This window comes from Passer domesticus, chromosome Z (genome assembly GCF_036417665.1).
Source record: "Passer domesticus isolate bPasDom1 chromosome Z, bPasDom1.hap1, whole genome shotgun sequence".
NCBI lineage: Eukaryota > Metazoa > Chordata > Aves > Passeriformes > Passeridae > Passer > Passer domesticus.
The window spans coordinates 20519790-20663968 of NC_087512.1; the positions used below are offsets into that span (position 1 = coordinate 20519790).

At 38.7% G+C, this 144179-nt stretch overlaps 3 protein-coding genes and 1 long non-coding RNA gene across 5 annotated transcripts in view; 1 reads left to right on the top strand and 3 right to left on the bottom strand.

Annotated features, from left to right (window-relative positions):
* The window catches only part of LOC135290472 (uncharacterized), a 14041-nt gene extending 13697 nt beyond the window's left edge, over positions 1-344 (bottom strand). The window contains exon 1 of the long non-coding RNA XR_010353249.1: positions 160-344. This is a non-coding gene — a long non-coding RNA (uncharacterized LOC135290472). The remainder of the gene's footprint in view (positions 1-159) is intronic.
* A 5273-nt stretch (positions 345-5617) lies between these two features.
* ERCC8 (ERCC excision repair 8, CSA ubiquitin ligase complex subunit) lies at positions 5618-35049 on the bottom strand. Its single transcript, XM_064403562.1, has 12 exons — positions 34907-35049; positions 32772-32867; positions 32525-32626; positions 24637-24760; positions 22923-23004; positions 22154-22222; positions 19627-19693; positions 18244-18347; positions 17093-17217; positions 14224-14421; positions 7686-7772; positions 5618-5989 (listed from the first exon to the last, which is right to left on the bottom strand). Exons 1-12 carry the CDS (start codon positions 34981-34983, stop codon positions 5921-5923), a joined length of 1200 nt encoding a protein of 399 aa, XP_064259632.1. The 5' UTR covers positions 34984-35049; the 3' UTR covers positions 5618-5920.
* Positions 35050-35153: 104 nt separating this feature from the next.
* Positions 35154-95438, top strand: NDUFAF2 (NADH:ubiquinone oxidoreductase complex assembly factor 2). Of its 2 annotated transcripts, none has more exons than XM_064404163.1 (4): positions 35154-35387; positions 71159-71248; positions 80195-80235; positions 92988-95438. In XM_064404163.1, the coding sequence occupies exons 1-4, from the start codon at positions 35261-35263 to the stop codon at positions 93243-93245; spliced, it is 516 nt and encodes a 171-aa protein (XP_064260233.1). In that variant the 5' UTR covers positions 35154-35260; the 3' UTR covers positions 93246-95438. The 2 variants fall into 2 exon arrangements, with proteins under 2 accessions (XP_064260233.1, XP_064260234.1); XM_064404164.1 differs by lacking the exon at positions 35154-35387 and adding an exon at positions 58233-58272.
* Positions 95439-95561: 123 nt separating this feature from the next.
* On the bottom strand, positions 95562-96801 carry SMIM15 (small integral membrane protein 15). The gene is made up of 2 exons (XM_064404165.1): positions 96616-96801; positions 95562-95891 (listed from the first exon to the last, which is right to left on the bottom strand). The coding sequence occupies exon 2, from the start codon at positions 95862-95864 to the stop codon at positions 95640-95642; it is 225 nt and encodes a 74-aa protein (XP_064260235.1). The 5' UTR covers positions 95865-95891; positions 96616-96801; the 3' UTR covers positions 95562-95639.
* Positions 96802-144179: the final 47378 nt, after the last annotated feature.

A 144179-nucleotide genomic window follows, 5' to 3' on the forward strand; every position in this document is an offset into this window, starting at 1 on the left:
AACTGTTGAGCAACACAAGACACTCCCTTCTAACTGCCACAAAACATGAGAACTTGATATTCTTAACATACACCTACTCTCTGGTGTATCTTTTATCACAGCAAACACGGGCTCCCCAAACAGCTGCGTTCATTGTGTCCTCTGACACAGTGTACCTACAGAAAATAGGAAAGAAGCCTATCAACAAAGCTCCATCCGTGCAGGTGAACCAATGCAGCGTCCCCAGGCCTGCGGATCGTTGCGTGGTGGGGCTGCTCACGTCCGCTGAACTCAGCTTTGTGTCACGCTGCTGCCTGCAGGACAGACGTGCCCTGAGCCCAACAAAAGCATTATCTTTTTTTCTCCTGTTGCTCTGTTTCATTCCCATGGGTTTCTGTCACCCTTTCTTCAAATGTCAGTGACATGTTAAAGATCCATCATACAGATGAAGATATCTTTGTGTGGATAAAATTAAAATACTGGAGGGAGGCATTAATAACTATATTTCTTTCAGAGGCCATGCTGGACTACTAACACAGAAGATTAAGAATCAGCTTTGAATTCTGTATACAAATGGAAGTGGCTGGCTACCAATTTAAGTTTAATTCTTGTCAGTGATCTCCAGCAAAATCATAATATATTTCTTAATTTATAATGAATACATATTTTGAGAGAACTTTTCTAAAAATATGATTCAAAATTTTCCTAGAAGGTTTTAATAATTCTGTTGGGAGCTAAGACCTTTAGTTAATGTAGTCTATTCAATAAATGCCTTGCAATTAGAAACAATAGAAGGAACAATACTCAATATTTTCCAAATGTGAAGAGAACAGCAAAATATCTTTTAATAATCCCCTTTTCCCTGCCTCCCACGTTAATCCATTTTGCATTAAACAAAGGGATATACATATCATTTTTGTTGCTGAATACATTACCTGGTTCTTGCTTAAACATGTTACTTTAGATTACAAACATATGGCTGTAAAAATAACTGGTTGGACTGATTTTAATGGCTGATTATAATCTTCATTTTGGCATGAGGAAATTTATTACAAAACCTGTTTAGGACTGCAGATGTATCTCTGCCTCACAGCTGTAAGAAAAGGGTGGATTTGCAACCTTCCCAGTGTACAGATCTTAGTGTCTGAAAGATTCCTTTGCACAAAGCAAAAATGTGTCACTAAAAATATATTGGGTTTTTTTCCAAACTTAGTTGGAAAACCAATGGTGATAAAATGAAAATTAGGAACAATGCTGTATGCCTCTGTAATTAAAATATTCTTTCATGTGTAAATAAAATGCTTCCTTAATAGCCCCAAATATTTTTTTTTTCAGTCTTTTGGACTCAGTGGAATTTGGCAGGACTGGGCGTGGTTAAGGGTTGCCAGCATGTCAGATGACATTGGTTAGTTGTCATCTGGGCCGAGCCTGTGGGCTGGTGGGTAAGGCTGACTACACACACAGACATGATTAGCAGGGATGAAGATGTGGGAAGTAGTTATGCACCTGCCTGAATTCCTGGCCACTCAGTCAACCCTTTTTATCCTCCATTCCCATTATTTTTATAAAATAGACCAAAAGAAAACAAAAATGGTGGAGGATGGAAGAAGGCATGTCCATTTCATAACTCAGCCTTAACCACACAAAAGGACTTTAATGATTATTGATACATTTTACATACTTTTCTTTAGTTGGGTATTCTAACCACTAACTGTTGACCACTGAAACTAATATACTGCTTTCAAGAATATCTCTCAGGTGTCAAAACCTCAGCACACATCTTGGTGGAGAAGTATGAGAATAGTTGCATAACAATAGCACTTAGCAGCCAATATTCACACTCTTTCTTTAGGGACTACTTTAACCATGCTAAAAAAACCCTCTATTTGCACAGATGTTGTTTAACTGATATGCCCATAATGTGACATGGTACTGCAAATTTTATGTGTACTAAGCTAGCAGTAAGTTTACCCATTCACTATGGCAGATGCTAGGCCAATGTGCACTAAAGAGCCTAGAATTTAGAGCCTAAATTCTCAACTATGTGAACCAGACCCTTGCCTCCATGTAAAAATGAGGCAGGACCAAAACCAAGAACCAGCCTCCACTGATGCCAAAACAGTGGCATTTCAAGTACTTTTATAACTTCTGTGCATAAATACATGTGTATGTATATGTGTATACATTCAAGGTAGGATACGAACTGTAATACAAGTATTAAAAAAAAGGGAAGAAAAACATAACAACCAATCCTATTGATGTTGGCAAATCTGAGATTTTTTCATTTTTACTATGATGGGGTTCTTAAATTCTGGGTCCTAAGCTGACAGAGGAAATAATTTTTATTAAAAAAAACCCCCAGATGTCTTGTGAAAAGCCTGGCCTGCCAAGAAACCCAAACAATGCAAAAAAAGGTGGCAAATAAATCCCTAAGTTTCAAGACTTGTTAGTCTGTGTGCAAGAGCTAGTACACCAGGCACAGAAAAAAGAGCAAAGGGAGGTAAGCTTATGGTGTTTACTTGTTATCCCACTAAGGAGAGATAGCTATATGGAAATTCTCATGTGCTAATGCTTTCTTCCAGATCTGTGTATAGGAAGAAAAAAAGAACAAGGATTTTCTTGGCAGTCTGAATATGAGGTACTTGTTGAGCATCATAACCTAGGCATAAATAATCAGTAATATCTTACTGCCTCCACAGAACTCAACTTCCACTTAAGCTGAAGGAGACTTGTCTTAGGCTCTTTGTGTTTCTTCAGTTGGACTAGCTCAGTCTGACTCCACCGTCATTGTTTCCTTAGGCTAGAAGGAAAAGAAAACTCTTTGATCTCTTGTAAGAACAAATAAATTCTTCTCCATCTTTTGATGCTTACTGTATCAAGTTCAAATAAAAATCTCTGCCTTGGCAGACAAAGAAAGTCTTCTAAGCAATATTCAATTCCCAGAACAGCCTGAAGAGATTAAATTCTCTAGAATCTAAGATTAGATTCTCTATGTTCTCTGATACAGTATGACTAAATCCAGTACTACTAGTGAGATAAGAATGCAGTTCATTTCAGCCTAAGTTTTCTCCTTAAACTCTTATCTTTTACTTGTTCTTAACAGCAAGAATCTAGCTATGAACTAGTTGACTCTGAAGAGAATAATTTTATTTCAGTATGAACAGAGCATCCATTTTGACATCTGACTGGATTTTTAGATGTTGGTTTTTTTCTGACCAATGGGTAAAGATGGGAAGTGTGATTAAGTCTATACCACTCTATTTGTTCCACTTTGGGTTCTGAAAGAGTTTTGATCCTATAAAAATACATGCCATAAGCATATAAGCAGAAAGGCATAAACAAAAGGGAAAACTCAGGTTTAATTTTAACATTTAACTTACACACAAGAAAGATATTGAAGTTGCAACTGATGTGGTTGGCTTAGTACCTAGTTCTTGGCAGTGAGAAATCATATACAGTATACCTTCACTGCTCTTTAAAGTTTTTCATTTTCAAGATACCAACACTCAGTAATTAAGTCCAGCTGCCATAGGAATGTAGAAGATATAAAATACATTTTTTCTCTAAAAAAAAAGCTTAAATAAAAAACTTAACACAACTACAGAAAGAACCAGTGAAGGAAATAATGGCAAAAATGCCATTCTTCAAAGTAGAATTTTCACAGAAATTGGTGTTTGAGATGCTGACTAGTACCAAGATGTTTTAAAATTCACAAACTAAACACCGTGTGTCAGCAACTACCATTATGTGGAAGGCTTGCAGGTGCTGGGCTGTGGAATGTGTCTGGATTCTTGCCCACATGAGAGACAGGTGTTTCTCATTTTCCTCATAAGAAACACCTCTCCTCCAGCAGAGGACAAGTCAAGAAGGAGAATAATACCACCAACAACTGATATCAGAAGAGGATTTGGAAGGACTCCTATGAAGAAGATATTAGCTGCCAGTAGGTACAAGAAGCCCCCAGGGCAACTAATTTCTTTTCAACTGTTTGAGACACTAAACCCAAAGACACCTGGGTGAGAAGATACTTGGACAAATAATTTACAGCCCATCTCTTCTTGAGCTGAATCCATCATTCATGGTGCAACTTAGGCAAAAATGGACATTTATTTGGCAATAGTACATCAAATCCCTCTCCTGATGTGATCTGAGAAATGTTCCTTAGGAACAGCACCCAGACTGAGCCTCTCTTGACTTACCAGCAAAAACACTGTTCCCAGGAATTTGTGATGTTTAATGAGCTCCTGTGTTTTAATGAACAGCCTTCGACACTTTTTTTGCCTGAATAAGAACCTAAGTATGATAATATGTTTTCTTCTCACTCTTTCAGAGGAAGTTTCCAATCCGAAGTGTGGCCAGGATAGAATATTGTTATGTTCCAAAGCCCCTCTCTTGCATCCCCACAAACAATGCTCCAAAGTGAGACCCTTTGAGGTCTCCTGGAGCAGCAGCTGTGGCCAGCAAAGCCCTTGTGAGTGAGGCCTCTCAGAGCCAGGGAACTCCCAAGTTTGCTGTACTCTGAGGATCCCTGAACAGTGACAGCCCCGACTCCTTGAGGCTCCACCCTTCACAAAGGCATCTGAAGTGGGTATTTCATTATTTTGAGAGGAATTTTTCACCTTGTACAGGCTCTTTGTGTCTGTGTGCATGCAAGTGTGCATATTCTGTACCAAGTGCACAGGAAATGCTGCTCTCCTAGATTCTCTAAGTACTTTAGATTTGTAAGTTAGGTCTGTAAATTACTGGTGTGGTATAGTAAATCCTCTATGAGTCCTTTGCTAAATCATTTAACTTCAGTTATAAGTTATGTGGCATAGTTTTTGGTTTATTTTGAACTGGATTGATTCAGTCTGGGTTTTCGTTTGCTTTTCCTCAGTGTGCCCTTGAGAGTGAACCTTGCCAACAAACTTTGTCCTGCTGTCTCTTTTTTACTGGACCTGTTTTTATCAATAGTTTTGCTGGTAATGCTTTAAGCAATCTGAAAACATTCTTTAGTGACAGAGATTACACTATGTCTGAAGCACAAACTAGTGACTGAGATGAGACAATAACCCCACAAAACTCCTCCCTTTCAAAACAGAGCAGGCATTAGGACCACAAACTGTTTTAGATGAAAACAGTTTGGAAGAATTACATTCAATATTTTTAACTTGAAATGTGATCTATTCTCTGCCTTGTACTGTACCTTAACCCTGTTTCTGTTCAGGAATCCTTTATGTTTGCTAAAGATGTGTAATTCATACATAGAAGGCTGATCTTAAAAACCTGCTAACAGGAGCAACAAAACTCTAAACTAGTTTCTATTCTTACCTTTCTGGGGCAGATTCAGATATTAGATGATAGGGTCACCATATAAATACTTGAATAGAGGATCCCTGCTATACCTCTTTCCGAAGTGAATGCTGCATTTATGGAAAAACATGCAAAACTGAAAATGCAAGAAGAACGGGTGCAAACATCTGTTGACTCCCACAGCACAGAAGCACTTGAAAATTGATACAATCTATTCCTTCAGGACACTGATAAAAGTAAGTTGGAAGTATTTCTGAGCTGCCCCGCTTTCATGGAAAATCCTCTGTAACGTGTTTTGGAAATGAACGGATTATCTCCTCATGTACTAAAGATAACAGAAACAATGTTGATTTTGACTGGTCCCAAGGGCTTTTATTTTTTCTTTAACAGTTGTTCAACACTGAATAAAGTATACCAATGTGTAAGTACAAAAGTCAGCAAGTATGAAAAAGTAATTCTTTGGATTCAACTTTACAGTGATAAAGAAACACAGAGAACAGTGGAAACTTATTTCTGAAAGACATTGCTCTAACACAACTGTACCTAAAATCCAGTTGTGATAATTCCAACAATGTCCAATTCTGTAAAAGTCCATGAATGCAGTGCCTGAATGTCAGCTCATAATTTTATATCTGCTCATAATTTAAATTCAGCCTTCATCATCACTGCTGCTCCATGCGTCTTCATATGCTGGATTTACATGTTGTTGAGGCAGAGACTAGGGAAAATAAAAATTCTCAGTGTTTTGCTTAATTAAAAATACTATAATCAAATAAGGGCAAAGCTAAATGCACTTTTTAAATGACTACATGTAGGCAAACTATTCTATCTCTCATCAGTACTGGATTATCTTTAACTACTTTTTTAGACATTCTGCTGATTTGAGACATGATAAATTATGAAAAGAAATAGTACTGTATTTCAATTTCAGCATAAAATATCTGGAGGACTGACTGGAGGTATTGCAAATATTTGGTAAAAAATGTAACAAATATTATAACAGTGTTTATTTTGTGCCACTGCTTTAATTTATATCACAATATCCTCGGCCCAACATAACTTAGCATTACAGTTTCAGGAAGCAGCCCTGGCCTCTACCCACATCCAAGAAATATTTCTCACCTCAGCCCCACCAGGGTCCAGCTAAAGGGTTTTTGTAGCTATGCAATGCACTGAATCTCAGTGACTTAGGGTAAATTTCTTTTCTTGTTTACTTCTATTCTGGGTTCAGATTCTAGTCATACAAGACTCAAATGCCTATTCTAGCACCTGAGAGGAAACATGAATTAATGGCCTGTGGACAGCAAAACAGCTTCTTACAGAGACATCTCATCTACAGGGCTCATCCACAGCATTTGCAAACAGCAGCTGTAGCTTAACAGATTCCAAAACAATGGCATATATTACATACTGCTACTGTGTCAAATTTAAAGGAGCAGTTCTAATCAGAGCTAAGTAAATAATCTTGTTGCTGTGGGTTGTTTTTCAGACTAAGAAAAATCCAATTTCTTTACATCAAAATTTTCACAGCAAAAATGTTAATTTCAGGTCAACACAATTTGGGTTTAGGGTATCAAACCTTTGGAACTATATTTTTCTTCTCTGCTTAAGTGCAGAATAGTTTTAAAATAAAAAACTTACAAAAAGCATATGTTACAACAATTTTATGCTTCTTATAATTTTTCCATCTAAAATGGAATGATGCTGAAATTTTAAAAACTGTAATTTTCACATGCTATGGGCCAAAACATTAATACAACCTCATTTCTCAACATCAGCACTGTTTGCCATACTCTGATCCTGTTAATGGTTTCAGTTAATTTAAATATAAACTTTTTCCCACTCAGGCTGTTCACTGAAATATTTCTTGTCCAAGAGAGAGAAAGTACTCTGCTAGAAAACAGTCTTACATATGATCTTCCCTGGAATCATCCTGAATGTCTTGCCTTGGGCACAAAAATAAACATATTTACAAACTCTTTTATTACATTTTCACATCAAAAATATTTGCGCATGATGTGTGGTATCCCTAATCTTACTGCTTAATAGGCAGTATATTCTCAAACAATTTAAAATACAATCTAGCACCTCTACAATTCCAAAACAGTACAGACTGCAGAAAGCAGTTAGGAAATTAAAGAAGTAGAATTTGAAAGACCCACAGTCAAATGACATGAACTACTAAGTAGGAAGCTAGCAACCTGCAAAAGATTTTACTAGACTACAAGAGAAAATGTCTTCTCAAAACCCTACAAGAATCAAAATATTGAACAGAAATAATAGGTGATTCTCCTTTAATTATAAATTGTTAAAAATGTTGGTGGTGAATCATGTACTTTATATTGACTTTCCACACAATCTGCCCAAATATAACAGCCATAAAAAAGTACAGTTCAAACTCAAAATTTCACTACCTTTTCAGAAATGTCATCAGGAACTGGCTCTCGTGGAGATGGTATCCATGCAAGGATATTGCAGTCTTTGCTACCACTATAAAGTTCCTGTTAAAAAATAAGCAAAAGTTACTTTCACACAAATTTACTGAACAGTGACACAGATACCATACTGGGCAGAAAAAAAGATAGTGAATATTATTTTAAAATAAAGGCAAATAGTAAATTTTTAATTTATGTTATAAATCTGGATAAGTAGTATTTTAAATAATATACCAAAACAAAATTAGTATGTTTTTATATTTTTTTCCCAGATTGCTCACCAAAACAGCAAAACCACATTGAAATGAACTGTATTGCTTAAATAAATTTTTCTTTTTCCCTCTCTCTTATCTCCTGAAAAGACACCTATTTTAACACTTAGGCACTTTAGGAGATTGTTTATGGACAAGTAAAAAAAAAACTGAAAAAACCCACACAAACAAGAAAAAAGACAAATATTATAATTAAAACCATTAATAAACTCAGAAGAATCAAGAATCTAGTAATATACACCAGAAAACAGAATATGTATGGAACAAAAAAGTATTAAGTAAATGTAGTTTCAGTATGGGTAGGGAAGGAAAAGAAAAAGTACAGTGCAGTATGAGGCTTGTACCCTGTTGGGAAGGCATGGATCAAAAAGAATTTATTACTTTTAATACAAATAACTCTTATTAGTTATTATGGTAATGACTAAGGACTGAGATCCCATTGCACAAGGTGCCCTGTAACACATGGCAACAAACAGTCCTTACACAAATAGCTCTAAGTCAAATATATCTTAATTTTCTTACTGTTCTGTACTAAAGAACAGTTCTGTAGTTCTGTACTAAAGGAAATACAGACTTCTCTGTCACTTTAAGATGAAAAAATTATACTGGTGAGAAATACTAACACCATCTTTGCAGTAAATTTTGCACCTATAACACTTGTATTTTCCAATGTGCTACTTAAATTAACAGGTATGAAGATATTCTCATATGTCTTCAATACTGAATTATATTCCTGCCTATCACATTACATGTGATGTCTGACAACACTTGAGTGCTGTCATGTATTTAAACTGCCTGAGTGAGACACATAGGTTTTTTTTGTGGTACTCAGGCTGACAGTATGAAGTATGAAAGCCTTGCTTTAAGTACACTGGCTTTTACACCTAAACTAGCAACTCTCTGCATATGTGCACATTATGAGTATGTTGATTCAATGTAAGCTCAGTATATTATCACAGGTCTGTCTTTGCAGGAAGTTTCCTATATAATTTATATATAATTTGAACAGCATGAATTATGTTGACATTTGGTGCAGAAATGTAATGCTCTATTCCTATAAACATTTATGTGGGTAATTCTATTCAAGCGAGCTGCTACACTTTTCAAAAATTGGTATTATGCATGAAGTTGTTCATGCATAAAAAACATTCAAGATTAGAGTTTACAATTTTAACAGAGATAACCATTCTACTTAACTTGCTTAAAAGAAGAATGGTACACCAAAGAATAGGTCAAATTCTACTTTATTTTGTCAGCAGTAGTCTACTTGGGTCTTCTGTCTTTGATAGAATATAGAATATCACTAGGAACTTTAAAAGATCTTTCTATGCCAAAATATCTCCTTATGAGCAATGTCACAGCCGCATCCTTCCATTTTAATTATTTTTACCACTTGTCTCACTTTCTGATCCTGGTATGGCAAGATCTTAAGCTAATATCCACAGCATTAAGCAATGCTTACAATTAATTATTACTATCTGAACTGGTGACTCACACCATAAGTCAGTCAAAAGAAGAGCTAGTGACCTCTACGTAGAATTATGTTATAATACAAGACAGACACATATATTGCACTACAAACATGCTGTATGCATGTTTATAGTACAATATGTGGAACGAGTGCAAATAAAACCTAATTTAATTTTCAGTTAACTTTGCGTAATAGCCTACTACTGCATTTGCCAAATACCTTTGCAGATGTCACTAGCATTTCTTGAACAGTATGAGCAGCAGTATGATTTAAATAAAAATTGCTTCCTGTTGCATACCTACTATTTTATGACATGTCATTCATACATGATGATTTATGCAATTTCTTTTTCTGAAAGGGAAACATAGGTCTTGTTTGTTTATTTAAATCATTCTAAGCAGATAATATGGCACACTGGTATCTAGTGTTTTAGATCCAACTGTAAACATCATCTAAGACATTGCACAACGAAGATTTTCTCTTCCACACCACCCTTGAAATTACTGACCTCCTATTAAATTAATGCTTCTTATTAAAGGCCCAAATTCTGCAGTTCTTATTACTCAAGCAGTCTAACATCTTATTAACTTGACAGATATTTACGTAAGAACAGTATAGGCAAACAATAATATAGTGGATTTTATGGTTCTGTTCCTAGGATCAGAAAAGGCATACATACACACACATATTAACTAAAGCTCATACCATTCTCTGGAGACAGCTCCGTACTGTACCTCAAAAGTAAAAGGTATGTTACATGAACATGCTAATTAATTTGGATAAGAACAGATAAAGACTAGTATAATTGAATTTCAAATAGCTAGCTGCTTGGTTATCAGTGATCACGTTTGATTATATGGTTCCAAGCAAACATAAGACACTTCTCATCTCAATTACTTAATTGGTGCAAAGTTTAAGTTTATTCTTAGAGCCTATTCTAGTTATGAGGTACATACAAAGATAGCAATTAGAATGCAGTTAATGAACAGAAACAACATGAGGGACTGACAGCAATCAATATTAATAAGGAATTCTGAACACAGTAAAAAATAGTGAGAAAAATCTAAGGACCAGATTTGAGGATGGGTATGACACAAATCAGTCACCAGGGTTAAAGACAGCAGGAAAAGTTTATAAGACTGTTAATATGAAGAACACTTAACAACGACAGAGAATACTAGATGGAAATGGCCAAAACTACAGAAATATGTAATCTTGTTTCTCATGAACACAGCGTCCTAAAGTCCAATTAAGTGCTAACAAGTAACAAAAAAGTTACAAAGCCACTGCTACACATTCCACCACTGTGTACATAGCTTACATGACAAAGACTTAGAAGAACCATCAAGGAAAACTTCTAGCTTGCTAATTATGTTTTGATATGTATTTAAAAATTCCAAAGCTGAAAGTGAGCTGATATGCCATTCAGAAAAAAAAAAAAGGCAGAACAATACAGACAAGAATGAACTGACATTTTTAAATCCTAAACATGACAATGGAAAAGATTATTAAATGAGTAAGTTACTGTAGAGTTAAAATATAGATATATAAATATCACTCAAAAGAATTTGCAATAGAGCACGTTTTGTTAAGCAAAAGTGATTTTACTTAAAACTAGTAACAAAATACAAATGTACAGTTGTGAATAACTTTGCAGCATATTGATTTAATAATGCTTGAGAGAGTAAAATAGAAGAGGTGTCTATAAATTTTACAAACAATATTACATTCTCAGGAAAGAAATTTTACTGGCAAAATCATAATTTCTATTGGAATCACATAAAGACTGATTTGACACTTAATTGTGTCAAGATAGGATAAGATACTTGGAAGTACATGTGAGTGAAAATAACAGTAGCACTACCTTTGGTGTTAACATCCTGATTAGGTGCGTGGATTTGGCATGGCCTGGTTTATTGGTAGTGGGGGAGGGCCACAGGGGTAGCTTCTGTGAGAAGCACCTAGAAGCTTTGACCATGTCCAAGAGAGCCAATCTCTGAAGGCTCTGAAGATGGACATGCTGCTGGCCCAATTAGAAAGGTTGGTAATGCCTCTCTTTGTGATGACATTTAAGAAGAAAATCAAAACAGCACACATGCATTTTTTTCCCCTGGGGTGGTGAGGCATCATGGATACCACCATCTGGGTGCGGCCCGTGGCCTCCCCCTGCCTGGCCCCTGCCCCATGCCAGCCGTGCCGTGGGCAGAGGGCAGGGGCAGCAGCGGCTTCCCCTTCGCGGCAGCCTGCAGGAGGTGAGCTGTTAAACAGCAGCAGCACCACGGCAGCCACGCTGTTCACGTGTGGTGGTGCAGCCACACGGCAACGGCGAAAACACGGTGAACATCTCCCCAACACAGAACCCAGCTGAGACCAACTCGGCACTGCGGGATCCTGCAGGAATCTTGGAATTAGCAGAACTTGTGGGCAGTGGTACCTACGGGCAGCAGCTTTTCTTCTAGATAGAGAAGAGGAGGAGGGGAGAACATGTGAGGGAAAAGAACATGGAGACACCAAGGTCAGTGAGAAGGAGGGGGAGGAGATGCTCCAGGTGCTGGAGCCGAGATTCCTCCACAAGTTGTGGTAAGGACCATGGTGAAACAGGCTGTCCCACTGTAATGCATGAAGTCTGCAGGAGATGCAGAGATCCACTTGCAGCCCGTGGGAAAAGTGCTCATGCTGGAGCGGGTGGATGCCTAGTGGGTGACCTGTCCAGAAAAAAGGGCTCCTGCTTCCAGAGACAGAGAGCCCTTGCTTCCAAAGCAGAGCAGCCTATCCTTAGAGGACTGCACCCTGTGGACGAGTGACCCACACCACACCAGTTTTTGGGAAAACTGTTTGCCTGTTGGAGGGACCCCACAGCATGCCCAAGAAAAGACTCCTCTCCCTGAGTGAACAGAAGATGATCTCCAGTGATGAACTGACCAAACCCCCATGCCCTGCCTCCCTGCACTGTCAGAGGGAATAAGCGAGGGGGTGAGGGACAAAAAGGTGTTTTAAAGGCTTATTTTACTTCTCATTATCCTCCCATGACTCTGTTAATAATAAATTTACTTCCTACCTTTATATTTGAAACTGATGTGCCCCTAGAATGTTTTTTCCCAATCCTTACCCCAACTTATGAGCCCTTCGTTAATTCTTTTTTTCTCTCTCCTCTGCCCAACTGTAGCAGAAGAGGGTAAGCAAACAACTCTTTTGGGTGCCTGGTATTAAGCCAGTGTCAAACCATGACATATAGCAATGTTGTTTCTCAGACTAACTATTTAATATAAGGAAAAGCACAACATTTACGAAAAAAGAAAATCCAGTCACATTTCTGCAGTACAGAACTGAACTCTGGAAAAGGGTGCTTCTGAAAGAGAATCAGGAGTCACATTAGATTAGCAAATGAAGTTGTTAACATCACAAACTTCTAGTGACTGATGTAGTTCTTGTGTGCATACATATGCATACAAGAGTGATCCTTTACCATGGATCTTAAATGTCAAGATAGAGACACCACATGTAAAACAAGTAAAACATGTTTTACAGAGAGACCTAATTAACCTCACCTCTTCAGTTTATCAAAAAGAACACCAAAGATAACTTTATATAAATACACTAGAAGTTTTGTTGGGAAACTATTCTTGAAAAGACAAAAAGCTTTTCAAGAATGTTCTGGGAAAGATGTGCTTTAGCCACAATGTGAATATTGCAGTCCATGTATCTCACTGACTACTCATATCAGAACTACCTTCCAGATCTAGCAAAGCTTATTAGCTTTGGGTCTACCACATGTCCATAAGGTGTCCACCATTTTCAGTGAAATCTGTCTCAGTGATACAGTCTCAGTGATTCAATCAAAGCTACTGGACACAAAGCAGAAGCTACCAGAGTCACTTATGTGATGCATCATATGAGAGGTTATGAAAAGACATCTACACACTCCTTCTGCCTCAAATATTTCTGCCTCAAATATTTCTGCCAGATACTCAGAAACAGCAGGCAAGGAAGGCAGAGCTGGGACATGAAGTACGATCCTTGATACATGAGGGCACTACGTAATGGCCTGAAAATCCATACTATCATCCATTCTGCTCTTGGCACAAGGCATGCAATATGAGCAATCTGTTCTGAAGTATCTCATAGCAAATTAACTTTTGTTATCCATAACTCTTTTATTACAAAAGAAAAATATACCAGAGGAGATAGGAAAAGAAAAATGCAGAGAAGAAGGGAAAAAATAAATCCGTCAGTACCATGAGTCCCTGTAATGCTATGGTTATTTCTCAGTTGAAATGTTATCTCATTAATTCAAGAATCTCACCATGTCATCAGCACTTTATCCAAAGTGTAACTACAGGCATTTGAGCAAGATCACCTTAGCAAAGTATTTGAGAGCCTTCCCAGTACTCACAGCAGTATTAATGCACTTCACATTTTTTCTTAATGTGATTAGTCTCAGATATCTCTGAGAAAGACAACTCCTCTTCAGTTTTACAGAAAACAAAAGCCTTCATACATACACTTTATTAATGATTACACAAGCCAAAAACTTACTAAAGGTATACTGAGAAGTTACACATGTGAGACAGAAGAAGCAGTGGAAGGAACCTAATCCAGAAAATGTCAACCCAAAAACTTAACTAAATTTTTCCTGGATGATACATAAGCCACAATACTCCTTCTTATGATATTTGATTAAAGCATATCCCGGAAAAAGCTTTTATAATGCAAATGGTATGTCATCTGTATAAATATTCCTTCTTGTCTAGAATACTGCTTGTATTTTACTTACCTGAAAATGAGGTTGAAACACACAGCAGTTGACAGTACTATAATGCCCTCTAAGCATAGTTATCAGCTCTCCTGTGAAAACTGTATAAACAGCAATGGTACTTCCATACGGAACAAAGGCAAACTCTGGATTACAGCCACAAGAGATGGCAAATTTGAGTCCTTTCCTACTTTCATTACAGACTTTCCCATAGTTCACCTGCAAAATGGAAGATCACATAGATTACATAGTCAGCTATTAAGTAAAACCCCAGGAAATTATATTAAAAGGTCAATTTTACTTCATGTTTAATAAGCAATAAAATTAATTTTGGATTATGTTAATATATCTCTTGATATTTCAAAGTACAGATGTCTATGCAGAGAATTATTTTTATGTTCAATAAAGTTTACACATCTTAATATCAATTTTAAGGGGGAAGGGAGGGGAGGGGAGGGGAGGGGAGGGGAGGGGAGGGGAGGGAAGGGAAGGGAAGGGAAGGGAAGGGAAGGGAAGGGAAGGGAAGGGAAGGGAAGGGAAGGGAAGGGAAGGGAAGGGAAGGGAAGGGAAGGGAAGGGAAGGGAAGGGAAGGGAAGGGAAGGGAAGGGAAGGGAAGGGAAGGGAAGGGAAGGGAAGGGAAGGGAAGGGAAGGGAAGGGAAGGGAAGGGAAGGGAAGGGAAGGGAAGGGAAGGGAAGGGAAGGGAAGGGAAGGGAAGGGAAGGGAAGGGAAGGGAAGGGAAGGGAAGGGAAGGGAAGGGAAGGCTAAAAATTAGCAACTCCACACTAAGAAACAGGATTTACACAGGCTGCTTCATGCCAGATCTGCATCAAGTATCTAAACCCTCACTGAAATTAGACATGGCTCAGGAATTACCACCTGTTGTGGTTTAGGAATGGTATTTTCAATTCAGTACACCCACCCTCCTGCCTCAGATTAAACGCACAAAAGGCAGAGATCATGGGTTGAGATAAGAACAATTTACTGGAAATAGCAATAAAAAAACAAACAGTAGGAGCAACAATATTAGTAACAAAAGGTACAAGACAATGGAATTATTTACAAGTTCAACAAAAAAATACTGGACTATTTTCACCCAGGGTAGCTTAATAGGAAAAATTTCTAGGACCTTAGTAGTGAGGTGTAAGGGAAGTCTTTCAAATTAAAGTAGCATAAAAGCACCTGTACTAATGTCTCAAGCTACAGTTTCATAGAGTTTTAAGTTCTTGACAAGTTTTATACAGATAAAAAACTCATAAAAAGATTGAAAGTGAAGTTTCCAAACATGTTTGGAAATATTCCAGTTAGCTATATTAGTCTAAGTTCTATCAGACATCAAAAGTGTATTTATAAAGAGACAGAGAAATATATTCATGGAAACAGTGTACCCTTCCTCTAAACAAATTTAATTAAAGCATTACAATTTTAACATTTTCATGAAGAAAATGCATTGTGTTGGAATACTCATATGATGAACTTCACAAATTTCTTAGCTTATAGTCAAAAGATTTCACAATTGGAATTTTTTTCTTTCTTAACTCTAGGCCTTCAGTTTTAGGTAGGGAGATTTAAGATTAAAACAAAGTTTTGCTAATATTGTACACAACAGTGACATTGTTAAAAGAAAATCACATGTATGGCTTAGTTCCTCTATGTTTTGAAATATAAAGAAAAGAAATATTTAGGTCAAAAGGATGGGCTAGTCAGGGAAATAAAAGGACTACGATGTAAACTTGTATTACTTGTACATGCATTTATTTGTTTGCTGATGCCTTAAAATTATTTTAAGCAAAACCTCTGGGCAGTATGTGAAAATACAGTACTCTGAACAATACAACTCTGAACTTTAAGAACCAAAGCAGGGTCAAGCTATTCCACACCAGATTAGAAAACTGTAAAATAGCCTATGAAACAAGTCAATGAACTAACAAGCATAGAAAAAGCAAAAAAACAGTGATCCAGCTGGTAACAGGAGAGTGACAAAACTCTGGTGGTGGTGATTTGAAGACAGGAACATGTTTATGTATGAGGTACTGAGAGCAAGATAGCAAATACAGGTAGGATGGAGAGAAGTCTTTTTATTTAAATATCTACATGGAATTATTTTTGCTCTGTTCTGAAACTAAGCAGCAGAATTAAAAGATTTCTGAGGTATAACAAAATTTCTTTCTTTCCTGACAGCAATGACAGACCATAATTACAGCTGACTAAAATTCCATGGACACTGACTTACCTAGGTTGTTCTTCTTTCAAAATAAACAAAGAAAAGTATTTTTTTTTATTGAACAGAAAATTAAAACAAGAACCTTCAGAACAAAAACATCCAAAAGCCATTGAAAAGACTGCAATATCAGTAGAGGTTTAACACATTTCCCACCCCTCATTCCTGATGCTGTGTGCTTCCAACACAAATCTCGAAGGATGGATGAATAGGTATTTTTAATACTGCCATGCAACTTCACAGGAGAGATTCCACAAAAACAGAAAGAGATTTGTAAGAAAGCCAGGCAGCCAGTGAAACTCTCAGGTATGCCAACTGCTCTATGGCACATTGGCAACTAACACTTTAGAAAACCCAAATCTTTCTACCAACAGTCACTGCTTATTCAAGTTTTTATCACTGTATGAAATGCTTATAGCTATACTCTCAAATTCATGAACCTAAGAGTTACCATATTCAACCTTTAAGTAGATTAGGCTTCTTCATACTCTTTTTCTTCACAGTAAGCAGAAGAAAAGAAATTTGGAAGCAAAAAATGTTCAACAAATCTTCTAGTGATGAAATTGAGCAACTACATCTTTTATGAAAATTAAATCCAAGTTCTACTAACAACTACAAAAATTATAAATCTCTTAAAATAAAATGAAAGTGAAAGTTCCTTGAAAACTTACTAAGGTGTTTTCTCCAGTGGAGCTATTCCAGAGTCGCATCCGATCATCTGTACCAATGGTTAGCAGGTGAAGTCCATCATTTGTATAGCATAAACCATTAACCCTCCCATTGTGAGCAGTGTTTGCTGCCGGGGAAAAAGAGCTGTCTCAGCTTTCTACAGAAAAGTTACTACTTTGTATACATTTTTACTTCAATGTGGAGCACTGATAGTGCTGTTTAAATAGTAACATTCAGTTAAAAATAATTTAATATTTTGTTTATAAGAGCATCGGGCCACCTGCAGTGCTCCTCAGGGTGCAGTTCAAGGGCCAGTTCTGCTCAATCTATCATCCAGTTGTTGACGGCCCCAGCCTGTCAGTGTTCCAGAGGCACTTGGACAATACCCTCAACAACACACTGCAGTTTTTGGTCAGCTCTGAAGCAGTCAGGATAAGGTCTCTCTGTACTATACTGCAGTAGCAAATTTAGACATACCTTTCAGGTAGAAGTGTGAACTGCTTTTTAAAGATTTTAGTAGAAAATAATTATTACCTGCTATTGGTTTAGTTCATACACATTTCAATAAATGAAATACCCTAGCTTATACAATTGGTATTAGATAACCAAAAAATCATCTTGAACCTGTCTGATGAAAATAGAGTTGAAAAGAAAGATGTTGTGATTGAACAAGTCAACATGTTTTTCAAAGAAATATATGGAGTGGCACTAGTTATCTTTGGAGTGACATCAAATTTTGTTTTTCATTAAACAGTATTTCTTCTTTTTTGACGAAATACTAACTTTCTTTAGTACATTTTCCTCTCAATAATTTTTTAAATTTAAATCAATTTCATATTTATATAAAGTCTAATCCACAGCATAAATAAATTCTTCCACTCACACAAAGATTACAGAATTTTCCTCTTTAGAGGAAAGCCATTTAGAATAGATACACTGCTATTGTTAAGGCAATCTCTCTAAACAAGGTCCCAAACAACAAACACTGACTCTGTAACAGAAGTAACTGAACAAAGCTGAATGGCCTCTGTTATGTACTAAATAACAACTGGATTATCACTACTCCCCTTGCTGGGGAGTATTCAAAACATTCATGAAATATAAGAATGACTCTAGTTACGTATGAATTACCACCAGTTATATTTTGTATTACCTGCCTCAGAAGATGCTTTGGACTTTTCTCCATTGTACTGATCAAGTGTACTTAGACATCCAGAAGCTCGCCTCACATCCCATAATTTTACTCTACCATCAGCACTAAGAAAAACAGATTTGCTAAAATTAGGGAAATTGAGTGTACTACAGTTCAAGAACTGTCTGTGGTCAACACACCGGGCATTCATCTTGGTCCAGCAACTATTCTGAACCACTCATCATGTTGGCACACTCAAGTCAACGAATTGCATTAAAATATTTTAAGGCAGACTTCAGACTTTCATTAACATGTATTAATATAACTTCTACCGGTACACCATCAGGACCTAAGAGTGAATCGTCATCTGTAACACCATACACTTGTCCCTTTGATTACAACATAACACCCTTGCACACACACAGAGCCTGAGAATAAATTTGCTAATACTTCTGTTGCCTAAACTATAGTTACAGACACCAGTATTGTCTGTAATAGTGGTCTGAGAATTTGGGCTTTTGTTATCACAGACGAACTGGTACAGAAGCTGTCTACAAACAATTTTTCATCTGCTACAACAAAACAAACAACAACAAAAACCCCACAAACAAACAAACAAAGCAATCCCTAAACAACACACTTTTAAAACATTTTCCAGCTGTGATAAGCCTTTCAAAAGTCTGACTTCAGAAACCAAAGGTTTGCAAATCTGGTAACTTCACTAAACTTATAAAACAGCCATTCCACTAAACTTATGAACTAGTTGTTGTTCTCTGCAAAAGAAAAACAACAACAGCATCTAAAAAATGAGAAGAGAAAGGTCACACTATAATCAAAAGCTAACATACATGAAAGTTGTAGAATAGCCAAGAGGATTTTTTAACATTAAAAATGTCTAGAGCGAAAACAAAAAAAAGCCCAGGAATATCAACATACAATCTATATTCACTGAATTACTGTTGCCTGGAAAGTTACATCAAAAAGCTACCAAAGCTATTACTTTTGACATAACTAAGTGTGATTACCAGAATGGTAATCTGAGCTAATAATTTTTTTACTTTATTACAATATGGATTGGCAATCCACACACTAATAAACAGTAAATAAGTGAGTAACTTCTTAATATTCTACCATTTTCCTATATCAGTAGTTACAGTTAGCGTTTCAAAACTCTGTACAAACTTGCTTAAAAACTTAACAAACTTAAAATAAGCATGACTTGTTGACAGCTCCTCAGGTTTCTTTTTGCTAGGGAAAAGCTATAAAACTGTCAACAGGTAAAAGTCAACAAAAGAAAATTAACTCCAGAAGTGCATTTGAATTGAAGTAAGTCTGCCTAAAGAATGTATAAAATTTTTACTGACTAATATTCAAGTGCATTTAACAGTTCAGCAACATCCTTACCTTCCTGTTGCCAAAACATATTCGTGACGTGGGGACCAAGACACTGCCAATACTTCTTGTCTGTGACCTAAGAATTACAAGAAAAAGCTAATTATACACACCATTTTGTGTAGATAACTGAAAGTAAAAGCAAATATTTAGTTGCATAGGATTCACCAAGCCAGAATAATAATTTGAATTGTAACTTCAATTTAAATTTTGTGAAACTATATTATTTTGGGACAGAAGTTATTTCTCTTTCTTCTTCTTTCTTGAGTGGGACTGCAGTGAGCAGAAAGTGATACACAGTATTGTATGTGTATAATTTTTGATAATAAAGACAGTTTTACCCATTAAGAACACATTACAGCTCAATCACAGCTTTTTGTGCAGCACTGTTATTTTCATACATGGAAGGAACTTGCCATTTATTTTTCTTCAAATCCTTTAATAATGTTAAATTTAAACTATATCTACCTTACATACTTACAATTAAAACTTTTTACTCATTTTATCCTCTAATAGTTTTGCCCTGAATTTGTGGTATTTTTTCCCTTAACTCCTAAAGTATCAATGAAACTAGTGAAGGGTGTTGAACACACATGCAGCAAGGAACAGCTGAGGGAGCTGGGGGTTTTCAGTCTGGAGAAAAGGAGATTTGAGGGGACCTTACTGCTCTCTAAAACCACCTGAAAAAACCTGTAGCCAGGTGGAGGTCAGTCTCCCAAGTAACACACAACAGGAGAGTAAGTGGCTTCAAGTTGCACCAATGGAGGTTTTGATTGCCTGTTAGGAAAAATTACCATACTTTCCAAATAAAATTTTGGCAGGAACAGGTTGCCCAGGGCAGTGGTTGAGCCTCTACCCATGGGGATATGCAAAAGATGTACAGATGTGCCACTTAGAGACGATTACGATTCAGTGGTGAATTTGGCAATGCTGGGTTAAGAGCTGGACTCAATAATATGAAAGGTCCTTTTGTGTATATATGTGTATGTATGTGTATGTACATGTTTTTTGGTTTTGGGTTTTTTTTTATACACACACATGCACACACACACTCTTTAAAACCTGGTAAGTTATGTTAAATAAGTACAAAAAATGGGAAGGATAGGATGTCCTAAATAGAAAGACTGCAATCATGCTCCATGTCACAGCAGAAACATATTGCTGAAAAATAAACTAAATCATAAAATACATTTTTGCTAATGTAGTTTAGAGGTGGTGTGAACCACCTTGCTCCTGGTGCATCCTCTAGTAAACGCTTTCCCATTACCTGAATTAATCAAATCCCTGTAATGATCAGGATAATAGGAAAAACCTCCAATATACAGGTACGACAGGATACACTTAGAAGCCTCAGAGCAGTTTTTTTGGGATCCATTAATTAAACTACAGCCATGTACATACTTCCATTTCAGCTGCAGAGTTCGCCTATGTGAAAATATTCATACATATGGTCAAGACACCACGGATTGCTTCAGTTTTGCAAAGAATTACTAGATTATGCCTAATCAATAACATATTCTCCTTCCACTTGTTCCTCCAATATTGCACTTGAGGTAACAGGGTATTACAGGCTCTGTACAAAGACACGACGCAGCTTGTGCCTGGACAGCATTAACTCTTGTGTCAAAATTAAGAAGCCCTGATGAAACCAAATGGGATCTTTAGAGAACTGTTTTTGTCACTGCTCTGTCTGGAGCTCTTGGTTTTAGGAACAGAACATGAGATGCTTGTTGCAGCCAATTCAGTTCATAGAAGTCTAACAGCTTAAGCTCTGCATCACAAAAAAAAATCACCTAGGCTCCTTTGAGACTTTGAGACTTAATGTTTCACTACAGTTGAAGCATGAAGATTTGCCTCATGATTGCCTTCTCTTGAGCATGTGTATATATATTGGCACTCCAGAAAAGTCATTAAAAGAAAGAAATTAGAAATGGGCCACCAAAGGCAAATTCTCATTGAGTGCCAAAAGTAATGGATTATGGAACAATAAAACCTTATATTTAACTGAACTAGGAAAATGAAACTATTTGGTAATCTTCTACAGAAAGCTTGTTCTACAGAAATCAGAAACTTCTAAACAAACCCATTCAAACACCTCCATGGGATACTTTCTTAAAGGCAGTGAAATGTTCTTTTGTTTTGGTTTCTTTTCTGGGGGGTGGTGGGGAGTTTCTCTCATTTTACTTGGTCTTCTTTTCGGAAGACCAAGTAAAACACCACTTGTTGACCACTCCATAACCCCCCAAACCAATGATTACATTTAACCATGTAATAAATAGTAATCGGTATTGATTAGACCATGAAAATGCCCAAACATCAGTAGTAACTGCTCATTGATTAATGGTTGTATTCTGCAATTCATTAGCTCTAGAAAAACACCCAGAAGAACCTCTTGCCACTGTGTAACTTTCACAACTGGCTACAAATAAATTAGTCATGTGACTGACAAAGAATACATTGTATACACTGTTTCTTTACAGGACTTGTTTTTACTCAAAGTAGTTATTGTTTAACATTTATGTTTCAGACTAAAAAGTACCCTGCAGAATGTGAGAACTGGATCCCGACTTCAAGTCACAGAGTTGTACTTTGGGGCTTTTGGTACCAACTGTAACAAGAGAAACAAAGACAGTTAAAAAACCCCCAGCATCTGAAAGAACAACAACAACAACAACAAAAATCTTAGCAATGACAAAAAAAAACAGAAGAAAAATGCTAGCTGCATAACTGCTCATTCAGTCAGAGCAATGCTTTTATTAATATGATGCTTCATGCTTAATGCTTCTAATAATAGATTTACATTTTTAGTCCAAACAAATTTACCATGTAACAAACAAAATTTAGAAACTGGAAGTAAACAGGATTGTACTTGGGAAACTTAAAAATATCTCTTCAAATATTTTTTGCTAACATAGTTAAATTGTGTACATGTAAGCAATACACAGATCCATTCACAAAATTTACTATATTTGGATCTAATAACCTTTAAATGATAACTTATGGAATAAAAGAATCTAATTATAGCTAAGAATTTCATCAGTAAGGAGAAGTGATTGATGCATTATTTCAGAAGAACAAATATGATACTCTCATTGACATCATCCAACTAATGGACAGTATTTTATTGTACCAGTAAACTTACATCTTATCAAGACTTGATTTATGTAAATATAAGACAGAGTAGGGAAAAAACCCAACTGAAATATTACTTGCTTATTATAAACCTTCTCTCTCTCTCTCTCTCTCTCTAATATATATATATATATAATATATATATATATATCTGCTTTTTAAAAACAGATACGTACCTGCTATTAAACAATGCTTTGTAGCAACTGGAGACATGTGATGGCTATAGACAGTTCCCTCAAAGTGAAAAATATCTGCAGGCTGATAATAAAATATTAAATTAATTACAATGCAAATATATTAACAGAATGTAGATGCTCACCATAATTTTTCAAGTAACAGCAACAACTAAGACTAATACAAATATTACTATTTACACAGTAATGATAACTCCCCTGGTTAGAAGCCAGATAACACAAACATCACAGAGTAAGCCTGTTTCCAACAGCAGGATAGCACCAGAGCTCAGAGATGACCCAAAAGACAGACCATGAAACTGACAAATTAGAAGCATGAATAGTAATTATTACAATCACCAAAAATTAATAAAGCTAGTAAGTAAACAAAAAGTTTATAATATGGAAATAAAGTCAACAGGAAGAAGGGACTTCAGACTAAGTTTAAAGACACTTTTCATTCATGAATACCACACACTATTTTCAATTCCTAAAAAAAATAAAACAGTTCCATATAAAACTATTATCTGCCTCATGACTATTTAAAACTAATGGAATGTATTTATTCTAATAAACTTTAATATTAACTTTAATAAGTACAATTGCTTCCAGGTAAACTGCTTTTGTTGTCTCATTCTAAAATACTGTATATGAAAAATCTCTTAAAACTGAGTTGTCTGTACTTTCAAAAACACCATTTAGTGGCAGAACAGATCATTCAATAACTTTTATGTGTACACTGTGTCTTTCAAGAGATGGTCACAAAATTATCTAGCTATCTGGAAACTTAACTGTTTATGATAAGATTTAGCAACTGCAAACATAGCTTTATATCTAAAAGAAACCCCAAAACCCATAAAAAAACCCCAAGCCAAACCAAAAAAGCTAAAAATTTGTTCCCTATTACGTCCCTAGAATGACAGACCTCTTTTCAAAAATTTATTTTGCCATGTGTGAAATAGCAGTCAAATAGTATCAAAGTAAATTCTGGATTCCTATGATCCATTTACATATCAATGATACTACGAATCAATGTAAATGTTCATAGGGAACAGGACAAACTACAGCCATGAATTCAATACAGCCATCAGTTCAATACAAAATGCCAGGATTATTGAATCAGAGCAACATAAATTCCTAAATAATCTGTTTACCTTATTGATGTCAGTTACATTAGTTAGCGTGGTTTTAATGGCTTCTCTCATTCTCTACTGATTTAGAAATTTAGAATTTATTTTTAGAAATTGTGTTTATAGTGCTTACAACAGCAGAATTCTGGACCTGGATCCTGTATGCCAAGACCACCAGTCCTTCAAAAGTACTGGTTATTAGATGCTGGTTATTAAAAATAAGTAGCCACTGCCATTAGACTCAACAATCCCCAAGAATGAACTGCAGACTAGACCATGCTGGACAGGTTTACCCAGCAAAAATTCAACTAGTTGTATTCCTGTTCACAGCAAAAGCAGAAAGGAACCATACCAAGGGTTCCAAGTTCTCCTACACTTTAGACATTCAGGTCTTCAGAAATGGGCAGGTACACACCAAGGTGTACATGAATGCCAGGACCACAGCATCCTACTGCTGCACCCACAGTTCCAACACGTGGCTGGTTTTCATCTTCAGGATGCATGGTCCTGTTCACCTCTGTGAGAACTTCAGATATGCAATAAATAATGTACACAAGGAAGGTTGCAATCTGTAGAAACTCTCTTACTTGCAAAGTATTTGTATCCCATATTTTCAAGGTTTTATCAAACGAGCTCGATGTAAACATGCCAGTGTCATGAGGATACCACTGGACTGTCTCCACACTGAATTTATGTACATCAGGATGACTCCTAAAATCAAGGAAAATATTCCAACTGGTTAGAGTTTTGATAACCATCTTGTAGTTGTCTTGGTATTTGATAACAAGTTGAAAACATGAACATTTTTCTTAATTTGTCCTGAGGTTTTCAAGAAGAACTGTATTTTTGTGGGCTTGATTTTCATTCAACTAATACTCATTACTTTGAAGGGTCTTAATTTCAAGAAACTACAGATCATTATCTTTTCAAAATATGGTAACTGTAGCATATCTTAAGACAGTTATAAAGTATAAAAACAGTATTTTGAAATATTTACGTTGCAATGTTTACAAATCTTATGTTAAATGCAATGGCCTAATACTACAAATCATTTACGCTTCTTAGAAATTGACCCATTGAAAAACACAATCACACACAGAGTTAAAAAAATACATTAGTATTGATGAATAATTACAGCTACATAGTCATTGGCAACTTCTGTCTGATAAAGTCACCAGAGAGCAGTTGGCTAAGTTACTGAGAGTAATTTATATTTGCATTCAGAAATCAAAGAGGAAGAACAATAGGAAACTTTCAACTGAACTGCAGATATTTAGAGACAGCAATATAATTAATAATTGACTGTGGCAGAAAGAACAGACAGCACAGCCAATCTTGACAGCTCCAGGATACAGACTCAACTGACCAGGCTCTGAAAAATGTATGTCATTCAAATACCTGGTAGACGACTTATATCTGAGCTGGATGCACATGGATCCAGCTTCAGGGGCCCAAAACGAGCTTTTTGCTTATCCTATCCTCTGCAATGGGATGAGGGAGCACATACAGATGATGAAGGTGTGAAAAGTTGTGGATTGAGATAAATACATTTTAGTAAGTGAAAGGGAAAAAAATCAAAACAAACCCTGTGAACCCAGGGGAAAAACAAACAAACAAAACAAACCCCCAACCAGTGAAGTGATGAAAAGTAATCCCTTAGCATAGGCTTAGAGTGCTGCACATAACATTTTATGGTATGGAATATCAGTTATGTCTCTGGTCAGTGAGGTTCCAGCTGTTTCCTCATAGCTTACCATTCACTCCCTGAAGGGGCAGTGAGGAATGGTGAATGCCTTGACACTACCAAGCACTGTTCAGCATTCACTAAAACATCAGTGTGTTATCAAGACTGGTTACAAGTACAAAATATACTAGTATACAAACTATGAAGAAAATTAACCCCACCCCAGCTAAATGCAGTACTTATGACAAATCTGCAGCTAGAAAAGGGTTAACGAGATTTCATGACTCCAGCTCTTATCTTTGCATTGCTCTATCAAATGTCCTGGCCTCCAGAGCAGTAAGTATTGCAGGGGTATCATTATGCAAACAGAGATGCAGATCTTCAGTACTGCCATGTATAAAAGAGTATGCACTTCTCAGCATAGTTATGCCTGGCCTAAATTTGTCTACAGCAGCACTGCATAACACTACCTTTTAAAGGCAGGAGTGGATCATCACAAAGGAGAATGAATTCACCTCTGAAGGGAATTAAAGAAGACATCTCAACAGGATGTTGAATTCAAAACAACTAAATGCATGACAACATTCTTACATACTATTGTAAGCTACGTCAAAGTGTAATGAATTGTGCTGAAGGGAGAAAACCATACATACTTGCTCTTCTAAACATGAGTGTTGGCATACCTTTAAAATATCCCATCCAACATTTGTGATTTGTCGTTAAACAGACCCAAACTCTTGACTGAACGAGGGCCTTCAATTCAAAAGTGAAGTGCCATTTTTAGCAACTCCACTGCCTATCGAATTGTCTCCTCACACTTGTAAGATTGGTTCCTTCCTTAGTCAGGAATACAGGTCAACAGTAAATGTTATTTAACTCAATGTGGTCTCTCAAACAAGTTGAACTGTTGATGCAGAACAATGTTTCCACAATCCAATCAGCTTGCTCCTGCTCCTGAAAACCTCTTATGCATGATGGACAGCATGGCTGCATAAACAAACCCTCACATCCTCTACGCAAACCAGGAAGGATGTGACTAGTATCCTGGGAACAGGATGGGGAGTTCTAAATGGCAAGACTCTGGCTTATTAAGGAACAAAACTAGTCACAATAAGTAATGATTTAAATAAACTGAAACATCCTCTATGATCTTCCCTTTCGGCTTTCGGAACTAATCAATGGTTTCAAATGGATATATTACTTCAGTGGGAGGGTGTTAATGAAAAAGACCATTCATTGATGACAGATGCACTTAGCATAGCCCAAACCAATGCTTCTTTAGCACTTACTTCTATCCAAGTTCAACTACGGATGCACTACAATCACAAGAGAAGGTGAAGAAACCATTACTCATTGAAATTCAAGAGGTAATTTCTGATAATACAACTGAATTTCAAACAAATTCCAGTTCTGCTGGTACCTATGATCCCATCAGCAGCACAGCCACAGCTTTGGTGTTAGTAATACACAATGCTTCACTATATGATTTATCCCCAATCATTGCATTAGAATTAAATCACAACAGAACTATACTCATCCTCTGGCACATAAGAGTATGGGCCTGAAAAGATGGAAATAAATGGAAGACTACTGATGCAAACATGTGCATTGCATGAGGGCAACAAGGATACATTTGTGAACGTAACAACATCAAAACCCCAGGCATTTGTCATGACACCAAGCAAAATATTTCTGATTTTGAGATTCATCCTAATGAAAACTTGGAAAACATGTATATTGGTAAAGGATGAGCTTTTATGAGACCTTCTTGTGATTTTGTATTTATGGATAACCTTACTATAGATGCAAGTAATCACTCTCAAATTTGTGCTATAACTTTGCCAACATTATGGAATGTAATTTAAGTTATTCAGCTTCTATTGTAGCCTATTAAAATATTAGTATCTAATTATACGCTGATTCAAGATTGCAGCCTACTCCCATTAGCATGAACCTCATGCTGCTAAAGAAACTGTTACAGCATGAAGACCTGAGCTGCTTGTTGAAAACAAGCGCAAAAAAAATGAACAGACTTTGTTTACTGTCCATCATGATGTGGAAGAAACAAATCACATGATGGAGTTTGTGAATAAAGTGGTGAGACACCCTTTTTGCATGGTCACTAAAAGCTACCAGAATTCTTCACAGTGCTTCACCCTGTTGTCATGTTGATAGTAACTCTTTTGCTTTTTATTCTAATAATCATATTATAAGTTAAGATTTGGATAATTATGAAACAATTAGCCTATTGGTTACCCTCATTAATACCAGATAACCACACATTAGATATTTATTAAATGATCTGCACCATATAAAAGTGTGAAACATTCTCAAATTCTATTTGGATATTGTAAAGTTTAAGTGACTAGTCATGGGTGGATTATGTGGAATGATGGCTGGGGGTAAAATGGAAGGGAACTGAGAAGCTGTATTCACATCCTACGAGAAGTTATAATGATACGGGAATTATAGGGTAAAGCGCAGTTGCTTCTTCTGGATGGAATGTGGTGAGCATGACTGAAAGCTATTCCACAATGCTTCCCCACACAAACAGCCTGCAACCTCAAGCACCTGCTAAAGGGGATGAGATGGGGGTGGAGCCAAGACACCATGGCCAGGTACTGTTGAAATCCCTGCAGGGAGGGGTACTTTGTATCTGATAAACCACATATCACCCGTCCCCTAAGGGAGACAGGAGAAGATGTCTTTCTGTTGAACCAGCAACTGTGGTGATATTGCTCTCCTCAGATGAACTTGGTTCCTTATTATCTAACTGTAATACTAACACAGACCTTCATCCCAAAGTTCAGAATCACAGAATATTCTCAATTGGAACGCAGACACAAGGATGATCAAGTCCAACTCTTAAGTGAATGGCCCATATAGGAACCAAAACCACAACCATGGCATTACTAACATCAAGATCTAATAAACTGAGCTAACCTCAAGTTACCCACCTCCAGGGTAAGATCACCCCTCCCAAGCATGTGCTCTGTATTTTATTGACTGTAGCTTTAAGAGCAAAGGGAGAGAATTTTACACCATGTAAATGTTATTCCATAGTTAGAGTGAGTCCTTCATGGACACTGGCACTCAGTGGCAGTGGGTAATACACTTGGATAAAGTGGGAAACCCATTTAAGGGGGTCTCTCATGCTGTTGGTGTGTGTCCCTGAACAGGTCCATTGAACCACCCCTCTGATCCAGCAGGACTATTCAGTGAAGGGTCTCTACAAGAGGGTGCTGAGGGGCTGGTTGGACACAAAGGTCTCAGCTTTCCCAGGACACTGACAGACTAATCTAACACGAGGCATGGAGGAAATCTTCCCTTTTCACATGACATCTTATAGCCCTGATTTCATCTGAGCTAATAAAGCTTTCTGCTCACTTTGGTTGCTACAAAGCAAAAATGAGACCGTTAAGGAGAGTTAGCCCAAAGCCAGTACTGACAATACTGAGCAAGAGATACTGAGCAACTTCTGAGCTTAGTTTAATGACTTCTGCATTGCTCCTCCATCTCTGACACATATCCTAGAATGGCGTGTTACTCTGGCGCAGGGCTAAAAGTCAACAAATTTTATGCCTCTTATTCTTCAGGTAGATGTGCAGGTTTTGGCTGGAGTAGAATAAATTTTTTTCACAGTGCCTAGCATGGGATACGTTTTGGGTTTGTGCTGAATGGAGTTAGTAACACAGAGATGTTTTTGTTATTGCTGAGCAGGACTTACAGAGAGACAAGGCCTTTCCTGCCTTTCATACTGATATGCTGGTGAGGGGACTGGGAGTGCCTGGAAGGCTGGGAGGAGCTAGGACAGGTGACCCCAGCTGAACAAAGGAATATTCCAGACCATGTGACATCAAGCTCAGTATACAAAGCTGGAAGCAACAAGGAAAGAGGAGGAGACACATTTGGAATGATGGCTTTTGTCTTCCCGAGTAATTATTATGCATGATGGGGCTCTGCTTTCCTGAAGATAGCTGAAGAAGTGAATTAATTCCTTTGTCTGCTTAGGTTTGCAGCTTTTGCTTTCTCTATAAAACCATCTCAACCCTAGATTTTACCCTTCCGATTCTCCCCATGATCCCACTGGTAGGGGAGCAAGCAAGCACCTCTGCGGAAGTTGGTTGCTGGCTGGAATTAAACCATGGCAAGCTAAAAATCTTCAGTACCTGCAGAGCCAGGAAATCAAGCTTGACGCAAGAGTGAGCTTACTCCTGGAGAGGCTTTTCTATGCACTGTGCAGAAAAATCTAAACTCATTATCTGGGTACAGTAACTATAAATATACAACCCTGGACTGTAATCAACTCTGCACAAGAACAATCAATTCTCCCATAATCCACAGGGCTGAGGAATCAACTAACAACCTCTTGAGTAGCTCTGCAGGAACCACCTTTGATCTGGCTAAACTTAGTAGTGGCTACATGCCATTCAGCCTAGTTTCATGTCTCGGGATGTACATTATTCCCAGTCATTCCGTACAAGTATTTTCATCCATTACTCAAAATATCCCAGCCTTTTCTACCAAAGACATATACAAATAATTCTATGGATGATAGGTCACTGTCATTCATTCTTCCTAGACATGTTTTGGGTAGTAGAGACTACCTTAAAGATAAGCACTATCTGCATATTACCTAGAAACAGGTACTGTTTGTTTCTCTCAAATGCCAGTTTCTGTCACAGGTCAGCAGGAATCATATGAAACCAGGTAAAGCCCTTTGTGCTGACTCCCAGGAAAACAGGTAAAGTTTTATTTATTTTATTAGTAAATAATAGTAAATTTTTATTTACTATTGCAAATAAAGTATTTATTATTTGCAATAGTAGCCCTACAGTTTAGACTTGAAACATGGGATAAATCACAGCCTACCACCAGGAATTATCCCTTTTGTTGTTCTATACTACTGGATCATCAGCAAGGCCAGCTAAGGGGTGTATTAAGAAACAGCTTTAAAGGGCCTCTAGCAGGATAGTCTTTAAGCAACTTTGAGAGCAGACGTGTTCTGCCCTGCAATCTTGGACAACAGGCAAACTTTCACAGGATGTCAGCACTATATCCTTCAAATATAGGAGTTAGACATAGTAAAATGCTTCTGCAGTATAAATTCATTTATTAAGTCAGGAACTATGAGTAATATTCCAAATATCTGAATATATGTATATATAAACTGTAGCAATTAGTTAGCAAGTTTTTAAAACACACTAGGAAGCTTCATGAATACTACGAATAAATAACTGAGGAAAGAAATCTACTAAGGTTATTCAAGCAATAATAATCATAAGCCTGTCATCTAGAGCAGTGGCACACAAAATCCAATTCTACTAACAAAATTCATGCCTCGAGTGGCAAGAAATAAAAGATGCAGCTATGCAAATTAACACCTACACAAGAAACTGATAACCAACTAACCATACTCCTAAACAGAATGGAGTATTTCTACTGACCTAACTGAAGTTAATGATAGCCTGATTTTAACACAGATTTGATAGCTTTTACATCATGCCTTCTTAGCATGAATTTCTTCAATTTGCTGCATCTGTTTCAGAATTCATCTCAATTTTGAGATTTAGAGATGTAGAGATTTAGAGATTTTATGTTCTTAACTACAATTTAAAATAATTTTGTGCAAGAAGCCCAGCCATCAAGACATGTTCTATTACCTATGTTCTGTTAGCCTTTTTCTTTCCTATGATCCAAGATATTGTTATGGCCTTTTATTGTTACAAATCTTTTCTGTTCTTGTATAGCTGACACATGAAGCCTCTGACTCTTAGACCTCAAATAATTTGTAGACTGGGAAAAAATAAGGGGAAAATGCAGCTATCAATCTATTAGGAAATAGAATATCTCTTACTGTGAGTCTTAGGTGAACTTCTTATCTACTAGACAAGCCTTTATCTAAATAAAAGAAAAAACAGCTTTTGCTAGAAGACTTAATGTCTATAATGGAAAAATTTGTATTGTCTGCAGGAACAGCCTGACAAATCAATAAAGGCTTAGACTCTTACAAAGATTGGTAGCATGGTAGTACCCTGTTCTTTAGAAAAATTCAGTAGCACACCTGTCTTCATTCAAACATGTTCATAAGAAGTTTTGTACAAATCAGTTCTGTACCAGCTGAATACCTGATGAACTAAAAATAACTACTAGTAAAGCTGGAAAGAGAGAGAGGGGAAATAAATAGATTTTTTTCCAAACAGATGAAAAGGATTACACAAATAATTGCATAATAATCCTGCTTAAAAGTGCATTTACTCAAATATATGTATTACATATATTTGGGGAACCAGGGAATATTTCTACAGCAGTACCAAAACTTCTTTCTCAGAGGCACCAAATTTCAAAATGAAACATTAAGAAAACTCACAGGTCAGAAATTATGAGTTAGAGGAAGGTCTGGGTTTCTTTTTTTTTCCACTGTCTTCTTTCTCTAGTGTTAAAATATGAAGTTAGAATACTAGGTCTGCCTCCTTTTTGTGGCATCTACAGCAATGTAAGACTGTCTAACTTTACCTTCCATGTGAGTACAATTGATATCTGTCATTTTAACTTTTGAAATTGCTATAGATTTGCTCAAACAACACCAGAGTCACTGTACATATATTGTAACTATTAGAGTAGAAAAATCAAGAATAAAAAATTAACTCCTGCTACTAGCCTTCAAAAATTTCTGGCAGTATTTTCTAGTCTTTTTATCCTAGAAACAAGAACAGACATTAATTTGCAAGTTTAATTCTAGCCACACAAGAGCTACGTCATGTACTTTCAAAAGACTTACAAGTACTTACCTTCCAACTGAAAAAAGTGCTTTACATGTGTAACTTGGTTTCCTGCTCAAGTTTTCAAGGTCATAAAGTACAATAACACCATCCGATCCACCAGATAACATGCTGGAAGTGTTAATGAAGAAGTTAAAACACTCATAATCTCGATATGCTCAATATAATGAGCATGTTCAACAAGACAACAAATCCATAGTACCAAAACACAGTGAATTACTTATGCACATTTGGACCAGCCAAAGTATATACTTACTATCTTCCCTCAACAGGTTCAATATCAAGGGTGTTGACACCGCTTCCGTGTATTCTTTCCACATCTCTATCTTTATTTAATTCCAAACTTAAAACCCTACCCACAAAAAAGGAAAAAGATGAAAAACAAGAACAGAATCATTAAATGTTATTATGTAGCTCTGAACAGTTGAAACCTAGTTTCATGCTCCTTCAATGCATTTAAGTCATCCTTGCCTTTTCTTTTTAACAAAACTACATAATACAGAGATAGAAACAAGTCTTGTGATGCTAGCAGAAAAAAATACTTTGTTGTTTGGAAGGTAAGAGAGAAATAAATACATAAAACAGGCTCAAAGAAAAAGAAAAACTGCATTTTGGGTCAACATATTAAATAAAACCTGGAATAGAATTTGAAAACACTAAGAAAAAGAAACATTAAGAAGCTTGTAATCATGACAAATATTGGTTACTTTGGCGCTTCATCATGTAGCACCCTTTTAGGCTTCATCCTGCTTGGAATTACAGACACCTAGTGGACAAAGTAATTTAGTTTACCAAGTTTACAGTATATCCTTTAATGAAACAAAGTTTGTATGCTACATTTTCTGCAATACTAAAAAACTAGGCAACCTCCAATGATGAAGCTTCCACAATAACATTTTCTGACCTGCAATTCTTAGCTTGTATTTTTGAATATGTTAATACTGAATAGTCAAAAAAAAGATATCCTACTGCATTAAATCATACTACCTGATATAAAATTTAGCCTTGAAACATGATCAGAGCCTCCTACGGCACCATTTAGTACAAAGCACAACACCACCACAACAAAAACATAACTGAGTATGTAACTGAAAAGCTGCAAGGCAGAGTGCCCTGTCTCAGCTTCAGCTCAAGGGGCAAAAAATTCTGATGTGAGAACCTAAGCCTGCTACAGGCAGGCCCCAACATCATGTCTGTAGACATGCTATAAAAGCAGCAGATCATTTAAGCTCTCTTAAACTATGTGAAATACAATTTTGCAAGAATTCACCTAGAATAAGAATTCTGATATACACAAGACACCCAATGTAAAACCTTCAAGCTCCAGATGGAATTTCAGGAAGCAAGAAACGCCCCTGTGGAAATGTGCTAAAATATATGACTTCAAAATGCAGCTATAAATAAAATCTACTTAAGATTTCCGATTTTTTTTAAAAAAATGAAAACTATAAAGTTTAGGAAGGGAAATGCTACGAAGACAATTGTCCGAGTAACGTTAAGTCTTTCCAGCGTTCTTAACACTGAATGTTACATGAGGGCTGAGGGCACACAGGGGCATAACTGTGTTGTCAAAATGCACCCAGAAACAAGCTTTTGGAGCTACCAAAGTCAATTTCAAATTGAATTATTTGCTTTGTAATGACACACCGTCATAAAGCCATAAATCACCAACATAGATCCAGAAGTTGTATGAGTAACTGAGGTAAGGTAGGCTTTATTTGATTTATCGTGAAATGCATCTGCAAAGTACATTCTCTAGTACTGAACAAATATCACATTACAACCTTTAGCAGGAACAGTAACAAATCCGTCTATGCTGCCACCACTTCCCACAAAAACCGCTAAGAAACCCCCTGCAGCTGGTTCTTCTTCAACCTGCCAAAAGGCCGGCTTTGGGAAAAGGAAGGACGAGCAGATGCGGGACAAACACCTGCCTGCTCCCAGGCGCGGCGCAGCCGCACGCAGCCCGAGCGCCGGCAGGAGCCGCGCCGGCAGCACGGGCGGTAGCGGCGAGCTGCAGGGAGCTCTCTGCGCCCAGCGCTGAGCACACCGCACACGAGCGCCAGGGCTGCGGCCCAGGGCTGTGACCCACCGCTGCTGGCCCAGGGCTGTGACCCACCGCTGCTGGCCCAGGGCTGTGACCCAGGGCTGTGACCCACCGCTGCTGGCCCAGGGCTGTGACCCAGGGCTGTGACCCACCGCTGCTGGCCCAGGGCTGCCGCTCCCCCGCCCCGGCCCCGCGCACAGGGCGGCGGCGGCAGCGCAGCCCCTCACCCCGCCCCGGGCCGCCCCAGTGCGGGCCGGGCCAAGCGAGGCTCCGCGGCAGGGCAGAGCCGGGAGCTGCCGCTCCGGGCCCTCCCCGCGCAGGGACACCCGCCCCGGCCGCGGTACCTCCGGGTGCGCTCGGCCCGGCGCAGCCGCGCGGGGTCGTCCAGCCCGGCCTGGCGGGCAGCCATGAGCCCCAACATGGCGGGAGCGCCCGGCCCGCTCTGCGCCGCGCCGCCATCTTGTGGCGGGCGCGGCCGCGATTGGCTCGGGGCGGGCCGGCCCGCGCCAATGGCCAGCGGCGTTGCTGGCGCGCCCGGCGCCCAGAGGCGGGGCGGCGGGGCCGGGCGCTGCGTGTCCCGGTGTCGCGGTGCGTGTCCCGGTGCCGCGGTGTCCCGGTGCCGCGGTGTCCCGGTGCCGCGGTGTCCCGGTGCCGCGGTGCGTGTCCCGGTGTCGCGGTGTTCCCGTCGGGATCCCGGCATGAGCCGCGCCTGGCAGGCTCTCCGCGCCCTGCGGCTGCGGTTCGTGGGGCCTGCCAAGGAGCTGGTGGGCACGGACCAGTTTGGCAACAAGTACTACCGGGTGCCCAAGTACGAGAACCGCGCAGGTACGCACCGGGGCGGCGGCGGCAGGCGCGCTGGGGCGGCCGTGCCCTGCGTGGCCCCTGGCTGCGCTGCGCTGCGCTGCGGCTGGTGAACAGTTATAGCGGCCGAGCGGGAGCGGAAAGTGCCGCGCATCGGGAAACACGTGCGGGTTTCTGGTGCTGTGATGCCACAAAAACCGTAAAGCCGCTCACTGGCGGGTTTCAGAGCGCAGCCTGGACCTGGTAGGTGGGCAGCAATTATTTGCTCCTCTTGGCAATTCGGAGCGCTTCTGCATAAGCTTTTAAAAGCTAGAGTGCAGAGAAGGGCAGTGGAGCTGGGGCAGGGTCTGGGGCACAAGTCCTGTGAGGAGCAGCTGAGGGAGGTGGGAGTGTTTATCCCGGAGAAAAGGAGGCTCAGGGGTGACCTTATCGCTCTAGGACTGCCTGACAGAAAGGTGTAGCCAGGGTCGGCCTCCTATCTTAGGCAACTTAGTGAACTAGAGGAAACGGCCTCAAGTTGCACCAGGGGAGGTTCAGGCTGGACGTCAGGAATTATTTCTCCACGGAAAAGGCTGTTAAACATTGGAATGGCCTGCCCAGGGAAGAGGTGGTTATCACCATCCCTGAAACTGTTCACAAAACAACTGGACGTGGCACTTACTGCCGTGGTTTAGTTGACATGATGGTGTTTGGTCATCGGTTGCGCTTGATGGTCTCAGATGTCTTTTCCAACCTAACTGATTATGTAATTCTGTGAAATTAATTCTTACATGTGCATTTATCCCCACTTCCATAGAAAATACTTTTCTAGGTTTCTGCCCATGTTCCAGGAGTTTGGATGACCTTATTCTGTATGTAAGTAGAAAATAGGAAAATTCGTATGGGAAGTACTACTGCTGTGATTTTTGTGAAAATTCTGATTTTTTTTTTGTATATTTGTCACTGTGCTTTAGCTTGATCTAAAAAAACCTTAATCACTCAGCATCAGGAGAATGACAGAACTCTGAAAGAAATAAGCATGCCTTCTGCTAACAAAGAAGAAATTGATGTGATTTTTTTTTTGATGAAAGGGTTCAAATGTTGCTTTTTCTGTAGTACAGCATGTATCAAGTATTGTGCTGCTACAAATGTCATTTCTGTGACCTCTTAATTTGGATCCCCATTTTCTTCCTTCATTTCCAGTTGACAGACTGTCATCCACTTGCCTTACAAAATGGACTTCCTTGTGAATGTTCATTATTGATTTAAGATACAGTGCTCCCTGACCTTTGTTGTTTGGGGTTACTTGGGTGTGGGAGATTCTATTTCCCCCACACACTGATTACTCATTTCCACTGTAATTTATGCCTTTACCTCTGTGAAGATCATCCTTGTCAGTATAGAAAAGATATGAGGTTTCATCTATTCCAGAGCAGGAGAGTATGCCAGCTCTCCCTCAGGCTTGTGGCTGAGGAGAAAAATGATTCTGACAGCAGTGAAGTGATTACAGATGGTTGCAACCACTGCCGTGGGTGGTGGTAACTAACTGCCTCTCAAAACATTTTTGAGCAGCATCCTCTGCTGTACAAACAGGGTGACACCTGGCATTTGTGGGCTTTATTAACTTTGTGAAGAAGTTTAAAGATACGGATTGCGAAGGTAATAGAGACTGTGGAAGGTCTACGGAAATTAAAATGCACACCAAAAATTTCTAAGGGTTTGTTTTTAAAAGAAACTAAGAATTAAAAAGTGCTGAGAAAGCAATGCTCTCTTTTCAAGTGTTGGACAGCATTATTTGTAGTACATTAGGAAGATCTGCTGCATAGTTCACCCAGTGTCCTAACCATATGGAGACCAGTGCAGGATTGGAACAACACTAGAAAGAAAACGAGTTGTAGATGAGACCAGTGAGATGTTGTGTGCAGGTTTCACTGCAAGGTCACTGCAGTGTGTCTGCACCGTGCTTTGCTGCCTGCCCTATGGATTTAGGGAGGACTGAGTGGGGCTATCACAGTGCTGGGCCTGATGTGCTTGATGTGCTATCCCTTTGTACCCTACTGGATTTTGATCCAATATATTGCAGAGTGTGCAAAACAGGCACACTTGCTTTCTCTCTCTTCACATAGGGTAGGTCTATCAGGACAGGCTGGGCTTTGTTTCAGACCAACATCCCACCTTAAGCTGGAGGTGAGAGTTAATAGTGTAGGTAGTGTCTGTGCCGCCTTCTGCTTCCATCAAAAACCACCTGACACCTTTCTTTTGGCCTGTCCTGGTCTTTGGCAGGGGTTTGGAGCAGCAGTAGTGGACCATATGATGCAAAGAATTAATGTTTTCTTTCTGTCTGTTGTGAATTGTGCTCTGTTTTTCACTGAATTCAGGGTCCAAAACACTTTTGGAACCTGAGGCCTTGTCAGTAGTAGGGAATTAGCAGGAGCAGGTCAGTGTATACAAGTGGTTGATGTTGAGTTTCCTAGGTGGTTGATGGTGAGTTTCCTTATTCCTTCATCATCTCTAATTAAGAGAGTTTGGTTCTTAAATTTAGTCTGTTTTCCAGGACTGAATATCTGCAATACAGACTTTAGAGATGTTAAAGGGGTACAAAATTTTTAGGCATATACTGCAGGTATGGCTTTCACACTGCCACAGCACCTAATATGCTGTTATTTTTCAAAATGTTTTATAAATGAGGATTTCTTCTTAAAAAAAAGCAAATTATGCACTCAAAAACTACTTTGAAATCCAAGTCAGCACGTGGTAAATAAAGGCAACACAGGATTAACAAAACTACACTTACTTTGATTCAAGTCACTACAGTCTCACCAATATCCTAAGGTCTTGGATGTCCAGGTCAAACTCAAGGTGTAACAACTTTACCCTGAGACCATCTTTACCTCTGTTGTCATAGGAAAGTTAATTTGCCTTCTGGATTTTGCCTGTCTCTGAGTAATTAGGTTCTTAGAAGAGCCAGCAACTTGAATAGGTTTTGTTGGGATGAAGGGAATAATTGTGGAGATTAAAGTGTCAGTGATGTGCAAGTGCTGATTTAACATGTGTTTTGTCTTCATTCAAAATGTTCTAATGAGTAGTAGCAAACATATGTGAGTTTGCAAGAGTATTGTAATTCTCTGTGGTGAATATAGAAAGGATTGGCCTTCAGAAGTGGAGGGGAGAAGGACATAAAATAATGCTGTTTCAATCTGGTTGTCTTATTTCTGTTGAAAGTGAGAAGGTGGGTGTTCAAAGACCCTAGACTGTAAGAATTAGAAGTCGTTAGATTCAGTAAAGAAAATACTGGCTAGAAATAGAAAAAGAGTTAAGAAAAATTTGGGTGCCATAGAAAGGGAAAAGATCCTAAAAAAGTAACTATACTGTCAACAGGTATATGGTAGTATTCAAAATTAGAGTAGTTAATTACCCGAAAGCATGAAACTTGAGTCTACATGTTTGCTTCTTATCAAGAACTCTTATTTTCAAGTGCGGAAAACGTATCATCTTGAAAGTCAGGTTACACCTTCAACAAAACAGTAAGATGGGCTTATTTGAATGTAAAGATGGTTCTGTATTCAGCAACATTCTGTAAGTGGTGGGTTTTTACAAGATCACCCTAAAGTGATGACAGTGATAAAATGCAACTATACCAAGCTTGTCATGAGGGGAACATCCAGCATAACTCATTAACTCTAAGATGACTCTTCAGTTGGTTGTGATAAAAGATGGGAATCGATGACTAAGTAGTAGCGATTGATGACTCATTTCAGTATCTTGGACAAATATTTCACTAAACAGACTAGACTTATCAATGTAAGTAAATTATTTTTCTTATTATATAACATACTGCCAGGGCATTGCCATAACTTTGGTACATGATTAATTGTTCTTGCAGTAGAACATGGAGTGGTACTTAATGTGTGCATATATTTTTAATTGAAAAACAAATTCCAAATATGGTTTATGCATTTATTACAACCAAATGTGTCTTGCTGGAAATCGATGATTCCATTTTCTATTGAAAATAATGTATAAAGACTCTTAATAACCATTTTAGTTTTAAACACAGGAAGATAAGGGGCCCTAAATGCTCAAGATGTGATATATAATTTTTTCATCAAAAGGCTGATTAATTAGCAGGTTATATTTACACATTTGCAATATCTTCATTTACCTTCTTATGTATTTTAATGATTAAGAATTAAAATTAGCACTGTAAAGTACCACATGTGCAAATTTTTATAATAACATTAGGTTATGATCAAGAAGTCAGTTTATTTCAAGGATGGTGTAGGAATGTTAAAAGCATGGCTTAAGTTAAAAAGTTCTTTTTATGGGAGCAGCAGACTCAGGTTTGATTGGATTTGGACTGTTAGTTTACCAGGACTTGCTGGGAAAAGCAGGACGCATTGTTTTCCATAGGTTTTTATGTGTTGCACAAGCTCTGCATTAGAGGCCATATATGGCCTAAGCTTCTGATGCTATGAGCTAAAGTTTCTTAGTGCTCTTATCAAATACCATTGAGAAATGCATGTGGCATTACCAAGTTTCAGTGGTAAGTGTTGTTGCTAACAATTGAATGCAAGCACTGACTTCGCTGGGAAACATTTTCTTCACGTGAAATGCCTGCTCACATCTGCATAAGCCTGTATCTTGTGCAGTAAATTCTCAACAAACCAAAAATGTATAAATAAATAAGAATCTATATAAGGAAAAGTACTATGTATTCAGTTGCATTATATATATATATAAATTCTCCTATATCTGATTGAGTCCAGTCTTCAGTAGAAGTATGTACACTCTTTAGTGGAAGTTAAAAAGGCTTAAGGTCTGTTGAGATTAAAGGAATCCTCCATTATAGTGTTAGTTCCTCCTTGTTTCCTGTTTTAGGTAGTGGCCTGTCACCTTCCTGTGCATCAGAAGTTTAGATAATTTCTACTTTCTTTCAAAATCTTTTATAAAATACAGCTTTTTATTGAAGGCTAGACTGAAACTTTCCTGTAATGCTTTATGATGAATGGCAGAGAGTGGAAAAATCAACAAATATCCAAAGCATATCTTCAGAGATAAAAAGTGTGGTTTTCTTCTGGGTCTGAATGTCAGCTTCTTCACTAACAGGAAGGAAGTCTGAGGTAGAGACAGAAACTGGTTGTGATTGTATGACACATTTGTGAGCTGATTATTGAGAACTGCAGATAATTGTACATCATATTACTGAACATAAAAGTAGTTTCTCAAGTTAGTTTTTCAAATGTTGGTGGAAAGCGAATAAGTTTTAGTTTTACATGCCTAATGTTAAGATACTAATGAAACACAGATTTTGAATATTAATTTATTAATAGAAAACCAAATTTTAGACAATTTAATTATCTTGGTTATGGAAATAATTCTATGGAGAAAGTGAAAGTTTGGGATTTTTTTCCGTGTACAGACACTCACAGCCCTGCAATGCCTGTCAGTTAGAGGTTTGTCCAGGTGGTGGCAACATTGTTTCAAAAAGAGCACAGCAAGTACTGACAGCTCTCTTGAGTATTTCTTCATGTAGAGATTTTAGAATACAGAAACGTCGTTCTAAAATAGTTGTGTGTATGTATGTTTGTACAGAAGGAAAACTTGCACTGCAGACTGCTATTTTCTAGGACAGTAATTCTGGAACGACAAAATAGCTTTTCAATCTGGGTGATACCTTATGTAACAAAACAATTACAATTTGAAGAGCTCACTGCAGATTATAAAAGCATTAACATTTGAAAAACCCATCTTTGTTTGCAGTGATATAGCATCATAAATGTATGAGAAAGACTTCCAAGTTCATTTAGTAAAACCTATGACCAAACACCATCATGTCAACTAAACTATATGTCCAGTGATTTTGTGAAGGGTTTCTGGGATGGTGCCACCAACTCTTCCCTGGGCAGGCTGTTCCATGGTTAACAGTCCTTTCCCTGGAGAAATACTGTCCAGCCTGATGTCCAGATGTTCAGCCTGAACCTCCCCTGGTGCAATTTGAGGCTCTTTCCTCTGATCGTGTCACTACACTGGCTACACACTTCTGTCAGACAGTCATAGAGCAATAAGGTCTCCCATGAGCCTCCGTTTCTCCAGGATAAACACCCCCCGCTCTCTTAGCTGCTCCTCTCCTCACAGGACTTGTGCTCCAGCTCCACTGCCCTTCTCTGCACTCTCTCCAGCTCCTCAGTGTCTTTCTTGCACTGAGGGCCCAGCACTGGACACAGCACTGGAGCTGTGGCCTCAGCAGTGCCCAGTACAGGGGACAATCCCTGCCCTGGCCCTGCTGCCCACACCATGGCTGATCCAGGCCAGGATGCCTTTGGCCTTCTTGGCCACCTGGGCACAGCCTGGCTCATGTTCAGCTGCTGTCAGCAGCACCCCCAGGTCCTTTCCAGCCACTCTGCCCCAGCCTGTGGCACTGCCTGGGGTTGTTGTGACCCAGGGGCAGGACCCAGCACTGGGCCTTATTGAACCTCACACCACTGGCCTCAGCCCATGATCCAGCCTGCCCAGATCCCTCCAAGAAATAATCCTCCCACCCAGCTTGATGTCTTCTGCTAACTCACTGACAATGTATTCAGTCCCCTCACTGAGATCATCCATAAGGAAATTGAACAGGGCTGGCCACAGTACGGAGCCCTGGGGAACTCCACTGGTGACCAGCCACCAGCTGGATATAACTCCATTCACCACCACTCCCTGGACTCAGCTATCCAGACAGTTTTTAGGGAGATAAGTGCATCTGTCCAAACAACAGTGCCAGCATTTCCAGAAGATTGTCATGGTACTCTGTGTTGAAGGCTTTACTGAAGTCTGAGTAGGTAACATCCACAGCCTTTCTCTCATCCACTAAGCATCTCACCTGGTCATAAAAGGAGATCAGGTTGGTCAGGGAGGACCTGCCTTTCCTAAACTCATGCTAGCTGGACCTGATCCCCTTCTTATCCTAGCACTCATGATAATCTGTTCCATATGTTTTTCTTTTAGTTGCCAGAAGCAAACTGGCAAGAGGTATGGTATTAATCTCTTGACTTGAAAAACCAGGAATAGCAATAAGTAGTCATGCAGACAGGTTATAAGTTGCGTATTATCTGGCCATTGCTACAGCCAGGTTTGATCTTCAGTGTGTATATTGGTATTAAACTGAGATGCTGATCTTTTTGAATTCTGCCTCCTACTATTAACATTCATATGCTGTACATTCTTAAGTTAATTATCATGCATTTGGCTTGGAAAGCTGTTTTGATTCTTTCAGTAGAGGTGTGTGAAGAGGTAGTGGTTTGAGTGGGTATCTTTTTTTTAGGTTTCTTTGGTTGCCAAAAAGTCAGGCAGGTAAAAAAATAATTTCCATGTGTTAGTATTAAAAAAAATGCCATGTATTAGTAACTCTCTTCTATGAAAGAAAAAGATGGTGTAGTGCTATAGAGATAGATGTTTTCAATAGGTAGAAAAATCTTAGCAGTATTTTAATAATGATTATTTGAACAGCAGACACCTGTAGAGCTGAGAGCACTAGGGCTGAGTGTGTTGCAAACATGTTCATTACATCAATCAGGACTGATGGTATAGCATCATGTCTGCTTTGTGACTAAATTCCATGCCTTTTAGTTTCATTATTCTGAAATACAAGGAGAATTCAACTTACTTTTCTCATTCTGAAGGAGGAAAAAAAATCCATCATTAATATGCATTAAAAAGAACAAATCACCTGTGTTTAAAGTTTTAGGGTTTGAAATCATGTTGGGAAATGAAAGAACAGATTTTACAGAAGAGAGTGCAAGAAGTCAGTAGCAGGTACAGGGAACTTTTTTCCTAATATGTGTGTGTATCATTAATTTCAGCACATTATTTATATGAATTTAGGTAAACAATATTATAAATACTGTATACGTGCTTTATTACTTGTGATTCTGATGTGAAAATTTGCAGTGTCCATTTTTGCTGGTACCTAATTTGGTGTATCTTTTTTTAGGAATTGTTTGCTACTGTAAAATAAGAGTGCAAATAAAATTAAGCATTTAAATTAAAGTGGTGGGGCTACCCACCAGTGATGTCATTTTAAAAAAGATAAAATGACATAGAACTTAACAAAATATTTCAGTTGACAAACCATGAGATTGAAAATAACTGCTACCTACAGGCCACTGTAACCTTTTAAGATTCTCCTGAAGAATAGAGAAGATGGTAAAGAATTAGGTCTGGCTTCTGCTTTGTGCAATAAGTTTACTGTGCTCTTTATAAATCTTTAAAATAACAAAGGTTCTGTTACCAGGGGCTTTATAGTTGTAATGTCAGGTTTGCCAATATAAGAACTTTGCTTTGAGGAAAGGGAAGAATCAGTTTCTTACTCAGGCGGTGGGCACAGGGGTTGCACAGAAGGGAAGAACACAGAGAAATGAATGTGACAGGTTGAGGGAGTAGAAGAGATGAAATAGGGAGGTGATATCTTAAATTCTAAATGTCCCTTTTTTACGGCAATCTGTGTATGAAAAACTATGTTATTTCATCCTTCTTAAAGTGAAGGAGTGATTTGACTAGCCTCTTTCAACTAGATGAACTGGAGACACCATCAGCAGGACTTGCAGTCAGTATGAAATTTTTAGAATAAGTCAAAGAAAGGGTGGATTCTGGCAGACTTCTGAAGGCATTGGTCAGTGCTGTAGGACCTGAAAATGTCACTAGCTTTGGAATGATTAAGCACATGTACTGATTGATATTTTGTGTCTGTAAGAGGGATATCAAACTGCAGGATGAAGAAAAGTTAGTGAAGACAACTACAAACAGAAAGATGGAATGGAAAGACACGTAGCAATATGCAGCAGGATGTCCACTGAACAGAACATCCGCTACAGATGTTACTGAACAAGTGATGTTTCTTTAAGTAGAAGTCTGTGCAGCAGTGTGGGAAGATACTGGAAAATTCTTTCAACTCTCACACAGTGGTGAATGACCTCTATATTTGTGGTTAGTGCTTAGTTTTGTACCACACCGTGCTTAGTACAAATGCCAGAGGTCAGTGTGGCCTTGTGCTAACTCCCTGTTGTGACTAATAAGTCTTGTGGCACCTAATGCTTCATTGTTAATTTTTATTAGTGATTAATATGTACTAGTTGATTCTTAGTTTTGAGAACACAGATAGAGTGCCGGAGTAAAGAATGATAAGAGAAGTGCATCATGACCTGACCACATATTTGAGATACTCTCAAGGAAAGAAGATTCATCAGAAGATCTGGGACCATAAAAGTGAATTTTGAGGAGTGGGATGTTCCCACATGACCACAAGAAGACTCTCAAAAGACTCATATCCAAATAAGTTTGGGCTACAGGGAAATCTCTGTTTTGGCACCTGGAACACCTTCTTACCCTCATTCTTCATTTTGGTGTCTGCAGAGTTTTACTTCTCACATATTTTCATTCTTCTCTGGTTGCAATTTCATCTGCACAGTAACTATTTCATAGATGGTATCAGGGAGCAGAATTGTCCCCCCATTATCCAAGAGGAGACAGTCAGAGAACTGCTGGGCTGCTTGGATGTTCATAAATCCATGGGAGTAGATGGGATCCATCCCAGGGTGATGAGGGAGCTGGCAGATGAGCTTGTGAAGCCGCTCTCCATCATTTACCAACAGTCCTGGATCACTGGTGAGGTTCCAGAGGACTGGAAGCTGGCCCATGTGACACTCATTCATAAAAAGGGTGGGAAAGAGTATCTTGGTGATTATAGGCTGGTTGGCCTGACCTCAGTGCCAGGCAAGGTTATGGAACAGTTTATATTGAGTGTCATCACACAGCACTTACAGGATGGCCAGGGTATCACACCCAGCCAGCAGGGGTTTAGGAGGGGTGGGTTGTGTTTGACCAACCTGGTCTCCTTTTATGACCAAGTGACCCACCTGGTGGATGCAGGAAAGGCTGTGGATGTTGTGTACCTGGACTTCAGCAAGGCCTTTGGCACTGTATCCCACAGCACACTCCTGGAGAAGCTGGCAGCCCACGGCTTGGACAGGAGCACTCTGTGCTGGGTTAGGAACTGGCTGGATGGCCGGGCCCAGAGGGTGGTGGTGAATGGTGCTGCATCCAGCTGGTGGCTGCTCACCAGTGGTGTCCCTTCAGGGGTCTGTGCTGGGGCCAGTTCTGTTTAATATCTTTATTGATTATATGGATGAGGGGATTGAGTCTTTCATTATTAAATTTGCAGACAACACTAAGCTGGGATTGTGTGTCAATGTGTTGGAAGGTAGGAGGGCTCTGCAGAGGAACCTGGAATGGCTGAATGGATGGGCAGAGGATGAAGTTTAACAAGTCCAAGTGCCAAGTCCTGCATTTTGGCCACAATAACCCCCTGCAGTGCTACAGGCTGGGGACGGTGTGGCTGGACAGTGGCCAGGCAGAAAGGGACCTGGGGGTGCTGCTGACAGTGGCTGAACATGAGCCAGCAGTGCCCTGGTGGCCAAGAAGGCCAAAGGCATCCTGGCCTGTGTCAGGAACAGTGTGGCCAGCAGGAGCAGGGAGGTCACCCTTCCCCTGTCCTCGGCACTGGTGAGGCAGCACCTTGAGTGCTGTGTCCAGCTCTGGCCCCTCAGTTTGGGAAGGAACTTGAGACACTGGAGCACGTCCAGAGGAGGCAACGAGGCTGGAGAGGGGCTGGGAACACAAAGCCTGTGAGGAACGACTGAGGGAGCTGGGGGTGTTTATCCTGGAGAAAAGGAGACTCAGGGATGACCTTATTACTCTACAAGTTCCTGAAAGGTGTCTGTGGTCAGGTGGGGGTTGGTGTCTTTCACCAGGCAGCAACTGACAGAACCAGAGGACATAGTCTTAAGCTATGCCAAGGGAAATACAGGTTGGATATTAGGAAAAAGTTTTTCACTGAAAACTTGATAAAGTACTGGAATTGTCTGTCTTGGGAGCTGATGTAGTCACCATCCCTGGATGTGTTTAAAAAAAGATTGGATGTGGCACTCAGTGCTGTGGTTTAGTTGAAGTGTTAGGGAATGGGCTGGACTTGATGATCTTGAAGGTCTCTTTCAACCTAGTCATTCTGTGAATTCTGTAAAGTGTGTTATATCAGAAGTGCCATCAGTGTTGCTCATGGCTTTGGCCTTGTCCACTGATGGGTCTGTGCTGGAGCTGTCTGGCCCTGCCTCTGTCAGACGGGGGAGCTTCTTACAGCTTCTCAGGGAAGAGAAGCTCCCTGCAGGCATCCCCTCCACTAACAGAACCTGGCCACACAAACCCTATATATCTCAGTGACTCGTTATTATGGCTAAGAGTACCCCAATTTAGCAGTTAACAGGAAGATATACAATGTAATGAAGAAATTCAGATAAACAAATTTAGCTCTTTAATACCAAGTTTTGCTCTCTGGATTATAATGTGCTACCCAAAGACTGATAGCAGTCAAGGTGAAGGTTCTGCCTGAATCAGGGGAGGAATTCATCCAGGAGTATAATTCATATCTGATTCGTATAAAGGTTGGTCATGGAGGTGTGCACGTGTACAGTGCGTAAGAGAGAAATTGGAAGTCATGTCTTAATTCAGCATCTTCAGTACAATAAATTGATACTTGGAGGAGACTGCTGGCTGCATCTGCTCTTTCTCCTGTAAAGCAGACCTACTGATTAGGAATTGAGGTAGAGGGAAATAAAGTTCCCAGGCAGTCAGAATGTCAAGATCTGTGTCTTCCCAACTGGTGGCTGTTATCTGAGCAGATGCATCCAGATAACAGGGTACTAAAGGAACACTTGCTCCCATGACCAGACATCAGAAATTATTTAATTTGTAAGGAAAAACAGTTACTAACAGTAGCAATTATGGGGGGATGGGGAGGACATAACACCTCTAAAACCTTAGGGAATTTTAAAAGACCTTGCAATTAAAGATAGTAGGTGTTTTTTACTTGATGGTCCTGTACTCTCATTCCAAGTGGTGCTTGCTGCTACTTTTTCAGACAAGCCCAAGGCCAACCAGGCACAGCAAGTTCAGTGGTAACCTGATTTTTTCTTTTTTTACCTAGCAGGTTTCCTTGTTCTTCTATCAACAAGCCTTCATTTTGTGTTGAAAGAAACTAAAAAAACAGATAAGCTTCCTTCATGCACTAGAGCTTCATTGCTGTATGAGAGTTGTGAGAGGTTCAGGCAGATCAAGAGTAGCAGGAGACTGCAAAGAAAAAAAAACCTGTTTAAATATGCCTGAAAAGTGCTAGAGTTGATGCTTAGCCATCAGACCTTATATACTTATACTTTGGAGGTGGTGGCTTTTGTCTCTGTGTTAGCTACACTGCTGGTTAGGGTAGTCATCACAATATTGAAACAAATAAAGCTTCAGATGGATTGGTCTTCCAGAAACGTTAAAAAAAGTTTGATATGGTGCCAACAACCTCTAACTGTCGAACTATGAAAGTTTCAGATATAGTGACACAACTTTCATGAGCAGTTGTAGTGTATCTTTTCCTATTTCTAATCAGTTAGGAAATGTTTGTAAATATATTATGGCTTGATTATGGTCAGAATCATCTTTATGATTTCTCTTTTACTACATAAGTTTTTTTAAATGCAGACTTTGAATGGTTTTCCATAAGAAATGAGACAAAACTTAATCTTTTGAAGTCAATGACAGACTGTCTTTTATCTTCAAGAATTCCACTTTTTGCCATTTTTGCAAAATACATATTGAGAGAGTTCTGTATTTAAATGGCTAATTTAATGCATGTAGTGTGTTCTGGTGTTTGAACTGTAAATACTTGTTCTAGGCAATATGATAGAAACACTGAACTCTAAAACTGCCAAAAATCAAACTTGTAATAGTTCAATTTTCTGCAAAATTACTTGGCTATAGTAAAATTATTATCCATATTTATTTGTGTGATAAAGTAAATCTCTGATCTGAGAGTTAGTAAAGTCTAGTATTTTTGACAAAAACCAGTGGTCCTGTTCTTTCCTCTGGCTGTTCATGTCTGCTTTTGCCACTCTTGTCTTATACAAAACAAAAATCTAAATTAAACCTATATAATGATTATGAAATAATCAAAAGAGTACTTTTAGAAATAAATTGTGATTATTATCTTATCTGTTTGGGATTTTTTATTTTTTTTACTATTCAGTGAACTATAATGCTGTAAGTGTTTTTTCAGATCAAAATGGAGATATTTTTCTATGCTATTAAAATGCATTTGATATTTCTATCTGGATATTTTCTTATTTCAGTGAAAAAAATTTGCTTATTCTAACCCTGATTAAGAACCAAGAATCAGTATCCATAAGCATTAACATTGGTCCAGTGTAACATACCAAAGCTTCCTAGGTTGTTGTTGAAATGACTAAGTGGGAGATGACAAGTAGCTTATGAAATCATCTGATTTTGTGACATTTTCATCATCTCTGATTGAAAAGACATGCTGCGTAAGCAATTTCTGAGCCAGAGCTGGAAAATGGGCTGCTCTGGATTTGTGTCTGACCCAGATATGTAATAGCGTGGGAAAAAGTCCAGAGGACTGGAGCCAGAGTCTGTTGTAAACATGAAGGTGAAGTGAGGTTGACTCTGTTGATTAACATGAGTTCGTCATCGATAAAAGGGAAAGATCTCATTCATCCTTTATCTTCTCTTCTTCAAGCTGAAAGTAGCATTCACAAGAATTGTTGCTGAGCTAGTTTAATTCAGTTGAAAAAGTTGAGCATGTGGTTCCCTGAGTTAAGAAGGTGGGACAAAGAAAAAGGGTGGAACCTTTGACCTAAATTGGGGTGGGAGACTGGTGTCTGGGTGGAGGAACCTAGAAGACTGCCAGGGGAACACGTGCCTCCTTATGTAGCTTGCTCCATAGTGTTTCTGTTGGATTACTGATGAGATTCTGATTTTTGTTTTGTCTTAGATTAAAACAAATCTCTTGTATGAGAAAGAAGTGGTAATATTTGCTGAAATAGGAAGCTTACTATGATTTGTTGCTATGATCACAAGGTTTTAAAGGTTTATTAAACTGTTTTTCAGTTCTGGAAGAAGCCATTTAACCCTGTCACAAGAAGAGAAGATTATGAAATTGAGTATTTTAAGAAGCTTTATAGAAACTTTTTGCCAATGGAATGTCTACTAAAAGGTCTGTGTGATCTGAGCAGATCCTGTACAATAGTGAAGTAGTGCTTCTGAAGAGGTCCTTGTCCATTCCACACCAGGACTTTCCTCTGAGAGCAGGGAGGAGTTAGGAAGGCACAGTATCCTGCAGGGCATATTAGGTTTTAGACTTTTGCAGCAGGCAGAGTATTTCCAAATGTGACTAACTCTATCCTCTGAAATAGGCTATAGGTATTCTCAAAGAGGTGTAATTAATTAGTTTAATTAATTAAACAAATTAAATTAGTTTAATTAATTAAACAGATTAATTACACCTCTGGAGTAATTAATCAGTTAACTGATTTCTGCTAATCTGTTGCTTCTGTGCAGCAAGACAGTTCAGTACAGTCCATAAGCCTGATTCTTCCATGTCCTTTGGTTGTTCACATCTTCTCCTCAGTGAAAGAAAGTTGTCTGATCCAAATCAGAGTTAGAGTCCTTGAATGCCTAACCATACCAGCCTACCAAAACAGTTTCAATATACCGGAAAACCAGTGAAAAATATGCTTGTTCTATAAGTTTCAAGTTAGTTGTTGTATATTAGATTTGCTTTAATAATATTGAAGCAGCTGGTGAGCAGACTGTTAAGTAAAGAAATCGGCATGCAGCATCCAAGCACCTTGCAACCATTTACAGTTGCGTCTATAAAGGAAAGAGGGCTTCAACTAGTTATGCATCTTGACCTGCCTCCTGAGTGGCAGCTTGGCACTGTCTCTTATTACCTATTGTTTACAAATTATGACTGTATCTCTAAATTTGCATCTTTAGATTGAAGGGTAATCATCAAACTGTCTTGTAGTAATACATTTGTAAGTTATTGAAGCACATAAGACATCAGGTCTTTTAGTATGATTTACTATCTCATGACCCGAAAAAGACTGCATTGAATTTTACCACTGGATTGATTAAGGTATATGTATTGTTTAGTTGGCCATGAGAGGGAGTCACCTTATCACAGCCAGTGTGGTTCTGTGGGAGTGACAGAGTAGGGGCAAACACTCATCTTGTTCTACTCAATGGAAAATGGAGATCACTCATTATATACTGGTGGCTCTCCAGTCTAAAGATTATCTAAGTTTTCACCTGGGGGGCCTACTGCTATGAAAATGTTTCCACTATTGTTCCTGGACTTTACCATGAAGAACTGTAGGAAAGTAGAGGTGCATTTTCTTGAGTTTCCCACCTTGCCACTCTTTTGGATAAGAAGAAAGAATGATGTGATGGGTAAAGATGGAAACTGGCTTTCAAGCATTAGTGTATTAGCCATTCCTTGCTAAAATTTATTAATCTGTTATGCTGGAAAAGCTGTTACGTTGAATGCTTTTTTGCCTTGAAACGTTTCCAAAGATTTCAGCATCTTGAAAACGTTCATTTGCATTGTCCTCAAAGGTCTAAAACAGCAAGAAGTTTATATCTAAGCTTAGTTTCAGACTGCTTACCAACATCCATATACTTACCATGCAAACATTCAGCAATCTGGTTTGTGGTATATGTTTACAGAATGGCTGGTACTCTTTAAAAGAGGTTGTAATGGAAATGCCAATACAAAGTTACATTACCTCTGTTAATCAAAACAAAGGAACTGGAGATTAAAATACATCAACTTGCAGACTCTGCCCTCTTTTCAGCTGAAAGAGAATGTGTTCCTTCTCAAGTGTTCTTGAATCCCTGTAGCTGTATTATCGTGGTGTAGAGCGCATGAAGGAAATCGTTCTCTAGTACCAAGGTGTGGCATAACACGAGGGAGGAATACAACTACCTAAATGTAAATGGGCAATTAAGTGGAAATAAACTGCATGAGCTGCAAGAGAAGAAATTGATAATCTTTTAGAGTAGCACTGTGGAAACCAAAGACAGACTCAGTGTGGTGCTATGTCCTGTTCAAATGTGTAAAGTGCAAATGTGGGTCTTCTTTATAGATGGGTGAGGGAAGGAAATCAATTTTACCTGCTATTCGGTAAAATGTGTTTTGGTTTTTTTCTTCTGTTGCCAAACATGTCCTGAGATCAGTTTGACTTCAGCATCTAGCTTCTTGCCTCTTTAGGTGTAATAGATATATTAGATAAAATAGGCATTACTTAATGATAAAATCACTGATGCTAGATCTTGTGTTCTGCATGTTATCAAGTGTGAATTTATAGAGGCTTGTGGTTAACCCCACACCAGCCACCAAGTCCCATGCAGTGCTTTCTTCTTCCCCCACCAGCAGGATTGGGCTAAGAGTTGAAAGGGTAAAACTTGAAGGATTGGATAAAGACTGTTCGATAGGGAAAGTGACAGCCATATATAGAAGAAAATCAGCCATCTGAGGATAACAGTGTAATGGTTACTGAGGAAGTCACTCCAAGTGTCCCCGTCCGTCCGTCCGTCCCCCCCCCCCTTACTTCTTTTTGTCCCTGCTTTGTATATTGAGTGTGATGTCACCTTGTCTGGAATATCCCTTTGCTCAGCTGGGGTCACCTGGCGTGGCTGTGTCTCCTCCAAACCTTCCAGGCACTCCCAGTCCCCTCACCACCACAGCAGTAGGAGAAGCAGAAAAGCTCTGTGTGAGTTCTGCACAGCAATAACAAAAACGTCTCTGTATTATCAAGCCTGTATTCAGCACAAATCTGAACACAGCCCCATGCCAGTCACTGGGAAGAAAATTGCCTTTACTCCAGCCAAAACCAGCACGAGGCTACTAAGTGGATTATGGGCATCTTGACTCATACACTGACATTGCTCAATGTAATGCAATAGCAGTGATGATTCCTTTTAATTTTTCTGTCAAAGTCCCTTCAGGCTCCCTTCTCTCTCCCTTCAGGTATTTAAAATTTTTTTTTAAAAAAAGTAAGTTAGGAAATCTCAAATATTTAACTTCCTCCTTACTGCAAATTCATTATCTGTAGATGCCTGTTTTATATCTTCCATATTCTACCAAACAGAAAAAACACAAAACCAAAAACCTTGAAAAGAAGCACCTTCTTCTGGAACTAGAATAAAGATATTTAAATTGGAAGAATAATGAAGTTCAGTTGCTGCTAGTGAAATGTATTTGCTTATATACAGTTTTTTCAAATTTTTGATCTTATAGTAGGAAAAGGCCTGCTGTAGAACTACTTCAAAATTTTCTGTACTGCTGAAGAAATAACAAGAGCCATATCTACTTTTCTTTTATCTTTCTCTATATTGTGGTACTATTTTTCCCATATGTGTTGTTTAAATTTATTTTCAGATTTTTATTGTGGCTATGAGCCACAGCAATGTCTTGCATCTCTAGTAGAGAAGGTAAAAGAAAACTTGGAAATTACTTTGTGGATATTCATGGAGTCCTTCCATTTAGTGAATAGAAACAGAAAATAAATTTTGCTTGATTGACATAGACCCCTATGTGCTTGAAGTCCTGGTGTCTCAGGCTCAGAAAGAGGAGAAGGATACAGAGGAGACTCCTCCTTGCATAGGAGTTTGAAAACAAAGTACCCTGCAGTCCAAGTGAAAAATAGAAACCTTGTAGGGGGTCTAAAGACACAACTGAGTTCCCACAGTTCCTGACCAGATAACCAATCTTTGCAGCAGTGTTACAAATTCGTGAGTAGGGTGGGATGCATATGCCTTGACATGGGAAAATTATGTTGTTGTAGTTGTGTCTGAATGGCAGATTTAGCAGAATGGGAAATTAGGAGGATCCTACAGAAAATATCTTATGCAGAAGGAACCTACACATTAGAGAGAAATCCTGAGTACCAGAAAGAAAGGAGGAGAATTTTGGCATTTGTGAAGAATATGTGGAAAGGGAGGATAATAAGACCTGATTTAGACATGCAGTTTTTTATATGAAAATTATACATGTATTTGGAGAAGCCAGTGAGAGAGAGGTGGTAAAACAGAAGGAGGCAGGGCTAAACTGTTGGAAGAATTTGTGTCTGTGTATAAGATGGGTGAAGATGGATAGGAAACTCAGCAGAACTGTGAAGGGTGCTTAGCAATAATTTGAAACAGAAAAAAATAGTAAAAGTGATTGGATTTATGTTGTGGTATTTGTACTACAAATACTTGTCTGGAGGGTCTTTGTGCTGCAAAGATTTCAGTGTCTCCAGAAGTGAAAAACAGGAAGACAAGCAGGGATGAAGGACAGGCAGTGCCTTGAGGCACTTGCCCTGTGAGTACTGCAAGGTAATTATTAGCTACGTATTTCTGAGAGTAGCTGTTAAAACAATTGCTGTAAATGCAGTAGTACACTGGGGCTTTTCTAGCTGGTCTTGATGCAACAGAAAAAGCAGGAGGCCAATGAAGTAGAATAGAGAGAAAGTGTAACTGTGGTGAGAAAAGCTGTGGTGCTCTTTTGTGGTTTGGGGTTTTTTTTGTGTGTGCCTGTTTTGGTTTTTGTGGTTTTTTTTCTGTTTTTCTATTTTTTGGGGGGGCAGTGTGTTTTGTTTTTGTTTGGGTTTTTTTTTTTGTTTTCTGTTTGTTTTTGGGTTTTTTTTGGGGTTTTTTTTTTTTTTTGAAAGCAGTATTGTTGACAGACTTTATAGAGGAAATGTCCTGAAAGGCCAGGCAAGTAAGCATTGGCAGTAAGGTGAGAGGTGGAAAAGGGTTCGATTGAATCAGAAATTTTCCTCATAATGAATATAGTTAAAAACCAAATTTTATTAAAAGGACTGAAAAGTTTTAAAAAGCACTTTTGGTTGGGAGCTTTAATGTTGGATGGTGATTGATATTTGTGATTCGGTCCATTTATAACTGGTCTTGGAACCAGTAGGGGGAAAGTGAACAGAAATGTATTGGCATTTGAGATTTAGGGGTGTCTCATGCTGCTATGTTTTGTTCCTTTTTTTTCCTCTTCTGTTGTGGTCTGACACTAAAGGTGAACACTCCAGAATGAGTTGCCTCCATTTATAGGTTCAACCAATCCCTCCCTTTCCAATCCAATTGGTTCAACCAATTCCACCAATAAAGAATGAATATGACTAGAGACAAATGAAAAAAGTACCAGTTAACTAACAAGCAGAGCAGCAACAGTCAAGAGATTACAGCAAATAACTGCCAGATACAAAACTGCTAAATCTTACAGACTCCTCCTAAACAGAGACACAAAATACCATTTATTTGTGGCAACTACCAATACGAAAATGTGGGTGTTTTGCCTCAAATTAAACCACTGTTTATTAGTCTTTAACATTTAGTTTAAGTATTGCATAAATGTATAATGTGACATAATGATGTCAGCTCAATCTCTGCAGCACTCATTATTTTTGGGATTATGCACCTCTTCTTAGAAGGCAGTATCTTTCAGTTTAATTTGATCTATATTTTAAGTATTGGTCCAGTTAACAAACAATAAGAAATTCCATCTGTTCAATTGTGGAGAAGAATGTTTAATCTCTGAAGTACATTGTAATTTCTAAAACTGACAGCATAATACGTTGTTTTTTGGGCTTTTTAGATTTTATTTATACTAAGGTGACTCTTGGTACAGTTTTGATTCAGAAGGAAGTGCTTTTGTATTTAAAACTGATCTATCTCAAATGGTGAGGTTTTTTGCTGTCACTTCTGTGGCCCTACAGAGGCCACACAAATTATTATATGTATGCAGTATTCACTAATATTCATTCTCTCTTTTTCACTTACCTCCCCCTCATACCCTCAAGCTGTGAAAAGTATAGCAACCACTGTGCATAATTTTAGTTACAATTCACAAGTACCAATAACATTTTACCCATTTTGACTACCCAGCTCCTCTCTAGCCAGCATATCTCTGAACAGCTGCAATGCCTCTTTTTCTCAGGGTTGTCTCCCAAGGCATGTTCTGTAGTTTGCCTTCTGTCATGCTGAAAGAGATTGCAGATGACGAAGGCAATATTTCTGTGAATTTGGAAATTTTTATGTTCTTAGATGGCAGCTTTTAATTTACTCAGTATTGCTTTATTTTGAGTCTTTTCAAAAGGTGTTCAGATTTATTTTTTAAGAGTTATTGGCAGACTGAAACTTTTATGTTACTGTAAAGATCACACAGTGGGTTAAATCATCACTATTTAATAATTTAAAGTGTTAGTGTTTGAAAATAATGGTGTTTTCATCATTCTTTTACATATGAACCATATGTAATAGAAGACCTCATAACTGCCTGTGAAATTGAAACAGTTCATAGGAGGTGATTTCTAGGCAAGAGTGGGTAGTCTGCATGAATAACATGGCAAACTCTTGGACTGACACTGTGATAATGGGGTTCTGATATATTTTTAAAGTGAACAGGCACAGATGCAGCGATTCTGAGATGTTTCTGTAAAATACTGTGCCATTTCTATGCAGTGAGGTTCAAGAATGCATTGGCTCTGGATTTGGATCCGTAAGCATATATGTCTACCTGTTTTATCTAGTTGGACTGAATGAAATTATTTCAATTAGGTCAGCTAAACTGGGGAGAAAAAAAAAAGGCTAGAAGGAAGATTGAGCTGGCTAAAAAATTATGACATTGCTAATTAGGAAAACATACAGCATAAGGAAGTTGGCCAAAAGTATAAAAAGTGACAAAGTTGGCTCTAAAGAAAAGAGGCTATTGGATGTATCTGAAGATTTGTGTAAATGTGATGAGTAAAAAATTGCTGAAGGTGAATGAAGACTGAAATACAATACTTAATTCTATGTAGAAAAAAAGAACCTGCAACTTGTAAAATGGAAGACAGAATGCAAAATATATTTAACATGGACAATAGAACTATTAATCATTAGAATATTTTTTAAAGTATAATAAAGACCTAACAAATACCATGCCTGCATCTGAAAAACAACAGCATAGTGTACTAAAAGGAAGATAATTGTTAGTTTCTTCAGTATAGTAAGTGTTTAGATAGTGTAACTAATAGATGTTTCATAGGTGCTAAAGAAAATAAAATGGTGAAAAAAATTGTTAGGAGACAACTTGCCTGATGGATGTGTAGGATATGATGTTGGATTAATCTGGTAGGTACTACCCTGTATAATAGACAGGACTTCCACTGTTTGCCTTCAGAAAAAAAGTGGGTCTCCTATGCTCACCTCTTTTTTGCTCCAAAGGTGTAGAAAGCCCTGGATGGAAGAATCCCTACAAAGAAGTCCACACTCCTGATTTCCTTTTCAGTGCTTTCCTTTCTATACTTTCTCTGTCGGAGAAAGAAACCTCTGAACCTCCTATTTGTGATGCAGATTAGAAGATAAATTAAACATAGTCTTTAACAGCTCTGTCTGCATTGTTGATTGCTAAATTTGTAAGACTCATGCCCTGTGCCCTTGAGCGAGTGAAGTTTGTGCAGGGGAGATGCAATGTCATAGGAAACAACTGTGAAACAGTTTTTGGTGGTAGTTAGTTAGTTGGGTTTTTCCCTTTGTCAAGAGAAAACAGGCAAATAACAAAGCAGTTTGAGCTAATCTTTGAGTAAGTCCAGAAAGACATTGAAACTTGTACTAGTTTTAGTGGGGAGTAGGAATGCAGTTGTAAATATTAATGAAAATGGAAGGCTAGGATTTTATGGCAGATACCTAGAAATTGTTTAGTGATTATATTTTTCCTTTTACATCAAGCTTTAGAGAACTCTCATATAGTGTGTGCATAGCCTCTTTAGGATCTTTTTATGATTCTAAATTCTTTTTGTTTGTCATCTCATTGATGGAAAACTTTTGAAAATTACACTTAATGTATAGAATAACAGAAAAAGGATAATGTTGGCTTGATAATTCATTAATAAGCATGGCATCGCTCCAGATGAGGCTTTTGAGGCTATCATAAACAGTGATACTGGAAAACACTGAGAAACATGATTATTCCTACAGTTTTGCTAATGGTTCAGAGGTCTGGAACACAAGCGTTTCTGGAAACTTGCACTCAGATTTCTATTTCTGCTGAGACGTTTTTTTGGGGAGGCTGGATATTAACCATGTTTTCTTTTAAAATATAAACCTTGTGTACATTAGGGATGATGCAGTGATATTATAGATGCCATTATCTAAGCAATGCTTATAGAATTCTAGAAATGAATCAGGTTTTGCCTGAGGGATAAGCTGACATTTGCATTCACTTTTTAATTTCCCTGGGACTTCATTGGGTTAATATGACAACTTTTCTCTAGGGATCCATCAGCTGATGGGAGTACTGTGATTCTGTTTCCTTCTCTCTCAGTGGTAAGATCTGTAATGTTTCTTTTTTCTCTTCTTGCTGGTGTCCAAGTGCTTTTCCACAGGCTTTTCCTGAGAGAATTTAGGTACAAGGTTATGGTCCTGGACAACTGGCCACTGTTGCAGTATTCTTTATGTATCACATCCCTGCTTCCTTGTCAAAGTGCCGTAAACTGTGAAGGCCACGTAGAGCATATGAGAGTTCATGTTCCCAGAGAGGGTGTGTATTTTATGTCCATGGTGAATCAACTGGCTGTCCTCCAAATAGTACAGTTTTAACCACTGCATGTGCCTGCTTTGGAAACTGTTTATTGTTTGGTTTATAAGACTTGGTTAAACTTCACAGCAATTTTCAACAAGATGTTTTCCAAGTTTTTCGAATTGAATGATTAGGTTAAATAGGGATTGCCTTGCAACAGAATACTTTGGATGAGAAAGTAATGGATCTTTTGGTTTTTTTATTATTATTCACTTCACTTTTGATGCTTCCCGTATTAGCAATTACTATGCTATATTTTAAAAATCAGCCTCCTAAGGTAGTAGTGCTTTCAACCTTTTTAAGCAGTCTTGCCATTTACAAACTTTTCTAGTTGTCTTAGAAAGAAGATGAGAAAAAGGAAATCTTCATGAACTTGTATGCATGTATGTGCAGGAGGTGTAAGAGCAAAGCTTTCAATGTGGGAGGAAGGTAAAGTAATCTGTAAGTGATATATCTTAATACCATAAAAGTTGCAATTTTTGTTTATTTGTACTTCTGGTACAAATTGGTCAAAGTACAAGTTTAGTGTCATCCTAGGTTATATTGGAAGGAAAAAGGGAATCACACTTCTTCAGTGGCTTTACAGTGCAGAAGATGGCATTGGGGAAATACATAGATCATGCTAGTTTTTAAAGGATCACGGTTGGGTTTGTACTGCTGTGTGTTTTCTTTTATGTAGCTTTGTGTAGCTTACTAACACTGTTTTCAGTTTTCATTTATTTCCCTAAGTTTCAAATTACTTTGGTGTTTTCAGTTTTGGTAGGATGTCTAGAGATTAGCAAACCCGACTCCACGCATAAATTGGAAAATTCTGCACTTTCATGGATTCAGTGGAAGTTTAATCAGCTTCCTTTGGAAGTACTTGAACACCCTGCACTTTAATAAGTTGTCATGGCCTAGAACTTGGAAGATATGGATAAAATAGAAGTAATTGTTTTTGAGAAATTGTGATGTTGTGAAATAATACAAAATAAAGTTAAATCGTAAAGAGGCCAGCTATACAATGATTAATACAGTTAAGAAGGATTCTTTGTTCCTGTGCTTTGAAATTATTACAAATATATATATATATACTACTTATAAGTAGTATCTCAATATTTTAAGAAATAGAACTAGATTTTCTTGTTATGCCTACCTTCATTTCTGGTAGGCTCCACAGATAAAAATAACCAAATAATATTCACGAATCTGTTATATTGAAAGCTATTATAATACATTCAGTAATTACCACCTCTTGTTACCTACCCAAGCAGAATTTATAGCTAACACTTGTGACTGGAAACCATGTGGGACAGAACACCTGCTTAACTATATAAAATTACTTGTATTAGAGGAGAGATTAGCGTGTGTCTTTGTTTTGCTGTTAAAGCTAATAAGTATATGACAGCTAAAAGTGAAAGTATCAAGATTATCTGATCTGGATGTTGTAACTCAATGAAACTAAATCAGAGTTCTGTCAAAATAACATTTTCAGCAAAGTTGAGGGCTGTTTTTGTCATGCTGAGCAGGAAACATTCTAAGAATAGCGAGTTTATAAGGGTCAGTTTAGTAAATGTAGGAAGCCCAGTGATTTTCCTCTGAGCAACATGCCCCTCTGCCCTACCTGTTTGCCAGAGCATAAGACTTCAGCTAACTAGTGCAAGTCATTCTCCAGCTGCATACCAGCATTCTTTCCTTGGGTGTTTTTGAAGACTAACCTTGTTTTTGACATAGACTAGTGCTCTTGCATATTTATTGGTTTTTAAATCGGTGACTTATAGTCAAGTTTAAGAAACTAGTCAGGGAAAGTATGCAGATCAGTATTGAGGGTTTGGAATTGTGATCAATTCTCAGGTCATTCCAGATCACATAAACCAGAATGCAGGGCACATAACTGAAGGAGGGGGCAGGGAATGTGGAATGACTCAGCGGAAGAAATGATGTTGTGATAAGAGAAGTAGAAATTATAAAGTGGTAAAACTGTAGTACATTGAAAGTGTTTCACAATGGAATTACTCTGTAGCTCACTGTCGTGATTTGACCAGGAAGTGAGTTTCTGGAAAAGTTGTGGTCAAACCAATCAGTGGCCAGATTTGAAATTGGCACCTGTTGTGGCCACTAGGGACCTGGATACGCCTCTGAGAACACACAGGGGTTAAAAGCAGAGGATTCCCAGAGGACTTTCTCTTCCGAGTCCGGCAGTGAGTGCAGTCTGACCTCCTCCCCTGCCCAGCTCCGTCTGGGTGGGGCAGGGGAGGCCATGCGGCCTGTGGGGAGGGAGGCCGGAGCCCTGCAAGGTGCAGGGTGGAGGAGATCTGGGATGTTTGGGCAGTCCCCCCAGAGAGAGAGTAATAGAGAGTCTGTGCTGGCTTGAAATTTGATATCTTGTGCTGGCACCATGGCAGGAGAAGAAGGGAGCGGGGGGCAAGGTGCCCAGCCACAGGGGCTGAGGTTTTAACCCCTTTGGTGCTGGGACAGTGGAAGCTGTAAAAACACTGATCCTCCCCAGCTGAGAATTGAGAGGGGACGGAGGATGGGCAAGAAGAAGAAGACTTGAGTAGGTGAAGAAATGTCAGCAGATGAGAAGCACCCTAGATGGAGGAGATGATTGGAGTGGCCTTTGGCTGGACTTTTCTCTTACATGGCCATGGGACAGAACCAAATCTTCCTGTAATGCAGAGACTGCACCTTGGGGGAGGCGGCTGGCCAGAAGCCAGGAGTGACAAAGATGTTGTGAGAAGTAGAGGGAACAGAGACTGATGGGGAGGGTGTGGTGGAGCCCTCTGCCTTCAGCTGAGAAGGATCTCTGTTCATGAGGCCCCTCGGCCCCAGAGGGTGAAATATGGGGGGGACACGTGTCCCAAATGGTGAGAGGCTGCCACTTCTTGGAACTGGGCAAGGCATTCTTAAAAGGACCTGAGAAGCAGTTAGGATCCAGGGACAGTGCTGAGAGCACTGGACATGGAAGGAAGATGGTCACCACGGCAGATTCTCTCCGGGCGGCTGCCACGTGTGGCACGGAAGCACAGGAGGTTCCAACTGTGTTTCCTGGGGAGGCCCATGCTGCAAGAGGGAGACTCCTCTCTCTCCTGATGAACTGGGGGGAGGTTGTGTGAAGGATGGTATTGGACTGAGAATTGAGTGTTAGAGAGGATTGGGTGTTAGAGGGGTGGGGGGAGGAGGAGTGTTTTGGAGGTGTTCCATTGTGGATTTTTGTGTGTGTTTTTTTTCCTTTTTGTTTCCCTCTTGTCTTTATGTTGTAGATTAATAAAGTGTTGGTTTTTGCCTCCATTCCCAAGTTGGAGCCTGCTTTGTTCTGTTTCTGGGTCACATCTCACAGTAACCATGTTGGAAATATACCTTTCATGGGGGTACTGGCACTGTGCCAGGGTCAATCCATGACACTCACTTTTAGGTTTCTTTCCTCATTCTGATAGTGAACTGGAAGATTGGTGTATACAAAACAAGATGCCCATTTGAATTTTCTCAAAACTGAAAGATGGTCTTGTGTTTAGAATGTGGTATGTGTACAGAAGCATCCAATACAGTGTCATTCTTTTCAGTGATGGTCATTGCAGTTCAGTAAACCCTTCACCCATCCCACCACAATATTTATCCCAGAGAGAAGAAAATAAACAGAAAGTCAGTTAGTTTTCAACTATATGAATAGATGAACCATCACTAATAGTGAATTTCTCTCTGTGAATATTTCTTACTTATTTTCTATATAATAAACAGACTAATTAGTTTGCTTGCAAATTGGTTAAGTGGTGTTGTTTTATAAATTTCATGTCAATGCCTACAGAAGAGAGAAGCAAATATTTGTCTAAAGCAAAATACTTGAACTACTGTAATATGCTTGGTAAGCTATGTGTGCCTCCTAAGCTACTACAAGAAACAGTAATTAAATAAGAAATGTTATTTTGTTTTACTGTATTCAGAAAACAGTAGACAGTTCAAAACTCTACTAAAGTTTTGATTTTTGTAATTTATGCATCTATTTTCTGTTTTCCATCAACATGTAATATAAGCTGGGACTTAGAAGAAACAAACTATCTGTAATAACTATTTTGGCACCATAGGAAATTCTTTCAAGTTCTATTGCAGCTACTTTTTGGGAGTTTGTCACTGCAAAATACTGTAAAATGAACAGCAGGTTCAAATAAGTGTTTTGAGAGTATTTGGAGTGTTTTGAAGGTCTTTTTGTTTTTCTTCTAAAAAGAAAAATGGGATTTAATTTTTTATGTAAAATAAAAAAGAAACATATAAATTTTGTTTATTATAATTTAACCCTTTCAATGTCTGAGTTGAGATAATGAAGGGGAAAATTACTTCTCTCAATCTGGCAGGCACTATATCTGGGCTGGCTCTATTTTAGTGCAGCTCAAATTCTAACATGGGAAAATTGCAGAAATTTACAATTCATCAGGGAGAAATCCTCAGATTGTTTTGACACTCAGTTAGAAATTCAGCATGAAGATGGGCGTCTCATGAAATTTGCAGCTGCTGATTGAATTTATATTTCCATAAAGGCCATCAACAATAGCAGCCTGCGGGGGAAGTGGGGGGGAAAATGACAAAACTTGTGAGGCTAGCATTTTTTCCTCAGTTCTGTAGTAACAAATTACTTGTAATAAGGTCCTATACTGGCCATGATTAAAGAGAAATACAGGCAGCCAGAAAGGAAAGATTTTTCAGTTTAACTGATTTGAACTAAAGATATTTGAATTTTTATCTTTAAATGTACATGCAGTCATCTGTACAGTATGCAAAATGCAACTGTAAATCAGAAGTGTCCTTAAACTGAAAGACTCTTACTGATAATTGCAGAAGATTTATCATACATGTGATTTGATTGTATAATAAATTCCCAGGATAGAAAATGAACAGTATTGGAATATACTAAAATAGATTATGTTTTTAGGGGTGAAAATCTCATCTCATCTGTGGCATGCTCCCTCTCATTCATACACAGATAGGAGAGAATGTAAGATTTGGGTTTATTTGTCTGAGTAACAAGTCTCATTATGTTCATCATGTGCAAAAAATAAAAATGCAGTTAAAAAAATTCATGTTACCGAAACATTTAGTAAGAAATGCTATTGAGACAAATACTATGACAGAATATAACGAATGTTGTCTTCCTTGGTTACAATGTTTTGTACATTTCTGTCCATTTCTGTTTTTATGGAAGAAAGAGGGCAGGAGAAGGAAGAGGTCAAATATTTCTGAAATATCTTCTTTTTTAATAGAAGCAGTAAAATACTATCATTGTTGTCAATCCGTTGACAACTTTGTTTCTGAATATCTGTTCATCTTAAGACTGTGGAGAAGTTCAGTGTTGAGATGTTTTCTGTAATCTTGATGTTAGAGATTTCTGCCTGCAGCTCTCAATGCCCCGCAAGGCAGCTACATGCACCAGGTTGTGTCCATAAGCCTCTTCCTCATAGTTTGTAGTCTGCATTGCTCCCATTCTTTGCTGCAGTTAAGGAGGGTCAACAAATATGAGTTTTGAGATCAGTAGGCACTCAAGTGTTGCAGAAACTAAAAAGGGAGTTCACCATAGCTGGACAATGCAGAGTTTAGTATGGTGAGATGCAAGTCATGTGGTTTTGATATTTAAGAATTAAAGTGCTTGTGTGACATCTTAATACAAAGACATAAGACATCTTAGCTGCTCACACCACAAAATGAGTTAGAATGCTAATTAGGTTAATTGAGCAAGTTTGCAATAATGAAAATCTATGTGTCTTTATTTCTGAGAGTTTTCATTTTAGAGATTAAATTGATAAAGCATGATAGAGTAACTGTTCTTAATTTTACTGCCAGTAGGTTTAGGAACCTACTAGTCTTTAATGTATATAGAACTGAAATTGTTTGGTTATAGAGTTTATAAGTGTCACAGCTTGTATTTTTGGTGATTGTAAACTCTGTGTTTGCAGTTTATTGCATTTACAGTACAAACACTTGTATTACAGTTTTTACAAGCTATACAATCCTGAAGGTTGCCATCCAAAAGTAGTCATTATTCTTTTCTTTCTCTGGCATCAAGGTAAATGCTTTCAAATAAAAATTTTTGTATAAACTTATTGACAACTAGTACAATAGTTGCACGTGGTGCAATACTCTTAAATCATTGAGCGCTCAAATAGGTATTCAAGTACTTGATGATTAGGTACCTACCTACACACTGGGAAAGCACATAAACCTCAGTTTTTTCTGTTTAGTCTACAATTTACTCAAGCTGGGACTGTGGAACTAGAACAGGAAAACTGTCAACTCTGTATTGCTTTTTTGTGTATGCATTTGCTTGTTGTAACTTGAAAAGAGACCACGCAAAGTCTGAGAGTTGAATAGAAAAATAAAATAAAATAATGGGTTGACCAGATGTAAAAAACCTCAACTTATGGTTAGTCCTTATTCTCAGCTGTTGCACTTTTAAGTTTTTTTCTGCTCAAATTAGGTTTGAAAGCAGATTGGGTATTGCTGCAATTCCTTGGGTATGTGAAGACTTTTTTTTATTTCTTCACCACCTACACCACTCTGAGCCCACCAAAATCAGCTAAGCTATGGGGTTTTTTTCTCCAGATCAGTGTTGCTGGAAAGTACCTTAACTAATGGATCTGTGTACACAGGACAGCTCAAAGAAACAAACTTTTGAAGAGAGCTTTGAAAGTAACCTAACAGTGTAAAGCTAGAGGGTAACAAAAAAACCCAAAAAACAAAATAACAACCTGTTGAATGGTAAATGATTTTATATTACTGTTAATCAACTAAAATATTGCTTACTAGTATGTGTTGTTTACCATTGTTTTAAAAAGTACCTTTGAAATACTTGTTTATTTCAGAACTCTAACCAAAGAAACTAAACATTCTTTATTTCTGTATAGATGAAAGATGCCATTTTGTAGGAAAAAGAATAACATTTAAGGCTCTTTAAATGTTTGTAGGATATGGATATGCATTAAGTGCTTAATACATCTCAAGGACTTTAGCTAACTTTTCTTCAGAAGTTTCACTGTTGGGTTGACTGTGGCTGAAACAGGTGACTCTTCTTCCCTAACCTCCACAATGAAAAGCAAACACAGTAAAATAGTAGTACCAGTATTCTTTAATCCTTCAAGTGCAGTACAGTATTAGCTTTAATGGTGTTCAGACCTTGTATAAGACTGAATTTTCTTTGCAAGTCTCACATCTGTAGTCCTTTTGTAAAATTCATTAAAATATACTAACCCCCAAAGGTAGCATTAGTACCCTGAAATGTATGTGCAGTTAGTTGTAATAATTCTGTTTATTCTGGAAAAAGTGGAGATGATAAATGAGTTTTTGCAGAAGATTTGTTGAAAATTCATTTCTAATTGAAATGTAATGAATCATCCAAACCAGTCTGCAACACTGCTGTGTTGGGTCATATTGCAGAATGGATGTTCTTCACAGCTGTGACTTTCTTTTAATTTTATTTACAATTCATACTCTTGCTGTCACATACAGTTTCTCTTCCGTGTATCACTGCCTTTTTAGCTCCCTGCCTTATGTTTTTATTTATACAAGTTATTGTCACTTTCTATCTACTTGCTAAATTCCCTTTATACATGCTATGTTCCCTTTTTAAGCCATTTCCATACATTTATAGAATAAATTAAGCACCTCATTCTTGGATTTATTCACATTTTGACAGTAATTGCTAGAAAAGCCTTTCTTGAATCTGGTAGACCAAAAGAAACCAAAAGAATGGTTGGGAGAAAGCTTCTCTGTGATAGACCACTGAGCTTCCATCAGCTCTCCAAGGAACTGTCATTTGTACTAGTATCATTTGCACTTGTGTTCCCAAAAGAATGTAATGTTGTGTAATTCTAGGAGGCTTATTGTAGACTCATTTACAAAACAGTGCTTCATTTTAAATACACAGGCTTCACAGATGAGGAGGAAGACAAGCCTTTCCAGTGAGCAGGGAGTGGGAACTGGTGGTGCTGCATCCTGCAGCAGATTAAGAGTGCCCAGGGGCTACAATGGCAGTGGATATTTAGCAGAGGGATTTGTCTGTCCCTTGGAAGAAATTGTTTCTTGAACAAATATTACTTAATTTAACTGCCACAGTCTAAGATACAGCAGGTTTTAAAAACATAAGATTTGTGTGAACATACATGAACTCCAGGGACACTGATCCCAGAGGAATTTACTGACTTTGTCAGCTGGCAGTTCTTTTGGGAAGTGAAAAGGAACTGTGATGTTTGTAGTGTATGTCAGTCTTTTTCTTTGAACAATATACATTCCCAAAAGTTGAAGCAGTTTCCCTGCCTTCAAATTTTCAGTAGAAGTCTGAGAAAACTTGTCTTACATTGGGAAGAAATTAGTACTTGCAGACAACTCTGGAAAGTCAAATGTATTGCTGTTAAAATGTAAATATAAGTAGCAAAATTGAAACACAATTCTTGACAGCGAGTCCCTGATATTTACAGCTTTTGTGGATTTGCTGAGTCAGCACTTAACAAGTTTAGTATTTCTTGATCCTGCATTGTTTTAAAAAACTGGAAATCACTGATCTGGTTTCTTGTCTCTGAGACCCCATGTGTGAGGACAGGAGGCTTGACTCTATTTTCATCAGAAGGCTGATTTATTATGTTATATATTATATTAAAATACTACATTAAAACTATACTAAAAGAACAAAGAGAGAAGAATCAGAAGGCTACAAAGACAAGAATAGAATAAGAATCCATAACAAAATCTCGTGACAGCTCACAGCCTTGGCACAGGTGGCTGTGATTGGTCACTGATTGAAAACAATCCACATGGACCAATGAAAGATGCACCTGTGGCATTCCACAGCAGCAGATAGTTATTGTTTACATTTCTTTCCTGAGGCACTCAGCTGTCAGGAGGGGAAAGATCTTAGCAGAAGATTTTTCATAAAATATCATAGTTACACTGGTTCATTTCAGGTAAATGGAAATCAGAACCATTGAACATCTGTGGCCTTGCTGGCTCTTAAAAGTTAAAATGTGTTTCTGTTATGATTTTATAAAGCATAAAGCATTATAGATTATTGGAGAAAATATAGGTACATTTGTAAGTATAGATGTTAGGTGCAAATACTTAACTTTTTTGTGTTTCAGGATACTGTATGTATTGTATGAATGAATATAATGAACTGTTGGAAGTTATTAATTTGTCACTAAGCAAAAGTTAATTAACATCATAGAAGTCTGTATTTGGAAAAAAAACCCATAATTCTTTGGGAAAAAATATATTAGTTTAAAATATTTATGTCTTTCCTAAGGTAAAGATAGTTATTGCAAAAACACTGGAAATATGGCCACAAGTTAATATAAACAGACAGCAATGAATAGACTCCCTCAGCTAAAAATCTATGCAAAGAGAAGATAATGGCTTTCACAAACTAATACTCAGCTTTAAAAGGGTTGTCTTTTGTAACAAACTTTTTTTCCTTCTTCAGTGGAGATGGAAAACTCTAGATCCTGTTCTGACAGTGATGGGCTGTTCCTGTAGCCTATAGATACATAAATCTATGTTTGTTACTTCCAGAGAAGTATTTCTTCCTTTGCTTGATATGAAGAACTGCTTATAGTTCAGTTGCTTTGGTAATTTAAGTGCTACTTCACATTTAGGAAAAAACTACAGTTTATTTGGTGGTTACCAACAGGAAAGAAATGGGTGACCTGTTCCTTGAGTTCCTTGTAAGATACTGCTGAAAAAAATTTTAGAAGCCTTTGCTTTGAGTAGGTGAAGTTTATGTTGGGTTGCTGACAAGGAAATAATAGGCTCTTAGTGAATTAACAGGATTTAATCTTTTCAAATTACATGGCACTTCAGTAAAAAAGTATACTTTAGAAATGTGTCTTTCATCATGAAATTTAGAGCACTGCTGTGCAAACTGGAATTTAGGCCATTTGCCTTAAATTCACAAAGGCTACAAGTTCAGTCTCTGCATTAAAAAAACCCATCTTAGTGCAGCATTTCTTCCATGGTTTCTTCTTAGTATGCAGACATTGCAAATCAGCCAGCCAAAAGATGTTCTCATGAACATCTGATATTCATTCATTTTGAATGGCAATTACTGTTTTCACATAGTAGTGTGTGAGCCAGAGATCCTGTTTCCATTTGCTGACTGCAAAACATGCCGATATTTTATATCTGGCAGGGGCTCTTGTTCAGGTAGCTCAGTTCAGGTACCAGAAACATCCAGTTCCTTGTTTCTGGTCCCATTTCTGCTCTCACTCATTATGTGTGCCATAGTTTTTTTAGCAAAAATTGTACAAGCTTGTTTGAGGGTTAACAGGAAATCTTTTTCAAATAATGCTTTTGTAAACAGTGAAAATCAGGGCTCCTGAAGATATTTAGAATAGTGAGTATAATTTTTTTTTCAAAATTGGTGTCAGAATAGTAATAATTTGTTTATAGAACACAACAATTTTGGGATTCATTATTTTCATGTGAAAGGTTCTTCAATGGCTTTTTCTAAATGTAAATACATATATATAGTATTTAATGACTGCTGTGGATTAACTAGGATATTTTGCCCAGAGAAACACTCTTCTTTAGAAGTTACTGAAAAATTAAAATATTAATTTTATAACATCTGTACATATCTACTGTTAATCATGGGGTTTTTTTTGTAACAATGTAGCCTGGTTTCTGGACTCCTTAGTGTATAGATAAGGCTGTAGAAATTTAGAAACTTCTTATGCCAATTATGCCATTGGCTACCCTTTTATGTTTCACTGAGTATTTCCTGGGCTGGCTTTTACTATCCCCTTCTTATGCCAGCAGGCCACAAACTTCTGCTAAATACTTCTGTTTGGGGCTTTTATACAAATTCACTTCAGTCATGAAGCATTGGTTTTTCAGTAGACTGAAAGGTTTTGAGAAAATATGTGAAGTGAGAAAATACATAAATGTAACATATGTAAATACTGTATCACTTGCTGAAAGATCTGTCAATTACATAATTTTCTTGGCCATTTTGCTTGCTTGAAAACTCCTGCAAATCTTGGCTACTTTGGTGTTCAGTGTAAACGATTTTGTATCTGATATTCTATGTTACTATTCTGTCCATCTGCTAAATTCTTTCTGAAGTGACCTGCTATTTTTTTAAGACTCAATTGGATGTATTGTGTTATGTATATAATCCCAATTTGAAGCATTAATGGTTCTTCAGTGTCTCTAACATCCAGTGGTCACATGAAAATGAGGTCAATTTTAAAGTTAAAACTGTTCTTATGGTGCTATTTTTAATTGCTTCATACGTACACTCTTACAAGTGAAGTTTCTTGCATTGCTGTAGCAAAGACTCAAGTATTTGTTTGAAAATATGGGGATGAATTAAGAGGAAGCAAAACAGTCAATAAAGTCAATCTTTAGTACGAAAAACACTTCCCCAAACTGTAAAATGTTTTAATTACATCTAAAGAGGCCTCAGTGTGATCTTCCCTACAAAAGCCTATGTAAATTATTTGTCAGTGGTGGTCTGCAAAAAAAAAAAACCTAGGGGACAAGGCAAATCAGGCAGTTGAAGTTAATTAGTGTCATGTGTGCATCACAAATGCAGAGAGGCTTAAAAGCCACCAGCAGTACTCAAAATAACACATTTGGGGAATAATTTCTGAGTTTGGCTCTACAGTGTGATTTGGCTGTGGGATCTGGAGAATGAGTTTTTATGTGTTTTATGAAAGCTTGCAGCAGAATAAGAAGTGGAATATTTTGTTTAATAATACCAGTCACAAGTTGTGGTGGCACTTAGAAAAAAACAGTTCTTCACTACTCTTTCTAATGGTTATTTATTCAGATGGTGTAATACTCAAATTAAGGACAGTTTTTTGAGAGGTGCTGTTCTAACAGTAAAGTCTAGTAACTTTACAAGATTGGAGAAGAGTGGTATTTTCTGAGACTTAGATGGGATCAGCCCTAATTAAAATGCCTCTTCAGCTTTTCTGGAAATCTTCTGCATGGGAAGAAAGTAATTCTGTAGTTTTGTTTTGGTTTGTAGATGAACAGTGTAAGAAATTAAATCATCCATGGTATTGTTGAAAAAAAAATTGTGTTACAGCTAGGTACAAACTATAATTTCATCAGCTTATAGGAATTGTGTACTTATAAAATAAACAAGTATCAATCATATAACTTCCAACACTGATTAAAAATATCTATTTTTGGAGATGAAGGCATTCTACACAATATTCTTTGCCTGATGACGTATCTTGAAAAAATACAAATGTTGCATTTTGCTTAAAAATAAAATATAAATCTAAAGAAAAATCTTAGAAAAGGAATTTCACACTATATACAAGTTCTTATTTTACTGTATTAAATACTTCATAGTGAATAATAGTGTGGGGCTTAGCTACTAATGGTTCCATGTCCCAACTGGTATCAGTTTTAAAATAACTTCAGTTGAAATACTTGTTGAAAGCATACTGAAGGAATGAACTGCATTAATCACTTCATTATGAAATAAAATGTTTTATGCAGGTATACTTAATGTTTCCTCAAAATGTCAAATTTCTCTATATGAGCACCCCAGGAAGAGAGGAAGCTGGTAGAAAGAGCCTAGGGAATACGGTTGGATTTTTCCCTGTGAGGGATGGGAGCCTTGCATATCTTTGCAGTACCTGCTAATTTAAAAAGCAAATTAAAATATTCTTTCTCCATACAGTAGCATAATATCTGACAGTCAATCTGCTGCGTACCACCTTTCAGTTCGAAGTTTTTAATTCTTCTTTGGCAGTAATAGAATCAGAATGTGGGATGTAGATTAGGTGCCCCACACTGTCTCCCTTTCAATATACTGAGTGTTCCCTATCAGATTCCTACCTTCTGGTTTTTGGGTTTAACAAAGAAAATGTATTTTATTTAGTTTATAGGCAGTTGTGGAAAATCTCACAAGCACAAGGCAGATGCTGGTGATTGGAGATGATGTGGCCTGATGGCTTTACAAACCTAGCCAGTGAACTTTGAGTGCTGTTTTTCATCATCAATAATACAAGTCAACTTCAAAATAGACATGGATGCTTTTCTTGAAGTTACTGAAATATAACGTTTCAAATTGATGTCTAGATGGTTATAATTTTCTCAGTATTTTAATCTTTCATTTTCATCCTCTATGTCATTCGACTCACGTGAATAAATACATTCTTTCAAAATGATAAGGTGATCAGCAATTATAAACTTATATGGAAATAAATAATATAAAATACTTATTATATAAAAATACAGTTAAACAATTTATATAGGATATTTCTATATAACTGTATTTCTATATAACATTATATTATATATGAAATATATAATATAATTATAAGTATCTTTCTTTCTCTTTTTTCTGCTTTAGGGCAGATTGTACCGGAAAGAAGATTTGTAGAAGCGGTAAATCGTGAAGCGTATCAGTATCAAATTGGGGACTTTCCAGCAGAATGGGAAGGTAAATATTCTGGTTTTATTTCAAGATAATTTTGCCATTGAATGCAGGCTCTGTATTTTTAATGGAAGGCCTGACTATGTGAATTAGTTATTTGTTATCTTTCATTTTAGGTAAGGCAGGCTTTTATGTAACTGCATAACAATATGAATTCTTAAAATAACTCTTTAAAAATAGGATACATTTTGTTTGAGAAGTCAGTACTTAATGAAAGTAAAGCCTCTGTGGAGATGACTTATTTCTATTAAATGTGAAAATATTTGTGCCTGTGGAGGATCTGATTGAATAACCAGCATGAAGTGCACTGAATAAAACAAAACTTCCTTATTATTCCTTCACTGCAGTGTTAATATCTAAGTCAGTTCACCTACATGCTGGTGTCACCAGTGATGGGGCTGCTTTTTTTATGGTGTATTTGGTTTCCTATATTCTCCGTTGTGCAATCTAGTAGAGAGTTGGAGAACCTGTTAATAAGTAAATATCTTGTCCAACTGCTACTGATTAAATTATTTTCTGAAAATTTGTGCTATAATAAACATTTCAGGGAAGTTAGCGCATTTCCTTAGGATTAGCTGATCAGCTGTTGGAGAAAGAGAGAAACAAGAGGAGTATATGTTGGTCTTGGAAGTTGTTAGGTGCTTGACCTAAGTGTGGGATTAAATGTGACTTAGAATTCAGGACTCTGCAGCATAAGCAAGGAATCCCTGAAATAGTATGTAGAGGCTACCCATTACTCAACATGCTTTTGGGAAAGAAAAATACCTCAACATCTCCCAGAAGTTGGTAGGTTTAAAGCAAACAGATTTTAAGCTGTATGTATTTAAGCTCTGGAATTCCTCATGGTGGACTATTCTGCTTGCTAGAAGTTTGCATGAGTTCAGTAGGAACAGATATTACTGTGGTTTAATTTGTGAATGAGCTGCAAATGAATTGAGTCTACAACATATTTGGAGGAAATGTCTTAGTATACTTGCTTTACCTCATTCTCTTTCCTTTATGCTTGATGCTCTTCTCTGAGGGAGATGATACTGAACAAAAAGAAAACTTCAGGCCCATCATATTCCTTCATGGAGTCAATACAGAAATAGAAAACATTCTTATCTTGTTTTTTATCATTGTCATTACACTAATTCCCAGGATTTTTGCTGTGATCAACTGAGGTTAGCAGTAAGAGCAGAAAGCTTCTGAAAGGTGTTTCAACACTATTGGCAGTGTTTGCCAGCTATGGTGAAACCACCGTATCAACAGTTTCTGTCTTCTACTTCTGCAGTACCCTCAGGGGGTTGGCAAGTCTTGCTCTAGCTGTTTCTGCTTCTTTGTCAGTCCAAGAGAGCCATCTTCTGAAGGACAGCAGCAACCTGATAGACTTGTACTAACTAAATCATCTGGTGCTTGAATGGATGAATGCTATTTATCCAGCTTTCTGAAGGTCATCCAAAAGTTCTCCAGCTGTCAGTTAGAGCTCATCTTAGTTCTCTGTGACTGTCATGCGAACACTGCACCACAGACACCAAGAAGTATATATGAAGCTCCTGTGAAGGAATTCCCATCCAGGACAATTCAGTAGTCTCTGTCTGCAGTTGTCTGGAATTAACAGGAACACAATGTGGACAGTCAGACTGTCTCAGATGGGTGTTGGCTAACCATCCTTTCACAAATGGGGTTAGACCAAATTGCTATACAAACCCATTGCTTCATGCTGTTAGGATCTGTGTAGTGCTGAAAATCCTCTGTTATATCTCTCTTCAGAAATTTAGCTCAAAACCATGGGATTTGACAGTGTAGTGCCTTGAAGGTTGCAGATTTTTGGGATGTTGTGTGTGAAAAGACCTTGAAGTCAAATACCATGTACCCTCAAGGGCATATGGACGTGTCTAAAAAGCTGCAGCTGCCAGACCTGAGGCACACTTTTCAAGTCAAGGCATCCTGTTCAGATTTGTTTTAGAGAAGAAGCAATTAACTGGACAGTCCTGTTGTTATGAGCTATGTTTACAGTTTTATTGCTTAACTTCCTCATGTTCGTAACCATGAGGTTTTCTTTTGTGATTTTGTCAGCAAATACAAATACATTGTCGGCAAAGAATTCACAGAGGAAAGGAAAATTTGCAGTTTGCCGATTGAGTAATAGTCTTTTGCTCTTAAGTACTTGTCCTGATTTTGGCCAAGGAGGGAGTTAATTTTTGCAATCACCAGGAGAGGGTGTGGCTGACAGGGTGTGGCCAGAATCCAGATGTTATACAATACCACCTTAGGTTATTGCTGGGAGTAGGGGAAGGGGACTCTGGCTTCTGAGAAAAAAGGCGTGGCTTCTGATTGGGATAAAACATGGCTGTGGTCATCTCACATCATACTTGGTGAGCATTTTGCAAGAAAATTACCCTCTCTTTTGTATACTTTTATTATTAGCATTAATATCTGTTTGTTTTCTTATGTCACTGCTGTTTCCAGTAATTGTTATCTCACCCCGTGATCTTTGCCTTTTGCAATTCCCATCCTCCTCCCTGGCCACCCTCAGTGGGGAAGAGTGGAAGAGGAAGGGAGAGGAAGCAGTCAGCAGTGTGGTTTGGGGAGCTTTTGTGAGAGAAGTAAACTGAGGAGTAGCATTCCTCAACCACAACACTACTTCTGTCTCTAGAAAGAAGAGATATATGCATGCTTTTTTCTCTGGTGCATTTATTAACCAGAAGGGCATGTAGTGTATGCTTCTGAGAGATAAAGATTGGAATTCCAGAGAAAAAGGCTAAACTGTATTTTTTCGTCCAGTGCTAGTCTAATCTTTGCAAACGGTTTTATGGATGTAGAATTTTAACAAGTGAAAACTGGTACTTCTGCTGTGGGTATGGAAGCTATTGAAAGAACTATTATGTCTTGGCTACCTATCCTGGGGTGTGAGGGATGTAGAATGCTCTGAATTTCAATTCATCACTACTTCTTTTTTGCCTCCTATCAAAAAAGAAATTCTGAATTAGTTAAAAATGAGAAGGAACAGAAAGTGTAGATAGTTTAAATACTAGTGTAGAAGCCAGTTTCTGAGTAAGAAAAATTTAATTCAAAATTTTTAGACACTCTTTGCTGAACTTCTCATTAAATTTCTGTCCCAATTTTTACCTCTTTAACATTGGTCTAGATGTTTCCCAGGCCCACAGGACCTGTGCTGAACTTTCACCGTGTGTCTTTTGTCCAGATACTTGAAAATATCCCAGTACATTCTTTCTGTGGGCGTTTACATTATAATTCATGCTATTATGGATGCTGATCATTCCAGCAAATAGCTTGAGACTTTGCAGAAGGAGTTCTAAAATACTTGATAATTCCTCTGAACAGTAAAAGATGAATATGAGGTTAGAATTTCATTTAATATTTCTTGCTTTATTTTCTTTTTGCTCTTGGACTCTGGTGGGCCCACATTTACATCTCCAGGGGCCTCCTCTCCAAACCCAGAGTATGTACTTTGACATCCATGGCCTCTACTTAAGTTTTGGCTGGCTCTCCTTCCTATTCTTCTCAGGCTTTTCACTTTTAAGACTGTGCTGAAGAGTCTGTTCCCTTATGTCCTCCTTTTCTTGGGACCTGTAGGGAGCTGCTTTTACCTGTACTGTCTTTGTTCTGCCAGGACTCAGGTTTTTTTTACTTGTGAACAATTCTAAATGGCCACCTCATTTAACAGCAGTCATCCCAGCACCCTTTTCCTTTCTTTGTTACCCTGCACAACTGTATGACTAGAAAAAGAAACCTCTTATGACCAAAATTAATAAAAGTACCATCCCTGGAAATACTTACAGGCATCACTTGTCTGAAGAGAACTTTCACAAAACCAGGGACAAAGGATAGTGTAAGGAGTGGGAACAGGCTGTAGAGAAATTGGAGGACAGAACAAGTTAAATCTCATTCTGTACCTAAGACAACTTGGACAGCTAGGGAACTGAGTCTGGTGCTGTGTTCATCAAGTTTTAAACATGTAATAAAGTAAAGGAGACCAAGTAGAAAGCTATAAAGCATCATCTAGATCACAGACTCAATCTGTGCAAGATGTTTCTTTGATTCTGGAGAGGTTGTTTGTGTACTTATATTTACTGAATACAAGACCAAGGGTTTACTCCTGAAGGACTTGTCTGGAAATTTTATCCTAAAGATGTTAGTGTTAAGTGCTCTGCAAGATTGAATTATCTACATTCTCAAACCTCTGAATTTTATTAAAAGTTCTGACATGTCCGTTAAGGCTTTTGTAAAGCTAAAACAATCCCTTATGTTGTTCTTAGTGTTAGCTATTTCTACACCTAAAATTTAATTTATTTTAATTTTAAAAATCCAAAAGTGTATTTCCTCTTGTGCTGTAGTTTTAAATTTAGAATGCAATCAAATATTTGTATACAAATATTTGCAAACAAATATTTGTATACAACAATGCCTGGTTTTGTTTCAGTGAAGTCTCTTGTATTTTACTTCAGAGAGTGAGTGCCTACTTTTCCTTAGGCAGTATGGATGCACACAACAGATAACATTTCTGTATTTTAGTTCTGAATGTTCACCTACTTAAGTTTGTGTAATTTACCTCCTCAAGACATGTCAGGGGAGATCTGTAATTTTACATACCACAAAGATTTGGGAGAAGGCATGCTTCATACAGCATTTTATTGCCATCTACTCCTAATCTCTCTTTTCTTTTTCTTGGTAACATTTAGTGATTAATGGGAGTCTTAATTTGCATGTTCACTTTTATGGCCATTGCAGCGTGTTATTGGCCAGTAGGAGTCTTAAAGTTCAATGAAAATTTCATGCATTCTAATAAGAATGCAAATCAGTGCTGATGAAAGAATGCGAATATCTCAAGGTAAGAAATGTCCAGCTTACTTGCAAAATTCCTTTTCGACAAAGGTGGAATTAAAATGAGTACATCCAGATAAAATTAGAAGCAGCAGTTTTAAATGGGGGCAATGATACATTTTGCCAAAACTTTGGGAGCAGGGAGGATGTTTGGGTTGCACTCAGTACATACATGTTACCTTCTCTGCCAGGTTTAAAAAATCTTGGCTGACAATGGTGAAAGCATTTCATTTTGTTAGCTTAGGGAAATGGGAACATAATGTAAAACTTTTTCCCAGCTATAAATGTCAAATTTTTATTAAGTACATACATGTGTGCTGTATATTGTTCAAATAAAATGTAATAAAGCACCTACCTACCTTGTTTCCATCAACAAATATTTGGCTATGGTGTAAAGCTGTTGAGTAATTTAAAAGTGCATTTACCAAAGATGATCATAAAGAAAGGTACAAGTGTTTTTTCCTTTGCTCAGCTTTATACACAGATATGTATATTTTGCATCTGGGTATACGCAGATATATGAAGAGAATGCAAAATATATAAACTTCAACATATTATTTACTTGAATTTTGTTAAACGTAGTGCTGGTAGGAAATTGGTTATATTTTTATACACCTTCATTCTCCCTTTGCTACCATGAATTTCTCTGATGCCTGGGTTATGAGGTAATGGTCCTTTTTTTGAACCATGTGTTGGGCTCAAAATTTTATTGGTAACTTAAAAGTCAAAGATTTGAAATGCTTTTAAAAATCTTCCTGTCTCAAAAAGAACCACATAAAAACTGGTGAGAATTGAGTGTACTAGAGTCCTCCCATTCTTACCCCCAATGATTAAGGAGTGGTCAGGTGAATTATTAGTAAAATGTATTTCTTTTGAAAGGCTTATAAAACTGTTGGATGCTAAACTGCAGTGTGCTAAAATATACTGAAATCAGATGATGTTTTCTTTGCTTTTAAACTCATATTTCTTCTTGAGCTTTATGAAGAATATTTGAGAAGTGGATTTGCACAGAGGAGTATGATAACGTTAAATCTAACTAACTTCATCTTAAGAATATAAAAAGATTTTAGCAAATTTTCGTACTATATTCCTTCCTCAGTTGCATGGCAGTGAAAAAATCTTTCATTAAATAATGACTTACTTATGAAGTTCATGAGAGATATTAAAATTAATTTACTTGTAGTATCAATATTTGAGCCAACAAGTCTTATGTACCGTTAAGCTGAAAAAGATTTGTACCCCTGACATTTATTAGAAAACAGGAAGGTTAATAGCTCCAATAAAACCAAGTATTCTAGTGTTGTTATGACTGGAAAGAAAAAGAGCACAGTGTTAAAAATGTGTGCATTATTTATGTATTTAAATAGATACAGTTCTATTATGGAATGCGTGATACGAAAAATCTTCCTAAATTAAGGTTTGTTTCTTTGCTTTTGAGTGTTGGTACTGAATTCAGTTAATGAATGAAAATTTATTGTGGAGTGGTCCTTACTTCACAGCCTCTGTTCACAGGACATATGTGATAGTGTTGCGCTTCACTGTTTTGTTTGCAGCTTCTTAAACAAGGTAGATAATTAAATTATAAAATAATTTACTAGAAGTATTCCATTCATCTGAAAATCATTAGTCAAAGAACTGCTAAAAGTCACAGGTGTTCTTGAAAGAAAATCTATTGTAATGTTTGTATTTCAGCAGTACTTTCTAGCTGCAGCTTAATTTTATTTCAAATTTTTTCTTTAGGAATCAGTTATTATAATCATCTGAAGTAAAAATGCTGCTGGTGTTTTAAGAAAATACTGGCAATTTTGAATAAAGTAAAACAGTTTTTACTTGTTGAGAGCTATGGGACTGAAAACAGTGGTACTGTCCTTCCACAGGTCAGAAGCAAGGCATGGCAAGGTAAAAGATGATATTTCATTGAAAGTAATTGTTAAATTTTGATGGTTTAAGATTTACTTTTTATGAGACATTTTGAACTAGTATTTTTCCCTTTTTTTCTCCAGTTGTATCTTTTATTGATTAGTGTCTAGTATACACACTTTGCTATATCTGAAATCTCTACTACTTTTTGCTTTTTTCTGAATGATATTGCCAAGTATTTCAGTAATCTGAAACTACTGCTAAGTATGGACAAAGGTAACTTCCTTCAGGAGGAAATGCTTATGTGATAAGATGTTCTTCAATAGCATGGTTGGTTTTGTTACAGAGCGTATGTAAGGCTGCCAGCTGAGAAGTGACAGTCTCAGTTTAGTCTTTCGTCTGACCAGATTTTGCAGTTTGAAATCCTACAAAAGTTTAAATGTTTGTAAGTGCTATAGGTACATGCAAGTTCTACAGATTTAATAGAAAGTCATTAAGTTGTATTTTGAATTACATTATTGGGCTGTCTTTCTTTCCACTGACATAAATCTTGCAGAATGTGTTGACTCTTCATAGCTCTGTCACTTCTCAACAATGACAATAGATTGGATCTATTTTTTGTTAGGAATGCTGAGAAGAGAGGACAGGGCCTGCTTTTAAGAAAAGCAGTTTGAGAAAGACATTTAAAAGTACATATCTTCAGGAAGTGGCATCTGATAGACAAGGACCGAAAGTATTACCTTGCTTCATATCTTTGCAGGTATTTTACCATTAAACTTTACCATTAACCAAGGCTGTTTGCCTTGCCATCCTGGATAAATTCCAAGCTGTTCTACCATTTCATCTCCCTTTGTTCATATGTTAATTGGAACCTATTCTCCCTAAAACCAGTTGCATACTGTTGCTGGTGTTAGTGTTTCACCTTCTATGTAACTGCATTTTCAGAAATGAGATGATGTTATGGCTCTGTGCAGGTTTTAGTGTCTTAGGCTTGTCTAAATCGTTCCCTGGTGCCCCTCAAAATACAGCACGGATGGTATTAGAAAATTAAAATATGGACTATTTACTTCTTAAAGCATTTCTGTAACTTTATAGATGGCAATAAGTGAGGCCAGGAATTTGAGTGGTTTATAGCAAAATGTTATGTTTGCTCTCATTTTCAAGCATAGGAACAAAAATCTTAATTACCCAAACAAACATACGAAATAACATTGTGATGCATCTCAGCACTTGGAAGTGGCCTTCCTTATGTCTGTCATTCTGTTCATTACTGGCTACTTGCATTCTGCAACTAATTAATTTGAAAAATATGGGAAGTAAAGACAAATGTCTTTGAAGTATTCAACCAAGAATCTACCAATTGTGTAGATTAAAAAGCCATGAAAAAATGCTACAGTAGTGGTATTTCTAAAAAGTGGTGTCAGGTCATTCCTCTAAATAATGTCTGTAATATTTGGAGCTATCTCTATTAATTCATTGACTGTACAAAGAGAGCTGTCAGCATCTGTGATGTGGTGTCTGAATTGTTGCCTCCTGACAGTCCAAGCTAACAGCAGTGATAGTGATGGGAGTAGGCAAATGTCTGTGGATCTCATTCAGAAAACCTGAGCCACAGGACAGCTGTCATTGCCACCGCTTTTATTCCTCCATTCCTCTACTGTCTTTTCCAGCATGAATTAACTGAGATGGAGGGATCCTTCTGCCAGGCACAGTGCCCACCCCTCCTGGCAGTGAGTAAATCCACAGAGCCACATGATGTGGTCAGTCCAGGCTCTGCAGTCCCTCAGTCAGGTCTGGGGCTGTACCTTTCATACCTTTAAAGGTATTCTACCTGGTGGTAACATGAAAAGTTTTCAGCTTTAAGAATGTCTGAAGCATGTACAGGAATCCTTTTTCACCAGAGTGGTCTAAGGCTGTTCTTACTTTCCATCAGTCAGCTTGTCATTTTCTTAGGGTGTACCTCAACTCTGTACTGCAAACTCAACAATAAGCCTGTGCCATAAGCCCTGTTTTGACAGCCAAGGTGGTATGTAAACCGTGCCCAAGGTCTCCACACAGAGGTGACACATCCCCTACAGCTCCCTTCTCTGAAACGGGGAATAACATCTTGTGCCTACATTTTAGGAAATGACAGGTTTGCCAGGTTGTGGTGAATTCTATTTTTTTTTTTTCATAAATACTTCCTTTCTGTTACAAATTAATAATAATCTTGAGTTTTAATACTGTTTGTGATCTTTGAAATAATCTATTTAATTTTTTTTTCAGCATGGATAAGAAAAAAGAGAGAAGATCCACCCACAATTGAGGTGAGATGTAATGTCTTTAAATTTTCAATTGGTGAAATGAAACTACCATAATTAATTTATAGTGGACTCATCTGTGCAGTAATCTGCCACTTATGGGGGAGAATTTAGTATATTCCTTGCCTAATTGATGAAAATGCACACTGACTAGATAGCTAACACTTAGCAAAAAGTAAAGTAAACTTTTTATTTCTTAAATTTAAAATTATTTTAAGATGAAATACATAGGTTCTTTAAGATGATCAGAACCATTGAAGAGTCTCTTCAATTAAAAAATTCTTAAATTGCTGTTATGGCATTTTAATTACTGTAAGGTTTTTTTCATAGTAGTTGATATTAAAATGTGGGTCTCAAACCCAGCTGCCAGTGGATTCATCAAATCAGGAAAACCAATTGCACTAGCATTTTACAGTGCTAATGGTACAGGGAGTTGCAGCTATGTCTTTTTCCACAAGAGAAAGCAGAGAAATGTCCTCTAGTGTCTTTCACATTGATGAGTTTGTAAGGAGTTTAGAAACAAGTTTGACTGCTGATCTGTGTGTGCAGATGCATGCACACACATACATGAGTTGCCCAGCATTTATATTATAAGTTGCTAAGCACCAGTTAGGAATGAAAGAGAAGACATAGTTTGCTGCAGCAGATTCAAAATTACACCCAAGGCAGATACTTGACTTGCATCAGGAGAACTGTGTCAAGTTCAGATCCCTGAACATATATTGGCATATCCAGCTATTTGGTCACTGAGATCTTCTGGAACATCTTCCCCCATGGAAAGTTGTCCTGACTGCCTGTGTGTTGATATGACCTGGGAAGTTTGTCATTGAAACAAGCTCCTACACAACATACAGCTTTTCAACTCATTCTCTCAGCCCCTCTTTCACACTTGCCACTGAGGCTATAGAGACAGTAAGGACTATAATACATTCATGAATGAAAGAAGTTTAAGTTAAATTTATCCTTAAACCTATTCAGGAAGTAGTAAATATGGGCTTGGGTTTTTATTTTTTTATTTTTTCCTTTTCCTCCACAGTCTAGTTACTTATGTAGAGCCATGGAACTAATACTACAACAGTTGCTCCATCTAAGTTTGGACTGACCTAATTTTAATTACTTCTGGCTTATTCCAACTGTATGCAAACAACTTTTATTGTTGAAATTACCACTTAATGTGATGTTTGAAGATGGGAAGTGTTGTGTCTTTAGTTCTATCATTTCTGTGAGCCAGGCTGCTCTGATAGTTGCTGTGAGGTAAACGTTCTCCAAGACAGGCAGCCTTGGGTCTGGACTTGGTGCAGTAAAACTCCTTCTGGTGCTAGAGTTGTTGGTTCATTTTTGAAATATGGAGCAAGGCTCCACAGGTGAGAGAACTGTGGAACAATAGTGTTCTAAATATTTTACCTTCCAGAAAAAGCAAATTTATGGAGAGTGAAAGATTGCTGTGACTAATGGTGCGTTCAGAGTTACAGGACTTGGTATATTTTTAGTTTCTTGGGGTAATAGTTCTGAGAAATAATTTAGCAGCTAGGTACTTCACCTGCAGGGCAGTTCATTGACCATATCACAGAGCAGAAATTATAAACTAGAAATTTGAAAATAGTTAACTTTTCAAGTAATCTCTAAACATTTTTTTTTCTGTGTAAGAAAAAGTAGTTCAAATACATGTATGTTAAAATTTCTCCCTAGTATTTTGAAAAGGGTGCTCCAGTCATATTTTTAATATGTGATGGCAAAGCCTAATTTTCTTCTCTATTACAGAGAATAGTTTGGGGTGCTATATGTGATCTACTTTTCTTCTAATTTGAAACTGGCACAAACCTTTACATCTCAGTATAATTATAATTAAGATGTAAGGGTTATAATTATAATTACAATTATGGTAGTGAAGTACATATACCATATTGTTTGGTCCCTATTTGTAGGGCTGATTTGCTTTAGTATTTTAGCTACATAAACTTTATTGGCTGCTATTCCATATTATGTTTCCCTTTTGACAGTAAAGATGGTATGATAAACTGCTGTTTGGCAGTTTGTGGCATTTTCCATATTGAAACCCTGTGTAAGAAATCTTTGTTCTTTTGTGTATTTCCCATGAGACCAGACTTTCTGAAAAAGGATGTAAAGCCCACAAATTTTATGTTTGTTTGCTCAACAACTCAGGTTACCAGTTTTCGTGATGAATTTTTAATTGAAAATATTGCAGAGATACAGCTTCACAAAGCAGTTGGATCTTACTGATCACACTGATGACCACATGTTGGGAACCAGTGGTTTGGTAAATACTGTAGGCTAACAAAATGTCATTCAAAATCATCAGGACATGTCAGTCATTTAAGTGAGAACAAATGTGAATTGTTCCTCCCTGACAGTGGTCAGAATAGTTGGGTCATGACATCAAGCTAAGTATCTTGATGATTTTCATGAGACTTGATCATGTTTTGTATTCAAAATTCTTTCTTCCACAAACACCTGATTTTTTTTTTTGTTTACTTGTTTCCATTATCAAGTTTTCACTTCTGCTCAGAAGAAGTTGCTTTACCTCTCTCTTTAGTTTTTCTGTCCTGTTTTTTTTTTTTTTTAATGGAAAAATACTACAAATCAGCATGTGCAGTGTTAAATGTACCACATACCTAATGGTTTCTTTTGTTCTTGTGTGCCCCTCCGTTTTTAGCAATTTTTGAAGGAAGTCACTTGGCCTTCTGTGTCTGGCTAGACATAATTAATGAATGCTGCTCATCACCGTCATTATTTCTAATCTGGCCAGTTACATAAGGAATGTTAATGCTGGAAGCCTTGGGTTTTAAAATCATTTTCTGGGATACTGGTTAACAGTTGGTTGCCTTTTGATTTTTTTTACAGCTTGAAATATGCCAAGTCTCAGCTTAATTATGATAAGGATGATAACTTGACAAATTAGTGCAGATCACATTATTTCTTATGTTCTGCTTAAACATACTCTGTTCCTATGGTAATCAGGGAATCTGTCTTGATATAAAATTCTGGATCATGCCTTTGTCCTGTCTGAGCATGTGTACAGTATGTGTAGAGTACATATAATCCTTAATAACAGTGACAATCTGAGCTTGAATATGAATATTTTTGCAGTACTGTAGCATCCTGTCATGTGTCCCTTTATATGTGTATTGAGTATGATTATATATGGTTGGCTGCACTTTATTCCTGTGCAGCTCTAAATTATATTTTAACCAGTTTAACTAGGGATTAAAAACTAAGTTGACTAATACATTTTTTTAATTATGTATATAGGAAACTAGATGTATGTAGAAAGTGTTTTGGCAAGTAGGACATATGTCACTGTCTAAGGACCTTACAGTTTTAAATTAATGAGAATGTTTTAAAGGCTACTAATATTAAAATAATTTTAATCAAATGCTATTTTGTGGAAGCAGATTTAATAATATATCACTTTACATGTGTATTACTTCACCTGCTCAGCTTTAATGTTGTCAGAATTTATTAAGAAAAGTCGTCTTGAGATATAGCAGTTGTTTTATAGAAAGGATGTTTGATCCATGGAAATTATTTCTTTAAGAGGCTATTCCCTTCCATTCTTTGAGCCATAGTATACCTTCTGTATAGCTCATCCAGAAATTTCCAAGGTAAATGTTAATGTGCTCTCTTGCTCTTCCCCTACTCCCCAGTTTTCCTTCCGGCTACAGAAATTTAAACCTGGCATCTTTATATTTGGTTTTTTCACATCTTATTTAGAAAGGAAAGAAAAGATGCTCATGAAGACAAGGAGGAAACATCTCTTCAGACCTTTCTGTGCCTAACTTCTATTTGTTTTTTTTTTTCTTATTTCAGAGAGCATCAGATTTGTAGAGGCTTTTAAAGAATTCTGCCATCTGTAACACAAGATATCCCAATATATTTAGAAATCTAACCCTTTTCTCCCCTAACAGATCTTCTAGCTACACACTACTTCTGATAATGTCCTGAGGTTCAAGGGTATCTGAGAAACTTGACATTATTTAAGGCCATATATGTAGAATGGAGACAGAAATAAAGTTACAGACTTCCTTGGGGTGTCAGAAAACTAATGAGGAAACTTTATGGCAATGCTGAGAGAAACTGGTGTGGAGGGAAATGTGGTTTATCTCTGAACTCACCAACATGGTATCCTGAAAGTGGTAGATGTGAACCCTCAGTAACACATCTTTGTGTATACAGGTCTTTGTACTAGATTGCACTTCTCTGCTGATGTAGAAGCTGCTTCCTCTGTAGCACACACAGGGATGCACAGCCACAAATATCAGTTTGAACCGAAACCTGTCTGTTGCTCTGTATGTGTGTGTTACATTAGTATTTAATGGGAAGTAAAGTAGAATTGCATGTTCCTTTAATTAGCATCAAGATCCTGAAAATAGTTTGAAATTGAAAACCACAGAAAATGGCTGCTTTTCTCATGCAGTATGTACTTGTTACACAGTAATAAAATTCAGTGAGTTCTGATTTGCACAATTGGATAGAAGGTGAAATGCTAAAAAAACCTAATGTGATGATGCCTCTATTCTTTCAAACTATTTCTAGGGTATCCATAATTATCTGTTTTGGCAAACTCCTTGACAAGTGAGGAAAAAACATACTTCAGTGAGTTGTATTAAGCAGAAGGTTTCTTCCTCTCAATCCCCAAATAATTACATTGAAATTAAATTCTGTTAGTTCCCACAATGTATATCCACTCCTCCTGTTTGATCATAAGTATTACTTATTTGAGAGACGATATGATCAAAAGCAGGTTCATCCATGTAGATTAGTGTACACAGAATTTATATTCCTTTAAGGAAAATGGAATGCAGTTTAGAAAAATGCTTTTTTTGACACTGTTGGGATTGCATGTTATAGTTTTGCCTCTGTTTGCTTTCAAACGTTTCAGTTGAGAAGTTGTAAAATGAGAACACTGATAAGAAGATTGTACATTCTTACATAGAGATTAGGGCTCAGGACATGAGTAATTTACTTCTGAAGCCACCAAAAGCTGTAGTATGATTAACAGGTTCAAGGAAAAATATTTTAAAAGCACAGGGATAAACATGTCTCTGAGCAAAATATTTCCCACCATTGTCCAGAATCACAACCAGGATGTGGGCCATATTCAATAACTTACGTTGCACTAAATAGCATTTGCATAGTAAATTATGCATGATTCCAGAGAGGATTATTATTTGGTGCAAAAGGGCAGTAAAATTTGACAATATAAAGAACTGAGCAATGAACTAAGGTCCCTTAAATAGAAGGGAGTAGTCATAGGAGTCAATTTAAAAAAAATAATTGAGCATTTGCAGAAACCATCATCTTTAGGATTTTTTCCTTCTTCTTCATTTTTACTTTCTCTTCAAGTTTGAAATATAACTGCTTGCCCAACCTCCACAGAGAAGTCTTGGAGCACCAATTTGTCCCATTGCTTCTAGACTGCCCACGCTGCAGATTCCAAGGCGGCAGAGGGAAGAGCTGCTACTGGTCTTCTGCTCCTATCCGTGTGGGAGCTCCTATCCATGGAGCACTGGCTCTGTGTCCTGATTCACTGACAGCACAGCTGGGTGGGGGTGTAGGGCAAAGGGAAGCGTACCAGGAAAAGGGCTGGTACAAATTACATCATATGTAGACCGTGGAAAGCAAGGACCTAACTGCGACTGAGTCACAGCTACAGTTCCTTGTTTGCTCTGTGGGGATCAGAGCTATGAGTTGCCTTTATCCAGGGCAGAGTGCAGTGGTGGGTGCCAGGCTAATGTGTGTTTTTTTCTGCTTCTACAAACTCTCATCTGTAATCTTGAATATATGTGTAATTTTGGACAAATACCTTTGCAGAATTGTAAAAAAAATTCAGGCACAAACCCCTACAGTCTCCATGTGTTGGTGATATGCTTTACAGTCCAGTGTCTCTTCCTTTTGCCTCTTAGTATGTGTTCTTGCCAAACACAAGTGTGTTACACTGTGGTGCCCTAGAAACTATGTCAGCTCATGCCAGAGATTCTGTAGTTCATATCTAGCACTATAGTACTTCAGTAATACTAAGCACTGCTTGTCTGCAGATTTGCTTTAAACAAAAATTACTGTGAGTTATGATTAATAATTCACTGATTTAGCATAGATGTGATATTAGCACTGCATGTAAAACTAAATATTGTAACTGATCAGAGATTTGTTCAAAAAATGTACCTGCACAAGACAAATCTTAAATTGATTTGATTAACATTGTTTGTCAACGGACCAAGGATATTTAGTGTATGCTCTTTACAAAATTAGCAGTCAGTTGAGTCAGTGTTTGATTTAAATAACTATTTTGACTAATCCAGATAAGCCTTTCTATTTCACACTACTCCTCTGGTTTTGCCATGCAATGACAGCTTTTCATTTACCACATTATTTCTCATTCCCAAGCTGGTACTGCTGGGCTCATGTTCAGTTGCTGAGTTATCAAGACCTGCCCTGGATCAGAACATTCACTGCTTCCCAAAGATGAGGTCCTCTCTCTGCCTCCTACTCTTGAAATATGGTGTAATAGCCAATTATCTCATCTTGCCTACTTGTCAAACTGGAAAACAGGGTTTCGTTTAATTGTTTGGTGATATTCTAAAAAATGGTGATTCACCTTACTTCTAGCATTTTGCCTGAGTTTCAGTTAATTTGATAGTGAAGAAAAATTCTGACATGTTAAATTGACTTACATCAATTTTTTTAATACTCTGCCAAAACAACTTTTTTATCCCATTTGTTATTTTTTTAAATTTTTGTCAACCTACAGGTATGAATTTTTAACATGCAGAGTTCTAAGTTCAAGTTAATTCATGATAAAACATAAAATATTCAAACTAGACACAAAATATGAGTATTCTATAAATTGCACCATCTACAGTTAAAAAAATCTGTCCTGATGTTTCTCAGTTCTGGTGTCAAACAGTAACTAGCTAACAAGATGCAAATCAAGAGAAACCATGAATATTTCAACTTATGGTAAGTTGGGAAGTTGAAATAGTTTCTAAGACAACATAAAGAAACTATTTATTTCTAAGCAACATAAAAACACATCTGAAAAACAAAGTGACATTTTTTTCAAAATTAATTATAAATAAACCCCTTCTAATTAAAGGGTTAGTTGTTTAAAGAACCTTCTGGAAAGTGCTAATCTGCTAAAATACCCCTTAGACACTGTACCTTGGTACTGCATATCTGCATTTACTTGCATCCTTAGAGCTCTCTTCACAACTTTGTGCCCAGAAGTTTGAATATGTTTTGAGGGAGGCAGGTACTGATGTGACTATGGTTGGGTTAAGGACTGAGGGACACACAGAGAGGGGAGAGCTGGTTCCTCAGGGTGTGAGGTTCAGCAGATGCTGCAGGATAGAATGGGTTCGGTACCACCATCTGCCTGTGGAGAAGAATAGCAAGAAGTGTTCAGCAAAGACTGGTGACTACTGAGCCAGACTCCACTTGAAGGAATGAATGTGTCTAGAGAACCCTCTTTTGTATTCATGACATCTTCCTTCCAAGAGGAACTCATTTTATTCATTTTGTAAAGCTACTAGTTTATTCAGGAAGGGGAAAGGAGTGACAATATGGGAGTCTTTAAGAGCAAAAGAACACTGCATTGCAAATATTTACCCTACAAAGCAGCTCTTCCAGTACAGTAAGGTAGGCATCTAAAATTCTTTGTCTAGATTTTTCTCCTTGTATGGAGTGGAGGTGAATACAGTTTCCACGCCACAGAGGGTACTTTGTAATACAACTCAGTTGCTGGAGTTATGTGAGAGCTTTGAAAAATACATAGTGTGCAACAGAAGTGAAAATTTCATGCTGGTGGCAGGAAATACAGCCCTATGTCTTTTGCAGAAACACCCTTGGAAGACAGCAACGTGCCTTGAGCTGTGTTCCTCCTAGGAGCAGGCCATCTTTCATTCTTTGATCATGCAGCTGTTACCAATACTAAGATGTCAGGTTATGCAGAAGTCAGCAGTTTTGTGGATGAAAAACAGCTGCCTCAAACTCCACAAAGGGCTACTTTGGTATTTCCTTAACAATAATGTTCTTCAAGGAAACCTTAGACATCACTTTCTTAAACTCTGCCTACCTAAGGAGTAAAGACATGCAGCTCCAAACGTTAGAAGTGTTAAAAACTTCATACAACTTGAAATAATCACCAAAGCTGGACAACCTGCAGTGATAAAATGTCTTGTTTTAATTTCCAGCTAAAAATAAGGTGCAGAACATGTAGTTGAGCGTAGCTCTTGACATACCATGTGTATCGTGTTCTGTATGCTGGGAGCTGATACATTTCAAAGTGAACATCTGCACATAGGGAGTTCAACTGCTTTAAAATGTGGCTGGATATCTTAAGGCATTTTTTTTGTTTTTTAGTTTTGCAGCATAGCCCCAGTTCTTAGAGTTTTCTTTTAGTAAAACTGCTGAAGGACATTTCTGGTCCTCTTGAGATGCCATGTATTTCCTGAAAATTGCTGGTTCAAAGAGCTTATATAATTTATTTGTACAAAAATAGTTGGAAGAACAAGCTAATCCTTTAAAAACTGCAGCTATCTGATAGATAATGTGTTCTCTGGGTTGGATAGAAAGAATTTGTACTTTGCTTAATGGTCAGAGCACATTACATGTTCATGTACTTATATTTTAGCAGAAAACTTACTGGGAGGCAGTTTATAGTAAAGATAGCCATCTTATAAAATACTGTGATTCATCTTGAAGAAGGAGAGAATAAAAGTGTTCTGAACCTGACAATGTAACTTAAACAAACAAACAAAGAAAAAAACCCACAAACAAACTAACTTTTAGCTCTCAGCTCTTTTTGTAGCCAATCAGAAAGGATTGGTTAGCAGTGGAATCTCAAAGTGAGAATGTATTTGACCTAGTTTTTCTAACATGCCAATTGACCCAATATTTCCAATTCATATTTTCTTTAACTTAACCCAGGAACTCAGTGATTTCAGTGTACATGTTAGTGGCATGAGTTTAATGCCAAAAATGGATGTGTACATTTTGTAGTCAAAAAATTTTATCCTAGTAAATTGTATAGAAAATTCTGAATAAGTCTCTTCAGTTTCAGGGTTTTTTTGCAATTGCTAATAAGAATAATTTCTCATGTTTGTTTTGTTTTTTTTTTAAGATCCACTTTTTCATTTTGCTCTATCACTTTGTCCACAGAAAGCTGACTAAAAGAGTCATATTTGAGGCTGAAAACCAGAGAACAATTATATATCAACATTCAAAATGGACTAGGAGCATTTTGGTGTGTAGTTACAGCTGCTCTTACTTGATTAAGATAACTTTTTGTTGAAGTAATCACTTGAAGAGATTTTTAATTAATAGCTGTTCATAGTAAATAGGTTGTGTTTGTATTTTAATAAATCACTTCCTATTATTTTACCAGAGACAATGATGCAGTCTTCAGTTATCACAAAGGTGTTTGCTTTACTTGTTTCTTAGTAGTGGTTTTTTACAAGCACCATAGGAGTAATCCCCTGGAAATCAATAAGGTGGTGGTGATTTACCTAGGCATGTGGTAAACAAGGATAGAAATGAGAGATGCCACAAAGAAGTTTTGCTATACTGACTGTTGAAAATTTGATCTCGTAATGCTTGGCAATATTTCTATTGGAGCATGTGAGAATTTTCACCCCTCTTCAGTTTGTAAAGTCATTTGTGTATTACTTGTGTATTTCCATTCAATTTCCATTTGTATGCGAAGGGTTCTGCCTCTGCTCTGTGTATCTGTGAATTTAAGTACAGAGGCAACTAAGAACTAAGAGAAGGGCTTGTGTACTTCTAAGATAAGGTGTATTGGGTTTGTACGGCCAGGTTTTGGTAACAGGGCAGCTACAGGAATAGCTTCTGTGAGAAGCTGCCAGAATTTTCCTCCATATCTGGCAGAGACAGTCCCAGCCAGTTCCAGGATAGATGTGCCTCTGCTCAAGGCTGGGCCCATCAGAAATAGTGGTAATGCCTCTCTGATTACATATTTAAGGAGAATTTAAAAAAGTTTTGTAGAGGTTTTGTGCAGGGTGAGAATATGTCAGAGGAACAGCCCTGGAGACACCCAAGTCATGGGAGAAGGAGGGACAGGAGGTGCTCCAGGCACCAGAGCTGAGGTTGTCCTGCAGCCCCTGGAGGTCCCAGGGGATGCAGAGATCCGCCTGCATCCCCTGGGATGGAGACCCAGGCCAGAGCAGGTTGATGCCTGAGACAAAACTGTGGTCCTATGGGAGGCCTGGGCTGGAGGTTCTGACAGGGACCTCCAGACCCATGGAGAGAGGAGCCCTTGCTGGAGCAGGTTTCCTTGTAGGACTTGGGACCCTGTGGGAGATCCGCACTGGGGCAGGCTGTGCCTGAAGTCCTGCACTCCATGCTTCCATGGACCTATATTGCAGCAGTTTGGGGAGGACTGTTGCTCATGAGATGGACCCATGTTGGAGAATTTCGTGGAGAACTGTCTCCCATGGGTGGGATCCTGTGATCGTGTATGGGAAGGACTCCTCTCCCTAAGCAGGAATGTATGATCAACTGACCATAACTCCCATTCCCTGTCTCCCTGCACTTGCTACAGGGAGGGGACAAAGCTGGGAAGGAGGGAGAAGTAGAGGGGAGGTGATTTTAAGATTTAATTTTACTTCTCATTATCCAGCAATAGGAATGAGTCTGTTTTGCTTGTGATGGCATTTGGTGCATGATCTCTCACAGTCCTTAACTTGTGAGCTCTTCATTATATTTTCTCTCCCCTGTCCAGCTGTGGAGAGAAGTGACAAGCTCTGGTGGGCATCTGGCATTCAGCCATGATCAACATAAGATTTTCTTTACTTACTTTCTTTCAAACATTCTTAGGTGTTCATAGTTGCTATTTAAACTCTTGGCAGTACTGCATATATTTTAGCACCTAAATTCCTACAATAATATCATGGTCTCTTGTTCACAGAGGAGTGTACTGGTATAGTTTGTCCTTAATTCTTCCATATACTTGTAATCTGGAGAAAAGAATTCTGCCTTTTTCTTAATTCTGGAGGCCATCTCTATCCACATGGATGACTGGAAGGTGATCAGGAACAGCCAGCATGGATTCACTGCAGATAAATCATGCCTGTCCAACGTGATTGACTTTTATGATGAAACTGCCTGGATGGAGGAGGGGAGAGCAGTGGAACCTCAACTTCAGCAAGGCTTTTGACACTGTGTCTCACAGCATTCTTGTAGGAAAACTCAAGAGGTGTGGACTGGATGAGTGGACTGTGAGATGGATTGAGAACTGGCTGAATGTCAGAACCAAGAGGGTTGTAATCACTGGCCCAGTGTCCAGCTGGATGCAATCCCTGGCCCAGGGTCTAGCTGCAGGCCTGTCACTGGTGCTGTTCCCCAGGGTTCAGTACAGGGGCCAGGGCTGTTTAACTTACTCACCAGTGACTTGGGTGAAAGGACAGATGCCTCCTGAGCAAGTTTGCTGAGGATGCAGAGCTGGGAGCAACGGCTGATACCCCAGAGGGCCGTGCAGCCCTTCAGAGGACCTCAACAGCTTGGAGAGATGGGCAGAGAGGAACCTTCTGAAATTCAGCAAAGGCAAATGCAGGGTCCTGCATGTGGGGAAGAACAACCCTAGGCACCAGCACAGGCTGGGGCTGACCTGCTGGGGAGCAGCTCTGGGGGTCCTGGTGGACAGCAAGCTGTCCATGAGCCAGCAGCATGTCCTGGTGGCCAAGAATGCCAATGGTACCCTGGGGAGCATTGGGAAGAGCACTGCCAGCAGGTGGAGGGAGGTGATCCTGCCCCTCTACTCAGCCCTGGTGAGGCCTCACCTGGAGAGCTGTGTCCAGTTCTGGGCTCCTCAGGACAACAGAGACATGGGACTCCTGAAGCAGGTCTAGCAGAGGGCAATGAAGTTGATTAGGGGACTGGAGCACCCCTCCTCCAAGGAAAAGCTGAGGAGAGATGACTGAGACAGAACATGATCAATGTCTATCAGTATCTGATGGGAAGGTGTCAAGAGGATGAAGCCAGGCTGTGCTCAGTGGTGTCAAGCAGTAGGACAAGAGGCAATGGGCAGAAACTGATGCCCAGGAAGTTCCACCTGAACATGAGGAAGAACTTTGTTACTGTGGGGTTGACCGAGCACTGGAACAGAGAGGTTGAGTCTCCCTCACCGGAAATAATCAGGCAGCATCTGGACACAATCCTGTGCCATGTGCTCTGGGATGACCCTGCTGGAGCATGGAGGTTAAATTAAGTTGGACCAAATGACCCACTGCACTATCTTCCAACCTGACCAATCCGTGATTTTGTGATTTTAGTTATTTATTTTGTAGTCTTGCACTAGCAAGACCCCAAAGGTTGCACATCTGTTTCTCCCAAAACTGTGCCCTGAGGCACAGGTGCCTAACACCACAGACATGGTGAATTACAAGAACAGATGCAAATGATAAATAGCTGTAAATATCAACTCCTACATAGGAAACAATGCAAAAGTAGCCTTATTTTTAATGTACTTTCACATTTATTGATGTATTTAATTCTTAATTTCTTCTTTTTGCTCCAATAGAATAGTGAAGTGGACACCACAATACAATAGGGGTTGAATTTGCAGTTGTGGAAAACCAACCAATTTTGCCACATTTTATTTTACTTTAATACCTGCAAATGTGGGTTGTAAAATTAACAAAAGAAATTACTGTTTAAAATGTTTTATTGCAACACTGTATATTGCATTTGCTTCTGACTTAACTATCTTTCTGCTGTGTTTTTAGGAGATTCTTAGGAATGAAAATTATAGAGAAGAAATGAAGCAGAAAGTCAAGGATGTGTCTGAAAAGGATAAGCTGCTTCAGGCCAAGGAGTATGAGGAAGGACTTGTTGCTGAACCAAGTCATACTCAGGTTAAAGGCCACGCATCTGCCCCTTACTATGGAAAGAAGGAGCCCTCACAAGATCCCACAAGCACTGCAAATATCTTCCAGCCAGGTGCCTGGATGCCACCAGGCAGTGGTAATAGTCAAAATAAATAAGCAATTTAATGGACAGGTATTGTTAATGGATTATTATTTTAACAGACAACATACACAGCTGTTACATACAAGAGTACAATAAAGTAGTATTAAAGCAGGTTCAGTTACTTTGGCAGAACTATTCAAATAGGCTTGGTCATGACAAAGTATTGTGAAGTGCTTGGGTTTAGTGAAAAACAGGGTGTGTTATTAAGTTTGGTTTTGACAGTTGCTGTTCATCAGTTACTCTTGAATTCATACTTAAAAGACTATCTAAATTTTCTTGAAGTCTAAATTGCCTTTTTCCTTGAAGGCTAATTTAGTTTTAAAACTGTTCTTGATGTAAGAATTATTGTCTGTACATTTTCCCAAGCCTTGGCCAATATATCTCTTCAGAATAAATCCCTTGGCAGTGCCAGCATTCTTTCCAGTGGCAAGCAGATGGAAAATTTGATTTCATTAACAAGAATCACTATGACACTACACTGATTACACACTGTACTCATCGTAGAGACATTCTTGTAACTTAAAAGCAGTCAACGTATTTGAATGTTTGATTTTAAAACAGTCAACATTGAATTTGAATTTTTGAATGTTTGATTTGCAGATAGCAATTTGTACAGGGTAAAATCAGTTAAAATACATATAACTGCTATAATAGAAGCTAGAATACTTGATAAAGCTGCTGGAAAAAACACTAGGTCTGGGACAAGGGACTGTCATATATATTTTAAAAAAATATTAGTTTTTATTTCTTGTGTATCCATGGACTTCCCTAGATGATGAGATCATTTTGGCCATAGTTCAGATACATAAAATGTGCAGATGATTTGCTTAGAGATGATGTTTGAGAACTTCACATAAAAATAAAGACCAGACAAATTTTTTTTCAAAAAGTATCAAATTTATTTACGGATTGTATCCCTCATCAGTTTTCCTGCCTGTGTTTCAAGCTATGTAGGTATCAAAGGTTGAACACGTACATATTTGACAACACTTCATACAAGACATGGAGACTTAATCTCACATATTTATAAAATGCCCAGATGTCATATTCTAATAATGCTTGCTTTCACCAACAAAATTGAAAGGGGATCAACTTCACATTTACTTAAAAGTAATTTCAGTTAGACTCCCCACTTCTGATCCCCCTTGGTGTCAGCCAGCTCTATAGGTCTCTTCATTTGAACAATGGTATTATTTTAAGGTTTTATTTTTAAACCTGATCAAAGAGTAGCTGCTAGAATGCACAACTCTGTGCTGATGCAAAATTTAAAATCTTAATGACTGTTACAAGCTCTTTTGAACTAGACTACGTAGAGGCCACCACACACATTATTATTATTAAAAAATTAGGCTTGGAAAGATTAATCAAGTCTGTTAAGAAGAGATTAATTGGAAATAAGGTTAAATAATTTTGATGTATTTACAACACAAACCTGACTTTTCTGACTATGTCAGCATCTTGCAACCTGTAAGGCAGCAGAGTTTCAAGGGCCATGACAACAAAAATCCTACCTAAACTCAAGTCTTAGATCAAAGGTAGCCAGGAGGTTACTGTCACCAGAACTACTGTCACCAGCTTGTGCATCATCCTTGCACAGCCACCTGCTATAGCAGAACACTAGGCCAGTGGGGTCTTTGGTCTCACCCAACTTATGGCTATTCTTTGAGGCATAAAGAATTTATGAAGGCAAAAACAAATTAGTTCAGGTGATTGTTAGGGAAGATCAAACAACAGTACTGTATTTTATAGAACATGAGTGCCTTAAGAGAAATGAAGCTAATAAGAACAAGCAATCATTTTCCTAGAACTTGGGCTGAAGTTATTCTGTTGATGGCTTGTAGGTCAAGAAAAAGGAAAAGCTAAGGTAGGTTATTTCTGCAGACAAGCAGCACCATCAAAGACACTGCAGCAGCTACTATGGGCACAAACAGCTATATGCAGTGACCTTAAATGAAATCAGTCATGTCTGCTGTCTAATGCTACAGCTGGCTTGTCTCTACAGCCCAGCTCAAGGTATGCCAAAAACTGCATTTCTGTAATCCAGTTTATTATTCACATTTTCCCCTAAACTTGATAATTTTAAGACACTTGTTAAGTTAGCTCAGCTAAGAGAAAAAGAAAATAATATACCTCCAAAGCCATCCAAGAGGTTAATTTTTTTCATTTAACATGCAAATTTAGAAAAGCAACCTGCACTAGAATACAAGTAGTAAATTTAACTACTCTAACAAGTGTCACTCGGGCAAATTTTAACACAAATGAGAAGAAAAAAATTACACTGGAAGTATTAAATTTCATATTTCAAGAAATAACAGGATCAAGTATCAAAGGACAGTTGCAAAACAGAATGTACAAGTATTTAATTTTAAAAGTGGATTCTTTGCACAAGGAAGACCATTTTTGCCCATTTAATCCTTCTTTGTTCGTTTGGCCTTTGCAATATTCTCCTGGCGTTTCTGTTTCTTCTTCAGCTCTCGTTCCCGGGCCTCAATCATTTTTGCAAGCTTCCATGACAGCGCCGCACTAATGACAAACAGCGGCGTGAGAGCCAAGATCACGGTCGTGAGAAAGCCGTAGGGGTCCTTGGCAGCCCACTCCACGATGTACTCGGCCCAAGCCTTAATATCCAACATCTTTTCTGTTTTGCTATTGAGAAAACCCTGCAGAATATTAAAAAAATAATAAATTTCTGAGTACTCAGCAAAATAAAAGCACACATACACAAAAACAAAACACAGTAAGTTCCACCTTCATATGGGGAAGAACAGCTTTACATTGAGGGTGGCTGAGCACTGGAAAAGGCTACCCAGGGAAGTCATGGAGTCTCCCTCTGGACATACCAAAGCTCATGTCAACAGGTTCCTGTGTCACCTGTTCTGGATGAGCCTGCCTTGGCAGTGGGGTTGGTCTGCATGATCCCCTCCCAGAGGTCCTTCCAACCCTACCGATTCTGCGATACCAAGTACCATTTTAACATAAGTTATCCTTGTTCACTTTCAAAGGGCAAGAGCATTTTTGCTAGAAGTTAAAAACAGCGCATAGTATGTGAAAGTGTAATAAAAAGCACTGATCCAATGTTAAAGTTCAGTGTTCACAGAATAATTAGGCATTTGATCCAAAAGAGCTGCAAATGCTACCAAGAATGTATTGCTAAATGGAGAAAGAGTGCGGTCTGTGGATCGCTGGAAGTGAAGGAAAGCCAGCCCGGCTGGTTTATCTCCATGTAGGTTTCACCAGGGCGGCGAGCTGTGCTTTGGCTGCTGGACTGGCGGCAGTGGGGCAGCCAAACCCCGCAGCGGCTCCGGCCCCGGCTCGCCTCCCCGCGAACGGCTCGCCCGCCTCCCTGCGAGCCTCCCGCCCCCGCCGCGGCCGGCACCGCCTCACCTGCGGCCCCGGGCACCCGCCGGGCCTGCCGAGCGGCGGAAGGGCGAGCCGAGCTCCCTGCGGAGAGAACACACGGGGCCGTGAGGGGACGGCGATGTTCCCCCGCCCGAGCCGCGCTGCCGGGGCCGCCGCCGCCGCCGCCCCGCGGTACCGCGGCCCTGAGGGCTCCGGGATCCCGAGCGGAAACAGGAAGGAGGCGCCCGCCCCGCCCAGCCCGGCCGGGCGGGAGCGGCGAGCAGGGCCCGCCCGCCGGGAGCCGCCGTGGGCCGCGGGAGCGCTCGGCGGTCCAGTGAGAGGAAGCGGTGAGCCGGGAAGAAGGAGTTTCCGAGGTACCCGGATGGGTGGTTCACGTTGTGGAACAGCCTGGAATGCGGCTGGAGCCCCGTGGTGTTGCCGTGCGCTCGGCCGAGCCGGGGCCGCTCGGTGCGAGGAGCGGTCGGGAGCCGACGCGGGGACCTTGCCGGTCCCTGGGCGAGATGCCCCCGGTGTGTGCTGGTCCTTGCGGGACTGCTGGGCCGCTCGGGTGGCGCTTACCGGGGCCGCATGGCCCAGCAGGAGCCGCTGGGTATGGCACTGCTCCCGCTGCACCGAGCTCAGCAAAAATACTCAGCTGGTCGCCGTGTGTTCTGAGCCTTTCATATGCTCATCCTGAAAAATAAAAATAAAAAAAAATGTTCTGCCTTTCTATGTTGCACCAAGCCTTCTCTCTCCGTTTGCACAGACACGCACATGTGAATAACAACTTTGTTACGTTTCCAATGCAAGGAAAAGTTTAGATTAAGATATTAGGATCTTGCAAAATCTCAAATTGTATCTAGCAGTTCAGATCTGTTCTCTGTACTATACCAGCAAATGCCACCACAGCAATCTGCTTTCATATATATTTTCTTTATGTCAATATTTATATTATTTCAAGGGCAGAAAACAGGCAAATAAAAATATGTTTTGCTAAAGAGTTATTGACAAGACACCTGACTAATAACCTAAATTGCTTCACTTTCGGTATGTCAAATGCAATTCTCTATGTGGAAAATTGCATTATTTGTGTGTTTTCATTAAAAACCTTTCAGGACAGGACAGGACAGGACAGGACGGTTCTTGTGAAAGGTACCTACAGCTATTATCAGGTACAACTGCCTGGCCGCTTCAGGGCTGAGCAGGAGCAACAGCGCGGAATTGTGCCCTGAGGAGCACGGCTGGTCCCCAGCCAGACACAGCCCCAGGCACTGCACCCCGCTGAGCTCTGCGCTTCAGCCAGGTCAGCACATGCTGGACAAGTTCAGAAGGATGCTGTGAGGGACAGCATCAGAAGGCTTAATCCAAGTTTAAGCATTTTTAATCCTTCTTAAATACAGGAAAACTACATCCATGTCCTTCCTTTAAACCACTAGGCAGGTTACATTGTCAAACTGGACTTTCCTTCTGTGAAACTTTGTTGACCCTGCCTGAGGATGTAATTTTTCTTCAAGTGCCTTTCCACTGCAGCCGGTGCGATCTTCTCCATCTTTTTCCAGGTACTGAGATTGTACCAACAGGTCTTCCTGGATCTTCCCTCATGCCCTTTTTGTAAATCGAAATAATGTTGGCTAGCTTCCAGTCCAGGACCCCCACAGACTCCAAGATCTTTGGGAGCTGTGTGTACATGTATCTCTGTACTTGTGTTACTCAGCTGTTCATGTGAGCATTAAAACTCAGAGAAGTTATGGGTCCCTGTTTGGTCTGTAGTTTGGAAATCTTGGCAGAATATAACAATATCAATTTATTGGATCTCAGGTACTGTTCCTGAGGTGTTGTATCTAATGGTGTGACAATAAGAAGGTTTTGTGTGCTGTATAGCTAAGTTAAAGTAGGTGGGTATTACGTAAGTATATCCTATTTCTGGTAAAATTGCATATTGGGCTAGAGGGGACACAGTTACATTTCTGATGTTTGAATGTCAAACTCAGATGCATCCTCCAAAATAAGCACTGACTTAGTCAGCAGCTATATACAGACTTATTAATATAACCACTGCAAAATTAATTTCTTGTTCCAGTCTTTCACATAATAGAAATTGTCTGATCTGTCTGCCTTTCAATGTTTTCTCTGCCTTATTGCTTTAAAGAGGAAAAGTGCCTGATTTATTGTGGCAGGGAAGAAAAAAAGGCAGGTATTTTTAATTCACTTTTCCTAGAAAACAGATCTTACGTAATTACTTTTCCTGCTGTCTTCCTACTCCTAACAGTTTGTGAAGCTATTCACTGGTTATATTGGCAAAGTAGTAGAAGTCTTATACATAATAATTTTGCTCCTTTTAAGATCTGTGAAAACCAACCCAGACTACCACCTTGGCTGAAACTGCAGTGCATCTTTAATAGGAATGAGGAGGTGTTATGGGCATACTACCACATGGTAGGCTTCATTTGTGGCTCTCACTTTACCAAATTCAGAATAATTCAACCATGAAGCCATGGTAGAACAGGATACTTGGTTTGGTTTTCTGAATTAATCTGTTTCCTGCTGTACCTCAGGTAGTCAAAGAGAGAACAGAAATTTCAGAACTAGCTACAACTTGCACAAAACATCGCAACCCTTAGTGTTCTCTAACAGCATTAGAGAACTTTAAATACCACATTAAGCATTAATTTTATGTAAACCGTAGTTTTGTCACTGTATTTCTACTTCTGCGCTTTCTTTTACATCTAATCTAGAATGCCTTTAAATGACCCTGTTATGTTATTTATAGTTATGTATGTGCCTGTGTGTATTTTAAGTCATTAATTTTGTATCTCTCAGGAAAGGATCCAGTAATCAAAGATCACAATGAAGGAGTGGGCAGGAAAATGGAAACAGCACTCCAAAAATCTAGAAATAATAAGATACAATGCTGGGAATGCAATACAGGCATGGAAAATGGGAGAGTTACTTGCAAAGCCTTTCTCACACCAGCAGTGACTGAAGGGTCTGTGAAGTGTTTGGTTGTGTGTGGTGAAGACAAGCTTTGAGTAAATGTATTCATTTCACTCAGATGTGTTGACATGTGTCAGTAGTCCAGAACCTTTCTGTATAAGGAAGCTGCTAAATATTTCCCTCAGTGTTGTCTCTAGCTACCCTTCTCTTATTTGTACCTTTCTCTCATTTGTACAGTCTGAGGATAAACTAGTTTCTTGAAGCAGGTTTTTCTCTGCATACAGCATGAATTCTCCAGTAATCCTTATGTGTACTTACTAATGGGCATGGCTTAGCCCACTTGCTGAATATCTCTGTTTCTAGAAGAGCTAATTAGAATTCTTAGGCCATTGCACAATGGTGGGGTTTTTTAGGAGTTTTGTAAAGTAGAAAGGCTGTTTATTTTTTTCTCCAGCCTGTTGAATAGCTAAGTTGTGAAAGCTTTATTGGGAGTTTTTTGACCATGTATGATATATTCACAGTATGTGCCAGCCAATGAACATTCTGTTTTTTACAGCTGTACTTAAGCCAAGAAAACTCTTTTGCAGCACTGGGGATTAAAGATTCTTTTTCTGCTGCAAATCTTTAAGAACTTTGGTGTTTCATGTTGAAGTGGATTTGCAGTCTGTGTTTATTCTGTAAATTGCATGGTCAACCCCAAATATTTGTAGTTGGCTATCATTCCCAACAGTTAGGTCTGAGTATCCAAGATGAAAGTGGTGAAAATCATGATTAGTACTGCAGCTGTACTAAATCAACTTCAAACAACCCTTATAAATTGTTCTACTCCTATATATATTCAAGGACAGGACATGTTGGGACAGTGCATGACCCAAAGATTAATATGCTGCATGCTTTTGTATCTTAAGAAAGTAACAGAACATAGAAGTACATTTCTCTGATATTTGATTAAAGAATGATCAAATGCTTCTGTGCTCTACGTGGGTTCATTTATGTAATAGCATTCTTTTTACTGCTGTTGTAATGAATAATGTAACTGAAGAACTAAAGTGTATCATGCCTTACTCTAGCCTTCATTTGTTCCTGTTGTAGGTTATTGTAGTTCAAAAAGGAAGAAGAATTATCCAAGACAGAAAAAGAAGGTATTCAAATAGTAGGGATCATTTCATCTCCTGGATCATCACTGTATTCTGTTATGGTCATGACTGATGCAGATATTAACTGACTTCTAGAATTGTGGGTTATATTAAAGGGAAGGAGAGGAAAAATCATTATCAATACAGCTTTATAAATGATTGGATCTTTTCCCAAAGGTAGTTTAGTGTAGCAGGTCAGATAAGAAATGGGAATCACAGGAAAATACAGCAGCTGTGACATTAGGCCTGGGCTGATTTGGAAAATTTCAGCCATCTCCACAAAAGTCTCATCTCCATTTCAACAAAGTTGAAAAGCACTGGAGAAAGATTGGGTGGCCTGAACAGTATTTCACGCCATCCACGGTGCAAGTCATTCTCTGAAGCTGCCTGCTTATGCTCACAGGACTGAGGATTAAACACCTCAGTGAAATGCCAAATTGAAGTGCAAGAAACACAAACCAAACAGCCTATCTTCCAGTGAATCAAGTCCATGTATAGCAGGTGCTAATATTTATTCACCTTCTTAAAATACTTTGAGGTTCTTGAATAAAAGAAGCAGTGTTAGCATGACTATTAGTTGAACGTCTAGGATTCAGGTTTTCCTTGATTTTGTAGAAGCGTGAGTTTAACAAGCAACTTATGTCTGTTACAAAGCTGTGTGCAAGTAAGGGTTTTAAATACAACTTTTTCAAGTTCGGGGAGCAGGGTTTCACTTCTAAAATTTCTTCTATTTATGTTTTTACCCCATTCCTGTTTATAGATGTTGGTATTGCTAGTGTGCAGCTAGACATTTCAAAACCCTGTACAACTGAGTTAATTTTTGTGGCTTCTTCAGCAGACAAGACAAAATTGAGAAGAGGAATTGACATTTGAGTCTTAAATTACATCCTGTTTTAACTTGACTGACATACACCCTAAGGTAGAACACCTAGAGTGTACGTAAGTCCTTTGTATGTTCTGAGAACTAGAGAATGACGTTCTGAGAACTAGAGAACAAGAAGCCACACTTCTGTGTAACCACCGCAGTTCATCATGGGAAAGCTGAACACAGTTATTGTTTTCATTGTTTCTTTCCAAGTGCAGTAACAAATAACAATATTGACTCATTGAGTGATACAGCTGCTTTCTGCAGGTCACACTGTCCCTAACTGGAGTTGAAAAAATGTACCAGGGTAGTGTCTGCAACAACCTCTTTTCTTGAATCATCATGATCTGCATATTTCGTAAGAATGAGTTCCTGATACTTCAGTAATAATAATAATTGTACTGTTTATTGTTTCAGTACTTTTAAGTGCTCATTACGTGGTCAGAGTTCATCTCAGCTCTTCTAGTGTCTTTGATAAATTCAACTTTGAATAATACATTTTTTCCTCAACAAAATTCCTTTTTACACCTCCAGTGGTTTTGATTTCCTTTTTTCAGGGCACCTGGTATTCCAGTGTAAAAGTGAAGTTGGAGACTCTCATAATAGGACGTACTTTAATGAGTCAGGACTTCTGTAATACTAAGGCACCCTAATTCTAATTCCTTATTCCTTTTTTTGGCAACTAGACCTTATGGTATATTTTTTCCTGTGTGTTTTACAGCTGTAATTTTCCATTCATGGCAGAATTTTTTATTTTTTTTTAATGTGTGTTTATGAAGTCTGAACTTTCTATAAAGTATTGTGATCCCTTTGCTGCTGAAAGACACTGTATAAATCTTCACTATTGATAATGATGACCCATTTCAAAATTAAGTTAATTTAGAAAAGTAGTATATGCATGAATCACAGATTTGAAAGACAGCCAGCATTGATGGCTGCTTCTGCTCTATCTTATATGGCAAGAAACTGTTGTCAGTGGAAGTGGGAGTCATACCTTGTGTGAATTCTTAGCTCTATGAAATGGAATTCTTTAATTGTCTAGCATTATGTGTACATCTCTCTTGCCTTTTGCTTGTTAGCAAAGGAGTCTTTAGCAAAACGAAAAGAAAATTCTAATATGTTCCCTTACATAGTTTTCATGCTAGAATTAAAACACCTAAAAAAGCTAAAAGCTTTTCAGCTCATTCTTAGAAAAGAAGATTTATTAAACCTAAATAAATACCACCACAATTAAAATATCTAAACATCAGCCAGTCTTGATGCTGATTTTGTTGTCTGAAGTACCTCAGCCTCAGGATCACATGTTTAAATTTTACTGAATGCTCAAAAGATAATCAGAAAAGTAATTCCAGTACTATGGAATTTGTACTCATGTATTTCTTCTTCAGATTATAGGAAATAATGTTCTTACTAGAGCCTTCACAGCTGAGAAATCTCCTGGACATAAATTTATCTTCATCATAACAGTGGGGGGTCAGTTTTGCAAATATAAAATGTATGTTCTTGAAACTGAATTGTTCATGACAATTCATGACAATTGTTCATGACAATTGTTCATGACTTATCATTTTGGGTAGGTGTCAGCTTGTCTGTCCTTGCCAATGCCAGGTCCACGCCTATGTTTCAAACACATGGAGTATACTTTTAGAATAGCATCACTAAGAAAAAACAACAAACTAAACTTGTACAACTTAGATTTTCACCAAAGACAGTTGCATACATCTGATTTGTTTAGAACCAGCCCAACAGAGTAGCTTACAAAGCTCAGGCAGCCAAAAGCTGCTGTCATGATGTTTCACACTGCAATAAAAATCAGGTGCTTTTCCTACAATTGTTTCTCCATTCTAAGGCATAGAAGAGAATCAGATTCAAATGCTCATCTGACTCTCTTGGTAACAGAAATTCTGTGTAAGATGTCAGGTATGCTTTTTACCTGCAGGACCATCATGGGAATTTATTCTGTACCCTCCGAAGGATCCCTGCCATACTGAGTAGGAAGCAGTGAGGGCAGGCCACTTTGGGAGCAGGCGAGCCAGGGTGGAGGCAGGCAGGACACTGGCAAGGCTGCAGTCCCACAGTGCCTGAGCACGAAGAGCAGAGCAGGTCTAGGGATGGCATCAAGGCTCAGCTCGCAGGCCAGACCACCAGGCAAGCCTGTAGGAATGAGGCAGTCCAAGACCAAGAGAGAATATGAAGTGATCAGGTCAGGATCAGAGCCAAGAGGCTGGGAGGTGGAAGACCAAGCACAAGTAGAGATTGAGGGCAACAGCCTGAGCTTAGAAGCTGCTCTACAGCAAAAGTGGACAGAACCCCACCACCTACAGCTTTTTCTCACACCACTCTTTCTAGGCACAGCTCTGACTCCAGGTCACAGAGCTGCATGCAGCCAGTGGTGGGCTTGAGCCTTCAGCAGCAAAATCACAGCATCAGAGAAACACAGATATCTCCAGTTGGAAGGAAGCTTGCAGGATCATCAAGCCCAACTCCCTTCTCCTCACAGGACTGCTTAAAACTAAACCTAATGATGACGAAAAGTATCATCCATGTGCTCCTTGAACTCTAGTAGGCTTTTTGTCGTGGGGAGATCTGTTCAAGTGACTGACCACCCTCTCAGTGAAAAACCATTTCCTAAAGTTCCAGCTGAACTTTTCTTCAATGCAGCTTGGTTCCAATTCCTGGTGTCCTATCACTGGGACCAGAGAGAGGAGATCAGAACTACCCCCTCCCCTGCTTTCCTAGAGGAAGTTGTAATCTGCCAGGAGGTCACACCTTACCTTTATTTTCTCCAAGCCAAGGCAGCAAGTGAACTTAGCTGCTGCTCCAAAGTTTTATCCTCAGTAAATTTCACCACCATGGCCACTGCTCTCTGGACATACTCTGATGGTTTGGTATTCTTCATATACTGAGGTGTGCAAAACTTTGAACAGTACTTGACCATGGTTCCTGGAAAAGAAGGCTTCCTAGGTTCCTACAGCATTTGGGGCCCTAATAAATCTCAGTATTCTAAGATCCAATAGAGACCTATTTAATTTCAGTTGCCTTCCTTGGATGTCTAGAGAAAGAAATTAAGATCCACAGCTGTGTTTTTTGCCATGGTAAGGTGAACTGCTCCACCTGTAGCCAGAATCAAGCAGCATGTAGACTAGGTGGCCACAGGGGACTTCATCTGTTACATGTTTAGTGAATATTCTGTCAAATTGAAAGTAGTGCTCCTAGTGGCAGCAATGCCTGTTGGTGGTGGCACTTAAAGAAAATTTTTCTTTCCTATACTTAGTTTTTATTTCCATTTAAAAACCATCATTTTTGTCACTATTGCTTTTGAAACACTCATTCAATATTATGTTGCATTGTGTAATGATCCTACAGATTAAGAGACAGGACTCTTTTGTGAGTCTGATTCACTTTATTTCCCAACAATGATATCTTTCATCTCCTTGAATGATGAGGTAGGTGTTCATGCTCTGTGTCACACCTCTCCAAGTTGTTTGTTCAGTTATTTTACACATTATATAATGTTTGCTGGAGAAAGCCAAGGGCTATGACATCCTTTTTGTATGGAAGTATTTCATAATGTGTTTGAGGGCTATGATTCAGCCCAGCCTTTTATGTCATGTGGATACTGAATTACCTGCTCTCATATTTCAAGACTCCCTCAGCCTAATATGACACAATGTCCTTGATTCTGAGATTTGCCAGTAAACTGTGATTAACAAAGTAACACCTGCATGACTAGGACTATTTTTGCATTCCAAGTTTTGCTTCATTTCTGTCCTTAAATTTTATGCTTTTTCTTCCAATTTGCTTCTGAAAGGGAAGCTTTTTCTTCCCTGCTGCCATCAGGTATGTATTATAGGAGGCAATGTGTTTTCTCCAAGGAGAGCTTTCACTTCATCAAAAATATCAAAGAAATATTCCAAAAACTGGAAGGCACAATTTTTCCTGCTCTGATTTAAAAGCATTTTTCACATTAGTCACAGGCCTTTTCAAGGCAGGGAGGGGTATAGCCCCTAGTTTTCATTCTTACAACATTTTTAACCAATCAAGAATATTTATACTTAGTCCTGAAGTTTTAACTTCTCCGTGCTTGTTGTGTTTATTTAATTGCTGAAACATTTCTATAGGAAATTTTTCTCTCTCTGTTTTGGAACAGAGAACAGAAAGATGTGTGAATTCTGGTGGTTCCCACAAACTGCTCCAAGCAGACCTCAGACTCCTTGGTCACATGAAGGATTTTCATGACTCCTAGTCCAATTCTGCCTTGCCCATGTTGGTGTTGTATTTCCTATTGATTTGATTGGAATGAAAGTCAGACTCACAAAAATGACATTGAGGAGCATAATGCAAAATATATATTCATAAAATCATTGTTTCCATCAGTCTAGGAGGCAGATATTGAATTATTGGGCTTTTTTGTGAGCTCCATCTTCATTTTACACCACTGAATAACTTGCAGAAAAAAAAAAAGTTAAGAGAACTTGCAGAAAAAAAGAAGTTGAAGGCAGAGGAGAGGGTTGTGTGAATTGCTGAGAGATGATTACTGAATTTCATGTTGGGCAAGTGCTTTACAAAATGCCTGTGCCTCAGGAAGACAATAAATTAAAACAGACACACATAATCAAGACAGGTAAAATATGTAGGAGGACTTCTTCCTTGCAAAGTGCTTCACTCAAAAAGCACAAAATAGCTGTGTCCCAATCCCCCAATCAGGGATTCAGATAAGATCCCTTAATGCTGGCAATGGTTGACCAGTAAGGAGATATTCTCAGATAACATTTTCTTTCTTTAACATTTTGGTGGTGCCAGAGAAGTATAAAACAACTTGGAACTAAGGATTGGAATGCCACAGTGGTGGGTTTGTTTATTCCTTTATAGGAAATGCCTAATTAATAGTTCCATAAATCATAGGTAGAAAAAAAGATTGTGTAAGTTAAATATTGCCACTTTGCTGACACTTGGCACAGCTTGGGGTTCAAGAAGTTACTTGATATTGGCCCTTTGGAGAGAAATCAGCAATCCTTCCTAAGAGGTGCTGATAAGTCACACACAATAAATTCTGATTTTTTTCAGAAATCTTTAGTTCTGATTCCATTATGTTCACTGGAAACAACTTTTAAAAAACTGACTTTCAATCAACTATAGGCTATGTAAAAGTCTATTGAAAAAAAATCTGTTGAAAACAAAAAATATATTGAAAGCAACATAATAAATGCAAATGTAACAAGGTAGTGATATCATGAAATGGTATAAGTTTAGTGTTCACTTGAAACTAATTTTTTCATTATCTGTCCTTTCATTTTTTGAAAAGTTGGCCAGCTGTGGTCAGCAAGTATGGAAAAGCACATGAAGTTTTGACATTTACCTTCTGCATTAGAGTGCATCAATTCATTCGCCATCTCTGAGATGTTTTCTTGTAAGCACGTTGCACTTTGATCTTGGTTGCAGTTCTCATATAATTGGTGTTCTATACAGAAACTTCTTTGACTGTATCTTAGTCAGGAGTTTTCCCATGGCCCCACTTCTTTTCTAGCCGGGGATGTCTACAGTGAGAATGCTATAAAATGGTGTGTGCTGGTGTGTTATTAAAGCTCTAATTTTAGTAATGTTCAAGGTAGGAAGTGTCAAACTTATTTTCAGAGACATCTCTTCTGTCATTTTTCACTTTACACCCTAATAGACTATTGAATTGCATAATCCCAAAACTTCAGATAGCAAGATGTAGCATACCACAGACAAAACTGAACTGCACTGTTGTCTGTAATAAGCCAGGCAAATATATAACTACATGCATATATGTTAATATATAATATACACATACACATATATATCTATATATAGACATGTAAATAAACTGAATAGTGTTCTATTGTACTGTATTTGGGGATGTGTATTGTATGATCATGCAATATAAAAAAAACAGTTAATACCAATGTCTACCACTGCTATTTTAAAGACACTTGGAATTATCCTATGTGAATACCAAATGGAATTTATTTAATGTCTATGCAGAAAGTGGTAAAATAAGGGGAAATTTAATTCTATAAGCACAATTCTCAGTTAGACCAAAGGTTATTTAAGAGGGGCTTAGTCCTATCTGCATTTTTATCTCCTTTAATGCCCTGGCATTTTGTTTGCATTATGTAAAGGAACCAAAATATGGATATGTCTCTCTTTGTAGCTAATATTACTGCACTTATGTTAAAGGTTTTTATTGTTTTGATTTTGGTTTGGAGGATAAAATGTGTATAATTTTTTATGAGTTGTTTGGTTAACATTTAGAATATAAATACAATGCACTAAATTACCTCACAAGCTATTGAAACTAGATACAACTCAGACCACTTCAGCTTCCAGACCACTTCATTATGCTATTATTTTAGCTATTATTGTCTGAATCTTTATGAGTTATGATTTGTGATATTTGAGAATATTATTCTAATTGACCACAATTCCCTCAAACATTGCATATAACTTTTTCTCATTAAAAAAAGGGACAACATAGTGGGCTGCTTTCTTTTTACAGTCTACATTCATTTTTATTTATTGATTTGATTTCTGCAGCACCAATTTGATTTTGTAGTGTATAAGGATATACTAGTGTCTCTAAATTGCTCATGCACTTTTAGTTACACAGTTTAGTGCCTGTAGTGCTAATAGTTTAGAGAAGCTGCCAGAAACCAGCCAGAGCAGCAGCATGCCTCTAGCTATATCTTGCATATTTGTGTATTATTTAGCAAGTGGGTTTATTTGGTATATTTGGTTCAATTATACGGCGTGGTTTCTTCATACTGTCTTCATTGTGGAACAAGTGAAAGACGTTCAGTGCCCCACAGCTCTAAGCTCCTGTCAGCATCTAGCCTGGTGAAAGCTTTTGAGGCTTCAGTGCATACTTCAGTCCATCAGAATTTCCTGTTCTTGAGGCTGCTGTTTACACATTCTCCCACAAAAAACAAAGGCACTCTGGGGAGCAGAGCTATGAAACCCACCTACGCTGTTCTTCATTATTTCCAGCCCTTCCATCTCTCCTCTTCGAACGACAAGACAAGAGGAACTATGTAGCATGCTGCAATGTTTCTAAATCCAGAGGAAATCAGATCCCAGAGCTTAGGGCCTCACTTGAGGAGTACTGTCTTATACTCTCTTATTCCTGAACTCCCAAGTAGTTTGGGAAGTGCCAGATTTTAGGTTATGCTTTTGGGCCACATCTATCTGACACTTATCTTGTGATAACATACAAGAAATTTAAAGAAGGAAATAAGGGATATGTAATTCTTTTTTCTCAGTATTGCTTAGCATTCCTAATTCTGAAGGCCAGAAGACTTTTCAAACAGAACTACATCTTCACAGAGAATATATATATAATAAAATGTTTTCTGCTTATTAAATACATCTCTCATTGTTTAGGTATTTGAAAGAGGAGAATTCTAAATGAGATAGAAATGAGAATATGAAGTGTCAATCTGAGAGAGACCATGATTTTTCCTATGATTTGACTGAGATTTATTCTTCCTAGAACACAATGCAATGAAATGGGCCAATACTGAAGATGTGTGCAGATACTGTGGCAGACACAGTCTTCTTTGTGGACTTGATTGAAATATCTAATTTCTTACACTTGCAGCCTTTCCTAAGAGTTAAAATCAGAACATGAAATTTTCATTTTTTTCAGAGACTTTTTCTGACACAATTACATTAGTTCAGGGCAGTCACACTTTGCCTAAGGCAGGAATTGAGATGAGTATATTTTGGGACAGTTTTTATTTAGATTAATTTTAACGAAGTATATGGAATTTTATTTTTTAAGTTTTTATTAGCTGTGTATTCTCCCACATGAAAGGCCCTATATAACTACTAACAGATAGTCAAAGTATTTTTATTCTAAAATCCTTGCTGCAAGTTAAAAGATCTCCTTTCCTAGGTGAGATTGCCACCAGATTTTTGCCAACAAAATAGCTGGATACTTGGAAGTCATCTATTTGTGACTGTTAGTATAAAATAAAGTGGGATAAGCTTTATAGGATTAGTCGGTTTGCAGACATTCATATCATGTAAATTTCACTTTCCATTTTCTGCTTCCTAAGTGAATTAAAGGCAGAAAAGCTCAGTTTTGTGTTGGATGCCAAGAAATTTGAAACTGCCATGGCTTTTCAGTTCTCTGACGAATGTTCAAATAAACTTATTTTTTATGATAGGCTAGCTTTCTAACCCATTTTGCTGCTATGTTGACAAATGCTGCCCCAGGACCTATGTGCTAACATTTCCCCATGCACACCACTGTTTCTCCTTCCTTGAGTCAGCGAGGTTTTTCCAACACACTTTTCCACGTGCCAGGGCGTGAAGAGCAAGTGGAGGGGAAGAGGAATTCCTGGTGTTGATAGCAGCTGGCTGTTAGATTTGTTTGACAGTAATGTCAAACTACGTTATCAGTAACCTAGCCATGGAATTAATCTGTCATACAACAGAAACACATCAGGTCTTCTGTATCCAGGTCCTTTAGGGAATGACATAGGATATGAGTCTCTTAAATAGTAAGATTAATAAGGAGCAATTGTACTGTAAAGCAAGATTTTCAGATGGTGCCCCATGGGACATCTCCAGGCTTTAGGGCACATCAGCCAAATCTGACTCCAACAGTTTCCAATCCTTAGAACAGATCTAGGTTGTAGTGTCACCCAATAAGTGTTTTGTATAACCCAGCCTGAAAAGCTTCTAAAGACTCCCATTTGGATGGGCTCTGCTAGGCATTGTAAAAGCTACCACCTGCATTTCCATAACTTCTGAGCAAATGGGAGATGCTGGCAATGGTATTGAGGAGGTCAGAGAAGGCTGCTGAACTGGAAGTTCACAACACCTTCTTCTGTACAGCGTTACAGGCTGAAGAAGAGTCACTTGCATTTTGGTACTATGCCAGAAAACAGCTGTCCTCTGAGAGATCACTTTTGTCTGCATGGCCTCCTGTCTCAAGCTGCTGGCTCTGTATCCCTTCAGCCAGGGGTGGGCCTTCCAGGGACAGACAGATTCTGTCCCTAATGCTGTTCCATCCCATCCCCATCCTGAGGCACATTCTAGTCACATTCCCCTACTTCATGCACTGGATTTTTCCTCTGTGCTTCTAATTCAGCTTTGTCTCTAGCAAGTATTGGTGTAGGAATTCATCTTGCCTACCTGTTACAATTGGGCCTTAATTCCTCATTATAGCTGCTAGAATGAAATTATTGTTTAAGGGTGAAATTTATTAGACTTAACTGAAACATTGGGAAAGAAGTAACTCTGGAAATACCTCCTTGTTTGTGTAGTGCTAAAGGAATGTCCGTAAACAACTTACTGTAAATATACAAGTCAGATAATCCCAAATGTATGTACTGCTCCTCTCCTTCTTCTTATGATGTAATGCAACAGTCCCCACCCCCCCCAAAATGATGTGACTCCCCCTCATTACTCCAGAAGCACACGTAGGTGCTCCGGGTGGGTGCTTTGTACTCTTCAAACAGGACACCTTAAAATCTTAAAAAGCTAATATAGGAGTCCTCACAACCAAGAGAATGGCATTAAGTAGATGTTTTTCCTCCAATGTAAAATGAATTTGCACTACATAATTTTCTTTACTAGAGCAGGCTTGCTTCTCACACACCATAAACATTTAGTAAAAAAAAAAATCTCTCCTTGTCTCCAGAAATAAATACAACTTCATGTTTCTATGTTTTGTTTTTCAGTATAGATTGAGATATTTTCTTTACCTGCCTCTTTCCAGCCTGATACTCTGCTTGTCTCTGTTCAATTTATCATAAAAAACTTGGTATTGACCACACTGCTTTAAAATAAATTTGTAAAACAGAAAGAAACATGCAGGACAGTCTTCATAAATACACACGAATCTCTTTTCATTGCATGTGGAAATTAAAAGTGTTTGTATTGAAATTATATGGCAGAAATTAGGGAATAAATTTTTAACATGCATACTTGGTGAACCTGCTTGTCCATAGGGAAGCAATTCCAATAAGAAAAATCTATCATATATTAAAAAAAGCACCTTATTTGTAATAAAACCAGTTTTATTAATGCCAACATTGTGTGCCTAAATCTCTCTATAAATATGAGTTATTGCACATCACATAAAGGGGAGTTGTCTGGTCTTTCAAGTGAGTGCCATCCCAAGTAACAATAAAAGGAGGGGGAAAATACTGCAGCACCCTGGCAACAGAATCTCCTTGGGGTCATATGATGTGGAGGTGGGATTTTGTGCTCTCATACATACCCACAAAGAAAAGTACCTGGAAAGAACTTCACCAGCTACAGGAACATCAGGATGCCTGTCCATTTGCTTGTCTCACTTTCTTTGCCTGTCAGTATGATGCCTTTCCAAGCCCCACACCAGTCACTCAGGCCCCTCACAGCCTCCCTCCTCCGGGCAGGGTATGGTGCTGTTGTGAGCTACAGAAGAGTTCAAAGCACTGCCTGACCCTCTGCTGCGAACTGGGATCCATGGGGTCATCTCACTTAGGCTTGCTCTCACTTTCCACATGTTTATTTCACAGAAAGAGTGTGTGGTTTTGTGAAACTTTATGCTGGCTGTAAGCACTGTACCATCCAAAAATACCTTTGTGTGTAAACTGACAAAGTTTTTGAGAATCTCTCTGGAATCTTGTCGCCTGTACCTTGTCACTCAGGCTTTTGTCCAATACCATGGAAACAGAAGCTGGCTATGGAAGCTGCTATAGCACAGATGAAGAAAGTATTTCTCTAAATAATGTTATATTTTTTAAGTATTCCTGTAGGTGCCTAAGTCCTCTTCTCATTGGAAGTCAGCAGCTTGCCTCAGAACATCCTTGAGGTAGCCCAGGGAGATGTTGCTGTAAATTATTCTTGTTCCTAGTGTATAAAATGCTTGCATAGCAAAAACGCTTTTTTTTTGGCTTTATAAAGAACTACTTTCTGTTTCACTTGTTTTTTTGTATTTGTATGGATAAATACTTAAAATGCAGTGGATGTTGCCTTAGAAAGGTTACCCTTGGATTTCATGGACATCTCTCACCTTTGTTAGTAAATCATGATCAATTTTTGTTTTGTTATTCAATGTACTTTACTATTCATAAGAAAATAAAAAAAGAAATTGACTTTCCTTCTATTCTACTCTACCAGAATAAATCCAGTTTTGCATCCATTAAACTTGACTGCAGTCCTCTTTCCTAATATGGAAGTAGAAAGCTAGGAAATAAGTTTATGGCAACCCTTTAAAAGTAATCTCTTTCTTTATGCATTCAGAAACTTTTGTAGTTTAACTATTTTTGGACATGCAAAATGTTTCCTTTAAAAAGATGAATCCCCATTTTCTGTTGAGCATAAGGAAAAATTTGTAAAAGGAGTTCACAATAGTGACTAAAATATGAGCATCTATATTTATAAGAAGAAACTACCCATCTATAGGTTGATTTAAAATCATACAATGGTGACTAACTGCATGATTCACTGCACTTAGAAGTGAGTGGAGAGACTTTTATTAATTTCTGTCTGGATGAATTGGCAATATGGACCTCCTTTTTGGGACCTAATCTGGTTTAAGCTTGGATATATTAATGGATATAGATGTCTTCCTGTGTTCACGAGTGTAATACTTCATCATTTTAAAGAAAAGAAAGCAATGGAAATGAACATTCTCTCCTGCATTAAGTGAGGTTCTGTCAATATTTGCTTTGAATGGCTGTTTGCTTAGTGCAGTTAACATGGAGCATAGTCTACTTTGTCCACAGAATGACATTTCCAAGTGTTGAGTAAATCACTAAGGAATTACCAAATTAGTTGTTTGAAATTTAGCCAAAAGGATGATGCCAATTTCTACAGACTGTGTGTGTCTTGCAGGTTGAAAGTAGTTTTTTATTTCATCACTGAAGTGTAACAAACCAGCTGCAAACAGAAATGTTGCAGATTTTGTTCCCCCGTTTTTAAGAGAAATACCCTTTTTCTATGGCTTTTATTTTTAAGTCATACTGGACAAGAAATATAAAAAAAATCCCACTGAGATTGTTATACTTTTTAAACTGTGTTTTCCATGCACAAAAATATAATTGTGAATTCAACAGTGAGCACAAGAAAACAGCCATTTTTAATAAGGAATATTTTTAGATGTGTGTTAATGATGCAGGCCACTTGCAGGCCATTTGCAGGTGATGAAGGTCTTACTGAAAGTACTGTACTGAGTACACAAATAATTGCTGTGATTTCAGCTAGATGGTCTTAAGGAAGCCCTAATACTACCTAATAGTATCAAACTTCAGAAAAATATTTAGATATTAAACTTTATTAACAGCCATGTATCATCAGTTATAAATAATGCATAATTTTATGGATAATTATCTATTTTTTGGAGTAGGAACCGTGTCTTTTCCATATTAACAGGTTATTGGGATGTTATGGGAATATAATCACATATAATCACTGACTTTTAGTTATTGGTCACATTTTGTATTTCAGTCAATAAATCAGCTTATAAAATAGCTGCAACAGGAATCAAAATGAGTATGACTGAACAGGTTACTGGTATTGCTGTTGTCACTGAGCTGCATAATGGGACTACCAGCTCATGTGGAAAGTAAAAGCTAAGTTCATGTGGAATTTTTTTAATAGTTGCTGACAAATACATCTTGGTGCTTCCTGTGCTCTTTAGGTACTCTTTTTGTCTGAAATTTATGGGAAAACCCCCTATCATACCTTTCAACACGAGTTAGCTCTAAGTTTGATTTCATGTTCAACATCTACCCGCCTTTTCTCATAGCTGTGTTGACATATCTGTCTCTGTGGGGGCTGCCATAATGAAATAATTGATGGTCCATAACTGCAAAAAAACTCCCGAGTTGTCTTAGAAGAAGAGAACAACCTTTTATGGGTGAGCCTAAAGTCCTGAGCCTCAGTGTACTGCAACTGCATATAGAGTGGGTGAAATCTTGGCTTCACTAGATGCAAGTGGCAAAGATCCCACTGCCTTCTTCAGCAGAGCCAAGATTTCACTAATTGGGTATTTGAAGCAGTAATGCCTCTCAAAGGCAGACTTGTGGAGCGGCATTGGCAGACCAGTGGTGATCCTGCTGCAAGCCCTCTCCTCCCAGAACTGGAAGCTGCACCTCCTGTCAGCTCTGATAAGAGGCATTGGTTGAAGAGTTTCAGGGTACAAGAAACAGCAGCACAGATGAAGTTAAACTGAAAGTTTCAGGATCAGTTTCAACACACAGGCTGATTAGGCTACTTTACAGCCAGAATATTTCAACTAGATTTGATTCTAAACAAATATATGTGTTTAAGAGCATTAATAAGGAGAGAGGTGAGAATGACTTAGTGATCTTGGAATCTTTTTGAACTTAAGTGATTCTATGAAAGGAATACAGCAGATACAGTTGTGAAGAAATATGGGAATAAGAACAATGTACTTAAGATTTGTATTCATATGGAGTTGCTCTTAGTCTTTTTACTTCCTCATACTTCCTCCCATTAGTGTGGTCTTACAATAACCTGTATTCATCTCAATTTTACAAAAGGTGAGATTGAAACAAATGAATGGTGAGGATAAGATGTATATGTTCAAATTAGCCTTGAAACATTACTTCCTCAGAGGGAATCCTTACTTCTCTTTACTGCCTCTGTGCTTTCCTGCTCCCCTCTAATGCTTGTGAGGCCACATGGGAGGATGACTCAAGGAGATAATCCAGAAAACATGTAAACCCCCACAAGTGAGTATTTAGCCCCTGGCTCTCTGCTGTCAGACCTATCCCAAGAAAAGCAAAAGCAGCTCATGGGAGAATCAGGTGGGAGCAGGGTAGCTCTTATACCAGCAGTTTACTGGCTGATCATTTTTGCCATAACATGAAACCTCACTCTTAGATGTTCAGAACTTGGCTTGAGATATTTATGACTTCATCCAGAGAATAACCCATCTGATTATAGGGAGAACTGCAGGTGTCCAGAGTTTTTGAAAAGACACTCAGTGTCTAAAGCAAAGCATCTGGAATTAGAAGCTACTCTTGAGTATTTGAATCTTTGTGATTCACTCAGAAACAAGCCAGTGGCACAGTCTGAAATAGATCTGCTGCCTCCTGCTTCTCAGCCATGTTCCCTGTGCAGTAATGCTCATGCCAGACCCTGCCATCTCCCACATGCTTTGTGACTCATTTTGTCCCTAAAACTATTTGCACCTGCTGTTTTATTAACAGTGTAATGGTTAAAAATATGGCTTTCAGAGGAGTTTAATTAAACCACAACAATTTTCTTGTTGTAAGTCTCCATGCTTTTATCCTTTGTATGTTCCCCAACTGATTCTCAGAGAGGCTACCTGGAAGAGAGGCTAGACAGAGTTAAAGGAATAAAGTAGGTATTTATTGAAAGGCCTTTAAAGGATACACCTTGGGCAGCACAAGAGCCTGGCTGGGGCTCTGCCCAAGGTAGACCCCAGATGGACCCAAGGGGGACAGTGGTCACGAGTTTTCACATTTGTATAAGTTTTTGTCCAGTTACATATTGGGGTTAATTGTCCAATTACAGCTTCAGGTTTGAAGTCCCGTCCTCCCAGACTGCTCTCCTCAATTTGCTGTTGTTTGTACTTTTTGGGCCTGAAGCTGCAGTGGTGTCCTTTGTTCTCAGCTAAAACGATTGTTTTGTCTAACTAAACTGTGAAGAGAACTTGCTAACACTTTATATGAAGTTCAGAGTTACACACTAAAGCAGTACAGAATCTGGAAAATATGAAAGTTAAAACTTAAGGCATCACAGTACCTGCAGTATTCCAGGACAGTTTGCCCTTGACTCTGGCCAGCAGCAGCTACGCTCAGATGAACACATATGAGGGGGAAATGAAACTTCCATCTTTCTCACCTGTCTTTCCTCCTTGGTGCGTCTAGTGTATTCTTTATTACAATTAAATCCATCTCTAAAATTTCATCCTTCCACGAAGATCTCATCTTGTGCTCCTCACCAAAGATGCTCTCTGTTTTTAAATTTCTGTTCTGTGTTGCTAAATCAGAGCAAATATCTTCAGAGCTGGCACAGCATCCATGTGCTTTCCTAGAACAACAAAGGCATCTGCTGCCCTCATTTTTACTGCTGCCATGGCTCTCCTTTAACTCTTACTCCCTTTTACAACACAATAGCTTCCCTGTGTATCGGTTTTGTATATTTTCTGGTGTGAAATCAGGCAGACCTGTGTTTGTGAATGTGAGAGACAGATCCCAGAAACTGAAAGGAGAAGTAAGCTAGCCAGCTAGCTAGAAATTCTCTGATACAGAAAGTATTTAGGATGCTTTGGTGACAAAGGCATCATATTTTTGAAAATGCATATTGAGAATATTGTGAGTATTGTAGGCCTTCAAATTAACACAGTGTTAATGCATGTTTCACTCCTTCCTCTCCAAACGTGTTTGGAGTTTGTGGTTGGAGCTGAAGCACAAGGAGAATTCTGACATTTTTCCTAGGAGAAGGCCTGTGACCCACTGCAAAATCATGCCCTTTACTTTCTACTCTGCTGTCCAGTAAAACTTGCTTTTTTGATTCATAACCTCTGTCCCAGGCATTTATACTGCCTTCTGTGAAGGAAGATTTGTGGACTCACTGTGCATAAGTAAGTCTCTGAACTTGGTTTTTTCATTTCAGATAAGTGCTCTAGGCCTGAGACTGGATATGTGAGTTACCTGTGCCACTAGGAGCAGCATCAGAAAGGCATTAACAGAGCAGGATGAAAAGGATAACAAATGCAATTGCATTCAGTGAAGGATCTCATTCTGTCATCTCTAGTTAGGTGTGCTTGGAGAACATTTACTGAGAAGGGCTTTCATGTCATTCCACAAGTTTCTAGGTCTCATGGTGACGCAGTAGGCTGATGGGATGGGATTTAGGTAGTGATTATGGGATTCTAGAGCTGTGAGACTAACTTATAAAATTAACACTGTGGATGAAGGGTGTCATCACAGAAAGGGACTTAAAACACCTCAGTCATGCCTATATCTATTTCTGATTGCTCACGTCACCAAGGCTGCAAGAGATAGCTGGCAGAAAAGATGAGAGGAGAATCAAGGGTGTTCTCTGGATCAAACTTTACTGCTCAAAACTCTGCTTCATCCAACCTTGTGGATGTAGGTCTCAGTGCTTAAATTTTCCCACTCAACTTCAACAGTCTCTTCGGCTACTATAAGGATTTAATGCATTATATCAGTCTCAAATTAATTCTTCCTTTCAAGACATTTACTGTTTCTGATTTTGGTTCCCAAGGACATAAAAGAAAAATAAAAACATCAGTAGGTCCACTGAGACCTACTGATGTGACATCAGGCTGTCCACTGAGCTGGTCAAATGAAGGGAAACTGGGTATGACCCAAACAGAACACAATATATCCCTAGCACTTCAACATTTCATAATTTAAAGGGGACAGGAAAGAAGTTTTTAGAAGGAAGTATTTGCCTTTCCTGCAATTTTTCAGTTGCAAAGTATGACATATGATTTCATTAAAAAAAAATAATTAATTGTCAAGTGAAGTACATGAACAACCAGCCTTAAGTGGAAAGTTTTTGGTGTGATGTTTCACATACCAGAGTGTCATACTTTTACTAATATGCTAAGAAGTCTTTGTTTGGTGATCTAAAAATAGCACTGGGGAAAAAGAGTGGGTTTTAAATGAGGCTTCAAAGTATGCACATAGTTGACTAAATAATACTTTATAGGACAACAACTTTTTAAAGTGAAGTCAAATTTAGTGCTCTTCTATCTGCAACAAGTGAATTCAGATCCTTCCTGTCAACCATAACTGATGAGGGGTTTCATTCTGTTCATTATTTTGTGGGCCAGAGTTAGTGTATTCACAGCTGTGCAGGGCCTTGAATACTGCTGCCAACAAAATAGTTCCTTTCTGTGAAAAAAACCCTGCAGATTCAGCTGGAAATACAGATAAAATCTTTGCTGATCACAGCTGGACTGGAAGCTCATCTTTATTCTGAATTATAGTTATCTCCTAATTTTTTACTGGTTTTATGTTTTATTTTTAATTTTGGGGAAAATACATACCACACTGTAATGAAGAGTGAAGAGTAACAAGTGCTGTTTTGGATTCCTAAATAATTACACCAGTCCTGGTAATGGCAAACACATTAGTGATCCAGGAGGGCCAAGAGAGGAGAGCCACCACGTTCTTTCCCTTGCATTTCTTGGGTTACTTGCTGTGTGTCCATTTCACTAGGACTAAGGCATTCTCTATTTTACAGGTTTAAAATGGATTATTGTAATGTGTGATTTTACTGGTCTTGGGGAAATGATTAATGATATGCTCCTCTGAGAACAAAAACATTAAGTTGTTAACAAGTTGTAAAGAGTGTGCTTGTAGAGTTTACAGTAAGATATTGGATGTCTGCCATGAAGTGTTTAAGAGTGACTGAGCAAAATCCTGGCAATTCAAGTCAGTGTAGCTTTGCCACTTACTGCAGCAGGTTGGGGTTTCATGCACTGGGGAAGGCTACTGGAAAGGATTAGGATTGTGAGCAAAGTTTTCAGCCTGGTCTTCTCTCAAGAGCTGAACCCAAAAGGCTTAGTAGTTACTTTGTGACAAATGTTTACAAATCTTGTGAACACTGAAAAAGGGAGATATTTAAACATAACAAAAAATCATCATTAAAAATGTAGGAAGGTAAGAAAATATTATTGCTCATGATCTCCTCTCTAGGGGGCAAGACTGTCCACCACCCTGCATTCCAGTCCAGTTACTTATTTTGGAGAATCTAACTCAGGAATTTTCTCTCCTGCATGGAAAGTACTTAACAAAAAATCCAAAACAAAATGAAACAATCACACAAACAAACAAAAGCCCCAAACAACACACACAAAAAAAAGGCCACAAAAGAACCCCTCTTCAACAGAAAATTTCTAAGATACTTTATGTTTTCAGTAGCCAACAAGGTGTGTCCAACCAGTGTGCTATGGAGTGTGTGGGACACAGATGTCAAACAGCAGTTCTGATTATTTTCCTTTGACTTCCTTAGTTCTTAGCTGTCACAATTATTCTCTATTCTAATTTCAGTCTTAGTGATTTTATATTTATAAATCATTCGGACATTTAAATCCATTTGGATCAGAACCTTCTCTTTAATGCCACTTTTCTCTAGCAATAGAAAACAAGAGGGTGAATTCTCCCCTCTACCCAGCCTTTGCCCATGAAATGAAAGAGTGTTTGTCTGCTCCAGTTCCTAACACACTCATATTTCTGTGTCAGAAGACAATGCCACTTCATGACCAGCTATATGGAATGGCTGCTGACAATGACTGGATTTGAGACAAGCCAATCTTCTCATCTTCACATACAGTTTATGGCAGACCCCTCTGCTTTGAAAATGCTTTTAAAACTGAGAAACACATTTTGAAAACTACATACTCAAAGTGAAATTGTCTAGTCTTTCACTTCTAAATCAAAAAATCTGGGACAATTCTGGTAGAAGAGTGCAGCCCTGAAGAAAGCTGTATTTCTTTAATTTCAGGGAATTGCTAGGGAGAAATTCACTTTTCTAATCAAATGGTTTTTAGGCAGCAGTTACAGATCATGCACTTATTTTCTGCTGGGGTTGATCCTGGATGTTCTGCATAGCTCAGTGTGTCCCTGTGAACAAAGGGGATCGGGGTGTATTCAACAATGTGCCTAAAGATCTGATGGGAGGGAATTACGAAGGAGATTATTTCTGGGTGCTGAATGAGAGCACAAGAGACAGTGCTCAGGGCACAAACTGAATCACATGAAAATCTATCTGAACACAAGAAAACGTTTTTTACATCAAACACTGAAACAGATTTCTCAGAAATGTTGTGATGTTTCCATCTGTGGAGATACTCAAAACCCAGCTGGACATGGCTCTGGGCAAGCTGCTGCAGCTGACCCTAACTGAGCATGGGACATGGATCTGCCTTCACTTTGCAAGTGGCAGTTAGTGAAAAAAAAATAATTTATACTTAAGAGATTTATACTTTACTATACTTAAGAAATTTATACTTTACTCAGGTAAATATTACTGAAATTTTCATGTAAGAAGTATGAAACATCCCATAAAAGCTGATACCATGTAATTCAGAGAGAGACTTAAGGACAAAATGATAAGATTGTATTTTTTCTTAATTCTTCCCATATCCCTGATGGTTTTAGATATTTGTGGATAGAAACGTTAGCCTTTAACACTCATGTTGTTGACATTTATTCCATGTGTCATATATCTAATAGACAAAAAGTATTTTAAGGTATATTCCATTATTTCAGTGAAAAATCCCATGTCTGAATAGTCAATGTGACAAACAAATACAAGTTAATTTCAATTTTTCTGGTATTATTATCAACAAGGAATTAAAAATAAATACTGTAATAGTTAGATTCACTTTGTAAGAATAATAAAATGAATAATAGACCCAGGACTAACAAATGCCAAGTGCAATGTTAGCATTCTTGTTAAAGATCTGCTTGCCATATTTGCTTTTTAAAATTCAAATTTATTTAACTAATTGGACAATACATGTCTCAGATGCTGGCTACGTTGTCTCTTTACAACACCAGTGGGCAGTATATCAGCAATTCTGGAATATTGCCAGGACAGAGCCACTGTGGGCTTAGTCTAAACCATTTTCTGCTTTAGAAAGCAGTGGATGTTGAGGTGGAAAAGTCAAAGCAGACTCAGGAGACGGGGCCATGAGCAGTCTGTGGGCAGCTGTGCAAGGTGATCCCTTGCTGATCCCTGATATAAGCTACAAAGCTGTGAGAAGAATCTGAGCAGGGTCACCCATATATATATATATATCTGTCCGAACTCACAAGGTGTAACAATGTGCATATTGCCCTTTCTTCAGGATGGGAGGAACCCCTGTTGTACCTCCTCTGTGTTATAACTAACTTGCCAGGCATTGCAGTTCTCTCCTCACATGCAATGGACATTTTATTACTAATTGATAGTGTAACACATAATTTGTCAGATATTACAGTTCTTGGATGCAACGGAAAGAGTGTCTCCATGGGACCAATCCCATGCATCCTATCACTGGATCCCAGGGAAAGGCAACATTTACCTCTTCAATTCCCCTCCTCAGGAAATTGCAGAGAGAAATCAGGGTACCCCTCAGCTCCCTCTCTACAAAGGAGAAGCCCAAAGTCCTCAGCAATTCTCACAGGACATGCCTTCCAGCCTCTCACCAGCTTTGTTGCCCTCCTCTGGATGTACTCAAGGACCTTCACAACCTTCTTAAATTGTGGGGCACAGCACTGCGCTGAGCACGCCGGGCGGGGCAGCACAGCCCTGACCACAGGGACAATCCCCTCTCCTGTGGCTGGCAGTGCCATGCTCAGGGCTCCCGGGATGCTGTTTGCCCCCCGGGCACACTGCCAGCCAGCGCCCTCAGACCCCCTCCTGCAGGGCTGCCCACAGCCACTCCTTCCCCGCTGTGTGTGCTGCTGTTGATGCCACGCCACTGAGCACTGCCCAGTGCTCTAAGCCAGCCAGATCCCTCTGCAAGGCCTCTGGCTCCTCCACAGTGCCAACAGCATCTGGAGTCATCAGCCAGTCTGCTCATGGTGCATTCCAATCCTTCATCCAGATCCCTGATAAACACATGGAACAGAACTGAGCTGCACCCTGAGGAACACAGCTGGTGGTTGGTCACCAGTCAGACACAGCCCCAGTCACTGCACCCCCTGACATGGGCTCAGGCTGGTGACTGAGCCCCCTCAGGCCCATGTCAAATCATACTGTAGAGATTTGCTCTGCATTTAGGCAATAATTCTGCTTTTGACTCTGTCATGGGCATCTTGGACAGGCTGGGGCTAAACATTTCATGGTTTTGTAGCTTCCTTTCCCACCCTGTTGAAGCAGGGTGGAAGGAAACATAGAGATTAGCTCCAACAATAAAAAAATACTAGCTTAAGTCTGAAGTCCTGAAATTATTATTATTTAAGGTTTTATTATTAATTTTTACTCTTACTCAGCAAAATAATTGAATTCTGTCATGAATACTCACCATGAATTGACTGAGTACACAGACATTTCATATAGCTATATGGTCATAGATACCTAAAAATTGCGTTTTGCAGTCACATTTAAAAGCAAATTTGAGACCTTTTAAATTAATATTCTTATGAACACTCACAGAAAACAATTCCAAAATACGTCAGTGTCTACACTGAGTTTGTTTATAAAAACAGAGTGTATGAGTACATTTTCAATGTACACACCTAAGGGCAATTGCTATTTTAACCACTGTATTTGAAAAAGGTTATTTTCTGTTTTAGTGCAATGTGCTCTTTTCTTTTTGCCAACATTGCAATTTCATATCAATAAACAATAGACAAAAAATAACTGTAGATAGGCTTCTAATATATATAAACAGCAATTGGATGTGTAGCATATATGACATCAGAAACAATGCCTAGTCATCTAGGTTGCTTTTTGTTATTTCTAGGGGTTTTCTTTGTTGTTTGGTTTGTTGTTGTCGTTAAAGAAAACAAGGCAATGCCTTTCTTTGTTTTGCAGATCTACAGCAAACCTGTCATTGACTATTTTTTCCCATGTACTTATTTGAAGTATATATATATATATATATATATATGTTATATATAAATGGTAGGATACGAGTGACTCCCAAACATGTCACCTGCTTCAAAGTTATTTTTGCCTTAAAATAGCATGGACAGTGAGGAATTCCCATGAAGCATTCCAAAAGTAAATCTGGTTTTTATCTGTTTTTTTTTTTCAGCTTAAGAGAAATAGCTGCTAATTCTAAGGTACCATTTTCATTTCTTTACATCAGGAATGCACATTTTCCCTAACCATAAAATTTTCTCATAATAGAAATGAGCCATTCCCCAAGGGCATGGTTATCAAAAGATAATCTCACCCAATCTGATTGGAGGCATAAGGCTCATGCCTCAAAATGCTCCAGGGTATGATTATCTTATGATAACCATACCCTGTATCATGTCTTATTGATTAACTAATAAAGCCTCAGCATTATTATTTGGGTGAGGAATTAAGATATCAGCAAGAGGTCTGATTCTGGAATGGGAAAGATTCTTTGAAGCTCCCCAAATAACCTCTCTTGTTCTGATTGTAGCATTGCTGAAATTATGGGGTCACCAGGTGCCAGCTTTTCCTTCTTATTTGTGATCATATCAACAGTAAATTAAAACTCAACCATACCCAGTTACATACTTATGTAAGGACACAATTGCACTCAGCTGCTCGCTTTGCATCTATATTGCAGGTGTAGGTTACACAGCAGAACAGGATTCCACCCTCTGGAGAGGATTTTGTAATGTAGACACTAACTGTGTGCTGCATTCAGGGCAGCTCTGACTTTTGTGAACAGTTACATTGTGGAGGGATCTCTGTTCTCGCAGGGAATTGCTCCCTTCTTGCCCACACACTTGGAAGAAAAGGGACAATAAAGCCCAACCTTGGGCTCCTGAGTCTCCCAGTCCAAGGCATCCAGAGCCACGGGATTTGTATAGCTGTTTGTCCCTTAAATCTCATAAACAACAGTACAAAGAGGCTCTAAACTAGTGCTGGAGTTTTAACTGCATAGCCACCTCCGCTCTCGCTGTAGTGCAGTTTTTTCTGTAAAAAAAAAAACTGCTTAATGGTGTGGGACTTGCTTGAACAGGCAATCTGAAGGCTAATGTTTCAGCCAGCACACATTGGACTGCTCTGCATCAGTAAAAGGCTGGAATGATTTCACTCACTTCAGTGGAGCAAACCTAGGTTAATAGACACATCTAAGAAGAAAATATGTCTGGTGTATGCAACAAAGACCTCACACAAAATTCCCGTACAATGCAGCTTCTACATACTGAGATCAGAGGAGGCAATATGCCCTTCTGTTAGATTATTTTTTGGAAAAGGAGAGAATATTTACATCTGTATGCAATTTCATTCTTAGATGAATATTTAAAACAATTAAACATTTGATCACACCTCTCCTATGGGGTGTGCAGCTTAAACCTAACAAAGGGTTAGGCAGTGCAATCCACACCACAGTAATCCACTATAATGAATTCTTTGGGAAATCTGCCGTGTCTGTTTTATTGTCATCCACTCTGTTAATGGACAATGCTAATTTATGGAACTAGCTGGAGAAGTGTCATCCCACCCTTTCATGCCGCATGGCAAAAATATCTTCTCTTCCTACTTGCCAGCACTGCTCCCTTTTGTCTATCACAGAGGGAACGTGGGTATAAGATCAGGCTTTCAAAAATTCTGGCATTTGCACTATCATGAGCCAGCAGTGCCCTGGCAGCCAGGATGGCCAGCTGTGTCCTGGAGGCATCAGGGACAGCATGGCCAGACGGGCAAGGGAGGGGATTGTCCTGCTCTGCTCTGCACTGATATTTTGTGCAGTTTTGGGTACCACAGTATTGTAAGGATATGAAGCTATTAGAGAACATCCAAATGCGGGCCATGGCAAAGGCTCTGGAGGGGAAGCCATGTGAAGAGTGGCTGAGATCCCTCAGTTTTTTCAGGCTGGAGAAGAGGAGACTGAAGCGAGACCTCACTGCAGTTACAACTTCCTTATGAGGTAAAGCAGGGGGACAGACACTGATGTGTTCACTCTTGTGACCAGTGACAGGACCTGAGGAAACAACCTGAAGATGTGTCAGGGAAGGTTAAGGTTGGAAATGGTCATAGCACCAAGCTGATCAGAGTTCAAGAAGTGTTTGGACAATACCCTTGGGCACATAGTATAATTTTTGGGTTAGTTCTGTGCTGGGCCAGGAGCTGGACTCGATGATCCTTATGTGTCCCTTCCAACTCACCTTGTTCTATGAGTCTGTGATTCTATTATTACTACATTATCTATGAGTCCATTGTATTCCACGACCTGCAGCATCCTGAAGTAGGCTTACACAAAGTAGGTTCAGCAGCAAAAAACTTGTTTTCCTTCAGCAGATGCACAGATGCTTCCACCATTGTGACAGTGCTGCTATTTTTAATTGGAAGCTGCTAAAATCTCTGAAAGAGGCAAGGTATTAACACTGTAACCTGTCTCAAGTCAAGATTTCTTTCAGAATGAGTGATGCTATCCTAAGGCGTGTACCTATAAGAGGAAGGATAAATTACTTTTCAGAGTAATTCTCTGAGTCTGTTTCTCACTGTTGACAAGAGGGAAGGAATCAAGATGACTAGTTTGTATGGGATGCCTAGTTTTTATAGAGCCAGGGGAGAGGAAGGGATCTCTGCCTGTATTATAGCAGAGTCTCAGCTGAAACTTGGGCTGTTAGCATACAGCCTCTGCTGTTGCCATCCTTTCCTGATCAGCATAGCAAGTACTGCTCAGCCAGGCTGCACACCATGGTGCTCTGTGCAGCAGTTCCTCCTGCCCTCTGCACTAAAGTGCCAGATGCCAACCTTGCTCTCAAGCCTTATCTTTCTCTGTAAAAAATGTCTCCTGAAAATAAATGTACTATTTCTACTAGAGACAAATCTTGCTAAGGAACTCTCTTCCTTCAATGGTTCCTTTTTTATTAATTGTTGATTTGTAGGAATGGAGGTCATCCCGAGTCATAATACATGTTTTCTGGTCTTGAATTGGTTACAGTCTAGGTGGCAGAAAAAGAGGAGGCAGGGCAGATTTAAAATCTAGAAAGCAAAAAGTGTGCACAAAGTGTTCTTTTTAAAAATATCAAGATATTTGATCACTGTCTTTCCATTCCCTATGACAACTACAGCTCTATTTTTCTATTATGCCTATGAAGTACTTTTGCAAAAGTGTTTCTGTTTTTGTCTGTCCTTTCACAGTGAAATACATCATGTTCTCTACTTATGTACAACAAGATTAATCTAGTTCCAAGACAGAAAAAACCCCACGTAGCCATCCTGAGCATTAAAAAATTAAGTCAGTGTCTTTCCTTTGTCTGAAACATCTTTGACTGAAAAGGACAACTTCAAGACAGGGCAAATGGTTGCTAAAACAAAGGACTGCCATGATCCCCATTGTACAGCACACTTTCTACTCATCTTGAGCAAGACCCCATTGCCTGGAATATAGGATGCACTTAGCAGAGCTGCTCCCTTCAATTAGGATGGACAAGAAACCTGACTTGCACTCAAGGAAGAGCTTTTTAATAGTGCCAGAGCCCTTTTGAAATTTAAGAACTGATCATCTGTTTTCTACAGAATTACTTTATATGCAGAAAAGACATAGTGGAATATAAAATCTCTACTTCTTCAAAACCAGAGACATGCAACTATGAAGGAAAAAAAGTCTTAGGATATTCCCTATCAATTTCAGGCATATATTCAATGACTGTTTTTTTTTTTTCCATGCTGGATATACAAGCCAACAGCAGATGCTGTGAGAATATCCATTTGCCTTCCTTTCTTTCTGTATGACTTCTGTCCCTCTGCTCCTGTTACTTACTGTTCTGGCCCATGCTGTGTGCTCCTGTGTGGAACCAGCTGCAGTGAGGCCCCCAAGGAGTGAGCAGCAAGGAGCTGAGAGTTCTGCACAGCCTGCAGAGGGTTTCTAGGCCTACATGAGGTTACTGATCTTCCAGCCCCCTTCATGGCTGGCACAGATCATCAGCAACAGAACAGGTATTTCAACAAGACACATATTGGTGATGGCCTAGAACAAGATATGCTGCATTATCATGAGTCTAAATGTGTGTGTGTGTGTGTGTGTGTGTGTGTGTACATACAAAGTGATGCCCTAGAACAAGATATTCTACATTATCATGAGTCTAAGTGTTTGTTGTTTTTTTTTTTTGTGTGTGTGTGTGTACACAGGGATACCCTAGAACAAGACAAACTACATTATTGTGAGTCTAAATGTGTGTGTGTGTGTGTGTGTGTGTGCGTGTGTGTGTGTAATCTTCAGAAATGGTAGTACCTCAGCTTAAACTTAAATTTCCCTGACTTTCTGACCCATTTTCCCCTAAATACAACAATATTTTAAGCATGTTGGAAGAACAGAGCATATAAACAGACTTTAATTTCTGTGTAATATTTTTATAATATTTACTTAATATTAATTATGTAATTAAATATTTCTGTAGAATAAAGACATAAGAAATGCTATATCAGGAAAATACTAATCCAGGAATTCTTATGTAGTTTGTTGCCCATTTAAATGTAAGAGCATGCAGGTAACCCATGAGGGAGGGTTTACTCTTTGTTTGCTAATTTGTTTAGGTTTTTTCTGTAGTCACAATCCCAAGCAATGTATTTGGTTTGGTTCCACTGCTGTAATGAAGTGTTAAGTATCAGGATCTTCACTATCCTCAAATGGTGCCTTACTCTGCAGATACTTTCACTGATTCAATAGAAATAGTTTTGTCCACTAGAAGTTGGAGGGTATTTTTAAAAAATGTGTGTGTTACTTTCATCTCTGCAACAGGAAATGCAACTACATAAGACAACACATCAAAAGGCATCCTATGGAGTTGAGCATAATGCCTAAAAGTAGTAATGCAAGAGAAATGGCACTTTAAATGCTCCACAGGGCTACTTTTAGCAAAGGCTTTTGACAGTTATTAATTGTTTGTAAAAACCACAAAAGTGTTGTTTTTACTGGAGAAAAATAAGAGCTGCAAGGGAGACTGAAATTCTTTTGGAGATAACAAAGAACAAAGGAAAGACTTTGCATCAGGATTTGTGTCATCTCTAACATCTAAATTGTGCTCTTAGCTCAGTGGGCAGGATTGCCATTGAACACATTGTGGGAGTATGTTAGACCATGCCCAAAGGAAGAATTTGGCCCAAATGGATGACCAAACCCAGGGCTGAGGGCTGCCAGCCAGTGAATGAATTGTCCTTTCCCTGAAACCCTCCAGAAAGTGAGGAGGCTTATCCCTAAATCTGTGTGCTCTGACAGGAATGTCAGCAAGAGGGATTTAAGCCATGTCAGTCCTCTGCCCTGGCTGACAGTGCAGCCCAGAAAACTCTAGTGCAGCACAAACGAGAAAGGAGTACACAGCAGCACAAGTCTGAGTAGCTACACTGCAGAAGACACAGCTGAATGCCACATTTAGAGAGCAGATCAGTTTTACTACCGCTCAGAAAATGAGCAATATTTCTAATTGAAATCTTTTGTTTTCAGGTCTAGGGCCAAACAAAAGACAATTCAGTCCCTAGGTCCCTAAGCCAGAAATGGGCCTCTGTGCATGATGTGTATCAGTCTGGAAGGTTTATTCTGTGCACACCAAAGAACAGCAGCATAGAGCAGAATCTGTTGATTCCTTAATAAGTTGTACATGCTCCCTGATGATGTTTTCATCTTGCAGACTTTGGTCTCCCTTCTCTTTGGTCAATGGCTTCAGGTAATTATGCTTTCCTAAGTCTTTAACATATTTTTTTAAACAGCTGGGCTGGTTCTGAACATTTCAGCACTGCAATGTGGAATGAAAAACATGAATGCTCTAAGAATATATTTCTAAATTATTAGAATATGTGTTTCATTTCACTGCAAAGACAAAAGGCAGAAGGGACTAGCAATGTAGATTTCCCTCAGAAGCTGAAGCTAAGAAGCCTCATATTCTGCCCTTGATGGTGCCTCTGGGTCATGCTGTTGTGGAGGCCTTGGCAGATGAAGCACCACCTTTATGGGGTGGTAGCTGAGACAGCAGGATGAAACGCCCAACAGACAAAGTCAGTGCCTGCAGCCACTCACAGGTTACCAAAGCTTATACCAAACTATTAGGATGATTTAAAAGTTATATTTTCACAGCACAACATCATCTTTTTCTGGCTTTTGCCTTGACCTGAGCAACATGGGCCCCTGTGAGATGTAAATCTAAGCATGTAAATAAATAAATCAATCCAGCACAGATAAATGCTACTGCTAAGAAGCACACCTAAAGACAGAGCAAAGGGAATGAGTAGATGTACAAATATTTGCATAAATATGAAAGAGATGTTTATGGCCTTTTTGTTTGCTTCTAACAAATATTCCCATGCTCTCTGTTTACTCCAAACATTCAATAGCAAGGAAGATATGAACCAAATAAACCCCTGCACTGAGTCTGTAAAAAAAGAAAAGGAACCCTTCATGAGCCACTAGCATCTTTCTCCCACTGCTCCAGTCTGAGCCACCATGGGGGAGACCATGAAGGGCAGGAGCTGAACAGGTCTGGGTAATGAGGAGAGGTAATGACCTAAACTTTCTTCCCAACATGCAAGTAGGGGACAATGAAAAACAGCCAGGGTAGTTCCTGTGCCTTTCCCCTACACAGCTGAGCCTCCCCTTTTGTCAATGAACTCTTGATCAGGTGAGCCCCCCAGGGTTCATTGCATCCAGCAGTTTGGATTGTTTGAATTCCTTGTGCCTTTGGCCCTTAATTTTAATGCAGCACATGCCCTATGGATATTGTTCTAAAACTGGAGTATTTTTTATTTCTTTAGGAAGAGCTGTACTGAACAACAAGTGCACTGCAGATTGGAAACTGACAATTTAGGAAGAGATATGGTATTGCCAGCTAAAATATGCACGAACAGCCTCTCTGTTTCTCTTTCTATGAGGCCTTTCAGAATCTTTGGTCTATAGCCAGAGACACTTGGACATTATACTGCTGAAAGTCATGGTTCCTGAGTTGTAGACACCTAGTGGTATTTCTAACATCCAAATCTGATCCATGGGTATGCTGGAAATTTGGCATCTTGGAGTGGGATTTGTGGAAGGCAGCTGAGTGAGGAGCTGCCAAAGCTGAGCAATACTGCTGCCAAGGGGATAAGGATATGTTTTTGCTGAGAATTGACACTGGGCAAATTTACTCTGGGCAAAAGATGCCCTTTTCTAATCACTCTACAGAGCATTATCTTTTCTGTGAAGGAGTAGAGAACCTCATGCTTGGGTTGCTGTGTTGTCTTGATTCTCTGGAGCCCACTACAAGTCTCTGTAGAATGCCAGCTTGTCTCCATCAAGTTCTTTTCTTCCATGATGTTTTCAGAGGCCTGAATTAGCCAGGTTGCTGAAGCCCAACATGTACTGACTGATAACTTGTCTGTTATAGACATTACTCCCATACTCCTCTATGCCTGCTTATTGTATCTATTTTCTCTCTTCTTTTTTATTTTAGGACTGTAGGTCATTTAGAGGACAATATGTAATTTTGTTCTTGGTTTTTCTTTGTTGTCTTGCATGACATTATTTCACTATGGTCCCAAACCAGGAAAGAAATGCAGATCTTGCTCTGTGTGTGTTCTTGCATCTGTTCAGGAAAGAGATGCAGTGTCAGCTGATGTGTAACCAGGAGAACAGAAATCAGGACTGTTGGTAGTGAGCTTTTTACAAATAGTTTCTTGGCAAGGCAACACTTGCTGACCACCATCACAGGTAAGTAATTTGGAAATCTGGAGTGGTGTGTAAGTTCAAAGAGTCTACATACTACTTACTGCATATTTATAATACTACATACTCTATATTTTTATGTGGTTAGCCACATTAATGTCTGAGGAATTCTTTGTTGTCTGCTTAAATAGCAGGGAATGGAAGAGAAAAATCATTATGTCTACCCCTGGGATGTCATGGGCTATGATATCTGGAATAGATTTTGATTAAAAGGCTATCATGGCACTGGATGGAAATGGTGCATTAGTTGTCTTATGTGGTAACAAAAACTGCTGCTAATTGACAGAGAGATCTACAATAGCTAGTTTGACCCATTTCACTACTAAATAAATGTTTGGTTCCAGCTAACAGTAAATATTAAAAAAGAAAAAATAATCAAAATTAGAAGAACACTTGGGGAATGGTATTACCATGTTTATTTTAATCTATATTGAACTCATCTGACTTAATTTTTGCTTCCTGAGGGTTTAGTCTCCCTCTCTAATATGTGGAGAAATTGCTAGATGGGATGAATCACCTGCCAGGGCTGGCCTCTCTAGGATATCTGTCTCAGATGGCATGAATGTGTCTCAGGAAGTGCTTATTTCTCTCCTGTGTCTATTAGTGGAGGCGTGTGACTACCCCAGCTAAAAGCCCAACTTTTAAACACACACAGCTGAGTAAAAGCAACCCCACCCTTCCATGTGAGCACTCCTCATTTTTCCATCTTTTCTCTTTCACAAGAAATGGAAAAGCTTGTTAGGTCTCCTGTGCTGAAGTGGTGTGGTGGTATTATACTGTCCCTCACTTGTCAGCTTATTATAACCATTAAGTGTGGGCAGGGAAGAGAAGTCCTGGGCTGGTAAGACACCTCATCTCCCATGAGAATTCATGGGAAGTGCTGGGGCTCCTAGCTGTGCTGGGTGAACCCAGCATCTGCTGGCCTCACAAGCTGGTGGGACCAACAGGGTGTTCCCAGGTTACCTGTGCCTGTTGTGCCAAGAATATGTACCACAGGCACATGTACCACAGTGCCAAGTATAGGTACCACCAGTACCTCATGAGCTAAATGAGCTAGGGAAGCACAAGCCAGATTTGCCTAGGAAGTAGGAGATAGATTTGCATGTGTGAACAGTGACACAGAAATGGAAAAGCATGTTTTTTTTTTTTCATGGGAAAGAGAAAGCTGGCAGAACTGCAGGTACATTCCCTCCTGGAGAGCTCCTTCTTTACACTAATTCCACCTGCACTGGACTCCTAACTTGGGTCCCTTTCAGGAGGTGCAGAAAGAAATCAGGCTGTGACTGCCTCTCACTTCTGCCAATAAAGAAGAGTCACTCAAGTCCTTAGTTCTTGTGTTCAATGAAGTAAGAATTAGTCTGGACAACCGTGATCATTGCCAAATTTCAATTTTCTTAGAAAATAATTTAATAGACAGCATTGTGAAGCTCATGTAGCGATAGCCAGCTTAGTCAGTTGTCAAACCTAGCTAGAGAAAGAAAGCAGATTAAATCCAAACATGTTATCACTCCACCTTAGCTAGCATGTACTGCAAACTTTTTCTCTCCACTTGTCTGCCACTCAGACATTTAGACAGGCTCTCATTATAAGCCATTCACTGCCCCAGCTTCGCCCCAATTTTTTTAAGCCCTACAGCACTGTCATTTGATGTGTCTGGTGAGAGAATTAAAGCAGATGAAGACTGAGGATACCACTCCCTTAGGTAATGATATATTCTGATTCCCTGCAGCTATCTTCCTGACAACCCAGTCCTCCTCATCCCGGTCTTACTTTCCACTTCCACAGACCGAAGAATAATTAAAACTCCTCTACATAAAGCTTGGCTTCATTCAACATTCAGCTTAGACTCTGTTAAAAAATGCTTCTGACACATGGGGTACATTCTGTGCCGTAGCAATAAGTTAGCTGGTATGCAATAGCCAGCAGGAAAAGAAGACATAAATACCTGGCATGGAAAGGCCAAGAAGGAAGGGAGACAAAAACACTGAAGTGGTGCTTGAAATGAAGCCTCATCAGTTTAAACAAAAAAGTGCTAGACCTTGAAATTATTATGGAGATACTATCCTGAATGCATTCAGCAGAGAAAAAAACCACTGAAATATATCTCATGATCCATCAGGTATTCAAGAGATTTTAGAATGAGATAGGAACATGCAGTTATTTAGATCCATCAGTACTACAAGTCATGGGAGTTGCAGCTTGGAGGTCATCATGAGTGGGTCAAATTTCCTTGCTCTGAATTGTTCTGGAAAGAAAACAGATCTTAAATCAAAGGAAGCACAATCACTTCAAGTAACCTAATGAGGAACCTTGGAAAGCAAGTTTCTAAAATAAGTAGTTTTAACCACCATCAGCCTGTCAAAAGGCACGTGCTGGGGTGATCCTGGAAATTATCATTCTCATAACTGTTCTGCCTACCAACACTAGCACTGGTTGTCTCTGATGTAATTAGTCACATTTAGATGCAGCATTTAGCACTAGGAAGCATCCTTCTAATCTTAAAAACACAGTGAAGGGAATAAAAAGTTGTGCCCAAGAAACCCTACAAAATGAATTTTTAACTCAAAGGCATCCACACCTAGTCATTCTGGCAAGAAGATACTCTCAAAAAGCAAAGCTCTCATGACTTGTGATGTTATCACAGCCTTGGAATGTGTGCACAGTCTTACTTGCAGTATTACTGGGGTTTTTTTCCTTAATTGCAATGAATAGTTGATATATCACATGCTATTATAACAAGAAAAACAGGTTTGAGAAAACAAAACAAATATGCCAGTGTAGTTATAATTGCATTTGAGATATGAAATAGGCAAACATGAGATGTAGGACCAGAATAAGACTGAATGTGCCATGTTTCCCTAATTATGTGGACATAGCTTCATGTTTCTCAAAGGTGGTTGATACACAGGATACACACTGGCTTCCAAATAATTGTTCTCCCAGCAGTTTTTCTTTGTTACATATTGGACAATGCAACGCACAGGGCTGCAAAGGGAGCCAGGGCTGTGGGGAGCCAGGTAACCCTGCAGTGTGCATTCATTCCACTTTACAAACTCCCCATCATTTTCAGTGCAACCTGAATTGTCCACTTAATGTCAGTAAAGCGAGACCGAGAAACGGAGATATTCCCATGGGAGTAATAACCAGTGAAGCTGTCTTGCCTGACAGCTGAAAGCTAATAACAAGTATAGGTGAGCAATTTTAAAAGAGGAAGGAGAATGGCAACATGCAGTAAGGGGGAAGAAGTTCTCCACGACATCCTGGAAGAGGGAGCACACATACAGAGAAAGCAGTACTGCCCAGAGGTTCTGAGGGTAACAAAATGCCCCAAGTTTTTGTTCAGGTCTGAGCTCTCTTAGGGTTTGTTGTTGTTGCTGTTTTGTTTGTGGTTTGTTCGTGTTTTTCTTGCTGACTGCTTGATAGAAAGTTTGTCTGGGAGGGTTATGAATGCTTTACCCATCATGCAGTTCCCAGACAATCAAATTGGGAACTGGAACAGCCATGTTATTGACTGCATAATTCCCAGAGTGTGTACCTGCTCCTTAGTGAGCTCCATGAAGACAATGAAGGCTTAGACACTCTGTTGAAGAAACTCAACTGAGATGTCTTGAAATGAAATATAATCCAAAAGGCGGATCCAGTACATCAGTCCTGTGACTACTCACAGAGAGGAGCTCAGCTGGGATGTGACAGGACTTCTGTTACCTGTAGGTAAGAGACTATGGCTGAAGGTGTCAGAGGTTCCCAACGGCAAGGCAGTACAATCTCTGTGTTTTTCCTTTCTTGTTTCATTAACCTTAATAGATTGAATTTTTTTGGAGCTGTAGTTTAGGTTTCAGAGGCAATTATGTACTTGATTAAAGTTTATTTGCCTATTTTTTTTTCACCACATAATTTAATGAGCTGTCATATTCTGGTTTTTCTCCCTTTGGTTGTTGGTGCTAACTACAACTTTGGGTTGCATGGTGCAGGAGCTGGAGGGATCCATCAGGTTGGTGGCTGGGTAGAAATTTTATCACCATGCATGAAGTATTCACTCTGCACAGTTATATCTATAACTAGCCAGTTAGAGAAGAAAACTGAAGACTGTTCCTGGCTACCTGCTCTTGCTTCAGTGGCTAATCAGACAGCTCTTCTGCTAAACTCATGAAAGGAAAGAATATTTATCCTCTTACCTGAGGAAATATGCAGAAAGTGGCTTCCAAGAACAGGATCTGTTCAGGATTACTAAGGAAGGTGGTTGGAGCTTGTGGATATGCCTCCTAAAGACGATTATGCTGAGCTGGCTGGATTGGAAAACTGAACTTCTCTCATGTGTAGACTTTGTTTTGATGTTTTCTGGTTCACAGCTGACCTTCTTGCCTGAGACTGGGAGGAGGTTTTGTGGGAACAGCTCTAATGAAAGCATACGGTTTGATAGGGAAGACTGTGTTTCCTTGCTTGCATCTGCAACTAATAAAAGAAAAGGAGTCACTTTGCACTCTCTGAACATAACACTCTGTTGCCCATTATTCCTGGAGAAACATGGGATAACAAATGACACACTGAATAGAGAGAGACTGACTATTTGGGAAGATATTCACAGCAGGAAAAGGAAGGGTTGGGGGTGGGGGGGAGGGGTGTGCAGGAAACCATCGAATGGAAGAGCAGCCTCATTCTTCAAAATGGCTTTTGTAGAAAACCCTTCTAGATACAGGTGGCCCTGATGGTTTTGGTTTTGCTTAAGGAAAATAAGCTACCACAGAGCACACTGCCTATTAATGATTGCTAACTATACCAGTTGAAACAAATTCAAGAAGATATAACAAAAAAAATTAAAAACAGATAATATTTTGTATTTCCATCTGAGCACATCGATATGGGGTTTGTTCTCTGAAAAAAATACCAAATTTTAAACACATTTATAGTTTTCTGAGCAAGTAAAAAATTTAGCATAGCACTCTGATGACAACCTGAGAATGACTTTTCAATAAGTTGTAGTGGTTTTGCTTGACTTTCCTATTTGTGTTTGAACATATAGCACATGAATAGTAATACAGAAAATTAATATTGGAATTAAGGGACCAAATATGAAAAGTCATAAAATTCTACAAATTCAGGGCTCAGTATTATCTTTTTTTGGGTGTGTCTTGCATGTTTTGCACAGGCAAGCTAATAACAAACAGCCTTAGGCTTTTATTAGGACTGTGTGTACCATATGGTGAGAAAACCTTGAGTGTTCTGTCAGCCACCTGAACATTCTGCTTATCTTAGCAAAGGTGCCAGAGCACATTTGAGACCCTATGGTTTCTAGATCTGCCTTCCTGATGTTATGCCTCCTTCTCCACATCATTACTTCCCTCCCATGTCTCTGCCTATGGTTTCCCTGCTGGAGTTTTTCTCATTGCTCCTTCTGGAAATGATCCATTACCTCCCACATCTCTCCAGCTTCCCTTGCCTGTCTACCTGCTCTGGTCCTTTCCCAGTTCCTGTGACAACCTCATAGGTCCTGTGGGCCACGAATTTCCACCTTTAAGTTTCATTGCTGAATGCAACAAAAAAGTGAAAATGGAGAAAAACTTCGGGCAGAGTTGTGAATGTTTTGATGCTGTTTGTGTAAAAAGTCTCAGTGTGAGCCCAGATACATAAGCTGCCTCCTGCAGAGTGACTGTGAGTGTGTGAATCTGCTAATCCTATCTCAGTCTGCATCAAAGGCTGGGTTTATTTTCATTAGAGCTATTTTTCCTCCCCATAGTCTCCTTTTCATCTATCCTTTCACAGTGTAGCAGGCACACTTTAAGCCTTCTAACAGAACAGTGTCAAGATTAGCAGAAATTAATGCTGGCTGGAATGAGAGTGAACGAGGGACAAGAGAACATAGTAAGTTCACTATTTGTGATTTTTTTTTTTTTTTAGCATCTGAGAGGCATTTGGAGATTTAGAACTTTATGTCTTCATTGATGCAACTTTAAAGAGGTGTAAAACAGTGCATTTAAACATGTAAAACATTGCTGTAAATAATTTTGATAACACTGTAAGAGGAAATATTAAATTATCATTTAAGGCCTCTTTTTTGTGATATGAACATTGCTGCCATTGTTGGCGGCACTAAGTTTGGGTTGGACAAGATGGCTTAGAGTGGCATGAATTTTGGGGCTAAAATTAGTGGAAGCATTTTTAGAGACATCACACTGACTGTAGTTTTCCTCTGGGATTGTTACACATATTCACCTGTAACCCGTTGTTACCACTAGAAAACTCAGCAACAACCAAGTGGCAGTGAAATAATTGAAGAATTCTTCCTAGCTCCAATCTCTCTTCCCTCCTCTTCTGTTCTTTGCCCCATAGCACGTGATCTGAAGACCATCTGATTTTTTTGTAAGTCACCTTCCAAACTCTGCTTGAAAAATTGCAACACAGTGGTTTCTTTACCTCTGTGCTCCCTGTATGAAGTGCTGGGAGGTGAAAGCTGTGAATTCACCTTGCACAGATTGAGATTAATGCAGAGTATGAAAACAGAAGGAGCTGGTGCTTCCAGTTGTGGAGGTAGTCAGCTACTTCTTGACTTGCACTTAGCCAGTGATGTGCCTTCCATGTAGCCAGTGATGTGTGTACCTTGGCAGATTGATTGCACCAAATAGTGTAGTGTTGAGCTCTTGGGTCAGCAAAAGCCATTCTAAGAGAAACACAAGGATAAAAATGTGTTATGCAGGTAATATAAAACTTTAATCCTCAAAAAGAAAACTGTAACTCAACAATCCTGGTGAGGAATCCTCTTTCCATTCCTCTTCTGCTTATTCAGGCACCGTAATCAGCTTAGGCAATTACTGTACAAATATAAATCAGTGAAACATGTATGGCACCTGATATTTATTTATGCAGACAAACATGTCATTAAGAAAAAAAGATAACTGCTTGGTCTAATTGAACATTATGAAGATTGCAGAAACCTAAAATGTACAACAATAGTGTTTGAATTCCCTGCAAAATACGGAAGGATGCCCTATCTCATTGTCCCCTGGTGATTACAGTGTTTGCTGGGATGTGGCCAGATACCCTTCACACCCTGGCTGACCAGGGTGAACTCAGTCCTGTTGTTTGCCACAACAGGGAGGTGTTTTCTGTTTCTCCAGAATGAACTGCTTGCCTTATTGGTCTTTAGGAGAAATTGATGGTCTCTGGAATCCCCAAAAAGGTTTTGGCAAAGCAGGACTACGGAGGGGTAACACCAAGTGATGCAGTGAGGGATGTGGTATTAAAATACTTCCATTTGGGCAATAGAATATGCACTTGTTTCTCATCTACACCAAACAGATCAATCTCATTTTCTAATTTAGTGATTGCATAGGTTTGTGGATGCCAGTGATCTTCAAATTTGAAAGAAGAAGCAAATAACTGCTTTTTAAATGCATTTATCGAGGCAAGAAAGACAAAGAGACATTCTAACACTGTAAGGCATTGAGCAATCTACATGGCTTGATATCTACACAATTTCAATATTCCCATGATAAAGTGGGCTTGGATTCTAGCACAAACCAGCTGTCATCTGCCTATTAAATAAGAAACCTATTGGTGGTAGCAAGGACGCTGAAAGTTCTTCCAGCACTATCTCCTTGTGCATCAGTTCAACTAGGTTTTTATGCACAATCATCTCAATGATCTTCTTTATTTATTTTACTTTATTTTATTTATACAATTCCAGTTTCCTTACCAAAAAATCTGGAGCTGAGCAAGGAAGAAAAGGGGAATCATTCTGATTCCTCTTCTTTGTTACTGTCAGAAGAAAAAGGAGGTGGCAAACCCCAAACCTTAGTAGAACAATTCTGTCTATTGTCTCTTAGACCTTTTCTCAGGACTTACCATATCCATCCCAAATCAAGAACTCTTTTTTTTTTTCTCTCTCTCTCTAAAAATATCTATATCTGTATCATCTATGTCTATCTCTAAGAAGATTTTTCACACATTATGAAACTGATTGATGATTCACAATGGAAATTATTTGGTGATTTAGGCCAAAACTTGCTGCTGAAATGTTGGTAAGTTGATGCACTAAAACTGAATCTCTCTATATTAAAGCGATCAGACAAGAACACCCATGTTTAAACATTTATTAAAGGAGTATTTAAACTGAGTCTTAAATGTCAGTATGCAGATATAAGCAAACAATTTTTTTCTACTTGAAACACAGTATATTAGCTTTTCTAATTAAATTGCAATATTGTTAGAAGATGGTCCTTATGACATGTAAACCAAGCATACCTGATCCTAAATAAATGCTCCTGCTTAGTAAAAGCAGGGAGTTCTGAAGTTGTGAAGAATTTAAATTCTGGGACTTTTGTTGTTGTTGATGTTGTTATTTTTAACTACTAAAGAAACACTTTCTTCATTTACAGCACTAGTATTACACTATATATAATTCCATATTTTTCTGTGTGAAGTGTTGTTCTAAAAACCTCTAACCAAAAGGAGAAGAAACATACTTACATTGCATGGGGATGATTGTTTTGAACCAGTTTGCAGATATTTTCATACCCAGAGACCATAGCAAAGGTAAGAATGTCAGGGTTGAACACCAGTCACATCCCCCAGACATGCCAAACTCCTGTCTATCATGTCACTATGGTGTTTTGTACTATAACAGAACCTGTGGGTCAAAATCAGAATTGAATGTCACTGACTGCACAAAATAAAAAGTAAAATTCCAGCTCCTATCCTATCCTATCCTATCCTATCCTATCCTATCCTATCCTATCCTATCCTATCCTATCCTATCCTATCCTATCCTATCCTATCCTGTCCTGTCCTGTCCTGTCCTGTAGATGTTCTACATCTGTGATATGATCTAAAGTGTTTCCATCTCAGGCAGCTGGGCTGTGGGATCCAGACTGTCTTTGCCTTCACTGGATGGCTTGTGCAAGGGGACACTGCCCTGGGCACTCCTGCTCATGCTTTACTCTCCCTGCATGCTCGTTTCTCCTCAGTGCCCACCCTACTGCAGGAACAGGGCCAGGTTATAACGGAGTTGACACTTTTCTCTCTAAACTATGTTTAGCCCATTTATACTTGGGTCTTTGACTAGTGCTGGGCTTTCTTCCAGCTAAGTATTTAGAACAGACTCTAAATACTAACACTGTGCTTTGGGTTTTCTGTACTCTAGAAGCGATACTAAAATGTTGTTGAACTTGCTGTGCTGCTGTTCCTAAATGCATGGCTCTGTCCCATCTTTCTCTGTCTGACTGGAATAGCAAGAGCAGACTGGTTTCACTTGCACGTTCACACTGATAAGTACATCATTATTATTCTTGCCAGAACAGCAGTATTTTTTTAATCATTATAACTGTTAGATTCACCTCATCATCCTTTCACACTTTCTACTATTAAAAATAACAACAAACCTGAAATGTGTCCATCAAGAATAGTAAGTTCCTCCATTGTATCACCAGAGAACTGGGATACTTTGTAGTCCAAAAGTAAGGAAATACAGTAATTGATTTGATTTTAATGATCTCCTCCTTTTAGTTTAAAAAATTTATTTCTCTTGTTTTATATGTGAATGTCACAGGCTTTTTAGCATTACTTTCCATACTTTTATGTATTTCATGGGTCAAAAGATTACTGTTTTATTAGTAAGAGAGACAACTAAAGAAGCAGAAATGTGAAATTTGTGCATGGCATAGAAGCAGTAGGATGCAAAACTGGCATAGAGATAGTGTATATCTATATAATAAATATTTGGTTTGAGTCTAATACCACCTTGTAAAAATGAAGTTCTCATAAAATTTTCCACAAATTATCTTGAGGCAAGTATGGAGTAATTGTGTGTTGAAAAAATGTACTGTAGAAACAGCTCTGGACAAGTACAGTGTGTATTGCTCTGGAAGTTGTAACATGTAAATCCTTTAAGTGCATCTTTGAAGTATACATAAATTCCTAGTCTAAGCATCATCAGTACAAAGATGCTTATTGGCATGGGTAGAAACATTTTGGAGATAGGGAACTTCTTTCTTTTCCTCTTTGCATGGTTAAAGTGACATATAACACTAAAAATGCTGTGGGGATCTGATTTCAACTTTGAGAATTCCAGAAGGCCTTCAGTCATGACAACAGCCTGTCAGTTTTTTGTCATGTTGGAGTCTGGCTAGAAAACAAGAATTTTATCTATGAAAACATTCACAATGTCTTTTATTTCTATATTCACCAGATAGTTTATTTCACATTTGAGTGCAGAATTGCACTTTCCAATAAAAGCAAGAAAGAGCAGAGAGATGATCCCACAATAACGAGGTCTGCACTTCAGAAACACCAGGTGTTTCCAGGCATGGGGGTAACTGGATCAGCTGCCCCACAGGGCTTTGGCCCCAGCACCTGTCTGCAAGCCCAGCCCAGCACAGCCAGGCAGCCAGAGCCCCTCTCCTACAGCCCAGCACAGACAACTTGTGACTATTTCTCTAAAATGGAGTATCTTCAGCAGAAAAGTGAGGACAGAGAATGGCTCCACAGTCACTGTCTAGAGTAGTGGGAAAACCCCTTTTGTTCCCAAAGAAACTGACTGGTATAGGTATATACCCTTCCTTCTCATCCCAAAAAATTTGCCCTGGCCCAGGTTCTTCATGTCTGTGCTCTTGTTGCTGTTGTCAAAAACATGCCATTCCTGGAAAATATTCAGTTTGACCAACTGTCATTTTTAGATGGAAAAAAAGCCTTTCCTCAAAAATGCTTCTACCTGCTGTACTGAGCATGTACTCACTCCTGTACATGAACGTGTTGCTTCAGAAGGATTTTCCATAGCAGTTGTTTTTTGTGAAACCCTCATCCTGGCCTGATGTCTCATGATTTTAACTGGGGAAAATAGTAGCACAAAACTGAGGGGGACTGCTATGAATTCTTTGAGACATTTCAGCTGCCACTCAGAAATCAGACCCTACAAACACAAAGCTACTACAGACATCAAAGTGGCCAACTAATAAAAAAGAGCAGTTAAAAAAAATGGCATTTTTTCTTCAGTTTCTCAGAATTAGTAGTGCTGATGACATGCCTGCCAGCTTTACAGAAAGAGGAAACTTCTGACACTTACCCATGGAAATTTTTATAGAATTTTTTTTTTAATTTAAATAGAAGCATATGACAAACGACTACCATAATTTAAAATACTGCTGTCTTTGTGCAAACACAGAGCAAAGTTTGCTGATGCCTTGACCAATCTGACAGAAACATATTCAACTAGGAGAGGACTTCAAATGAAAAGAGAGGATAGGAGAGGTGTCTATTTTCATTAGACACTGTCTTGTCAGGAATCCTTTCTCCCTTTGGAGCAGTACTAGAGCTGAGTGGAGCACATCTGCCTGCAAACCAGCCCAAAATGGGGAGCTCTGCAGATGCAGGCTGATCCCCCGCCTCCCTGCCAAACACAGCACTGTTTCAGAAAGGTGCCCCTGGGAAGGCAGGGTAAGAGAGGCAATTTAGCCTGCTTTAATAGTCTTTTCACAGAATTGCTTGGTAATTACAGAAAATGTGTTCTGATTCTGTATTTGTATTTAATTGGATTTATCCAAGAAAATAATTTTGGATTTGGTTTGACAAGGTTTGAATTGCAAAACAAGCTTTGCAACTATATTAATCAAGTCAGCCTGCTATGAGAATGACAGCCTATTTTGCCACAGTGGGACTTTTCTGTTGGTAGACTTAAGTGCCAAAATAAGCAGAAATTATGTGCTTATTCTCTAGGGGAAAGTATAGAGCAGTGTGTTTTCAATTCACCCTTTGAAGCCCTTCCCACAAAATGGTATAGGTGTAAGCTTTGTCAGAAGGTCCTTGCAGCTGAGAGGTCAGCATGGGAGCTCTCCATGCCTGGGTCTGTGGAGCAGGCAGTCATTCTCTTCAGCTGCAGGTCATTTGTGTGGAAAGCTTAGTTTAGGCACAGCATCTTTCTCCACTAGGTGCTTGGGAATTCATTATTCCATACCCATGATGACCTGTGGGAAGAGATGTGTAATGCTCTCACTTCTGAACTTATGATCCTGGGGCGGACTGGCTGGAAAGCTGCCCAGCAGAAAAGGACCTGGGGGTGCTGGTGACAGCAGCTGAACATGAGCCAGGGTGTGCTCAGGTGGCCAAGAAGGCCAATGGCATCCTGGCCTGGATCAGCCATGGTGTGGGCAGCAGGGCCAGGGCAGGGATTGTCCCCTGTACTGGGCACTGCTGAGGCCACAGCTCCAGTGCTGTGTCCAGTGCTGGGCCCTCAGTGCAAGAAAGACACTGAGGAGCTGGAGAGAGTGCAGAGAAGGGCAGTGGAGCTGGGGCAGGGTCTGGAGCACAAGTCCTGTGAGGAGCAGCTGAGGGAGCTGGGGCTGTTTATCCTGGAGAAAAGGAGGCTCAGGGGAGACCTTACCATTCCCTACAGCTGCCTGAAAGGAGGCTGTGGCCAGGTGGGGTCAGTCTCTTCTCCCAGGTAACCACTGACAGGACAACACAGAGTCTCAAGCTGCATCAGGGGACATTTAGCTTGGACATCAGGAAAAATTTCTTCATGGAAGGGGCTGTCAAGCAGTGGCATGAGTTGCCTGGAGAAGTGGTGGTTGCCACACCCAGCAGTGTTCACAAAACGGCTCAACATGCCACTTAGTCCTATGGTTTACTTGAAAGGGTGGTTTTTGGTCAAAGGTTGGACTCAATGACCTTAAAAGTCTTTTCCAACACTAATGGATCTATGAAAACTGTGGAGCAAGAGGCTGTGAGTGCCCCAACAGGAAGTAATGCTGATCATTACCACTAAAGATTAGATAACATCATAACTGCTGCTCTATCATAGTAGGACCTTATGTAAGCACTTATAATGGGAATGTTCACAGATTAAAAAAGGCCTTTTCCAAGGTCCTAACCTTAACTGAAGGAGTAGTCCTGTTAACTTTACAAGTTTACTTGCTAAATACATACCACTCTTGCAAAGAATTTATTTAGACCTAAACAAATTGGAATACGCTAAGGAGATTGGTAGGTGAGGAAACCATTGAAAGATGAAAAGGGATCACAGAGTTTGTTTAGAAAATTTGTTTGATTATTCTTTACAAGGTTACAGAATGGAAGATATTCACATTTATTTTTGTTAAAAGTAATCCAACCCTGTGCTAACTTTCATTTTAGCAGGTATAATAAGCCAATTTATGAAAATGTCTTTTATTAGCCATTTCCCTTCTGAAGAGTGGCTACTGTACATCCTTGGAACACTCTGCCTCTGGAGCACACCCCCACAGTCTGCCTGCCTTCCCAAGACACTCCTCTGGTGCAGATACATCTGAGATCCTCTGGAAAGCCTTTGCACAGAATCTGACAGCCTTTTGGAGACATCTGTGCTCCTTCAGCCTAAACTGGATAA

Excerpts from the sequence above, each read along its gene's own strand:
- ERCC8 (XM_064403562.1), bottom strand. The coding sequence starts at position 34,983 with ATGTTGGGGCTCATGGCTGCCCGCCAGGCCGGGCTGGACGACCCCGCG. Across the intron at positions 24,761-32,524 it reads GCACTTTTTTCAGTTGGAAG|GAGTCATCCTGATGTACATA; the intron begins GTAAGTACTTGT and ends CCTTGATTTTAG. Across the intron at positions 19,694-22,153 it reads CAGTTCTCACATTCTGCAGG|GTCACAGACAAGAAGTATTG; the intron begins GTACTTTTTAGT and ends TGTAATTCTTAG.
- SMIM15 (XM_064404165.1), bottom strand. The coding sequence starts at position 95,864 with ATGTTGGATATTAAGGCTTGGGCCGAGTACATCGTGGAGTGGGCTGCC.
- NDUFAF2 (XM_064404163.1), top strand. The coding sequence starts at position 35,261 with ATGAGCCGCGCCTGGCAGGCTCTCCGCGCCCTGCGGCTGCGGTTCGTG. Across the intron at positions 35,388-71,158 it reads CAAGTACGAGAACCGCGCAG|GGCAGATTGTACCGGAAAGA; the intron begins GTACGCACCGGG and ends TTTCTGCTTTAG. Across the intron at positions 71,249-80,194 it reads CTTTCCAGCAGAATGGGAAG|CATGGATAAGAAAAAAGAGA; the intron begins GTAAATATTCTG and ends TTTTTTTTTCAG.